We start from the raw sequence: 111013 nt of genomic DNA, 5'->3' as shown, positions 1-111013 counted from the left end.
AGCCCTCTTTCTCTTTTTTCCTCCATTCTCTGTCAGTAACTTCTTGATTCCTCATAGTGCGGATCTCGTCCTGTTAAATGCAAACATACACCCACATACAGTGCCTTGCGAAAGTATTCAGGCCCCTTGAACTTTTCAACCTTTTGCCACATTTCAGGCTTCAAACATAAAGATTTAAAACTGTAATTTTTTACAACAAGTGGGACACAATCATGAAGTGAAATGAAATTTATTGGATATTTCAAACATTTTTAACAAATAAAAAACTGAAAAATTGGACGTGCAAAATTATTCAGCCCCCTTAAGTTAATACTTTGTAGCGCCAAATTTTGCTGCGATTACTCCTGTAAGTCGCTTGGGGTATGTCTCTATCAGTTTTGCACATTGAGAGACTGGAATATTTGCCCATTCCTCCTTGCAAAACAGCTCGAGCTCAGTGACGTTTGGATGGACAGCGTTTGTGAACAGCAGTTTTCAGTTGTTTCCACAGATTCTCGATTGGATTCAGGTCTGGACTTTGACTTGGCCATTCTAACACCTGGATATGTTTATTTGTGAACCACTCCATTGTAGATTTTGCTTTATGTTTTGGATCATTGTCTTGTTGGAAGACAAATCTCCGTCCCAGTCTCAGGTCTTTTGCAGACTCCATCAGGTTTTCTTCCAGAATGGTCCTGTATTTGGCTCCATCCATCTTCCCATCAATTTTAACCAGCTTCCCTGACCCTGCTGAAGAAAAGCAGGCCCAAACCATGATGCTGCCACCACCATGTTTGACAGTGGGGATGGTGTGTTCATGGTGATGAGCTGTGTTGCGTTTACGCCAAACATAACGTTTTTGCATTGTTGCCAAAAAGTTCAATTTTGATTTCGTCTGACCCAGAGCACCTTCTTCCACGTTTGGTGTGTGTCCCAGGTAGCTTGTGGCAAACTTTAAACAACACTTTTTATGGATATCTTTAAGAAATGGCTTTCTTCTTGCCACTCTTCCATAAAGGCCAGAGTTGTGCAGTATACGACTGATTGTTGTCCTGTGGACAGAGTCTCCCACCGCAGCTGTACATTTCTGCCGTTCATCCAGAGTGATCATGGGCCTCTTGGCAGCATCTCTGATCAGTTTTCTCCTTGTATGAGCTGAAAGTTTAGAGGGACGGTTCCGGGTCTTCCATTTCAATATGATCACTTGCACAGTGCTCCTTGGGATGTTTAAAGCTTGGGAAATCTTTTTGTATCCAAATCCAGCTTTAAACTTCTCCACAACAGTATCTCGGACCTGCCTGGTGTGTTCCTTGTTCTTCATGATGCTCTCTGCGCTTTAAACTGACCTCACAGAGCAGGTGCATTTATACAGAGACTTGATTACACACAGGTGGATTGTATTTATCATTATTAGTCATTTAGGTCAACATTGGATCATTCAGAGATCCTCACTGAACTTTTGGAGAGAGTTTGCTGCACTGAAAGTAAAGGGGCTGAATAATTTTGCACGCCCAATTTTCAGTTCTTTATTTGTTAATACAGTTTGAAATATCCAATAAATTTCATTCCACTTCATGATTGTGTCCAACTTGTTGTTGATTCTTCACAAAAAATTACAGTTTTATATCTTTATGTTTGATGCCTGAAATGTGGCAAAAGGTTGAAAAGTTCAAGGGGGCCGAATACTTTCGCAAGACACTGTACATATAAGTTGATCATTTACATTTTTTAATTTAATGTTTTAATTTTCATGTTCTGTATATATCTGGAATAAACCATAAATAATTTATTCATTTTACAGTTTAATTCAGCAGGTACCAATTCTATGGCAGTGGTTAGCTGGTGTGTTTATTCTTTACCTGCTCTGCCTTGTAGTCTTTTGCTCTTTGTTGCTTGGCTCGCATTCTGGCAATTTCCAACTCCCTCTGTTTCTTAATGCGTCTCTGCTCTGCTTCATATTCCTCCTCCCGCTTCTGCACAGGTCAAGAAAGGTCAATGTATAGAAAGAAATACTGGGAGTAAGAATTAACTAGACAATTCCTGCAGAAATTGTGAGGGTGGTTGCCGTGTGTGTGTCTGTGTGTGCGTTTGTGTGTGAGACTGCAGTAAGAGTGTTTAACTGTCGTCAGCTAACAGCTCTTTAGACAACTCTTTCCCACTGCTATCACTACTCATAGATATATAAAAACACTCGATGACTAATGCAGATTCTCCGATGTAGCAACGAGGCGGCCATCTTGGGTCAGGCTATCGACTGACGTGCTACGCTCTATGGGCACAGACAGAAGGTAAGGTAAACTTCACCAAATGTGTCAACAGCCCTCAGGTAAGTATCAGGATACTGTATGATTATTTTCTGAATTTTATGATGAAATTTTGATAATGGGTTCACTCATTTTGTAAATGTTTCACTCTCCCAGGCACTCACACTAAAAAGGAGTGAAGATAACCTGAGTGTTATGCAGCTGCAGCTCTCACACAAATAAGAAGAATATTGGCAATAGTAGTAGTGTGGTTTGGCTTTCAGGCAACCATCCTAATAACATAATTATAGAGTAATCCAAGCGATCAATGGAACTTTTTTGGCATAAATGTTGTTTTACTGCTGTTTGTGTAATTGTATTCTCTGCTCATCCTAAATAGGTAGTTGTCTGTTGAGATTATATATTTTTATCTAACCATTTTGTTTTTGATATATTCCATATCCCTCATATCAGCCAGCTTCTCCTCCTCTCTTCTCTGTTCCTTGGCCCTCATGGTCTCAGCATTGATGCGCCTGATCTTCTCCAGCAGGCGCTGTTGCTCCTCCTTCTTCTTCTCAAGGGCCTGGCAAAAAGACATCCAATTGGAGAAGAAACACTCAAATCCAAGAGCTCAGAGCGTATATTTTATTATTTCTTTTTTTGTACAGAGCTGCACCTTTAGGTCTTCCAGATTCATTTTCTCCTGGTTTTCTCGCATCTGCTGTTTTTCCTGCTCTTTCATTTCCTTAAGTAATTGCTTATCCTCAAGATGTTGTTGGATTTGGTTGTAAATTTGCTGCATCCCACTGGAATGCAAAACACATAACTAAATAAGAAGCCATTTTCTTTAATTGCCCACCAGCAAACTGATGAGAAGAAGTAGCATCTATTTGGGAAAAAAGATCATTCATGTCCAAAAAATCTGTGAAGATATTGATTATTTTTCAGAAAAACTTTACTTCATTCTTTGGTCTTTGACCAGCTCATCAATTTGATCCATGGTCTCCAAAGTCTTGCGGCGCTCCATCTCCATCATGTCATCTAGACGCTTCTCCTCCTCTGACAACTCCGCCTGGATCTGTTTTTTCTCCTTGATCTGGGCATCACGAGTCGCTTGACACTGAGCACTTAGAATCAGCTGAGGGGACCACACATGTTAATAGGATCAATACAAAAAATGTATGACTGCCAATAAAGACGTGATCCATCACTAAGGGAAATTTTAGTACTTTAGTGGTCCACATGTACTTGCTTCCTACCATGTTAAGCTTTTTGATCTCTTCCTCCTGCTCGATCCTTTGGGCATTCGAGCACTCAATCAGGCGCTGTGCATGGTCCTGGGACTCTTTTTCCAGCTCAGTCAGTCCCTTTCTTTTTCTGCGGGCCAGGTCAGTCTCAAGAATTTTACGTTTTCTCTCCTCTACTTCTTTCTGGGGATGTATTAAAATAAAACGTTAAAGGTGGTGGTGAATTATAGTTTCTTATTGGCAGGTAATTTGATTTTTTCCTACATTTACCTCTTCTGTCTTCAAATGACAAGCCTCTGTCGAGCCCTCTCTTTCCTCCTTCGTAGGAACCCGGGACATTGAGGCCAACCGCTCATACTCAGATGATGGTAGGACAATGCACTCTCCTGAAGAATCCTTGAATGGGATCCTTGCAGGGTAACAGGTGTTTCAGAACACAGGTGCTGTCAGCGTTGTTGATAGGATATACTGTTTGATAATTTAATGTGCTCAATATATCTTCATATTTGATAACTATCTAGCATGTTAAAAACAATCAGTGTTGCCCTTTTCAGTTTAGAATTAGCTTACCTGAGAGTGCGAATGAGATCTTTGGTTATTATTTGAATAACCTCACCATCTTGACAGAGCCGGGACTGATTCTTGGCCTTACAGGCTGAGTTGCTGCCTCTGTCCAACTGTAATGATAACAGTTAGGCGAGTTATTTAGCAAGCTACATCCAGTAAACATAAACTGTAAACAACTGCGGTCTAGTGAGCAGTCATTCGCAAAACCCCGGTCAAGCCAGCCGCACGACAGAAATATGATGTATAGACATACAAGGTTTTACGGTACAAGTGCTTGGACTGCCCAAAAAGCAGGAAAACGGTATGTAAAATGTATTTTTGAAAACGTTTATTTACTATAATAATTATTATTATAGGTCTTGACAGTAAGATGTATTTTTCTAAAACGTTTTTGAGATAATTCAATTTCAATTCAACTTAACTTTCAATGAGAACTTTAATATGTTGGTTATATTGAATATTGTTTTTTGCAAAATCATTGAAATGGGACACAACTCTTTTAATTGATTTTTGTTCACCTATTTTGAAAATTCTGTGAGAGGTGACAAAAATGTTTCAAGGGATTGAATGGATTGTTGTTCTCCATGGCCCTGACTTACTGATTTTTCTGTTTAGCTTTTCTGAAAATTAAAGGTCAGTTCCGCTCAAATTCCATTGACACACTTTCACAACTGATTTTTGAGTCATGTTCAATATTTTATTTTGAAAAAGATCTTTTCATGGGGACGAAATGATGGCTCACTTGACCGCAGTTAGAAATACCACACAATGCTTTTTATATATTTGCAAAACAGGCGTAGATCTAAGATCATAGCCACAAACTTACCTAATACGCATACAGTTTTATGACATTATAAATCGCAATTTCATTGCTTAAATTTGTAAGATAATGTACTAACCGTTGTCGTGCTCCCGAACAGGGTTTCATCTACCTGAGAGGTGGACGCTTGGGTGCGGTAGCGGCGAGTATAGTTGCTTGTTGAATACTTGAAGCCTGATCCCAGTCTCTACAAAGATGATCAAAAACAGAGTATGAATTGTGTTTAGCATCCATTTTATGCAGCCGAAATATTCTCAACGTAGGTTATTTATCTTTTTTTTATTTAAACTTACCATGATAAGTCCTCGGTTAGAATATTCGGGTCGAAGACGTGAAAAAATTATTTGAGCGAATGAAAAAGTTTCTCACCCTCGTTTCACAATATACCAGCAAAATAATGTGGCTATCGTCTATAAACTCTCCATGAAACATTTGGAAATGTTTGTTGACTGTTACCATGTAAATACGATGGCTAAAGGAGGAGGAGTTTAACGTAGTACTTTCCTTTGTATGTCTTTGAGTTACCTCGCAACGAAAAAGCAGTCAAGCGTCTTCTTCACTGGGGTGAAGCCAGCCACTTCTAAATTTGCTCACGACTTGCAATTTTTTACTGGTGTTAGTACGGGCGTGTTGCTAAAGGTACCCTAATGAAATGTGCGCAACTGAATGAATGAGTTGTGCACATTTCTTTACTAATACCGTTTGTCTGATAAACAACACTTTGAGTGTAATGAGACCAGTTTAAGTCTCACTTTATATCACAAAAGGATACTTTCTATCTCTTTTAATGTCTGCTTCATGAGATACGCCTGACAAGTATAACTGCTAAATTATTGGTATTTTCTGGCACAGGAAATGTTCTTTTTGTTCACATTTCTTTAATAACACAAGTTGTCTGACTTAAACAACACTTTGAGTGACAAAATGTTGTCATAAAAGTTTAAGTGTCATAAAGACATTTCCTATCACTTTTGATGTTCTTTGATGTAGTTAAGTTGTGTTAGTTAAATGATGTTTATGATTGTTATGGCAGTTACTGAGTTCTATTATTATTAATGTACGTAATACATTCTGTAAAAGTCTTTATGGAGATTATTTTTCTCTAGTAAATTTATATATATATATATATATATATATATATATAATTTAAGCGTAGACTTATAGCAAAACGATCAGATGGAGTCCACATTCTTTATTGTAGTTTATAATTTAATGTTTAGTTAATTTATTATAATATCAAAGAACAGGTTGTCTTAAATGAAAGCACAGACAAGGAGACTATAAATCAACATCACAGCTGCAAGAAGTTTAATTTTTTGTTGTAGCCGAAATTAAGTTTTACAAAGATATCAAAAGTAGAACAATGATAAATAAATAACAGTGAGTTGTCTGCAACATAATTTAATATTCTTTAGTTTTTGCAACAGTCCCTTTAAATATGAAACACAATCAAATAAACACGTCAACAGAAGGAAGAAAAGAAGAGGAGGCTTTTATTTGATCCTTAAAAACAATAAACAGGTGAAGTTGTTAACGTCTGTATGATGATATTAAATGTCCATCTTAGTTGGAGCAGTGTTTTGGTTTGTTCAAACACTTACACACGGAACTTACTTTTGTATAGGTCGCTCCTTCCGTGACTAGCGGACGCAATAGGCGTTACACGTGTTCATCAAGTGGGCATCGGTGCAGACTCGCTAGCGGAGGGTTTTATGGCCCACTACCACTTCCCGTTAAGTGGTTTGAGATGGACTTAGTATGGCGGGCCCTCCGCATGGACGCTCAAACGGAGGGGTAGTGGGTAGGGGCTAGGGTGTAGTGGACGGTTTGAAAAAGACCCGTCGTGTGTGAAAGAAACATATTCCGCGTCGCGGCGACAGCGTGCCTATGGCGTAGACCCAACGCCGTCATTGAGCATTTGCTAGTTCTGCGTTGAGGGAACGAGTTGCTCTGCAATTCAGCACCAAGCCGCTAGGGGGTGGTGTGTTTGTGTGTTTCTTCCACTTCCTCATGCATGCGGCGACCTCCAGTTTTTTTTTTATAGTTCCCTCCAGGAATTATTCGCCAGTCTTTATAGTGTTTTGATGTTGAGTTGTGGAAATGGTCGTATTTTTTGGCCTCTTTAATTAATTTGTGTTGATGTGATCATTGTGACCAAAAAGAAACTGCGGAAAATGACGTTCTGAACCTGGTCCAATCACAGTCATTGTGGTTTGTGACGATGCAACGCGTAGTCAGGATTTTTTGGAGGTGCGCGTCAGGCTACAGCATATGGTCCGCGTCAACGGCGCAGCTACAGCGTTGACTCGACGCAGAAGCATAAACTAGGCTTAGAGAGAGTGAAAGTAAGACTTAAACAACACTTTGAGTGACAAAATGCAGTGAGAACAGTATAAGTGTCACTTTAAATCACACAAAGTTGTTTTCTCTCACTTTTGCTCTCTGCTTCACCTTATCTGCTCTGTATAGCTACTAAATGGGTTTTCTGGCTCAGGAAATGTTGGTTTTGAGGTTATTTCATGTAGTTGCGCACATTTCTTTATGAATACAGTTTGTCTGATTTCAACAACACAAAATATAATTATATAGCAAACTTTACCTCGGCACTGAGGTAAGAATCAGGTAAAGTATCTGAATACCGAAATCTGGCTATCACCAACAGAAGAGAATGCAAATATGTGTAATTAAAAATAAAATGACACCATTCACCACATTAACTTACACTGAGTTGCAGCTGTGGTCCTGTCTGGCCTTGGACATGCCTGTATAAGAGGGAAACTGTGGGCCATTACACGCCATCAAATTGCATTTTACATTAACAGAACTTAAAATTAAATTAGTTTTTGATTAACTGAAAATGTTAAAATATGACAAGTCATATTGAATGAAATCAGTATAGGCATAACTTGTGTGTCACCCAAACTCAATAAAATAGCAGTTACAAGTAAAAAGTCTAATCCTATCTCAGAACTTGATGCTTTATTTCACAAGATTTTTTAAGTAATGACAAAAGGTCCCCTGAATTTGTTTTTAGGGTGCAGTAGAGCCAGCTCTAATCATTTTGGGGATCGAAAGAGCAGCTAATGAACCTGGTGGCTAACTGTTAGCTTACAGCTCTATTAATCATATATTAATCATATATTCATTACATTGACATACTAAGTTTTTATATTGAGATACTTACTCATTATATTGAGACACTGTCTCAAGAGATCTTTTTTGCACCACAGTGGCACAAATAGGCTTCCATTAGTAATATTTATCTAAACATAATACAAGCACAAAAACAAAACATGGAAAAGCCAATGTAAAATGGCAAACTCAAATTGAACTACTTACCCAACATGCATTTTAATACTTTTAAGGATAATTCACGCTTCTATTGTCAGAAATAGGGATTTATTATGGGCACTTGTTTGGATTACAACTGATTTTAGCTAATTAACACTATTGATTTCAGTTTGCTCAAACCAATTAATTTTTCTCTTGCATAGAAAGTTTATACAAAAGAGGATTAAAAGTTCTTGCAAATATATGTTTTTGCTCTCAAAATTGCCCATTGGTCTCTCAGAAATGAGGTACAAATTTAAATCCATGAAATCGCTCTTTGCAGCTCTATGCACATATATCTCTGTCTTATGTACGTTCCTATAATGATCAACATAGGTCACACATCTCTTAACTTGGTAAGGTGACTCCCACTGGTCTACAATATTGGATTCCCCAGTTAATCATTAATTGCAGTAACAGAGGGCTCAACCCATAACAGCCTCAGATGGACATACATAATAGATTAAAGTTACATTATGGTAATTGTTGAAGTAGAGGAATGATAATGGTCACTTGAAAAAAAACAAAACAAAGGTCCCATTGATTCCAAATAACCGATTATTTTCCCATCCATTTTGCTGACCTCCAGCACATTGTGACAACATAGAGTAAATCCGTTTTGGGTAAGAGAAGTTAAACATTAACCATCCTTACTGGTTGGCTACCCATGTGAGCAGCTGCTTCTGTACAGTGGATCCTGAGGCAAAGTTCATAGGCACAGGCAGCAGAGGTCTTTCAAGAGAGAGATTTTACTTTTTATTTTTTTTATATATCTGCAGTCATGGCTACAACAAGTTATGGATACTACCGAGGCACGATATTTCTGTCCATGTTTGTAGGATACACACTGTACTACTTTAACAGAAAGACTTTCTCTTTTGTGATGCCATCTCTGATGAAAGAAATTGAGATGGATAAGGATGACCTGGGTATGACGCTGTATTTTCTTGACTATCCTTATCTATTATTCTTTAAATATTAGTGTGTTATACAGAGAATAGTGCTGTATGCTGGAGATGTGAAGGACCCACTTAAGTTTTGCAATACACTTTAAGTGCTCTGATTAAATGCACATTTAATGCATGCATTAAATTACCTTTCATCTGTTTAGGCATGATCACCAGCAGTCAGTCTTTGTCCTATGCTTTAAGTAAGTTCATCAGTGGCGTGCTGTCAGACCAGATCAGTGCCCGTTGGCTCTTCTCCACTGGCCTCTGCATGGTGGGAGGTATTAACATAGTCTTCTCCTGGTCATCAACTGTCACTGTCTTCTCTGCCTTGTGGTTTCTCAACGGCCTGGGTCAGGGCCTTGGCTGGCCTCCCTGCGGCAGGGTGCTGCGAAAGGTAGCTGAACCACTATATCAGCTCTGCACAACATTAACATTAGATTGAAGATCATGTGTTTCTCCCTTCTTTTATAAACACACTGAAGTAATGCAACTTTTTATAAAACAGTGACACAAATATGCTTAAATGAATCAATTACATATTGTTACATATACATAACGTTAAAAGGTTTTGACACACGATTGAAATACATGTTATTTTCTTGAAATGTTCATTATGCTTATCACATTTGTAAGATGTGTTTCTGAATAGAAATCGTGAAGTTGATGCCTTCATACATTTTCAGAAGAAAAATAAAAGAAATGTTTAATTTGTATTGTTTTAATACCTACTCGTATTCTAAAATGTGGAAAATAAAGGAAACCCCTTCTATCAAGTGTGCCCTGATAGGCTGATAATACAGTATCTCTATTGTAATAATAAATTATACTGTTTTATTGATAATAATGTTACTGTTATGTGTTAAAACACTATATATGGTTATATAGGCTTGAAAAATTACTGCAGCCAATTTCTGTTAAAAGTGAAAAGATAGAAGCAGTATTAGCCATGTCACTCTAATTTATTGCTCTAAATAGTTAACTTGAACATGTTGCTTCTAAACTCCCAACTAACCTGCTTTTAAATTGTATTTATTGATGTAGATCTAATGTAGGCGTGGAAAACTATTTTCTGAAATAGTTATTACAGAATTGTCATGATCAAGCATTTTTTTCTGAATTGTATGATGACATATTATGCTTATCTCTTAATGCACAGGCAACCTGCAGAGTAAATGTTCACTTGTGACAGCTGTCATTGTTTGTGTCCATTAACAGAGGCTCTAAACTTGACTGGATTTGGTGGCTGTGGCTCAGTTGGTATAGTCGTTGTCTCTCAACCGGAAGGTTGAGGGTTTTGATCCCCAGCTGAGCAACATGTCATTGGGCAGACATTTAACCCCGCAATGGTCCTGCTGCTGCGTTGGCGGTGTATGAATGGATTAGTTACTACTGTTTAAGTCCATTTAACATTGACTATTTCAGGTTCATCACTAATAGACTTGATGGGAATACTTATCAACTACAGGCTTCATCTTTCACCTATTTTTCAATTTCTGTCCAAATGCTCTCTGTTTAATCGTGGAAAATAAATATGAGAAAGCATTGTGGATGATGGCACTTTAATAAAGTTTATCCTTATCCTTAACTCTCTCTTTCTTGACATGACTGTTTTGCAGCCTGTCAAATCATACACAATTACATCTGTTAAATGACCATTAGTAGGTTATGACGTGCTTTCAGTTGTTATTATTGATTTGATCATTTTACACCTCTGTGTAAGAAAACAACCTTTCCTCTTAGCTCTATCATGATATCGTGTCTTTGTGTTTTCTTCTCTCTTGTCAGTGGTTTGAACCTTCTCAGTTTGGAACATATTGGGCAGTTCTCTCCTGCAGCATGAATCTGGCAGGCAGCTTTGGCCCCATAATTGCCACAGTTCTGGCCCAGAGTTACAGCTGGAGGACAATACTGTCTGTATCTGGAATGATTTGTGTGGCATTCTCCTTTGTCTGTCTGCTGCTCATCAAAAATGAGCCTAAGGAGGTCGGACTGCCCAACATAGAGGCAGCAGCCACACATAGCAAAGAAGGTGAGGCTGTTTTTACTATATGTTTTTAAATCATTAGGCACAGACTTTTGTTATAGGTTATTTACAGTTATGCGTGTGTGTTCAGACAGCATGTGCCGCATGTGTTGTGTCTAAAGGTCAATGACTCAGTAGACTTTGTACCCAGTATACCCTTTACATACTGGGTGCTGCTATGCCTAGCTTAGATAAAGGAAACCCCTTCTATATGTTAAGTGTTTTGCAACTTGAAAGCACTTTGAGTAGTCAGAAGACGAGAAAATCCCTATACAAGCTTATAGGGATTTTCTCGTCTTCTGACTACATGTCCATTATCATTTACACAAGTTAAATGTTAGAATTTGATGATTTCCTCCACCCCTACCTTGATTATGTTAAATTCACTTTTTTCATGTGGACGGGATTGTTCCAGATATCTACTAAAAGTGCAGAACAATGAATTGGGAAAGACACTGATTGTTATGCCTGCTTCCTGTTCAGGATCCTTTAGTGACAAAAGCACTTTGTCAGAGTTCCTTCTGTCACCTTACCTGTGGCTGCTATCTGTCTCGTACTTGGTGGTGTTTGGGGTGAAGACAGCCTGCACTGACTGGGGCCAGCTGTTTCTCGTTCAAGACAAGGGCCAGTCTACACTTATGGGTACACACAGGACACCTTCATTTCATCTGAGAGTTAAATGGCTAGTTATTTTTTGTAATCACAATATTATTTTTTATAGGTAGCTCATATATGAGTGCCCTGGAGGTTGGAGGGCTTTTGGGCAGTCTTGCAGCAGGCTACATCTCTGATAAAGCTGTGGCCACAGTGAGTTATATATTAAACACACTTGTATGTTTTTCAATTGTATAGGTGAGGGGAACGAGAGCAGCAAATAGGTTGATATGTTAACGATCAATCAGAAAGGTTAACATATTTTACAAGATGATGTCATATTATGTTGATTATATTATTGTGATTGTTGTACAGCAAGGCAAGAGAATCTATGGCAATCCTCGCCACTTCATCCTGATCAGCATGATGGCTGGAATGTTTGTGTCCATGTACCTATTCAGGATCACAGTAACTCCCCACAGCTCAACGGTATTCCCTTGAACACTTACATCAAATTGGACCAAAATGAATGACTAACATTATCTTGAACAGAGCATATTGAATGTCAGACTTCGTAATTCTCATGGATGTTTGTAAATCAGGTCTGGATACTCAGCCTGGGCGCTACCTTTGGTTTCTTTTCCTATGGACCAATCGCATTGTTTGGAGTTATAGCCAATGAGAGTGCCCCAGGAAACTACTGTGGCACATCCCATGCAATTGTTGCCCTGATGGCTAACAGTAAGTTTGTTGGCTTTTTTTTAAGATTAGGCAAACTGCATCAACAACACATACATCAGTATTTTTTTTTCCAGCAAATAACCATTGTTTTGATAATTCAATGCCAAGCAAGGTTTCTGCATTTGTCATACGTTTTGTCTTTATTGAGTTTAAGATTGTATACCTCAAGACTTTGCTGGAGTAGGATGGTTTAAAATAACTACTTAATGTCCTAATCATTGGAATAACCCAATCTATGATCCTATCATCTTCTCAGTTGGGGGATTATTGTCGGGGCTGCCATTCAGCACCATTGCCAAACACCATGGCTGGGAAATGGCCTTCTGGATAGCAGAGATCACCTGCGGAGCTACCACTATTGGATTTTTTTTGCTGCGCAACATTCGAACAAAGATGGGTCACGTGTCAAAGAAGGCTGAATAGACCATCACTACGCCCCCACAGGAAACCCAATACTAGGGTATTTGGGAACAGTGCATTTTAATTTTGTATTACTTGAATTTTTTTTTTTTTTTTTAAATAAATTATGTGGTTGGTCTGTCTTACACAAGGGTTGATCTCTTTTCTTAAAAAAATCTGCTCTGAGTTGTATGTATGTAATCATGGCATTCAAAACTCAACAAGGGGATGTAAACAACATTAAAGTTATATTATAAAATGTACATTAAACTAAACTATATTTTATACATGGAGAACACAGCACTTACACCCTGCTCATTGTGGCCAGTGGCTTGAATGAACACTGAATACTTTAACATTTTTACATTTCATTTTTACTTCATACATTTTTTTTCTTTTTCAGTTATTTTCATAGTTATGTCCATTGCCCATCAAAATAAAGTTAGAGCTTACAATAATTCTATATAAATGGAGCCAAAACAATTAAATGCAGGTTGCAATTGAATTCTCATATTTACAAAAAAATGATTTACATTGTATGAAATCCCAGTCAAGGAAAAAAAAAAAAGTAAAATTGTCCTTAACCAACTTTAATTTGAGTCTGAAAATTGCTTTGAACCTGCTGTGGTTGAAATCAAAACGATGAAAAATGTAATCTTGTCTTCCCTGGTTCAAGATCCAGCTCCAAAGTTTCCAGCTTTCTCTGCGATCTCCAGTGCAGTCTTCAGATTCTGATCAAAGAGTTCACACCTGAAATTCAGAAAATCAAATCATCAAAAGACATTAAATATGTGTGTTAGACACTGGACACCAAATGTATGTTGAGGTGCAAATTGTACCAAATACTAAGGTTAGAACACACAAGAGCAACAGAATGAAGGAAAAATCCTCATGATACTTTCTACTACCTTATTGGCATTTCCAGAGAATAGAATGGGTTCTTGAGGGCGAAATCTGAATATATTTCGTAGATTTTCCTCAACAGTGCATCAATGCCAGATTGTCGAGGGTCCGCCAGCACAATGAACTTTATACCTGAAATGTCAAGAATTCATGCTGTGAAAAATAACCATTTTAAAGATTGATAAATCAGACATACGATAAGTGACATGAGCAGGCATTTTTAGGGGGGTGTTTTACAAGGATGTAACACAAGGGAGGGATTTGCCATGGGACACCTTTATCTCTCAATATAATTCATGACTGACAATCCAGTCCTTCTTTAACCCTTAGTCACACCACTGACCTGTTAGAGTCTGAAAGCAGTGGAGCTTGAAGACATCGGTTTCTAGCATCTCAATCCCTGAACTGCCAACTTCAGGAGACAGCTGTGAACCGATAGCAAACAGCCTGCAGACATATAAAACAGTAACTATAAATCTGAGTACAGGGCTGCATTTAAATCTATAAAACTTAAAAACTAAACCTAAAATTATAACTATATAAATTACAAGTTGGTCAGACCTGACTGATCTAAAAAACTTTTACTGTAAAATGAGAACGTAGTTAATACCTGGAGCTTAGCAGTGAAACTGATTTTGTTGAATTGTTGTAAAGCATGCAAGCAAAATAAAGTTAAGCCTTTTGGACAGAACATCAAAGTGTGGTTATTGATTATCATTTAATTAATCCCCACTGGAAAACTATGGTTTGCAGCCTACTTGGCTTAACAACCTTTACAGCGAAGTAAGTAGAAATGTATAAATATTCGTCTTACGAGTGGAACATAGATGCCAGCATCAATTTTTCATTGGAGCTCAGGCGTGCTCGTCCAAAACGAATAGACACTGGATAATTAGAGGGCTCCTTAAAGTAGTCAAGAATGTCTTTTCCTTCTCCCGTGTTCTTGCCAATCACATCAACTCCATTTATAGACAGCACCGCATGGCCCACTGGAGAGGGAAAAACAAGAAAAGTCAACAGATCCGAAATCAAAGTCAAATCAAGCTCAATAGGCAGCACGACTAGTTCGATTTCATGCTAAAGGTCTCTCGCACATTAAGGTGCAAATCGGGATAAAATAGCTGATAGGATCAGTTGGGTAGTACAATAAAGAATACATGTCCACATGTTTCATGTCGCCAGATCTGTTGAATGTCCTCGGAAACATTAGACGTCGGCTGCTAAAGTGGCTCCATTAGCAAGTGAAAAAGCAAACAAGCTTTCAAACCTCTTATTCCATCCCGCTGTCCAAATGAAACGACGACCTTTTCATCGTGATGTTTAAGCACTATATCTAAAGGATAGCTGAATGTTTTCTCGGCCTCGGCTCTCGGAATGTAATTGTCATATTGGTAAATTAAACCTCCAGCCTTGTTTACAACATATACGCTGAAGATCACCATCTTGGCAATGTCATGTCAGCTGATTAAAGTGTCACGTGACCTTCTTGTTCGTTTTGCCTCATGACGGGTGGCATTCAGCTTTCAGGTACATTACTGCCGCCTGCTGTGTTGGAGTGCATTGGTGATGTGAATTTCGCTAAATAAGTGCCTTACAGTATGTGTATTTATTTATTTGCGGTTAATACGAGTCCATGCCCATTTGTTGTTGCTGCTACTGTTTTTTGAAATGCTCATCGTTGCACAGTATCTTTAAATTATTGCAAATCTGTATTTTTATCCTTTATATTTTATATTTGAAAATCGCTCTAAAACGGAATTTAAAAAACTGTAAAACGCCTGTGTACATAATGTTGTATTCGTGTAGTGTCAGATACATCAGAGTGATAAAATGCACTAAACACCTGTTCAAGTCGAAAGAGCAACTCGGAAGACAATTAGAAGCCTGACTTCCCAACCTGACTTAAGAATCATTTTGTTTCAGTTTGTTTTTTGCCCCAGAGGCCTATACTACGAATCGAGTTCAACATATCCAGGGCCTCTTTGGGTTATCTGGCTTGACAAACCCTGACATACGAGATTGTGATTATCAGTCCTACGATGGGGGTTATTAACCTGATCCGTCAACCCAGGGTTGCCAAGAGCGCGTTCACGTAAAAGGGGCGGAGTTAGCGTCATTTAGCCTATCACAACCATCACCGCGTCTGGTGTCAGCAGATCGTCATATCTACAAACATTAAATTTACAAAAACTAAAAACTATATTACCGATATAAATACGTTAAGACAAACAGGCTGCAAAGAAACACAGCTGCAGTAACACATGCAGGAAGGACAAAAAAGGAAAATCTGCGAGTAAAAACTTCAGCTTATATTTGTCCCATCGTTAGTTCACCTTAGAACTGACTATAAACCGTTTCTTCCCTGAACTGAATGTGTTGCTCTGACTCTTTAAAGCGGAGAGTAGAAAAGGTTTTAGAAGTTATATGTAAAGTGTAGCTCTGACCATCACAAACAGAGCGACTTTGAGAAATTAAACTTTAATGAATATAGTCTACAATTCAAATCCACAAGAAAATATTCGTAATTCTTCATCTTCAACTAATATGTTACAGTGCTTTCTTCAGTCTCTGTTGAAGGATATCAGTGAAACATAATCATTAACTAAACGGACTATAGTCTAATGTAAAATCATGCGGGACACATGAAGTGTCCTCCCCCCTCTCCATCAGCTCTGGGAGCTCAACGATCTAAAGATCTGATTGGTCAGTGGGCGGAGATTTTCACAGGTTGATCTCTTATCTCCAACATAACCTGCTCTGGAGCAGGTTAGGTATTCAGCATAAGTTACCGTGGTGATATAACCAGGTAAAAGGTAATCGACCCTCGTAGGACTGAAAACCCAGGGTTAACCCTGAAGTAGATAGATAGATAGATAGATAGATAGATGGATAGATACTTTATTGATCCCGAGGGAAATTCAAGGCATCCAGTAGCAGTATACAGACAGGCAGGACACAAGACATTAGTTACAATACACACCCGCTGTCCCCCCTCCCCTCTGTATACAAAATCCCCCAAACAAGATTTAGCAGCCCCTATGTGACTAAGAATAAACATAATTATATGTTAAACCTGTGCAGTTAGCATTAGCATTAGACTTAAACTTATATAGCATAATGTACATAACCTGTGCAGTTAGCATTAGCAATTAGACTTAAAACTTATATAGCATAATGTACATAACCTGTGAGGAGAGAAAAACATGTGTTGGTTAAAAGAGACCTCTAAACAGTTAAAGAGCCTTAGAAACAAAGTGCTGACCTTCTAGAAACTAGTTACATGTGTATGTACAGAGGTGTTTGAGGTAGTGCCAGACGTGTGAGTACAGTCGTTAAACAGTCAATGCAGGAATGTAAATTGGCTCACCAACTTAAAGGAGCAGTGATTAGCATTACGTGTCCTAGACAATAAGGTGAAACCAGGAGTGATTAGGGTGATTATCATCATTGAGTACCCAACTATTGAGGAGTAGATTAGCATTAAGTGTTGGAGACAATAGAGTGAAACTTGACCTAATTAGGGTGATCATGTCAACCATTACAGATGTAGCATAACACAACAGTAGGATGAAACCAGACATGATTAGGGTGATTATCTTTAAAGTGACCTGTGCTCAGTAAGGTGACTATCAATATGCCTTAAAGTGTCCAACTGGAGGTTGACTCTGAGGTCAGCGGTGCAGATGAGGAATGAGAAAAAAGTGAAAAAAGAGTCCAGGGATCACTATGCGCTTCTTCCCTGCCGTGACAGTGAAGTGTTGTACAATCTGATGGCCAGGGGGACAAAAGAGTTCTTGAGCCTGTCCGTGGAGCACGACTGTGAGAGCAGTCTGTCGCTGAACATGCTCCTCTGCCCGGTGAAGGTGCTGTGCAGAGGGTGGTGTGTGTTGTCCATGATGGAGAGCATTTTGTCCAGAGACCTCCTCTCTACCACTGTCACCAGTGAGTCCAGCTCTGTGCCCACCACAGAGCCGGCCCTCCTCACCAGTCTGTCCAGGCGTGCTGCGTCCCTCTTCTTGCAGCTACCTCCCCAGCACACCACGGCGTAGAAGAGGACGCTGGACACCACAGACTGGTAGAACATCTGCAGCAGCTTTTTGCAGATGTTGAAGGACCCCAGCCTTCTCAGGAAGTACAGACGGCTCTGTCCCTTCCTGCAGGTAGTGTCCATGTTAGGCGACCAGTCCAGCTTGTCATCCAGCTGCAGCCCCAGGTACCCGTAGGTCCTGACCACCTCCACGTCAACCCCGCCGATGGAAACAGGTTCTAGATGTGGTTTCTTCCTTCGGAAGTCCACCACCATCTCCTTGGTCTTGGAGGTGTTTAGCTGCAGATGGTTGTCACTGCACCACGTCACAAAGTCCTCGATCAGGCTCCTGTACTCCTCCTCCTGTCCATCCCTGACACAAGCAACTATCGCAGTGTCGTCCGAGTATTTCTGCATGTGGCAGAGCTCAGAGTTATACTTGAAGTCAGAGGTGTACAGGGTGAACAGGACGGGGGAGAGCACAGTCCCCTGTGGTGCACCGGTGCTGCTGACCACAGTGTCAGATGTGCAGTCCTTCAGTCTGACGTACTGTGGTCTCTCTGTGAGGTAGTCTGTGATCCACCTCACCAGGTGCGAGTCCACCCTCATCTCGGTCAGCTTGTCTCTCAGTAGGAGGGGATGGATGGTGTCGAAGGCGCTTGAGAAATCAAAGAACATGATTCTCATCACGCTGCTCCCTTTGTCCAGATGAGAGTAAGCCCTGTGTAGAAGATAGAGGATGGCATCGTCCACGCCCACCGTTGCCTGGTATGCAAACTGCAGGGGATCCTGTGCGTGTTGGACCTGGGGTCTGAGGTGTTGGAGCAGCAGCCGTTCGAAGGTCTTCATAACGTGGGATGTCAGAGCGATTGGTCTGAAGTTGCCTGGCTCACTGGGGTTTTTCTTCTTGGGGACCAGGGTGAGGCACGAGGTCTTCCAGAGCACAGGAACCTTCCCGAGCCGCAGGCTCATGTTAAAGATGTGCTGGAGTGGCTCCCCCAGCTCAGCAGAGCAGGCCTTTAGCAGCCTGGGACACACCTTGTCCGGGCCTGCTGCCTTCCTGGGGCGGAGTCTCTTCAGCTCCTTGCTCACCTGGTCTCTGGTGATGGTGGGGGGGAGGGGGGATGGATTGTCACTGGAGGTTGTGTCTGTCCTGGTGGAGGTGTTGGGGGGAGTGAGAGGGGGGGGGGTGTAGAGGGGTGCTGGGGGGACAGGCACTGGCTGCAGTGACGGGGCTGTCAAACCTGTTAAAAAACAAGTTGAGCTGGTTTTCTCTCTAAGGGTCCCCGTCTTCTGCGTTGTTGTTTTTCTTCCTGCAGCCTGTGATGGTTTTCATGCCCTCCCAGACCTCCCTCATGTTGTTCTGCTGCAGCTTCTGTTCTACCTTCCTTCTGTACTCCTCCTTTGCCTCTCGGAGTCTGACCTTGAGTTCCCCCTGCACACGCTTCAGCTCTGCCTGGTCTCCCTCCTTGAATGCCCTTTTCTTCCTGTTGAGGATCTCCTTGACATCGCTGGTGATCCAGGGCTTGTTGTTCAGGAAGCAGCGCACAGTTTTAGTGGGAACCACAACGTCCATACAGAAGTTCATGTAGTCAGTTGTGCAGTGTGTGACCCCCTCAATGTCATCACCATGGGTCTCTTGCAGGGCACTCCAGTCAGTGGTCTCAAAACAGTCTCTTAGCGCCTCCTCTGCCTCAGGAGACCACTTTCTGAAGGTGCGTGTAGTTATCGGTTGTCTCTGGATCTTAGTCTTGTACTGTGGCTTGAGTAGGACCAAGTTGTGGTCGGACTTACCCAGAGGTGGTAGGGGGGTGGCAGTGTAGGCGTCCTTCACGTTTGCATACAGGAGGTCTATTGTCCTGTTCTTCCTGGTGGGACAGCTTACAAACTGGTGAAAGTCCGGTAGTGTGGAGTTCAGTGTAACATGGTTAAAGTCACCTGAGATGGCAATGAAAGCATCAGGGTGCAGCGTTGTAATCTCGAGATGTTAGAGTGGATGACGTCACACGCAGTCTCGGCGTGCGCGCGGGGTGGGACGTAAACAGCAACCACGATCGCGTGAGAAAACTCTCTGGGCATGTAGTAGGGACGGAGACCCACCGCCAGCAGCTCGATGTCTTTGCTGCACATTGCCTCCTTCACCGTAACATGTCCGTGGTGGCACCATCTGTTGTTAATAAACAGCGCGAGTCCTCCTCCTTTCCGTTTGCCGCTGCGTTTCATGTCTCTGTCCGCTCTCACTGTAGTAAAGCCCGGTAGATCCACGTTAGCGTCCGGGGTGTTTTGAGTCAGCCAGGTTTCTGTGAGGCACATTAAACTGCACTCTCTAAATGTCCGGTTGTTCCTCACGAGAGCAGCCAGCTCGTCTGTCTTGTTGGTGAGACAGTTTACGTTCCCCATAACTATCGCCGGAACCGAGGGCTTGTACCTCCATCGCTTAGCCGCTAGCCTAGCTTTTAGCAGAGCCCCTGCTCGGCAGCCTCGGTATCGCTGCTTCAGCTCCTCTGGTATCGGGTGAACGATGCCGGCTTGTCCCGCTGTTCTGAGTGAGAGCAGCGTTTCCCTTGAATAAGAAAGTTTTCCGCTGCTATTTCCACGAAAGCACGAAAAAGTATCCATAGGATACATAAAGTTATACACTGAAAGTGTACTATAAAAAACTATAAAGTAGAAGTTGGCACAGAGCCAAAACAAACGAATAACATATCAGACGTGTACGACAGGGACGGAGCTACTGAGTATGCGGCCACTCACGTCGGCGCACAGGTGATAACATTGCATAACATAAAAGCAGCAGAATTGTTGAGTAAGCATATAGCCTCATGGGCATTGTCCCTATAACCACCTAACAGTGTTCCTGTAGAAGAGTTGAGTCACTTAAACCAACCCTCCCTCTCTCTTTCATGTTTCCTGGTGTATGTTCACACATAAGTTTCACTCTTTTGAACGAATCGTTCACAATCGACAAATCACTACCCTCCCTCTGCATCATCTGCCAGTAATTCGATTTGTGTACTGAACATACTGCGGGAGAGGGATATTAGCTGGCTACCGTGGAATGTGTAATAAATACAGCTCTGGCTAAAAGTGCATTTAGCCTTGATCCTGTTACAGAGACTAGAACAATTATTTGGAGTTACAGGGACTGCTTTAAGTTGATTTAAGTCCTATTTATCAGACAGATCTCAATTTTTGCATGTTTATGATGAGTCCTAAAGTCCAAAGTCAGCCACGGAGTGCCTCAAGGATGAGTGCTTGGACCGATTCTCTTTACATTATATATGCTTCTTCTAGGTAGTATTATAAGGAAACACTCCATAAATGTTCATTGCTATGCAGACCATATTCAGCTATACGTATCAATGAAGCCAGAAGACAATCAATTACGTATTGTTTCAATTACGTAAACTGGAAGCCTGCCTCAAGGACATTAGCACCTGGATGACCGGAAACTTTTTGCTGCTCAATTCAGAAAAGACTGAAGTTATTGTGATTGGACCTAAGAACCTCAGACAGACTTTTTCTGACCATATAACGGCCCTTGGTGGTATAATCGAAGCCTCTAGTACCACTGTTGGAAATCCAGGAGTTCTTTTTGATCAGGATATGTCCTTTAACTCTCACATTAAACACATTTCAAGAACAGCTTACTTTTACTTTTATAATATCTCTAAGATCAGGCAGATCCTGTCACAAAACCATGCAGAAAAACTAGATAATGCGTTTGTGTCAGGTCCAAAACTGACACTCTGCAGCCTCTCTCTTAAGTTAGTCTAGGTTGTGCTGCATCTGTGAATAGATTCTGAGAACAAACAGACAGACATCAGAATTCAGGTTATAATACTTGCAAGGAGAGCGGTTTAGAGACAGCAGAGTTTACAATCTCCAAACTCACTCTGCTGTCCTCCTGCTCGTCCCTTCTTTTTATTTGAGAAGCACATGCCCTGGTTTACACAATGTATGATTACTACATAGTACACATGATACATAAGGTAAGATAGAGGTCACAAACAGCCGTTGAGCACGGGTATGGTCACCCCTTACACACACACCCGCCTTGTTATGTAATGTGTCATCTTCTGCAAAACAAGACACCATATCTGTAATCAAAAATACAGTGAGTGCAAGAGAGAAGTGAGAGTGCAAAGTGTTCTTCCCCTTTGCACTGTCAAGTATCCTGTGCAGAGACATTTCGTGATAAACATAGCCCCTTCATAGTTTTTTTAAGCCATAGCACTTTATGATAACTTTATATACAATTTTATTCTAACAGTTTGTTACTTCCAGATTGGATTACTGTAATTTTCTTTTAGCAGGGTGCTATATTAAATCTCTAAATGCAGTGGCTCAATTGGTAGAGTTGGTGTCCTTTAATCGGAAGGTCAAGAGTTCAAACCCCAGCTCCTGTGAGCAACATGTCGGTTTGCTTTCTTGCAGACACTTAACCCCGAAAACTCTTTTATCCTTTCAAACTCTGTAGCACTTTGAGCTTGACAAATGTAAAGTTCTTTACAAATAAAATGTATTATTATTATTATTGAATTACCTGAAGCAATAAGAATAAATATATGGAACATCTGAAGTTGTTAAGAATAAAAATAAATGCTTAAATGATCAACATAATAAATGTAAACATTGCTTATTTTGTACACTAAAGAAACCAATCTTAAACCGGGCTGGACTGACATAACCAAACTGAAAAAGGAGGAAAAGAAGAAAAGACAGGGATTGAGCTGGAACTTCAACAAAAGACACAGAGCTCAACATCTCACAAGACTGACACCAGGCGACCATGTCTGGGTAAAAGACACAAAGGTGAAGTGATAAAGACAAGCGATAGCTCCAAGGTCATACGTCATTGACAGTCCCAGAGGGCTCCTGCGCCACAACCAAAACCACCTAGTCACTATCCCAGTGGCACCAACAGCGCTGACCATCCTACCAAACCATCTTAGTACACTATCACACCAGATTACCTACCAGAGCAACTTCCTGGTCAACCAGTGAATCCAGATCATGTAGAGCAGGGCCCCATTCAGCCACACAGTCCTGAACCTCTGGCACGCTACCCAAGAGAGAGACAACCTCCAGGGTACCTGGTAAGACTGAGTGATTTCTACGGAGCCCCCACACAGGAGAAGGATTGGGCAGTCTACCTTACCTTCTTGTTTCAGAATTAACAGTTAATGTTTATTAGTTACAGTTTGTTTCATAGTCCTAAAGGAATAGCTGAGAGTTTTTTATAGGATTCATGGGGTGATACTGCCCCCATGTGGAGGGCCTGGGAGGGGCATTACAATAAAGTCACACCTGAAGAGTACACGTTGAAAACCTCTCTCCATCCTTGTTTATTGGTTAGAACCACCCAACTTTACATAATTGAACACTCTCATTAATTTTATTTTCCTGCAAGTGTTTCCTCTTACTATTCATTATTTTAACTTTAACGATGCAAACATTATTTTAAATGTAGCGTTTGTGTGGAGTCTTAGCACATGTGTATTGTGATACGATATTGATTTATATGTTTATTGTATTGTGTATGTATTCTGTGACCTGCCGGGGGACTGCAGACGGAAATTAGCAAACTGCTATAATCTGGTACAAAACATCTTTTCTCTATGAGATTAATGCTATTTTGTACATGGTCCCTGACAACTAAACTATTTTTCTCTAAAGTTATACAGTAAAGTTTGCTAAATATTATCAGGACCATACAGCCAGGGACATGAGGAACAAGAATCCAATAAAGGTTTCTTGTCACCTGTCACAGATTTTTCAAATAATATATTGAATATGACCAAAATATCAGAGCTCTAATTGAAATTTGAGCTGAATTAAACTGAAATGATCTCAAAAACTGTTTAGAAAAAACCTCTTGAAATGTAAAGGGCTAATATAATTGTTGTTATAATAATAATTGATGTTACAATGGTAAATGTTTATTTTATTAACATTCTATATTCAATACGTTTTCAAAATATGTTGCTGCATTCTTCCTTATTGGGCGCGCCAAGCAACTATACTGTAACTATACCTTGTATAGACGTACAATTTTTTGAGTGGTAGCTGGATTGACCACGGTTTTGTAAAGGATGGCTTACCTGACTGCAGTCCAAAGAGGATTCAATGAAGAGATTTGGTTCTTCTAAAATATACAGTATATTATCAAAAAGTAGATTGTGATTTCCTTTTTGATACAATCAAGGATGATATGGAAGAAACCAACAGAGGTAGAGGCATCTTAATTATTGCAGAAATTGAAATTGCACTGAAACAAATGAAGCATGGGAAATCCACAGGGATTTTATTTATTTATTTTATAGGGACAAGGCATATTACAAACAATTGCCAAAAGGCTCATTTTCTTCTGATGTCCCTGGCCAGATTTTTATAAAAAGCTCCCTGGATAATTATAATTTCAATAATTCTAAACGGTTTCAGACTAGGGTATGGTAAATTAAACCCATAAAAAGGCAAAACTATACAAGTTATGCTGATGTTGTAAAACAATGAAAGTGAAGTAGCCTGGTAGCTTAATCCTTTTTATTATGTTTCCAACCGTGTGGTTATTACAATTATTTCACCGATAAGAAGGCACAGGAGAAGCGTTTTAGACAAGCTCTTTGTAGTCCATTTTCTGAAAACTGTAGTTTCACCCATATAAACACTAAATGACGCATGCGGGATTCTCTGGCGTAGCGACATGGCGGCCATTGTCGGTCATGCAGCTGACATACTGAGCTCTATGGCATAGATATCTATGGGATTGTCAAAACAACGCGATCGCCTTTTCCTAAGTCCTTTATGATTTATCCTAACATCTTTCCTTAACCCCGTCACGTTTTCAAGGGCTTATGGTAAAGTGGCTACTCAAAGTAGTTAGGGGGACAATCTAGGGGTGCATCCCAAGTGTCATTTTTGCACCGAGTGTCCTCTGAGTTGTCTCCTCCACTTGCGTCTTAGGGTGCATCCCAAGTGTCTTATTTGCACCGAGTGTCCTCCGAGTTGTCTCCTCCACTTGCGTCGTAGTCCCGCCCACCAGAGATGCACGGAGGAAACAAAGCCGAGGAGAGAGGACCGAGGAAATCAGCTTTCCTCGACAGCGTCACATGACGCGACATCAGCTGATCACGTTCAGCTGTCAATCAGCCGAACAGCTGTTTGTCCACACAAACACGCACTGTATTATCTCTCATCAAACACAGTTACATTGTTTAGTGTCTTTACCTGATAAAAAAAACATGTCTCGTGTCTCCTCGGTCATCGCTCCTCGGATCAGCCTCCTCTCTCCTCGATCCTCTCTCCTCCGTTCGCTATAAGAGCTTTGGGACGATCCTCAACATGGCGGCTTTGGAACTACTTCCGGTTCGGCCGAGGAGACTGCAAATAAGACACTTGGGATCCACCCCTTATTTGCAGTCTCCTCGGTCCTCGGCCGAACCGGAAGTAGTTCCAAAGCCGCCATGTTGAGGATCGTCCCAAAGCTCTTATAGCGAATGGAGGAGAGAGGATCGAGGAGAGAGGAGGCTGATCCGAGGAGCGATGACCAAGGAGACACGAGAGCCGACTTTACGGAAGTCTTTTTACTGACAGACACGCCCCCTTCTTGTATATCACTCATTGATTGGACGCTGCCGCGGATCAGACTTCAGTGAAACTTCTCAACATGAGCAGAGTTTAATACGGGAGAAAAGACGGACATTAAAAAGAGGCTAAACGGAGCGTCGGACATTTAAACAGATGATGAACATCAGTGAGTTTGTAAAGAGTCGCTCTGTGATGAGCTGGGATTAAAAAGAGTCTGACAAAGACGATTCCGTTTTATATTCTCACTAATTTATCTTCTGAACGTTTCATCATTTAGATTCTAATCAATAATTTTCAGCATCCTGACACATAAATATCTGTTTATAAAATACAGAGTTCGTTGTCTAAATACAGGCTAGGTTAAGTCAAAACTGTTTAATAATAATAAATATAATTATATTATAATTATAGACAATTCAAAATGAAATCTTTTAGTCAGTAGAAACTGTCCTTTTGGTTATGAGCAGACTGCAGGTTGTTCTTCAGGTGTTTTTTATCAGGTAAAAACACTGAACACTGTAACTGTGTGTGTTTGATGAGAAATAATACAGTGCGTGTTTGTGTGGACATAAACAGCTGATCGGCCGATTGACAGCTGAACGTGATCAGCTGATGTCGCGTCATGTGACGCTGTCGAGGAAACGACGTCTCATGTGTCTTAAAGCTGATTTCCTCGGTCCTCTCTCCTCGGCTTCGTTTCCTCCGTGCATCTCTGGTGGGCGGGACTAAGGGTACAGCTCACTTTTCTTATTTGCAGTCTCCTCGGTCCTCGGTCCTCGGCCGAACCGGAAGTAGTTCCAAAGCCGCCATGTTGAGGATCGTGCCAAAGCTCTAATAGCGAACGGAGGAGAGAGGATCGAGGAGAGAGGAGGCTGATCCGAGGAGCGATGACCGAGGAGACACGAGAGCTGACTTCACGGAAGTCTTTTCACTGACAGACACGCCCCCTTCTCGTATATCACTCACTGATTGGACGTTGCACAGGATCAGACTTCAGTGAAACTTCTCAACATGAGCAGAGTTTAATACGGGAGAAAAGACGGACATTAAAAAGAGGCTAAACGGAGCGTGGGACATTTAAACAGATGATTAACATCAGTGAGTTTGTAAAGAGTCGCTCTGTGATGAGCTGGGATTAAAAAGAGTCTGATGAAGAGGAGTCCGTTTTATATTGTTATGGAAAATTTTACTCCATGTGTACTACGAAGGTCTCATAGAATCTGTCATATGAAATGTATCTGAAATGTCTTAGAATACTACATGCACAGCATATTGGGTGTTTTGTTTCCCATCAGTTTGTTCCCTTTATTCTGTTTCTCACACTCTGTACATGTGGGAAGAGTCACCCAGGCTCTTTCTCACTGGACTCCAGCTCCTTCTCAGCCTTGGGAGATGGTAAATAGTCATGTAGTCTCTTTTCTCACACTAGGGGATAGATGGTGCCCTGCCAGGTGGGCCGTGGCTCTATGTGGCGTGATGGGGGAGTGATCTGTGTAATGTGATGGAAAAGTATAAGTTTTTATGTTTGCCTTTTCTCGGGGCCTCTTTCTCTCCTCACCGTGTGAGAGAGGGGTCTTCGAACGCTTATCTTGCCTTCGAATAAATGTTCATTGAGACCAGATCGATCTTGGGGTTCCTTTTTAAATAGATCTTCTCACTCTTTATTTTCACTCTTTGGTAATGGAAAAAATTCCACAACAATTTGGCGTTGTCGGCAGGATCCAGCGAGCTGCTACACGAGGGGAACGGGAGAACGGTGCTTGGCCAGCCTGAGGAAAAAAACTCAGTCCACCTGTTTGAACAGGGGAGCCGGAATCTCGTTTCCTGCGTCTACGGCCGCCTGGATCCAACGGACTTGATCCGAGAGAATACTGGGTGAGATACTATTCAAATCATAATTATGGACTTTCTGGGAAAGGGAAGACGGGTGTTTTTATGATTTCAAGCACTATAAAGAGAGAAAATCAGGGACTTTCCAAGAAAAGATCAGTGCTTTTATGATTTCAAGCACAATAAAATCTGAAATCCGGAGATTTTCCAGGGGGAAAATTGAGTGTTCTTATGATTTACATGCACTATAAAGAATAGAAATCAGGGATTTTTCTTGGAGACTCATCAGTGTTCTTATGATTTCGAGCACTAAAAAATATAAAAGGAATCAGACTTCCCAGTGGGAAATTCAAGGTGCTCTTAGTATTTCAAACTTTATGAAGCTAGGAGCTCTGGATTTTCTCCGGGGGACTCAGTGCTCTTATGATTTCGAGCACTATAAAAGTGAAGAATCAGGGGACTTTCCAGGGATGTTCAAAGGGTGAGAATATCCTCGTGGCAAGCCAGTGCCCTTAGCATTTCGGCACTATAAAGTTAGGAAAGCCAGCAAGAGACGTCTTGACTGTAACAGGGGGGTCCGGATCCACAAAGTGTCAAGTGCCTTTCCCCGACAGTCCATTGTGTAATATTATGATATAAAAGAAAAAAGAAAAAGAGAAAACAGGAAAAAAGGGAAAAAACAAACAAACAACAAAAAAACAAATACGGTGAAAAATGTTTCGAATGTCTGAATGAGTGGATGATTGAATATGGATTTCCAGAATGAGTTTCGTTGAACTTAAATCAGTTATAATAATAGTAATAATAATAATAATAATAATAATATAAATAAAGACAGTATAAATAAAAGAAAAAGGTAAAGGTGAAAGTTAAGGATTTGAAAAGATATGGGAGTCATAGCAAAAGCATGACAATGTGGAAAACTGCAGTGAGACTCGCTGCAAAAGAGAGAGAGGAAAAAAGGTCATGTAAAAGATGGCAGAGGGAAGAGTTTAAGGTGGAGATGTAACTGGAAGAAAAAACCAGTTCAGCCCACCTCCATATAGGTCTAGTGATACCTCACGCCTGTCTCCTTATATGCCCCATTGCAGGCACCATTGCAGGCCCTCAGGGTGACGGACTCGGACCTGGACTCCTACCCTCCCATGCCGCCGTCCCTGCCACCACTGGAACCAGACCAGCCGGAACCAGATGACCAGCCTCCTCCCATGGTCAACAGGGCCCAGCTGACGGTTCTCCAACATCGCAACGTTATGACAGCCCTAACATTGCCAGCTCCAGACCAAAGAGCAAAGCATCCAGATGGGAATAACACAGACACTGGAATACAAAGCTGCTGTTGCTACTCTGACCCGAGACCTGAGAGACGAATTCTTCAGAAACACTGATACCAGCGCTATCAGGAGTGTTATGCAGCGCCCAGAGAAGCAAGCTGCTGATTTCCTGCATTGCCTGACGGAAGCCTTTAACCGTCACTCAGGCCTCCTCTGCAACCACATTATGGATTATGGATGTTGCAAGGCAGACATGGCGTCATGGTGTACGGTATGGAGAGCTCCAAAGACACGTTTTACACGCTCAGGACGTGGTGAATGAGCGAGAAGGGAGCAGAAAAGAAAAGAGAGACACTGTTGCATAAGCTGCCCGTTTCCAGGGCCTGTCCCAAAGACACGGATGCGAAGGGGGCCGAGCCCTTGACTGACATTCTGACGTGTACCATTACTGCTGGCAACCTGACCGTTGAAGGGACGATTGCCCGCAGCGAGGAGGAGCTGAAGGAGGAGCCACCGGTGGGGACGGACGGGAGGTTGGGACTCCAGGTGCAGACGTCAACCCGGTTGCTGAGGGTCCTGCCCAGGGGCGTGAGATACCACACACACACACACACTGCTACACTCTGTTGAAACGGCGCCTGCTTCTACTGATTCACATAGGTTACACACACAGGAGGCATTAACACACTTAGAGTTACAAACACAACCCCTGCCAGAAATGTGTTTATTTACTTATTTTTTAGAAACATATTTACTTATTTTTAGAAATGTGTTTATTTACTTATTTTTTAGAAACTTGTGTTTATTCACTTATGTTTTAGGAACTTTTGTTTATTTACTTATTTTGGGTATTTATGTTATTTTGATTTGATTCCCGCATTTCAAAACGAACCTGTGTTTTTACGATAGAAATTTTGGGGAAACTGGTTAAATTTAAATTTATGGTTGATTTTGAGGCTACTCATTCTGTGATCATAGATCACAGATTTATTTTGTCTACCCCAATTAGATATAGTGGCAGATAGATTTATTCTATATCTGCCTCTGGGGAAACCATTAGAGAAAGGGTTTCTAATCTAAAGATACGTCATTCATTTCTAGTTTCTCATCATGGACCTAATGATGATGATCCTGACACGTGTTACAGCTGTACAATGGGCCCCATTTGAACTGAAATATATCTATGAGTTGAGACTACAGTTAGGACAATCGACCCAGCAACTTGTTAAAATGACAAAAGAAAAGTTGCTCCTGACTCAGACTTCAAGCGACTTACTGACTTACACTGTACCTCTCATGCGTCTAACAACTTCGACCATGTTTATGGTAAACGATGGTACAAACAATCCTCTGACAGACGGACTCTGACGTTGTTTTGGAGCGCCCACGTGGCGGCTATCTGTGTGTCCTTGATGGAGCCTCAGGAAGGATTGTTTAGAGTTTCTCTCTGCATGTTTCTTCCTGAAGCTGAGCGCTCCTTCGAGCTATTGTTTATATTTTAGCTAATTGTTATTATTTGATGTTTATTTTGTAGAGAGAGAGCACAGTCTACTGAATTAAATTCCCTGGGTGTTAAACATACCTGACCAATAAAAATTGATTCTGATTTTGATTAAAACAAGCCCTGTCTCAGTCGTCACCTGCCTCGGGTCTTCTGACCCCTCCTGTCCTGTTGTTCAAACGGTGGATAAAAAGGGAGGATTTCTCTCTTCTGTCTTGTTATAAATGCGTGGTGATAAACTCCGCTCGGTGGCCTACTTTTCATCCAAACTTGACCCTGTGACTGTGGAAATTCCTGGTTTTGTTTTTTTAGCAGCTGAAGAAGCTGTTTAAGCTTCACATGACATTTTTGGCTTCGATCTTACAGTCCTTGTTTCTCGTAATGTTTATTATTTTGCTTGATCAAAATGCATGACACTTGTCTGCTGCCAGGTGGTTGCGCTATGCCACCATCTTGCTTGGCCTCCCCAATTTCACTGTCAGGTCTGCACACCTCGTGCTGACCTCTCTGACCGACCGCTGATTAACCCTGACCTAATACCGTTCATTGATGGTTTCTCCTCCTGCTCTGACATCGGACTGAATTGGGTAGATTACGCTGTCTGCTCTAAAAAACAATGTGTGGGCGTCTGGCTCACTGTCATCTTATTACTCTGCACAAACAGCAGAACTTGTGGCTTTAACTGAGGCCTGCAAATTAGCATCTAAAGCGGTCATGATCTACACTAACTCCCTTATCCCTTCGGAGTAGTTCATGACATTGAAGCACTATGGAAACATCGCTCTTCTCTGAAATCTGACTGTAAACATATTTTAAACTGTGGTTTGCATGTTTTTCCATGTGTGTCGAAGCATTTCTAACTAAACATGTTGACAGAAGTGCCGTCACAAAAGCTCTTTTTGACAGAGATTATTCCAAGGTGGGACATACATACCTAAACCTAAACTCCAGTGATAATGGCATCCATTTTATTAAGAAAGCCCGAACAAGAAGTAAGTGCTCTGTAGGGGTTCAAGCTAAAAACACTCTGTGCCTCCCATCTACAGTCAGGTGGTGCTGTGAGCATGAAAATGGCACTTTAAAAAGCAGATTGGCTGAATGTTGTGAAGATACCAAGTAATCCTAGACAAAAGCACTTCCGCTTGTTCTCATGTAAAGGCGTACACGCACACGTGCACGCACCTCACTTAACTTTTATGAAATGTTGTTTGAACATCTAGATAACACTGGAGGGGAAACCAGCACAAAACTAACTCCACAAAACTAACTAACATCTACTGCTTTATTAGAACGTAGCATGTTGAAGTATTGCAAAAGTCTGTCACGGTCCCTTTCTGTCTCCACCAGGCGGTGAAAGCTGCACTACCCGTTCCAGCGGCCTCTGGACCGCTCTACACCTTCTGGCCAGGACAGTGGGTTGCTGTGAAGAACCACAGGCACCGCCACTGAAAGTCCAAGCGCCGGTTAGGTCCGAACCAGGTTCTGCTGACCCACACCGTTTGAAGGTCGCAGAGATGGCCACGTGGATTCACGCCAGCCACTGCTGCCTCTTCACTGGAGAGCCCAGTAGCTGCCCCTAATCCAGCCCCATAATGACTCTGAGGTGTTCAGAGCGTTCCTGTGTGGCCACCATTGGAGCTGTTGCCTTTACCATCTTGTGCCTCCCCTTGTGGGGGTCCGTTTGGAGAGACCCTGTCCATGCGTCTCCCACCAAAGGTGGAAACACGAAACACTCAGCAACCGCATAGTTTTTGGATTATTGCCCCAAACCACTCCTTCTAACTGCTTGCTGATTCCTTATCACGCCTTAGTACACGTTTCCACTTCCGTTTTCCTACTGTGGAAAAGCAACCACACTCCACACCTTTTCACTGGAAAAGAAATCTGACTCAAACTTTTCACTGGAAAAGAAATCAGACTCAGACTGTGAATCTTACCCCTGGGTGAAGAATGTAACGGAAGTTATTATGTTCTTCGTGATCCTCACACCTTTACTGCACCGACTAATGCTTTTTGTGTTCGATCTCGATCAGTGTACATGTAAAAAAAAAAAAAAAAAATGGTCTCAACCTCTTTGTTAACCCTTCTGTCTGTGTTACTCGTCAAGACCCCAAAGGCACATATTTGGGTACCAATGCGGGATGTAATATCCCTCTTAATGACTCCTGCTTTTTCTTTCTTTCTTCTATGATAAATTTGCTGTTTATTGGAATTGTGCTGCTGATTTTGTTTTTTTCTTGTGATAGATAGATAGATAGATAGATAGATAGATAGATAGATAGATAGATAGATAGATAGATAGAAATTTTATTGATCCCAAGGGAAATTCAAGGCATGAATTTTGTCATGGTTTGGTTTTGTTTCTGGTTCGTCTAGTTTCATTCTGTCCTTAGTGTGTTTCCCTGTGTCCTTGTGTTCTTCTACGTTGTCTGTAGGCTTGTTTTCCTGTTACTTGTGTTTTCAGTTTCTTAGTTTGGTGTTTAATGTTTCCAAGTCTAGTCTTTAGTGTTTCCTGTTTTATTTTGTAGATCTGGTTTTTGGATTTTGGTTTTTGTTTTTTTTGAGACGTTTTGGATTTAGTTTTTGGTTTGCCTTTTTGTTAAATAAATTAGTATATTCTGCACATGGGTCCTCCTCCCTGTTTCCTGCCTGCTCGAGCGTGACAAATTTCCCTATGTTATTCCTGCACCAGAGCTTGGGTTCATTACCTAGAGAATCAAACTGTTCAATATCAAGTCCTTTCAATGACTTCCCCTGTTATTAAGAATTGTAAGAATCCAGCAGCGACAGTGATGATGAAGAAGACTATAATCCGTAAATATTGATATGCTGTACCTTTATGAAGTTTTGACTTGAAGTGGTTACACATTGTCATTGGAATTACGGATGTTTGGTTTACTGTGACTGCACACACATTTAAGAAAATTTCCCAAGTATCATATGGTGTGATTAACATGTAATCAAAAGGGAGGAATGTTATGGAAAATTTTACTCCATGTGTACTACGAAGGTCTCATAGAATCTGTCATATGAAATGTATCTGAAATGTCTTAGAATACTACATGCACAGCATATTGGGTGTTTTGTTTCCCATCAGTTTGTTCCCTTTATTCTGTTTCTCACACTCTGTACATGTGGGAAGAGTCACCCAGGCTCTTTCTCACTGGACTCCAGCTCCTTCTCAGCCTTGGGAGATGGTAAATAGTCATGTAGTCTCTTTTCTCACACTAGGGGATAGATGGTGCCCTGCCAGGTGGGCCGTGGCTCTATGTGGCGTGATGGGGGAGTGATCTGTGTAATGTGATGGAAAAGTATAAGTTTTTATGTTTGCCTTTTCTCGGGGCCTCTTTCTCTCCTCACCGTGTGAGAGAGGGGTCTTCGAACGCTTATCTTGCCTTCGAATAAATGTTCATTGAGACCAGATCGATCTTGGGGTTCCTTTTTAAATAGATCTTCTCACTCTTTATTTTCACTCTTTGGTAATGGAAAAAATTCCACAACAATATTCTCACTTATTTATCTTCTGAACGTTTCATCATTTAGATTCTAATCAATCATTTTCAGTATCCTGACACATAAATATCTGTGTTTATAAAATACAGAGTTGGTTGTCTAAATACAGGCTAGGTTAAGTCCAAACTGTTTAATAATAATCAATAATTATAGACAATTCAAAATGAAATCTTTGAGTCAGTAGAAACTGTCCTTTTGGTTTGAAACAGACTGCAGGTTGTTCTTCAGGTGTTTTTTTTTTATCAGGTAAAGACACTAAACACTGTAACTGTGTGTTTGATGAGAAATAATACAGTGTGTGTGTGTTTGATTAGAAATAATACAGTGCGTGTTTGTGTGGACATAAACAGCTGTTCGGCTGATTGACAGCTGAACGCGATCAGCTGATGTGGCGTCATGTGACGCTGTCGAGGAAACGACGTCTCAGGTGTCTTAAAGCTGATTTCCTCGGTCCTCTCTCCTCGGCTTCGTTTCCTCCGTGCATCTCTGGTGGGCGGGACTAAGACGCAAGTGGAGGAGACAACTCGGAGGACACTCGGTGCAAATAAGGGAACTGAGAAAGGCCCTAAGACGCAAGTGGAGGAGACAACTCGGAGGACACTCGGTGCAAATAAGACACTTGGGATGCACCCAAGACACTTGGGATGTACCCCTAGGTGCACCCCAGAGCTTCGTGAAAGAAATGTGCAACAAGTTAAAGGTTCCCCCGCACAGCATGAACAAAAAACATAGTTCCTACATAGCATTAATATACAATCAGGGTGTTACACAGAAAATAAATTATAAGCGAACAACTAATAGCAATAAAATGACATAGTAGTTATATTTTGTTCCTCTTCTAGGCTGTAAATATTAAATATGTCTGCCTGTGGTGCATGTGCACCAAATGTTCTGCCATATTTTCCAAATACTATTTTTGATCTTGAGCTTGCGATGTACTGAGTGATATTTCCATAATGTTAGGCTTTTCAGGCCTTTGTTGATCAGTATGCTCGTTTCCTTTAATCCATCTATGTGCTGTCATACATATGAACGTGAAACACACAAACTAATCGTGCTCATATGACTTTTAATGTTTGTTAGATCGAATTGTAAAGCTTGCAGGTAAAACCGATGTGGAGCAATTTTGAGGGTGAATAAAAATGATCGAAATACATTTTAACTGTAAAATGTTTTAAAAACTCGATTTCCCATGAACCCCTATTGCATTTCCGGATAAACGGGGTTTCTAGGGGCTGCTGCACGACAGAACTTCCTTTTGCTCCGACATCTTAACGAGGGAACATGGTGAGCTTGCTCAGTACACGTTATTTGTTCAAACTAAATGTATAAATACCCTGTTCTTGTAACTTTTGTCATGCCCACATTATTCTGTTAATATGACGTGAACTATTTGATTCCTCACGATGTGATCAAATGTGCAAAGTCCTTGTTTTTCTTTTACCTGCTAACGACGGGCTGGCTAGCTAGCCATCATGCTAATGTCGCCATGTGTTTGTAATACATTTTTGTTGGAATGAATAAATCCAACGTTTCGTCTGTCGTTTTCTGAATGTTTACTACCAAAATACAATTATGATTACTTATGACACGTGCGCGTGAGGTCTTACTGTTTGGGCGTCACAACGAAGAGAACTAACTATGACTTGCATGATAGTAGCGATCTTTTTAACAATAAAGACTTGAAACACTAGACGAGCCCGTGTGTTGAGATTTCAGCTCAGACCGCTGACTATGCTTCCCTTCGACCAATCTCCCACGAGACGGCAATGAGCCCCTATTTTTACTGTACAAAAATACGGGCTCATTTTAAAATGAAACCGTCAGTACTTTAAATGAAAATATAATTGTTGAAAGTCAGGGGGAAAACTCTTAATACACGACAGCAACAGTGAAAGTTTATGCTGGTCTATCTCACATAAATATAAACACCTGTCTTTAGAAATATTTGGGAGCCCCTTCCCTAACCCACTCTGGATAACGCGTGTAAGAAATTGTAACTTGTTTTCCAGCCTCCCAAGCAAGACAAGAAGAAGGACACCGGGAAGTCCAAAAAGGACAAGGACCCAGTCAACAAGTCTGGAGGCAAAGCCAAGAAGAAGGTATATAATGGTTAATAATCACCTAGAATATGCAATACAGTTGATCTGCATGATTCATTTGTTAATCTGTTTATGACCAACATTTTTCTGACTCTGAGCAGAAGTGGTCCAAGGGAAAAGTGAGGGATAAGCTCAACAATCTGGTGCTCTTCGACAAGGCGACCTATGACAAGCTCTACAAAGAAGTTCCCAACTATAAACTTATAACCCCTGCTGTTGTGTCAGAGAGGCTGAAGATCCGTGGTTCCTTGGCAAGGAATGCCCTCCAGGAATTGCTTGCAAAAGGTGACAAATTCTGCATAGCAATCCAAAAAACTGCACATAAGATCAATTCAATAATATATACTTTATTGTACATTACAGACTACTGTAGTTCAAGTTAGTTGTTGTATTCCTTTAGGCCACTTTTATGAGGTGACAATGCATTTAAAAGTTCATCACCAGTGGAATTTGTTGTGGCTGCACTTGATGAAGATGGATTAAATGGTAGTTCAGCAATCAGTGTTCTGCTAATTGCACAGCGCTTGCTCTAAACCTAATGCATGTTCAATCAGTAAAAGGATGTGGTTTAGCACTGGAACTGTGGGATCTAGCGATACAGCATGCTATGCTAGACGTTCTGTCTAGGTACAGTTTCTGCACATACGTTTACCATTTCAGACTTAAGATCTAGTAGGTTGTTGATCTTCCTCATGTGGTACGTTGTATGATGGTTGACTTTCCACCCCTTTGCAACCTTGTGTACAGTACACTGTTGGTGACTAGAGAGAAAATTGCTGCTGTGAGGTCCCGGAAGTCAAAACTTCTAACAGCTTAGCGTGTGATTTTTTTTTTGAATTTAATAACATTTAAAATTACATGTATGTATACTTGCAGGACAGACTAACTGAAATAATTGATTATTCTCATGACAATAACCCAACATTGTTATATATATTCAAGGCATGATCAAACTGGTGTCCAAACACCGAGCACAGCTGATTTATACACGGAACACCAAGGGGGGAGATGAAGAGGTGGCAGCAGAGAAAGCATAGTCAGGTACAGCATTTTGTTTTTTAATTTTTTTTTTAAGTGCAGATATTTTATTTATTACTTTCATGTATTTTTAACTGTCCACTGATCCTTTGCTTTTGTTTTGCAGGTTCTCCTGTTTGCTTCCTTTTTGTTATGCTGTAAGAAAAGGTGAATAAAAAATTGTAGACAAAATGCTTGCGTTTGTTTCAATGTTAATGTCCTGAGCATGTTACATTCCCAGTTTTGGTTCAAAGGTTCTTTTGGAACGGCAAGGAAGTTAAGCTGTTGTAGTTTGTGGCATATCATTTAAGCATTTTATCAAAGGAGCCAGATGGGGTGCACCCACATCAGGTAATAAGAGTTGTGCCTAAACATGGTGCACCCTCAAAGTCTAGTTTGTTTGACTAGTGCGAACGCTCCTAGCTGTAAAGTTAATGCATAAGCATGGACATGAAATGTGGACAGCCTTCTATTGTCTAGTAATCTTGGTGTTGTGGCTGGTTTCACTTGTACCTAAATTTATTTTAACGTTGGCCACAAAAATCAAACTTAAGTACTTGTATGTTGCCTTAGACATAGACCATGAAATATGGTACATTTGTAGACAATTAAAGTAAAATTAAACAAGCATGGCACGTTTACTTACTAAAAATGTAAGTAAATGTTTACTACACACTAATTCAACCTTAATATTGCCACAGTTAATTTGCCAGTTTTTAATTGGGTTTTCTGAAATGTTATGTTAAAATATGTAACAGTCATGCAGATGCTATGAAATTATAATTGCATGATCTTGCATGCATTTAAATTACATGATTTTAGGCATGGATAAAGTCTTGTTCCATTGAAAGGTTCATGGGCTCTTGAAGCTCAGCTCTATCTGAAGTGAGAGGGTAGCCTGTCTCAACTTGTCTGCTGACTGTCAACAAAAACTACAACACATGTTGCGGTTGTTGGAGTGAAACTGGGTACATCTCACTTACCTTAATTGCATTGGAGTGACCTTCACTTGCACCTCAGTCCTCCCATCAGAGATGCAAGGAGACGAAGCAGAGAGGAAATGTAATGAGACGAGCTGTTTTCTGTAGTGTCAAGTGAAGCAATGTCTGTTTGTGATGAAACCAGCTGATCACGTTCAGCTGTCAACTTTAACTGTTTCTTTACATAAATGTGCACTTATTTCTAACTGAATACAAACTGTAACAGTGTTTAGCCCATGTACCTGATAAACAAGCATTTGAAGAACATCCTGCAGTCTAACACCAAAAGGACAATTTCTACTGATAGATTTAATATAGCATTGTCTATTTGTATTAGTATTGGTTTATAATCCGACAATGAACTCTGTATTTTATAGACGCGTTCATGTCATTAATACTGAAAACATTGTATTATGTTCTAAATTATAAAAACTTTAAAGGGTAGTTCTTATTCTACATTTTATGAAGAGTGACAACTCATCTTAAAACACTGAAACAAACTGACATCTCTCCTTTAGTGCACATCTATAGGATCCTGTTTGTGCATTTCTGTATCATGTCAATACTGTAAAACTCAATTTCCTGTTGTGGGATTAATTAAGTATGTCTAAAACAAGATAATCACAGAGGTATGAATAATTATTCACACTGAACACAATTTTGTAAAAATATAGTTATAGTTATAAAGTTATACAAATAATTACAAGATGACTTTATTTAGTCCCGAAGGAAATTTGCCTTGAATGTACTGGCTGCTATATAACACAATAACACGACAGAATAGAAAAATAGAGTAAGACAGTGCATAGCACACAAGTGCTGACAGTGCAATCAAATGCATACGTACATACAAACATACATGGCATTGCTTAATAGAAACCTCTACTTACGGCCTGAGTTCAACAGAGTAACGGATAATGGGATAAATGAAAATGTGTACCTGTTTAGATATCTTTTATTTTTAACTGGAACTCAGTAATGCCTGCTTGAGGGTAGCAGTTCGCACTTGGACTTCAAGACATGAGAGGGGTCTGCAGCTATTTTCTTGGCCTGTCTAAGTACCGTTTCCTCAAATATTGTTTGGAGAATGGGGTGCTCCCTCCCATCACTTTTAGTGCAGTGAAAACCAATCTGTTGTTTTGAGACTTCAACTTCACAGTTAAATAACCAAACCAAGCAACAATTGCATAGCGAAGTATACTTTCGATCACAGAAAGATAAAAAACCTTCTGCTGGACACCGTACACCCTAAGCGTTCACAGAAAGTAAAGTCGCTGCTGGATTCTCATAAACACGCCATTTACATGGACACTCCATGTAAAGTTATTGTCAATATGCACTCCTAAGAATTTGTACGAATCAACCTGCGCAATATTAACATCATGAATAAGTATCGGCGTGAAACAAGTTTCAGATTTGTGGGCCCATCAGAGAATAAACCTTCAGAGGCAAATAAGGTGGACAACAAGAAGAAACATCAAAGAAAATCTGAGCAATAAAGATTTGACTTGATGATGGTCAGAAGCTTGCACCATGCATTGGACCAGATTACCACTGGTTGCCTGCGGAATCTATGCAGACCTGTTTTTTATGATATGTAAAGCACATCTGACCACACATGACCTGGGTCAAACACCATTTCTTCAGGTTAGGTGATTGTGCTCACACCATAGTACGAAGTTGTTTACTTCCTGCTTGGCATTGTTGAGACAGACGTACTCTCACTTTTGCTTGGCAACACAAGGGCGTTTGTATTATTATCCAAAAGGCACAGAATGGCAGTGTCATCTGATTAATAAGAGAAACACTGGAATGCCTACTCGTACAGTCATTAGTATAAGCGGACCTGGGAAAGATGTAAATCTTGGGACACATCATCAGTGGTGTACTTTTGAGGTCAGGGTGATTCGGCCTTTCAAGCAAAAAGGGGGAGACTAATCATCCAAGCAAAAGTCAAGTTAAATTAGATTTATATAGCACATTTACAACAGCTTCAGCTGTGCTTTAAGTGCACACAAAACAATACTTACCTGGACAAACTAGAACTAGTCAGGGACTGAAATTATCAAAAGGGTAAGAAACAACCAGTCTAATAAATTGTCAAAAGAGTAAGAAACAACCATTCTAAGAGATACAAATCATCAAAAGGGTAAGAAACAACCTTATTACCTTATTCTTATAAATAAATTAGGTCATGGACTGGGGCACAAAGGATAGGAGTCAGGGACTCATAAGCAATGTAGAACTGTTGCAGAAAATGTACAGTGTAAATCATAATCTGTGCCTTAACTACACACACACATACAATTGGTCAGGAACCCATAGAAAAGAGTCAGGGACTCCTAAGAATCATGAAACACGAGACACATCGTCAGTAGTGTACCTTGGAGGAAACGAAGCCGAGGAGAGAGGACCGAGGAAATCAGCTTTAAGACACATGAGACGTCGTTTCCTCGACAGCGTCACATGACGCCACATCGGCTGTCAATCAGCCGAACAGCTGTTTATGTCCACACAAACACGCACTGTATTATTTCTAATCAAACACACACAGTTACAGTGTTAAGTGTTTTTACCTGATAAAACACCTGAGGAACAACCTGCAGTCTGTTTCAAACCAAAAGGACAGTTTCTACTGACTAAAAGATTTCATTTTGAATTGTCTATAATTATTTATTATTATTAAACAGTTTTGACTTAACCTAGCCTGTATTTAGACAATGAACTCTGTATTTTATAAACGGATATTTATGTGTCAGGATACTGAAAATGATTGATTAGAATCTAAATGATGAAACGTTCAGAAGATAAGTGAGAATATAAAACGCACTCCTCTTCGTCAGACTCTTTTTAATCCCAGCTCATCACAGAGCGACTCTTTACAAACTCACTGATGTTAATCATCTGTTTAAATGTCCGACGCTCCGTTTAGCCTCTTTTTAATGTCCGTCTTTTCTCCCGTATTAAACTCTGCTCATGTTGAGAAGTTTCACTGAAGTCTGATCCTGTGCAGCGTCTAATCAGTGAGTGATATACGAGAAGGGGGCGTGTCTGTCAGTAAAAAGACTTCCGTAAAGTCGGCTCTCGTGTCTCCTCGGTCATCGCTCCTCGGATCAGCCTCCTCTCTCCTCGATCCTCTCTCCTCCGTTCGCTATAAGAGCTTTGGGACGATCCTCAACATGGCGGCTTTGGAACTACTTCCGGTTCGGCCGAGGACCGAGGACCGAGGAGACTGCAAATAAGGGACTTGGGATTGAGCCATAGTCTCTCCAGCATGTCCTGGGTCGACCCCGAGGCCTCCTCCCGGCTTCCTCCCTAGGGAGCCGTCCAGGGGGCATCCGGACCAGATGCCTGAACCACCTCAACTGACTCCTCTCGATGTGAAGGAGTAGCGGCTCTACTCAGAGCTCCTCCCTGGTGACCGAGCTCCTCACCCTATCTCTAAGGGTGCGCCCAGCCACCCTACGGAGGAAGCCCATTTCGGCCGCTTGTATCCGAGATCTCGTTCTTTCGGTCATGACCCAAAGCTCATGACCACAGGTCAATCAATCAATCAATCTTTATTTATATAGCGTCAATTCATAACAGGCGTTATCTCAAGACACTTTACAAAAGCAGGTAAAGGACCTTACTGTTTGTCTGTTAACATTAACAAAAGGGCAGGTAACAAGACCATGCTCATTGTTATGTTTACAAAAAGCAGGTAAAGGACCTTACTTATGGCTATGTTACAAGAGCCCAGCTTAATCCGTCATGGCGTCAAGGTGAGGGTAGGAACGAAGATCGACCGGTAAATGGAGAGCTTCGCCTTTCGGCTTAGCTCATTCTTCACCACGACGGACCGATACAGCGACCGCATGACTGCAGACGCCGCACCGATCCGTCTGTTGATCTCACGCTCCATCTTCCCCCCAACTCATGAACAAGACCCGGCTGAAATTATTGACTATAATTATGAATAGACAAGACATGAAGTGGACTTCAATGAAACCTATATTAAAGATGTTGGGGTCGGATATAACCTTGTGCAATTTCAAAGCAAATGTCCAAGCTGGCCAAGGTCAGATATATAACCAGAATGATTTTTTAAAATGATCTTTTTTTTAAATTTTTTAATTTTTTTTCATACGCTATTACAGTCAATTTGATCGTGACAAATAAATATGTGAGGTAAATTACCTGTACTACAAAGCATCAAGATCCTTCTTAAGTGGCAAATTCATTTCATTGCTACCTAGCTTTGTCATGGGCTTAACCTAAAGGTTTACCTTCGCAGCTGCCATGGTAATGCCTGCTTGTTACAACAAACCAAACAGATTCATCAGAACAGGAAATTAAGACATTTCTCCATTAGTAATGACATATTTTTGTAGGCCAACCCGAAAAAATGGCGCCGGTGGTTCCTACGAAAATTTGCCTATGGGATTTTTGCATTGGATTTTGGATCATTGCAGAAAAAAAGCTCTGTGTCAAACACACATTTCTGATAAGTAGCTGTTTTGTTCAGTGGGACAATCTTTACAGATGAACATAATTTATATGAAGTTTGAAGAGTTAATGCAGTCGAGATAAGTAAAAAGCTAATGTTATGCGCTAGCGAACTACATCGCGGTCGGTTTATACTGACGTCACAACCGTTATGCTTCATCGATCTAATCAACGGATTTGACAAGCTAGCTAAACATTAGCTTAATAAGTTGTTTATTAACCTAATATTTGCAAGAACACTGAAAAACATGACTAGAGGCTGTAAGGAGGATTTGGGAGAGTTCCTGACGTGATGACGTGACAACCACTGTAGTTTCAGTTAGCTACTCGTTAGCAAGTGAGTTCTTAGCTAATGTACTTTATTATTATTTAGATATTTATAGCAGTTTTGGACACTTGTCATGACACGCAATTTTTTTTTTAAAGTGTAAAAATAAGAACTTAGCATAAATATAAATGATCTGATCTGAAAATGCTTCCTGCACACTCTGGACAATGTCTGATTTAGAGAAATGCACATATTCTGGAGTACGACAGCCCCCTCTAGTGTGCATCGGAGGTTACAGCGGATGGACCTGGGTTTTGTTTGGGATTAATGTGCACTCTTTGCACTGTGATGTGCGATTGTGTTTAAACATTGTTAAAGGAACGGTATGGAAGTAACAAGAAGAAATATCCTTGGTGACGTGGGGTTGCAAATTGGCTTTACACCAGAATGCACTAGAGAAATGGGCACAACTGGAATTAACTAATCCCTAAACCTGACTCCTTCTGCCCTCTTTGACCTTCTTTGACTCTTTGACCTTGCCTATCTTGTTTTTCTGTTTTGGTCTTTGTTTTGGTTTCTTTTATTATGCATCCCTGTTCTGTTTTTTTTTGTGCTGTTCATAATGAAAAAACTTCAATAAATACAGAGTTTAAAAATAAAAGAAAATGCTTCCTACTTCCCTCTTTCTTTCTTTTTATTTGTCAGAGTAATAAAATATCTGCAAGAATATGCAGAAAAGGTCTTAGTGAAGGGTGAGTTGTAGCACCATCTCCTGGTGATCAAAAAGGACACAATCAGAGTTTGATTTATGGAACGCAGCTGTTGAGTGGCTGACCGACTTGTCAGAAGCTCAAACACTGCCACTTCACAAGCTGTGCGTACAAGCTCTACTTTCTGTTTGGTAAAAAGGACATCTTAGCCTCAACACACAACGGTGAGTTGACATTTTCTTTCAGAACAAAAACGGATCTCTTTCCTTCTGTAATTTTTAAGGAGTTTCATTATGACAAGCTGACCTACAATTCTTAGTGAGTCATGATGTTCTATAATAACTTCCTCACATATAGTTTGGTATTTGGAAAAGTGTTTTTGGCTGCGAGACATTTAAGCACACTGCTAAGATTAACTTTTAAAATATTTCCTCCCTAGTATTTCTTTATTATTATGCGGATTACTTCTGTATCTTTTAAAAAGTAAAAAACGTTTATACATTTGAAGAATGTGTATCCTGTGCTGCTCATTAAAACTTTGTTCACAGCGTTGGGTCCTATTCTTAGAAGTTAAGGCATGACAGCAGATTGGATACATGACACCAGCCACTTACGACACAGAGAGCTGTGTCCATATTCCGGGGTTTCCCCTTACAAAGGATCCAGCCTCCCAAGTAGCCTGCATAAACTGTTCAGGCAAGACTTAAATTTAGATGGTCTGACCGGAGGATTTAGTTTAGATAATTTTTTATCAAGGTCCTTTTTGTTTTTATTTATTCAGCTAGTCACCTTATACTTAGCACTTTAATGATAATCACCCTAATTATGTGTGGTTTTCCCTATTGTATTGTTATGCTCCACCTTTAATGGTTGACATGATCACCCTAACTTCACTTTAATCTGCATCCCTAACTATCTGTATTGACTGTTTAATGTCTGTTTTCACACCTCTGGCACTACTTCCACTTCAAACACCACTGTACATGCACAAAAAACACAAACTTCTAGAAGGTCAGCACTTTGTTTCTGAGGCTCCATAACCGTTTACAGGTCTCTTTTAATTAGCACATATGTTTTCTCTCCTTCACAGGTTATGTACATTTTGTTTTAGTCTAATGTTAATTGCACAGGTTTAATCAGTAATTATGTTTACTCTTAGTGTCATAGGGGGCTTCTAAATCTTATTTTGGGCTTATTGTATACAGAAGGGAGGGGGGACTGTCTGTCTGTCAACACTTGCAAGTGGTAACATTTTAAAAGGTTCCAGGCACAGGACTTATTTGGGTTAATTGGGAGGTTACCATAGAACAAATAACCCTGCAGTGCTCTTCTTTGTAAGCAAGGGACTGTAGGGGTCTGAAATCCCATTAAAACATAAGTTAGTTACCTCTCCTCTATTAGAGGATTACAATTGTTCACGTTTTTTTGTATTTTAGAAATCTTATTGAAAAAAGATTTCTATCATGAGAAAAGGGCTCTGTTCCAAAACTTCCAGACTTTTTCTCACAAAGTCTGTAGAATAGGACGGATCAGTCAGTGGTTTATGGAAACCCTGAAACTGGAGTTGGAAGGTACCTGAAAAGATCCCATGATTCCCCTCCCATACTGCTGCTCACATAGGGCTTTCACACTTGCAGAAAGCTCATGAAAAACAGTTTTTGAGGAGCTGTAATGTTAATTGCACAGGTTTAATCAGTAATTATGTTTGCAAGCAGCGGATTTTTTTGCATGCACTTCACCTGGAGTTTCTCTTGCTAGAACCCCAATATTTTTCCAAGGCATATCCGAATGGGCTAATGTCAGAACTGCAGGATATTCCATATCTGTATATGTAAACATGGAGGTCAGTCAGCAGTCCTAGAAATGATATTGATATTTTTCCCTCTCCTCCAGTGGCACAACTCCAATCAATCTCCACTTGAGTTTACACTAAGGAGTTATCAATAAGAATTAGAACACACCATAAAAGCACCATTGAGCGCAAGTGGGGGACAAAATGCTCGAGTTGCAGTTTCCTGTGGCCTGCATTGTTTTGTTAGCAGGCTAGAAATATTACACTTAGGTTAACTCATAGCTGACCAGGATCTAAACACACTTCATATCCAAGTAAGTAGTGAGTCCATGTTAAACATAATGACAGCTCTGACAACAATACAGCTGTAGGAATTTGGCACTTCTCATTCATTGGCTCAGGGAGACATTTAAAGGATATACTTGATTTCTGCTATTCTTATGTGCGAAACATGGCACATTCTTCCTTTAAACACATACTCACAATTAAAACCACAAGTAATAAACTAGTTGACAATTGTTCTGTTTTAACAATACACACTCGCCAAGATTCAATTAGTTACTGTGACTAAGTCTTATAAAGTGATTAATATGGGCATTTAAATGAGACAACAAATATGAAACAAACATTTTCACTTGCTTACTCATTATCAATAGTCACACCCCTCTCTCTTGTGTAAAACAGCATTTCCAGCCAACATGAATTTGTTTAATTGTGTTTAGAGTAGGGCCTATTCATCACAGATGAGCATGCAGGCCATCAGATAGATCCTATAGATATAATGTCAACACCCTGGTTTATATCAAACAGTAAGAAAAGTACGACAATAGCTTTTTATTATGATTCCTGAAAATGTGCCCCCACATCTTACAGAGCCCAGGGCATGTTTCAGGCAAACCTTCTAACATTTTATGATTTAGGGGCTCCAAGGTTATTTTTGTTGCTTGGAATAAGCTGCTGCAATCTTTTTCAGCTGCTTCGGGTGTTTCATTCACTCATAACATTCCTCATCTGACAACATTTTATTTTGCCTTGTCCTCTTTTTTATCAGGCTGTGTGTCTGGTTCTTATTCATATTATAGGTTTTGTGAAAGCACTGTTCTCTTGGTAGCCCCATGAAGCTTTGCAGTCCTTCGCTTTAATCCAATATATAGCCAATCTTAAACTTGGACCTGAAGTCCTCTTTTGTCAGTGTGTCAGATCATCCAACTGTGCTTTCTGGTGGCATTGTCCTATATGGAGTTCTGTCTCTCCTCATGTAAATTTAACACAGAAAACTTTTCGTATTGTAACTTGGCTAGTACTTGCTGAACTAAAAATCTTCATTCCTTTGGTTTTAGTCACTGATAGGCCGCTGATGTTTAACCAGAAAGGACTACCTCTGCTCTGTAATGACTGGTATTTTCCTTTGCCTTTGGCTATTTAAACAACTGCTGGAAAAAATCTTTTTCCATTAGTACAGTAAGTCAGACATTCACTGTGTTGTGCAGGAGCTCTTGTTCAGTTGAAAATGTTGTACTGTTAGGCATCATAAATGGGACAACTGTGGCTCAGTCATAGAGTTGGTCGTCTCTCAACTAGAAGGTCAGGAATGTGACCTCCTGCAGCCACATAAAGTGTCCTTGGGTACAGCTGAATCAGTGGTATTGCAAACTTCTACCAAACTTATGTATATGGTTAATGGACTTGAGCTAGCACTTTTTTCTCATCTTCTGATTGCTCTCAGTGCTTTACACCGCATGTAACACTTACCCTTTCACACTCATTCACACTCAGCGTGGTTTCTTTAGCCCCGTTTCCACAAAGCAGTCCGGTACGGATCAGTATGGTTTGGTACGGTTTGGTTCGATTAAGCCTGATCCCGTTTGTGTTTCCACAGCCACCCGTGCCCTATTTGGTAGGCAGCGTGTAAGCCGGATGACGATAGCCGCTATGTAAATATGATAGCAGCTAACCGCTAACTAATAAATTCAACAAAGCAGAAAAACAGCACACAAACAAAACCAATGCTGGAAGAAGTCCAGCAGCTCATCCACTCTGTCACTGACATGTGACTCTTTATTACAAAAACTCAATCAAATTTTGTTCCACAGAGTGTGTGTTGCAAGGAGAAATACAGACGGAAACAATCGACTGAATCGTTTTATCACCAATGTAACACAGGAAGTGACGATTCTTTAAACCAATTAACGGACTGCAGTGTTTCGCTCCAACTTTTCGGGTCGGCTCGATATTCTTGGCACCCCAACGGAAGTTTTCCAAAAAATATGAGTACGGATTGGTTATTTGGGAATTTTTCCCGGGATTATTGTATGGAAACGACGCAAAATGCATGCCGTACTGAGATGAACCGAGCCAGACGGCTCAGTGGAAACGGTGCTTATGTAGTGAGATAATCAGAAGTAACTAATCCCATTCACGCGCATTCATACGTTGCCAAAAACGTAGTGGGAGCAATTTGGGGTTTAAAGGGATACTTTTTCCCATTTGCATTAAGCTTTGTATCATTAAAACCTGGTATGTTTGAATGGTTGTGCATCCTGCTCTTATTTTCTCCTGAGACAGGAAAGCTCTTTATTTCTTTGACTGAAAAGGAGCCTCAGATGACGCAAAAACTGTCATTTTGCATCACCCGAGGCTGTTTTGGTTAGCAGGGGTGAAACTACATCTCTAGTTCCTCATATTTTTCACCACTGAAGCTACAGACCTATGACAGATCAGTGAGTGGGACCTAGAAAAGTATGTTAACATGAACAAAACATATTTTTCCCCCCATTTGATGCAGTTCTAATGTCAAGTCGGAAGGTTGGGAACCTACAGTAATTCTTTTTCGAGTTTTTCGAGTTGTGGTTCTGACTTGAGCAGGTGTTTCATGTGTATTTCAGAATTTAGAAAATTGTTATTCCGATGTGTCCGACACCACATAGATGCAACACAAGACCCTTTATAAGGAGAAATCCACAAACACATCAGTGACTCTCTTACTGTTATGTTTGCAAACAGTAAGTTGTTTTCTATGGAGCCCCTGAAGTCCCAAAAAGTAAGACTTAAAAAAACAACTTGTGTACACAAGTTATTATCTACTGACCTTTGTTTCAGTCATAGCTGGGTTTGCTGACCACAAAATAGCTATAACATATTTAAATGTTGTGCCTAAAGAGTTCTCTCTACATATTTATACTACACAAAGTTTCTACTCTTCACAGAATCGTACAATTTGTCATGATTTATGTGCATTTATTTATACATCTTTTTCTGTATTCCTTTTCGATTGTATAGGGCCCGGCCAGCAGATGGTGAGGGAGCAGTATGTCACCACCACCCAGGGCAGCAGTGGCCCAGGGCTTGTCCTCGACAACTTTCATAATATTGGCATCTACGGCTGGCGGAAGCGTTGCCTCTATTTGTTTGTCCTTCTGCTTATCATCATTTTGGTAATAAACTTTGCCCTCACTATCTGGATCTTCAGGGTTATGTGGTTCAATACGGTAAGCCCATTGTGAACTACCTTTACAAGATTGTGAATTACCTTTTCTTGCCATTTCTTTGGGGGGGTTAACAAATATTTGTCCTCATTTTGTTTGTAGGAAGGGATGGGACACCTAGAAGTACACTCTAATGGGATCAAGCTGGAGAATGGCGAGTCCGAGTTTCTTTTCCCCTTCTATGCTTTGGAGATCCACTCAAGAGAAGTAATACATCAGAAGCACACATTTTTCTTGCATCACTTACCACATTTTATCTTCATACCTATTATCTCTATTTTTCATACCTCCTTGCATGGGAAATATTTCATGTTTTGTAAATCAAGCTAACACTTTGGTCTGATTCTTCACAGATTAAATGTCATGTTTTTATTCAAACTGTATATGTAGCAGTGTAAGTGAAATGCATTATCTGACAGAATTGTTTTTTGGGAGACCTGTCAAAACAAACTTAATAGGGCATATGGCAGTCTTAGTAGTGTTGTTCAGTGCCTCAGGGATAATAGTGGTTGAGAAAATGTTATGGCGTCAAACTGCAAGCACTAGTGGCTATACTTTTCTGAAGTTGTCTTCCTGCTCATGGCATATACATTTGAACCTCTCTTTCTTCTTTATGGAACTCTTAAAAGAGTAAAGTGTTGGATTCTCAAGAAGATATATATATATGTAAATATATTTTTTTTTTACAGGACTCTATGCTTCTAGTAAACTCATCGGAAAATGTTTACCTAAATGCTCGCAGTGAAAATGGTGATGTCAAAGGAAGGATATCTGTGGGTAAGAACTTAATGTTGAAGTAAACAGTAAAGTATGTCCAGCAGCATTTTTTTTAAATCCGAAAGACTAAAGAAAATAATAAATAGCTTTCCGGTAACACTTTACAAGGTTGACAAAAATTGCATAGTTAGTGGGAAACGAATAGGAAACTAACCACTGTGTACCCACTAAGTAATGGGTAGCTATGACACACATATTTTGCATAGTTTGTGGGTTACGAATGGCAAACTAACCACAAGGTAACCACTGCGGGAAACGATTTGCCGGGAAGCAGAACCTGATGATCCATCAGCAGAAACACCACCAGGGGGAGTGGGCCGCCACTTCTGTTTAGCTCAACAGGAAGTGACTCGGACGCTGTCAGAGCTGAGCTCAGAGACGAGAGCCGCTCACCCGACCTAAACTCTGATGGACCAGAACATTACTACTCTTACTGGACTTCTAAATACTTGTGTATTTATTGATTTAAAGAAAGAAAGAAACCCATAGGTAACCTTAGTAACCACTAAGTAATGGGTAGCTAGTGAGTACTTCCTCATCACATGTTCTAGAGTTGCTAATGATTACTTATTGGGAAACAAATGGGGAACTCACTACAAGGTAAACATTACAGTCGGTAACCATTAAGTAGCCACTACATAGTGAGTACTTCTTCATCACATTTTCTAGAGTAGCCAATGATTATTTAACGGATAATGAATGCTGGATAAACCACAAAAATTGTTGTATAGGGAATTAACTACTAATATACCATTAGTTAATGGGTAGAAATAGAGTAACTTTTCATCCAATTCTATAGAGTAGCTTTTGATTACTTCAGAGAGTGAAGTGAGGCATCATACTGGTTTTGTGTTACTCAATGGTTACTTAGTGGTTCCCTTGTAGTTAGTTACTCATGGGCGCTCTGTGTCCCCATACAGTGACAGCATGCAGGTGAATTTGGGAGAGGATTCATTTCAATGATAGGACACCAAGGCAGAGGGGTGCGACGGGTAGTGACGAAGCTGGGCACACTGCAAAAATTAGGGCGACGAACGATTGCTGACAGCCTCCTAGGTGTGTCAGGGCCTTTAGTCATACTCCTCAGCATTGCCCTATTACTATTCATTTCTGAGCAGTAATTGTCTTTGTCATGTACACATTTTAAATTACTAAATTAATACGTTATCAGTGGTTGATGGTGTTGAACTCAGTTCATTGCTTCATCTGTTAAGTTTAAAAGGTGGGAATTTTCAAAGAACATATAACATATCATATAGCACTAACATATCTGCAATGCAGATGTGAAAAATAACCAGACAAATATTTTATTGTGTCAGTATAGGCCTAATACCTGCCAAACAGCTGTCAGTGTCTTTGTGGTTGCAGGTACAAAAGAGGCTCAGGGACATGCTGAAAACCTGCTCATCCACTCCCATAACAACAACATGCTGTTCACTACAAATGTCAACCAGACTGTAATTGGACCAGACAAACTACGAATCACAGGTATACCACTGTTCAATAGGTGTGTCAGAAAACACATACTTTCATATACATTCAATGTGGGGCAGTTAACAATTGATTTAAGAGGAGTCAAGACTCACATTGGTCCTCAGCAGCTGTAGAGCAGAGGTGGTAGGTTGTAACAAGCAGGTAACAATCATGGTGGCTGCCAAACCATACTAATAAGCCAGTTTGTAGCCTCACTCGCCCAAACGAGTGCAAGAGTTTACAAAGATTACAGAGATTACAAAGTGCATTGGGGTTTTCATGAAAAAAAATTAACGGAATTTTTTTCAGTCTCATTTTGTAAAAAAAAATAGTGAGAGAATTGTATCACAAACCCAGTATCCTAGAATCGTATTGTATTGGGAGTTAAGTGAATTGTTACATCCCTAATATTCTTACTGGTTAGGATGTCATAATGATGAAAACTGTTCAAGAAGACTAAGGGCGGACACCATCATAATAACAAGGGTCTGCTGAGGGTTGGAGGCTGAACATCATCAGCTGACATGTTCTGGGAAGAAAAGCATTATCAATCCTTACTTGGGTTGCAAAGGGGTGGAAAGTTTCCGGTAAATTTCCTGAAACTTTCCATGGAATAAACTTCGGAATTTTGGAAATATAGGCCTTACATAAATAAAGGTTTCCATGGGAATTCTTGGGAATTAACAAACTAACATTTTTAGAATATATAACCCCAAAATATCATTAATATGTACTTCCCTTTATGTAGTCCACGGGCTAAAATGTGTGGCATCAATAGCTTTGCGCTCTGGGCTCAAATTGTGGTCCAGGATTCTATAAATCATCTGTGCACGTAATTGAGGAATGCCCAGTGCTTGTAGGGGGTATGGCCTTAATAGCCCTACAGTACGCAGTGTGCTATGTGCATGTCATTGAGGAATAGTATATTCAGGTGTACTTGTTTGAAATCGGGTTGTTTTAATCAAGATTATGCTAAAATACATTTTCCCCAACAATATTAAAGTTCCCTGTTAAGGGCCAACCTTCAATTTTGTAAATTCCCAGTTTATTTCCATAAATTTCCATGGAAAGTTTCCAACTTTGAAATTTCCTGGAATTTTGCCACCCTAATCTTTACCACAAACCATCATGTCACTTCTTTGCTACACTACCAGAAACAAGTTTCCCACCAAGGGCGACACTTCACTGAAGGTGCATTTCAGACAACGAGGCAAGAATTTTAGATACCTACTACGAAGGGACTGGTGTCAAGTGTTACATAAAAAGGTGTGAACTGCAAAAGAATGATAGAAAAGTTGTAAAAAAAAAAAGTCTAATTTACCTGTGGATGCTTACTTTGGACCCTATACTTTCACTCATGTTGGACTTGTTGTCTTTGGTTCCTTTGGTTGGACAATCTTCATGCGCAGAACCAGAGTGGGTCATGTGGAAAACAAACAGTGGGCATGTTCCAATTTTGCCCGTGTACACGAGAGGTGCACATCAAAGTTTTAAAGAAATTGTTGACTTCCAATTTCATTGATGCTGATCTATCAGAGGGCCTGTGAGACACCTGCTATCAGAAATTAAAATGCACTGCCTATGACAAGCAAGGACAACACAAAATCAAACAATGTTTCATCACTCTCTGAATGTTGCACAAAAAATGTGTGGCTGAACACTCCCAGTCTGGTTTTTTATAATACTTTGACTGAAGAGCAGCTCTACATCTGAAACTGGTCTTTAATACGCTTCAGGGATACCCTGTCTGATTATCTTCATTTTAACTTATTAAAACCTGTCACCTTGGCTGTAAACATTTCCACATTTCTCTTGAGTGTCTTTAAGTAGTACCGCATACCCAACATTGGGTGATCATCTGAGTTAATCTGCAGCTCCAGAGAAGCCTGGATGAAGTTTGTTCCCCTATCTGTTTCTAAGAGAGCATGCAACGGTTGCCTTTCACTTCTCACATTTTTACCTTTGCAGATATACAGAACATTCGTACTATATGTATTTCTGTGTATAGTATGTAAGTGTACACTGCTACATAGTCTCTGTCTAGGTTATTTACCGTTTTGAAATCATGTAAGTAAAGTTTTAGGGGGTGCCAATTGCCGTTAGCATTATCCACAATCCACAATCGTCAATTTTAAAATTTGCTTCGATGCTAACTAAAAGTTGAAGGTAGAGCTGGCTTACAGCCTTATTAGGTGCAGGGTTATTTTGATCAAAAAAATGACTTGGAAGACCATTTCTTTTAAATCCTATAGAACAACTTTCGTACAAACAGAAAAAACACAAATTCTTTGCACAATGTTGTCTCAGTTACACTGTCTCTCTTCTAATGTTGCCGGAATTGCAAAAAATCAAAGAGGACAAACAGTCCACCTTTTCCTCAGTGGCGATTCTAGAGTCTGTTGGGGTCTTTCAACCCACGCTCTCAAACCAGACCTTAGTGGACGTGGTTTAGGATTGAGCGGAAGTTACAATAATTCAGCGCTGCAAACGATGATATTGCATCATCACTCGTAATTTCAGAGCATTTTTCACTTTGTGTGAAATTTCATCACATGTAATTTCACATTGTAGCATTTTTCACTTTTCTTGAAATTTCATCACGTTATTTATTATTGTCAATTAGTAGCTCGGAGGTTTTCCAAAAAGCCTAAAATGTGAACTTTACAATTATGCAAAAAAAACAAACAGACAAAAAAACCATTCAAATGACATACAATTAACAAGGAATCCTTGGAACATTTTACACACTGCTATAACATGATTTGTGAATCAGACCCAAAGTCTGCAGCACATTCTATTACACACAAATTTTATCCAACCAAAGGTCAAAATAGAAATGCATGTTTCTCTCTCTGTTAGGTCCTGAAGGTGCACTATTCCAGAATTCGGTGGAAGTACCCCAGCTGAAATCAGAACCTTTTAAAGACCTGCGGTTAGTATTGCAATCTATCTATACATGATATATTTGTGTTAAAAATAACTAACATCTTGAGGTCTCTAGATTGATCACCTGCATTAGCGTGTTTACTTTGACAGCCCCAAATTATATGTAAACTATAGTATACATAATATCGTATACCTTGCTATTTTACTATCTTAGACTTTACCCTACTTCTTATTTCTCAGTTTTGTGTCAAAATGTAACACTACAATTGTTGTAAAAAAAGTAGACAGTATAGATTACATAATGATCTGGTTGAAAGCAGTTTTTATTTTGTAATAATGAGCTGATTTGGTTTAGGTTGGAGTCTCCCACTCGCTCTCTCAGTATGGCTGCACCAAAAGGAGTTCATATCAAAGCCCTGGCTGGCAACATAGAAGCTTCTTCTAACATGGATGTTATTCTGCAGTCAAGTGAAGGACTGGTAAGAATACCACATTTAACTTCATTACCTTTTAAATACCAGGTGAATACATAAAGCTGCTTTTTTTTAGCAACATGTTAAGTTATACTTCCATAATCATTGTTAGATCCAAGAAATTCAGGGGCTTCCACATAAAGAAGTTTTGTTCATAATTAGTTGTCAGATTTCACTGCAAGGCCCCTCCTTCAAGTTCTTTCCAGACTTTAGATCTCCAATTTTGCTTTATACTGTAAAGATGTGTGCCTATTGTTCTGGAAAAACAAAAAAACCTATGAATTCTTGGCAGGAAATATAGATCCGTTTTTTTAAGTAATTTCTGTGTCACTGTTTCAAAACACTAAAGTGGTTAATTTTGATTGAATAAGAGTTGAGTAATTCTTTAAAAATCAGTAATTCTGTTTGTATGACATGGATACAGTGTAAAAACTGAGATTATTTGAATGGTCACATTCTGGTCTGATTTTAGTAGTATTCTTCCACAGAAATGTTGGTTCATATATCATGTTCCATTCAATATGTTATACACAGGGCACTATGTTAGGCAAGGTGGGACATTCTTGTTTATCTCATGCCACACTGTTGAGTGTGGCAAAACCTATAGTTTATATGTCTTGTTGAACTATCTTTCCTCTCCTCACTGTTTGTTATGTAGCTGGTGCTGGATGCTGAAACTGTGCGCTTGCCAAGTCTGCCCCTGAGTGAAGGAGGGGTTTCTGGAAATGCACAGGGTCTCTACGAGGTCTGTGTCTGTCCGAGTGGTAAGCTTTTCCTTTCAAAAGCTGGAGTTACCTCCACTTGCAGTGAGAATCAGCAGTGCTAGGACTTGAGGATCTCTCTCGATCCATCATCTGAGAGGAAACATGCAGAACTGTATAATGTATGAATACAAGACAATAGACAATCTTAGTATTAAACTCCAATGGATCCATTAAAAAAGCAGCTGGTATACATTTTTAAGAGATGTTTAGTCACATCCAAGACCCAATTTGCAATCTCTTTTAAATTCATCTGCATCCAATCTTTGTGAATAATTATTTTTACACAAATAGTATCATATATGGGCAATGATGAGCTTCTGATTGGCTGAGAGAGGATCACATACTTCTCGACCTTACTGAGGTGCAGAAGGGTGGCCATATGTAATGTGCACAGAAATTACCAAAAATAGTCACTTGCCTGATAAAGGGTTAAAAGATTAAATTTATTTAGACATAACACTAGATTTGTTTTTTTTGGGAAGAATATACTATGTCCTCATGTAACTATTGCGATATGTGTGATGATTATTGAGTTTGGAACATTTATTAGAATTTCATATCATGTATAAAAACAAGACAGACACTTTTTTGAAAGTCATTTGTATGCTGTGTATGCTGAGTAGCTTTATTGAGGGCCAATGTGCATTTAACACAATATGCATGACAAGTACCTTACATTAATCCTCTTTTTAAAATCAATGTTTACAGTTCACCCGTATAAGAATGTACTATGTTTTGGTAATAGCAACTTTATATTAAGCATAATCTTCTGGCATTACTGTATGTTGTTTAGACATAATAACCATCTCATAACGCTGTAATGTCATTTTCAATATGCATGGAAATAGTATAGAACTACATATCACTTTTGTTGAATAAACTTTGCATTTTTCTTCTGTGTCTCTCAGAGGTATTTATTTACAATAAATGTTAACTTTTTTTTTTGCCAGTGTATTAATTTGATAGGACAACTGAAGAGTGACAGTTAAAATGGGGCAGAGATTTTTGAAATCAACGGAATAACAAAGGGTTGAGGTTGAAGTCCCATCTGGTGAAGATACTAGTGTCCCTGTCCCCAACATTAAACATTAGAGCCACTGCAGCCAATTATAATACACATTTTTATTTCAATACAACTTTTTCTTGAACAAAAAACATTGTTTTCATTGCAAACTTAAGACGCTTGAAATAAGATAATAGACAAATATCATGCCAAACAGTAACTTAAATCTTTATTACAGACTGTTTACAACTTTTATATAGAGCAATTTTTAACGATAAAAACAAACATCTTATTTAGGAGAGTTTATTAGGTAGGCCTTCCAATGGCACGTTTTATATACAAAAAGGGCCATCCACCATCTATCCACAGATTAGAATAAAACTCAAAACTCAAAAGTTAATGCAGAAAATGCTTTATGTATGACTTTGAGGGTCCCAGAGACTGTTTAGTAAAGCACAATGAGTTGGAGGTGTCAAACTTCAAGTCAACATGACTTATAGCGTGGGGGGCATGGCCTTTCAAAAATGTAGTTTTGTTTCCTTAATTACAGCGCCACCATCTGGTTGATTGAATTCATATTTCTTGGAAAGCTAATGTCATTGTGCCAAGTATAACTTTTCTACCATTTTCATCTCACAGGAATTTAAGCCATGGCATATGATAAATAATAATAAATCGGCACAAAATAGTAGCCTGAAGCCCAAATAATGCAATAAATTTTTTTTTCAGAAATTCATCACATAGCCTGATTAGGAAAATGTAAATAAAAAATGTGATACCTGACTTAAGGTATCATATTTTGCATGATTCACTTGTGAGTTGATAAAGTGTGACACACCATCCATCTGTAGTTAGTGCAACCACAGATGCAAGGTACAACTCCTGGAGCCCATTTCAGAAAGCAGGTTGAACAAATTGTCGCTCTCTGTTTTCTGTTCCAGATTAGGAGATTTTAGTTTGTTAAATCCATTTTGAGTAAGTTTACTCATGCACCATGAGGATAAAAAGCCAACATTAATGAAGGCCTGATACTACGATTTACCATAGCATCAGGTGACAAAAAAAGAGATCCTCGTACTTTAAACCTCTTGAAATAAAACCTATCTTCGTGCAGACAAATGGATTATTTTTTTCCATTTGTCTGCAGTTTTTAGGAAAAAATAAAATACACTGCTACAGCTCAAAGGAGAGAGTGGTGTGGGAGAAAACAGCTGCTTGTGTCAGAGCGTAATGAAGTCTATAATAAGACTAATAAGAATTATAATATTGGAAATTGATGGAAAGGCATTAAACCTAAAGTGTATTTTCACTAAGATGCAAACCAGAAGAAGAAAGGTGCCTTTAAAAGAGCTCAAAAGGACAGAGGATAAGAACAAAATAGGCGCAGAGTATTTTAATTATATTTGACATATCAAACTTAATGAACTTCATTCCATGTCTATTTGAATGTGAATTAGGCCTATCACTTTTTCTCCAATATAATGCTGGTGTCACACAGTGGCTAAATGTCCTCTCACCTTTCTCCTGTTTAGTTTATTAATTAGCCCTAATTAAATAATATTTCCCGACGTAAATGTAGGCTCTTATTCCCTAGGGAGTAATGCAGCCACTTCATCTTGAGGCTCCTCAACTGAAAAACATACATGTTAAACAAAATAGTTAGTTTTATACGCTAGAGTAGGCTATAGCTTATATCATAGAAAAACACCCTGGATTTCAATTCAGACAAAGAGAGAACGTCCACTCACACGCAACAGGAATTGACTCAAAGAATGAGTAAATGAAAGAATGTTTCTGGCTCTGAAAGAGAGGAGACAGAAACTCCGGTTTACTGAAGAAAATCTTCTCCCGACCAAGTTAGGTTCACGGACTCAGTTAAAATAGTAACTGTCTCTGAGCCAAAGTCATCATTCCCTCTGGAACAGTGACCTCCCCTGCTGAAAAAAGCCCAGTTTCCCTCATTTCAGGGTTAACTGTCTCAGTGTTTGCTCCAAACCTACTTACTGAAATGGGACCCTGGTGAATCACCACTTGTGTATGCCAGTAAATGGCAAGGACCACAGATTTTCTTGTGCACACAAAATGACAAGGTTTGGGCATTTTCAATTTAAACCTGAAGCCTTTACTTCAGCATATGGGTGGACTTGTTTCCTTTTGCTTCACTCCTACGGTAGGCGCCTGTTATTTAATGTGGTCTAATATTCAGTTGTATATTCAACATGTTTCCAATAACATGCGCCAATGGCAACCTGAGGTTTCCCACCACAACTGATTTACAGAAAACCAACCTATCACCGCTGTTTCTATTTGATATATTAAATTTTGTCCCCTTGGTTTTGTTGCATCTGCTTATTCTTTAGGGTTGGTTTGTTGTTTAATAGCGGTTTTACAACAATTACAAACATTATTGCTACCTGGACGTGAATACTGGCATGTGTTATACTGTAGCCCTTTATTCAGATGTGTTGTATGACTGCATGCACAGAATCATGACACCCTGAATACATGTATCGTTAAACCCCTAAGCCCCATTTCCACCGAGCAGTTTTGGCTCTGTGCACATTTTGGGGCGTTTCTATAGACTAATCCTGGGAAAGTTTCCCAAATAACCGATCCGTACCGTCGCATTTTTTGGGACCCTTCCACTGAGTTGCCAAGAATATCGAGCCAACACGAAAAGGTGAAGCTAAACACTGCAGTCCATTGATCGGTTGAAAGAATCGTCACTTCCCGTGTGACAACAGTAAACAAAACCCAGCCGTGTTTAAACCATACACAGCCGATAGTTTACGTCTGTTAATTTCTCCTCGAGGAACACAGCCTTCTCTGAAACAGAGCTTGATTGAGTTTTGTAATAATGATCCACAGGCCAATGACAAAGTGGATGAACTGCTGGATGTCTTCCAGCGTGGGTTTTGTTTGTGTAGCGTTATTCTCCTTTGTTGAATTTATTAGTTAGTGGTTAGTGGTTGGCTATTAGCGGTTAGCTGCTATCATATAACGCTATTTACATAGCGGCTATCATCATCCGGTTTACACGCCGCCTACCAAATAGGGCACGGGATCAGGCTTAATCGAACCAAACCGTACTAATCGTACCGGACTGCTGTGTGGAAACGGGGCTCTAATGATTTCTGCAGGAATTAAATGTGTTCACATAGAATGCAAAACAAAACAAATCCTGAGGAAAAACAATTATTTGAAAGCAAAAAAAAAAAAAATCAAAAAAAGACTGGCCCAAGTTGCTGGTGTGACTAAAAAGCACTTCAGAAAGGCTATCTTTATAAAGAAGTGAGTGACTTTCCTTGTGACAGAAAATAAAATAACCCCTTACAAAAAGAGAAAATGTAGTATTTTCAAAAATGATAGCTGTTAAAGTGTTTGACATTTAGAGTTGATTGGACGTTGTTTTAACTCAGACGGTGTGTCTGTATTGCAAAACATGAAATAACTCCTAATATAAACTCATTGTTTTAACTTTGACAAAGAAAATATATATTACAAAAACATACTGAGACAGCCTAAAGGGGAAAAAGTGAGCCACACATTAATTAATTAGTTGGCCACAAAATCACCATTACTGGTAGAACCTACCAGCATTCCATATGCTGCCAGCTAAAAAAATAATATTTTGTCTCACACAGCACAAAGTATCCTCTATTATCATCTGTTAAACTAATACTGTAGATTCAAGACATCTTAAAATTGTCAGATTTTTTGCTGCACAAAGGTTTCTAGCTTGATAATAATCCGTGCGGTACATTCCATCACTCTCATTGCCACCTCAGATGTGTATCTATCATTAGGGATCTGTGGAAATGGCAAGAGATCTGGATAGCGAGTTCTTAGGCTGTCCACACCATATCCTTCCAGGATCTGAACATCTTTGGCAAGGCCTGTTAACTGGGAGTTATACTCTTCAACTTTTTGAGCCAGGGCAGTTGGTTTTACATCTTTATCTGACTTTCCTCTGACTGCATAGTCAGCAGCTATCAGGGCAAGCTTTGTGGCCAGGTAGCATTTAAAACAAACCCACTCATTGGCATTTTTATGAAGATCATTGCGAGCAGCAGAATAGTTGGCTCTTGCTTGTCTAAGCCACCTCCGTGCTTCCACAGGGTTACCAACTGTCCGGAAAGTAGGAGGCACAAAGAAACGGTGCGAGTGTGAGGAACCTGCACAGCCTGTATAATGTTCCCTAAACTGCTGTCTTTCAGACTTGTGGTTTGTTGCTTCCTGGTTCCATGATGAATAAAACCTTTGAAATGAAAACTTCTCTGATTGGAAGCGGGTTGAAGATGTTGAGTAGGACCTCCTTGAAGCCCTGTCTGTAGTTTGCTGATCAGCCACAGATTGTTTCTCCATCCTATTGATCTCAAGCTGTAAGTGCTTAAAGACTTCAGTGGCAACCTCCAGATTTTCAGCATTTTTGTCTGGGTGCCACTTTAGATACAGTCTTCGAATGATTTTCTTTCTCTCCAACTCAGTAAGTTTCCAAGCTTGTTCAACCACTAAAGTCACTTCCTTCAAAATCTCAGGCACTGCATGAAGCTTGATCCTTCTTGGTGACTGTTTTTGAGGGGGAGGTCTCAGATTTTCCTTACCAGTAAAAGACGGAGGGGTCATTTGTAGACTTGAGGAACAGCTATTTGGACTTGTAGGAGTTGATGGGGCACTGGAGTCACGCACATGGTTGCCGTCATCCTGTCGTGAGAATTTGTACAAGTCAAGAGAACTGACTACTTTGTACTCACTGTAACCAATGTCAATCTGGAAGCATTTTCCGAGGAAACTTGTGTTTTCCTCCTCTTCTCTATCTACTTCTTGAACAATGATGGCATATGTATATGTTGGCTGGTAGGACCCATACATTTCTCCACCCTCAGAGTCCACAAGGTAACCCACATATTCTCCTGGATAAAATACATTCATGGGATCCATGAGGAGTGTGTGATGTATCTCAGCTGGTATTGGGGTTCCAGGGAGGGGGAGCTCAAGTTTTGAAGGTTCTGTCGAGTCATACTTTACCCCAAGATTGTCCAACTTCTCAGAGATTCTGTAAATGTCATTACAGCCAAGCATGGCAATCAGATAGGATGTATCAGAAATCAGATTGTCTGTGGCAGATTTCAATGTCATTGCCAGCGCTAAAAGAAAATTAATGTCTTTGCTGTCTGAATGCTGAATGTAAAGGTGAATCACAGCTGTCCCATATCTCTTCAAGAAAGCAAGCGTTTCACTGCGGCTGTGTGGGATTGGACTAAAACCTTTCACTCTCAAAGTTGTTTGGAGTTTTTCAAAACAAGATACTTTTAAACCTTCACAAAGTGCTTTACAGAGACGAATGGCTTTTTCCTCGTTCACAAGGTATGCATTGTCATTCTCATGTTTCATTATTCTGATCAGTCCTGTGATGAACTGCTCTGATGACAGCAACAGCTGAAGGCGTCCTTGAAGTGAACAAAGAGCTCCAAACTGGCACATTTTTGGAGAATCCTCATCAAGTTGCTCTTCAAGAATGCTACTTAACAGTCTTGGCCGAAGTTTTTGTGGAAGAAGCATTATTAGCTTTGTGTGAAAGGCATGATCTTTGCCCAGATAGCACTGGCTCATATCTACAAGCATCTGAACTCCAATGTTACCATGAATTCTACTCTTGTAGTGTGGGGCATCATCAAATACCAAGCTACTAGATTTCGCTAACCTGCCATCATGACTTGGCAGATAAAATGTTAAATCTCTTACATTTTCAAGATCTTTGCGAATGTCCACTGGATCATTGTGGAGAGACTTAAACAATCCTGAAACAACTCTTTTGACAGTTCTCATTTCATTTGGGTCCAGCTGTTTGCCCTCTGAACTTCTGTAAATTCTCCAAAGTACTTCTACATACTGTTTAGTTGAAACAACATCTTCGGTACCAAGAAGTTTGAACAGCTGATGAAAGGTACCCAGTTCTAGAGGTAATTTATACAAGTAGGGTTTGAAGTCAGATTCATTGTCTAAATTAATGACAACCTCTTCAGGTTTTAGCAGTTTCCATCCATCTTCCACCATAACGAAAGACACCCCATGGAGTTGGTAACGAAAATCTCTTTTATCTGCACTGAGAAACTCGTAGGTGGACCTTAACACTTTGTTCCTGGTTTTCACCATTTCATCATCTGGACTTGATATGTTGCAGATATTCTTGCAGTTGCTTATGACTTTTTCCAACATTGGGTCCAAGTTGACACCTAATATGTTTAGTACTTGGCCAAGTTGTTCCTGTCCTGTCAGTGCACTTCCCTCCTGGTCCTTAATGCATAATGGTGTAGCTTTTTCAGGTAGAATTGGGCAAGATGTCCAAAGAAGATGAATGACATCTGTTTGCTTGAACTTTGGATTTACCTGAGACCCATTAAAGCGAATCAGAGGAAGTGTGCCACTCATGTCTTGGTACTGCGAATGCAGCTTGATGAGCTCTTTTGGGGCTCTCTCTGGATACAGGAATGGTATCAATGAGAGCTCTTTAAGAAAAGTTCCCTGAAAAAGATCTGTCCTCTCTTTGAAAATGTGGTTTAAGAGAACATTTACAATGGTTTGTACTTTTTCTTTGTTCCAGCCCTCTGTTTGGGATTTGATGCTGACCTCTTTTGCAAACTGTAGGACTTGCTGCTGTGAAACTACATTCTTGAGACCAATACTTCTCAGAAAGGTGATCCATGAGGTTAGAAACAATGCCCCATTTTTAGGTTTTGACACTTGCTCAACTTTTTTAAAAAAGTCACTTGGTATGAATGACTTTGCTGGAAGCATTACTTCAAACACCTTCACTGTTTCATCATAGAAAAACTTTGCTGGCCTGAGTCTGTCAGAGTAGTCATAGATGAAACACAGTCCTTCCAACTTATCAAAGAGCTGATCCTGCATCTCCCATGGCTCTTCCATTGACAAAAATCTCTCTTTTAAGTAGATAATGTGTTCAACTTTAGCATCATAGGAAAAACTCTCAAACTTTGGCAGGAGATGTCGAAGGTAGATTTCTAGGTCATCAATTGGTATACAGCCAAGGAAGGTGTAAAGATCTTTCAGTTGCTGAATGTCAGCAAGAAAGGAAGATGAGACTGTATGAGCCCATTTTTCAATGTCTATAGTGGGAATGCTTTTTGTCAGGACATAGTTTGCTCCATAGTTTGCAATGCTGATGTATCGACCACTTACTGATTTAAAGCATGGTAGGAGTTTCAGCCTTTGTGTATCCTTTTGTGTGAGGTTAGCTAGATTGCAGTTGAAATACAGCATTAGAGCCTCAAAGTCTTTGTCAGTCAAGTTTGCTGCTTTGAATGCAGATGTTTGAATCATGTAGTCTAAAGCTTTTAGAACACTTGATGGATTTTCAATGTTTGCAGTTTGTTGAGCTAGAAGGGGAATAACAGGGTTATCTTTGACACTAACTTTGTTCACTGCAAGCTGGATACAACCTGCTTTCATTAGAGTGTGAAAAACTTTGTCATTTTGGCCACGAGGAAAAAGAGCTATGTTTATCAAACTCAGAGGTAAAAGTACATCTTGCTCAGGGACAACTATCCTTTCCCTTGTCATGAATTTAATTCCTGGTAGCAAAGCCCAGTCTTTCAGAATATCAAGTGCTGTTTCAAAACTTGGCTTGCTGTCTGCCTGATCTTCCTTTACAGCAATATTTTCGCTGATGAAGTTCCACACATTCTTCAACCAAGATTCGCTTGCAAAGGTGTCTCTCCATTTTACAGGGATCTTTGTTCGATACTCTCTTGGAAGAACTGACCCCAGTAAATCACCAAAGCAACCAATGTCAAAGTTCTTCGCAACTCCAACCTTTAAAAGGATGTTGCTGTACTTAATGTACAACGTATTCATGAACAATTCTTTTCTTGATGAGATAAGCTCATGATATGTTGTCAGGAACTTTGGTCTCTTGGAATCAAACACCTGAAGCATATTGTCCATTGTTATCAACAGAGGCAAACCCTCAATTTTGACTTCATCTACTTCTATGTCTTTAAAGCAATAGTCAACTAGAAGTTTCAAGTTATGAACAAGCTTGTAGCTTGACTGTTGGAGACGGCAGGGGAGTTTTCCAATATTGCAAGGTGTGTCTGGTGATGAGAAGGTTTGAATAAAGATGCGGACATCCTCTGGTGTCACAAAACAAACGGGTATCCCTGCATCTTTCAAACAGAAATAGAGATTTGCTGTCTCATCACAACTGTAAACCAGGTTGAAACCAATGTCCAGAAGAAGGGTTTTCAATCTGTAAACATTTTCAGCCACAGATTTCCTTGAGGTGATGTTATACTCTGTGTTTTTCAAGTGCTGAAGCTCATCTTGTAGCAAATTGTCAAAAAAGGCTCTGCCCTTGTTTGCAGTAGATGTATTCACCCATGAAATGTAAACAACAGAGTGCATGTCAGAATTGTCATACTGCACTGCTTTGACTACAGGAAGTAGTCGCTTCAGGTCAACATGGATACAGTGGTAAACTGCTTTAACCAGACAGTACCAATCAGGTTGTATATCAAGTCTGTTGACTGGGAAGAAGAACAGATACTTTCGCAATGTATCTTTAACCACATGAAGTGGTGTTCCTTGTAGGATGGTTAGAGTGGAATCAGGACCTGGGAAAAAACGAAGCTTAAGCTGTATCAGCAATTCCACACAGGCTGGGGCTATCAGGGATGTCATCAAATTGTTATTCCAGTCACTCCTGACTCCCACTCCATTATCGTCTCTCCATAGGTTTCTTCTAGCAGAGTCTAATGCAAAATGGCCATTTACGTGAAAAGGTAAACCGGTCTCCAGTGAGAGGGGCAAAAAGCAGAAAGCTCTGTGATTTTTTTTGTAGTTCTGGTTTACACATGCGGCTACTCCTCCACGAGGAAAAAGAGTTATGTCAAAGTTTTTGTGAGCTGATATCACACTTTTTGAGACGCTTTCAACATTCAGGAAACCGGATCGGTTGCACACCATCCATGTTGTCATATTTCCATCAGTGTCCTCTATGTCCATTGTGTAGGTTATCTGTTGGACTGGGATTGCAGTGAGCTGCTTCTTTTTAGTAACACTATCAACAACTGATGCATGAAACTGTTTGCGTTTAAGCCGATCCCCATCTGTAATATTGGCTGTTACAGAATAGAGTACTTTTAGTTCTCCAGATACATTATCAATTTCACAGATTGATATTTTCTCCATGTGGTTGAGGAACATTAAAAGCTCGGCTCCATCATTTTTTAACTTATCCAGGAGGTTTTGCACCATTCTGTCTGAGGCGGGTACAGAATTGATCTCTGATGTCTTTGCCATCTCTTTGGAGCGAATAGGAAAGCGGAACATTGTGCTGTGTTCTAACTTGAAATGACTGCCCAGGTAAAGATTTAGTACATCTGAAAACTGAGATCTGAAGTCAGAGTCTAAGTCTTTAAACATTCTCCCAGGACTCACAGATGTAGCCCCTGGTGCATACTTTGCATGTGGGTCAAAGATGCATAAGATGTCATTGTTTGAAATGAAGGACGGGCAATCAGTGATGTGATAAACAGAGTTGAATCCTATACCATACTGACCTGTTTTCCCAGGATTGGCCTCTTTTGTTCCTCTTCCAAGGTTTTGTATACCTCTGACATCATCCTCTGTGAATGGCTGATTGTTGTATACACAGAGGGCAGGGCCTTGCATTGGGATCCATTTGTCATCAAATACTCTGTCAGTTGGGTGTGTCCTTGAATCAAAAACAAAGTAGATTTCAGTGGCTTTTGCATCATCTGCATTTTGCAGCAGCTCTTTTAGCATTTCTTTTTCTGATGGATAAGCATTGAGAATGCTTTTTATCCTACTTGTGAGTTTTTCTTTCTGTCCAAACTCACTCCCAAGCGGAGTAAAGCAGATATTTGAGGCGTATCTCTCCAAAGCTTTGTGGCGTTTTGGAACAGCTCCCAATTTCACAGCAACCTCCCTTGGAATGTCTCCATGGCAGTATTTAACAGATGAGTCCTTGACTTTGATCCAAGGACAGTCATTGTAGCATAGTGATTTTGATGGTTGCAATGTCAGTTTAGAGTCGGGTAAAAGAATCCCACCATAATTTTCTTTGCAGTATTCTTGGTTCTTTTCTCTTATCAAACTCCATATTCCTTCACTTATAATTCTGCGGCACAACTGAAAGCTCTCCTCTTTTAGTGACTTTTGGCCACATTCTTGCTTCACAGTTTCCAGAACTGCAGAGAAATCCTCAACTGTGTAGTTTGGCTGTATTCCAACATTTTCAAAAAGTTCACGGCAGCTGTTTCTGTATTTGTTAGGGAGTTGATAGAGATGTGGAGCTGCATCAAAATTCAGGTGGAAAGCAACTTTGGTAGGGTGGACATATGTGTTTTCCACCAAGATGGAATTGAACTCTTTTAGTTCCTTAGATATTTGTTCTTTTGCCCTCCCATCCTGTAGCATTTCCTCATGAAGAAACTTGTAACAGGCATTTGTTATGTTCTCCTGATACAGCGTGATACCATCAAATGATTTAGACAGTTTCTTAAGTTGACTGATAACCAGTCCAACCGATGGCTTCCTTATAAGACCAAGACAGTCTTTCACAGCCAGTGACATTGCACCACAGCCTTTGAAAGATGGGGAATTCTCATTCAAGATTGGCTTCATCAGACACACTGTGTCCTGGTGTTCAGTTGTGAAGAGTTCTCCAGAAGAGAACAATGTTGTTGGAGAAAAGTTATTCCCATGCCATGGGAGTGAGAAGCCTGCAGGTCTTGTCAGGAAAGGAAGGAACTTAATGTCCTTTAGCTTCTCTGAGAGATTAGTTGCTCCGAAATCTCTCATTTTCAGTTTCTCATCAATTACACTTAGTATTAAACTGCTACGAAAGCATGCAGCTGTGTGGTCACTGTCATTAAGATCAATAACGGATTGAGCACGTTCAATAAGGTCCTCCCATGACAGATCATCTTTTACCATGCCTAACTCCACAAGCTTCACTAAACAAACAGGGTTGACATAGTCCTTAGAAGTCCCTTCAGGAAATCTTCCATCATCAGTGTTGTAGAGTTTAGCAACTCTCCCCTCTGGATGAATAAGCCTGGAAGGCAAAACTAGATCTTTGTTGGGACCAGAGCATGGGATACAAGGTGTATCTCTGAGAATTGATGCAAAATCTTCAAGTTTCTCATTCAAGACATAATGCATCAGGGGGTCGCGGAGTTCTTTCTCTATTTCTTGGATGTGAGGGAAAAATACATCTGAAAAGAACTGCTTTTCTGTGAGAGTGTTTTCCATTAACTTCTCTTTACATCCAGCATCATCAAATCCATCCTTCACCCAGTCAGGCAACTCAACAGCGCAAAGCTTTTGTGAACCACTCTTCTTGAGGTATTTCAAGAATATCTTGAAAGCAGCAGGCCCGATATCTGACCTACATAGTAAGGCATCATCAAGGAATCTGACATATTTTATGGACACCCAGAGTTTGCCGTCAGAGAAAACCATTGCATGCTCACTGTCACCTCCTTTTGCTATTTCTTGGTAGACACCTTGGCTGATCAGTGTAAAATCATCATGCACTTGACTTGGATCTGGCCATGCTGCATAATACCTGTAGTTGAGCAGTTCTCCATTTTCAGCCATTGAACGTAGCATTGTGAGCACTGCTAAATATGCTTGGACAATGACATGTCTCATGAACACAGAATTCCATTGCCCTTTGGTGTCAGTCTTCCATATCTCTTTTCGGTTTGATGTCACTGCAAAGCAGCCATTGATATGGACTGGAAGACCTGTTTTGATTCTAAGAGGTAAATAACAAAAAACCTCTCCGATTGGTGTTGCACTGGTCTTTACTGTCCATTTATGATCCTCTTCCTCTGCAAGCAGAACAGCAACTCCTCCACAAGGCACTAACCCAAGTCTTACTCCACTATCACTGAGGGAAAACTTTAGGGCCTCAGTTACATCCATGCATGAACAAATGAGCCAGTTGGTAACATCTACTGCCTTTTGGGGCATTTCATCTGTCAGTCTTCTTGTCTGAACACCTTTTGCAGCCATCTCAAAGTACTGGTTAGGATCTTCCTCTGAACCTCTGAACAGTGGTGAGTGAAGATCAACAATACGTTTGAACACATTATGAAACTCCTCCACCAACACGCGTATGATACAGCCAGATTTGGGAACATCTGCAGGTACCTTGTTGGTGCTTGAAACTTTTTTCATGACCTTTGCAGCTGATTTAAGGATACTCAAAGGTCCATATGAAACCTTTGATGACCATACACTTTTGTTGATGGTGACCACATCTTGTGCTCCTGCTGGATTTTCTTCCTCACATTTCAGGTATTTTAAGACCATACTGCCAACATGTTGTGTAAACAGAATGAATCTATGGCCACATATGCTGAATTCGTCAACCAGGGAATAGATGTCTGTGGTGTTGTAGTACAGACAACTAATTTCACTCATTGATGCTTCCTGTTCTGTTCTAAATGGAAGTCTAAACAGTGTGCCATTGTATTTGTATGGGGAGTCCTGAGCTAGAGGAAGCTGACAGTTAAATACATTAATGAAAGGTTTGAACTGGTTCGGGAATTTCCTCAGCCTTTTCTGTTGTTTACTCCAGTTGATTTTGATCCCTGGATTAGACTTATCTCTGATGTGCTTGCTGATGTGATTGATGTTTGGATCAAACATGATCATAAACTCTCTACTCATTATGATGGGTATATCAGTGATGTGATAAACTGAGTTAAATCCCAATCCAAACTTGCCAACCTTGTCTGCTTCACATCTCTTCACTGATCCACCCAACCGTGTAATGTTCAGAAAGTCATTGTCTGAGAATACAGAGTTGTTATAAGACCATAAGCAGGGCCCATGACAAATAACCATACCAGGGTCAAGAAGATTCTCTCTTATTCTAGTGTTTTTTCTCATGTCAATGAGAAAGCTGCACTCTGTAGCACATGCATCATCAGCATTCTGGAGTAGCTCTTTAAAAATGTCTGCTACAGATGGATATTCCTCCAATATGTTCTTTATTCTTACTGTTAGTGGTTCTCTTTGGCCTGACTGTTCAAAACCAAGATTCTCTGGATTTATTAACCTCGTGCTCAAACATGGCACCTTCAACCACTCTGCAGTTTTCATTGGGATGTCATCATGGACTAATATAATGGGCTCTGATGCATCTTCAAGTAAATCATTCAAATCATCAACCTTGATGTCACAGTAGGTGCATTCATGGATAGGTTTCATCACTAGTTTGCTTGTGTCTTTGTAAGAAAGAATCGGCACATACATGTTTATGTCTACAGGTATCTGACTGTTGTAGAGCCATCTTAAGATGTTGATTAAAAGGAGGATATCATGATTGCTTCCCTGGTTGGTAATACCTGCACTTCTTTTCTGTATTGTGCTTATGACTTCAAACACATGGCTAGGGACAACCTCTTCAACTGAACCACACAACTTAAAAAGTTTGTGAAACTTTCTTATTGTCTTTGGCAGGGAGTAGAGGTAGGGCTGCAAGTCAAGATCAGTTAGGGGTTTTAGGACCGTCTGACCAGGTGATGAGAATGTCTTTCCTGTCCAAACCCAATCAAAAGGCAATGATTTCATTGCTTCTCTAGCATCCTCAAGATGAGCCTGCATGAAACCATATATGTCAAACAAGATCTGCTGGAATTGATACCAATCCTCAGTGGTGAATGCTTGAGATTTATGCCAATCAATCACCGCTTTCAGGTGCTGTAAAACTTGATCTACCTGTGGCTCTAAAGATAGTTTTAGTGCCTTTTTCATACCTGTAGATGTGTGTTCAACCAAAGCTACTGATGATCCCACAAGCACTGCATGGGATATGTCACACATTTCAGACAAAGAGCAGATTTTGACAGTATCTCCCACCCAGGCAAGGGATTTAGGGTATGTTAGAGGTCTCTCTCTGCAAACAGGTACCCATTTAAGTTTAAACAATGACGCCTGTGCACCTGTTGATTTTACCAGCTTCGTTTGTCTGTTAAGAATTTGCAGGAGTGTTTTTGCTTTTTTGATTATCAAGTCCCATTCAGGTTCCTTGCAACTTTGTAGCTCCTCTATTTTCAATCCCACTTTGAGCACATCTTTTTCACTAAGCTGCACTTCATTTCGAAGTCCCAGTTGTCTAAGTGAATAAAGAATATCAGGTGAAGACCTGAATGTACTTGTGGGAAACCTCGTTTTCTCTTCCATGTAGAACAGATTTTGTAGAATCTCTAGCTCAGGATCAAAAAGATCTGAGGCTTTGACTAGCTTTCCACAAGGCATCTGAATACATTTAAGTGAAGAAAGCCATCCAATAACAGACACGTTTTCATTTTTTAGAAAAGCAAGATGTGCAAGTGCCCAAAGCATGATTTGGGTTATTTCATCTATTGTGTAAAAACCCCTATCAATATCCTGAATAATAATTCTTAAACATTCGGTTGTTTTCATTTGTTCCACATTTAGAATCTTGATGAGGCGAATTGATTCCTCATCACAGCAAGAGACAAGATTCACAGATAATTTCACATCTGGTGGATACTTGGCTGTATGATGTAAAGCCCTAGCTCCTCTCAGCGATGTAAAGTTTGAGGTACCTTGAGAGCAGGTCCCAACTTTCTCAAAGATGGAAAGCTCAAGCAGGGTATGCTTTTCTCTCTCAGAGATGTCAGACAGTCCTGCGAGAAAACCTCTGAGCACAGTCTTCTCTTTGACAGACAAAGATGAGACTTGGCTGGATAACCGTTGTATTGACAATCTATCCATAATTTTAAGAAGGATAGCAGGAGAGGAAGGGTGAATGTAATTCTTAAGCAAAGGATGCTGCAAACATGAATCAAGCTTTTTTATCACAACTACTCCCAGCTTTTCCATGATATCAACCAGACTTCCAGAAAGAAGTTTCTCTTCCTCATCAGCAACAATTATTGGGGATGGAGTTTTGAGACGAAGAAGCTTTACCTTGTCCATACTTTCCTCAAGTGGCACAAGTGGAATCAAAGGCATGTCTTCAAAAGTGCTTAGGTCATCAGAAAAATGTATATAGAGATGCTTCCATATCATCTTAAGCCAGGAAACTGTAGGCTGCTTCATTTGTACATTTCTAGGTTCCCACTGGACAATGAAGTCTCTTGTTGGCCATGCTGTTGAAAGGATCTCCTTAATTAGTCGAGCTGATCGTTCAGGGTTCAATAACTGTAGTTGAGTGCAGGGTCGTCCTGTTTAAAAGACAAGAAATATTTCATTATTCAGGAAGAGACAAGTTTAATTACATTCAAACCCTCTATTTAACCTTCTTGGGGCAATTGGTATGGTATAGCTCGTAAATAAAAAAACAAGGTTGACAAACAATTAGTTTAGTTTTATTTTGAAATAAAATAAAGAATAATAAAATTGTGGCAGATCGAAAGTTATGATATTAACTTAACCGAGCAACAGAGAAAATTCACATCACATGTCCCAAAGAAGCTAAAATACTTTTCCTTCCTGGGAATCTGCTGGTTGCAAAGGGAATTCAAATCCCATTTGTTCAATGCCAATAATCAGATTTAACAATGCCAGACTGTTTCTTCCTGTAACTAAGAGGTTGTGAAGCCAGCTTACAATGTCAACATTTTCATTATGAATGATGCACTCGATGGCTGTCTCTGTTGCATCTAAAATCAAAGATTAAAGCCGTATCTCAAATCACTAGATAGTGCACTATATAGTGAACATGCCATTGCTAATGCTGTCCAAATTCTGAGCATGGTCATACCCTATATGGTCAACTCAATTTATCCCACAATGCATTTTGAAAAGCAGTGAGAGCGGCTGAGAGTGGCTCTCAGACGGACGAAATGAGCAACATGCATGTTTCAGCGTTACAACAACAATGACGTCACTCTTAGTGCCGGCGTGTGAGTGAGTAGTGTCTGAAATGTTTTTTGATTTTTCTAAGTGAGTGCAGAATATAGTCCACTACAATAAACTCACTATATAGTAAAGTAGGGAGTAGAGAATGAGTAAGTCTATGTCTTTTAGACACTTTCAAGTCTAAAAAGTTACCACACAACTTTTCTTAATTGAATTCTAACTAGAGAACTGTAAAAAAAAATATGTTTGTTGCAGCACAATGTAGCAATTAAGGAGTCATTTTCTCAAATATGACCCTAAGGCAACAGGCGCATCCTCAAGATAGATGCCATGTCAGGTCAACTGCACAACAAAATTGGTTGACACCTTTTTTCTTCGAAATCAACATAAAACCTTCCTAAATAAATGTCTCTGGGCTTTAACTTGTTTTCACTGGTATCACAGCATTAAGTATAGGGTATTTAGAAATCCTGACGTTATGTCTTTAAAAATACAAACGCTACTCTTTCTGTAAAACTGGCATACATGTACTAAGGTGAGGGGTTAAAGTGCACAGCATGCACCAGCAGAGGTCAGGTCCTATGTAGACCACTGTTATTATGGCCACTATATGACCACATTGTCAAAGGGACAAAAAGGGAGTTAGAACTGGGAAGGTAAAAAAGCCAAGCTTAACATCTAAGTGAAGGAGGGAGACTTTTTCCCAAAAATTTCCCTCAAAAGATCAGAATCGTGCATTTAAAGAAAAGGGTGGTATGTTGTTCTGTAAATTCACTCTTTACTTTGTCGAGTGCTCTTTTGATTGAAAGAACCCTACTTTAAAGTTAAACAGTGATGAGCGGTGGTTAGTGGTTACAGACGCGGTGTTAGTGGGTACACTTAATGCCTAGTTCAGACGGCAGGATTTTAAAATTGTTGGCCGATTTCCCAAACCTTACAGACCACACACAGCGATAAATAATCAGAGGTTTCACAGCTTTGGTCGCACAGTGTGTGGTGTGCGGCCATACAGCAACATCAACACACCACACAGGAACAGATTTCACTCGCGAACATCCTCCGATCAGACGGGAAATCTCGCAAAACCTCTCGAGATCAAATGTGTTTGGATTTTTGGATTCCCCGCGTGGTCCCGGCATTCCTCACCACTAAGTCACCTCGCTTTTTGATTGGCTACGCGTCACCGTCAACAGGCTTGTGGCCGTTTCCCCCTCGGGGGACACCGCACACGATGAGAAATCGGGCCTCAACAATCCAACATGTTGAATATCCCTGATTTGAGATTGGAGCGGTTCCGAAGTCCTTCCAAGCAGATGAGAGCAGTCTTGACGCACCACACACGGCAGGATTATTTTAAAAGATTATGACATGATGTGTGTGTGTGTGTAGATAGCCTGCTATTTTATAGGCATATTTTATATTTTGTATTACTATGTGATAAACTAATTTTAACCTGCAGAGGGACTGCAGATGTAAACTATCTCTAATCTAACTATGGTGCAATGCATCAAATGGCAACATTTGGAGTTAGATTCATGTCTTTATTACAAAAGAATTTTGAGAGGTTTTTCAGGTATAAAATGCTTTTTTGCTATCAATTTGATAATTTTTTTTTTCTCTTAGTTCATTTATCTTCCCACTTTTAATAAATACAGAAATCTAATTCCATGTTAGAACCTATGTCAAACCCTTGTTTGAATAACGCTGTTAAAGTTACTAACATTAAAAAGCACTGATTCATTATTTTATGTGAAATAGCCGACAACAGGCAGGCAAGCTGACACATCAGCACATCAGCATCCTGTCTCTGAAACACCAACATTATTCTCCTGCTTGCTTTAAAAGACAAGAATACAGCGGTGAGTTGCAGTCTGTGTGCAGGAAGGAAAACTTATTGGGAATTTTGTTTGATAAAATGTTAAGTTCATGAGTCATAAATGATTTCATATTCTCATAATTTCATGTAAGATTAATAGATAAGGAATAATTCATGGATGTTAAGGTAAGAGGTTAAAAACACTGTTCAAATATTTACGTTTCAATGTGGTACTAAAGTTCCTTGTTTTTGGTTCCGCTGCAACAGAATTAAGGGACGGACATGCTCGGTGAGCACACGTTACCTCCTGCAAACTTGTGAAGCTATGTGTATGCAAGAAACAGAGACTATTTAGTTTAAAAGCCAACTTAAATAAAGTTTAAAGGGTCACCAAATAAATATGAACATGCAAAAAAAATAGGGATTTAATGCACTTTTAATTTTACTGCCTCAGCAATTACGGTTTATAATTACATATTTATGTTTGTTTATGTTTTTTGTCTAACTTAAGCTACTCCCTGATCTAGCTAAGTGGAAGGCAGGTACAGTTTTTCTGATGCACTATTTAAGTTTACAGTGAGAAACTTTTACAGATAGCACTCAATATAAGATCTCAGTCAAGCTCAGTCGCTACACACATACTAGAAGCTATCCCAAAATATCACACACAAGTGAACTTCTGAAAGTAATCTCCAATGAAATGACAGAAGTTAAATGACCACGAAGAAGTGAAAGAAACCAAACACTTACAGAAAAGAGAAAGGAACTTTCTATATGAAAAGCTTCAAAGTGAACAACAAAAGTACAGAATCATCTATGAGAAATGGAAGTGTCAGGCAAGAATAAGCAAGAAAACATTGAAATACAACCCTTCCAAGGAAGATTTAAAGGAGTTGATATTGTGTTCTGATATAAAGATAATTTTTGAAGAGTTACATCAAACGCAAACTCTTGAACCAGACCTGTGACACAAAGCGACACATGCTTTCCAGTGTCATCGTTCAGAGAGCACAAAGAGAACTAAGTAGACACACAGTTAAGCAAGAGGATGTACCATGGACAGATGTTGGATATACCTTTGACTCAACTGGTTCAAGACCACACTCTCATCGTACAAGGTTTGGCTCCATTGCCTCTAGCATTCGCTCAGCTAAAAGAAATGAGGCTGTTGCACACCAAGGAAGTATTAGCAGTCTAAGAAGAACAAGAAAATGAAGCTATGGAGCTACAAAGGTAAGAGGCTGAGAACTTCAAAAAAATCTTATGAAACTACCAGATTGGTTGGTATCTAGTTGTAACAGAAAAGCCATGGAAGCAAGACAAGCAAAGGCTGGGTATCCACCATTTAGCAAGTTTGTATAGTTCATATCAAAGGTAGAAGATCTTGCCTGCCTCCCTGTATCCTTAATATAAGCCCTAAAGAGCACGGAAGGTGAGAAACCTAACCAGACATTCAAGCAAAGACACTGATCGCAAACACAACACAAAGTAGAATCCTTATGCATTTTCTGCAAAAGGACGAAACGACAATGACGAATAGAGTCAAGCAAGAAGGTCTTAGCACACGCCCATCCTCAATTGTACCAGTCTGGGTCTCATCCATAAAACAGCCAGACGAAGAAGTTCTTGTCTATGTGCTTTTAGACACCCAAATTGACACAACCTTCATTTTGAATGAAGTAGCCCAAGACCTTGATAGAAACAAAGAAAATGTCAGTTTACAGCTTTCTACAATGTCTAAAAGGCAACAGTCAAAAACACTGACAAAACCAGATGAACCTGCATATAAGAGGTTATAATTTAGAAGGATTCAGTTACCACCACTCTTCACACAAGAGTGCATTACAGCAGACACATCGCACATTCCAACTTCTAAAACTGCTCTAAAGTGGACTCATCTTTAGCAACTGGCAAACAAGGTTCCACCACCACTGGATACTGAAGTAGGTCTTCTCATCAGTTATAACTGTCAGCAAGCCCTTCTTTGAAGAGAGATCTTTTCCGGTGAACGATAATCATCCATATGCGCAGCTCTCGGCTTGATTGTTCGCTGCTCTAATCCATTCGGGTCTGTGGCACCCCCTTGCAATTTTCAAAAAGGTCTTCCCATAGAGGTTTTTTTTGTCCTACATGCCTGAATTTTTTTATGCACATTAAGCATGTGAGGTCTTACATAAAATCTTCTAAGACCCATAGTCAAAACCAAACAGGAAGTTTGCCATATTTCTTTTGAAAGTTTCAAATTCGCGTTTCACAAGTTAGCTATTTGAATGAACTCCGACAAAAGCGTTTTATCCGATTGACACAAAGTCTGTGTCTGTGTATTCTTGACATGTTGAAGATCTCCCGTTGTGCTCCGCACATTATTTCGTCAAAGGGTGCCGCCATTCGGACACATTGTTCGTCACAAAGAGAAAGTAGTTTGTTAAGGGGCTTAATATAGGTGTCAAGTCACCAAACACATGATCCCAGTAGAAAAATTAAACTTGTCATGTGAGTAGAAAAGTGGGCGTGGCTAAATGACTCAGTGGCGCCCCCTTGAAATTTTAAAAATGGCCTCCCCATATAGGTCTTTTTATCCTACATGCACAAATTTTTTTACGCACATTAAGCATGTCAGGAGCTACAAAAAATCCTCTCAAAAAATCCTCTCACCTCCATAGTCATAACCAAACAGAAAGTCCGCCATATTTTTTTTAATGCAAGAAAAATGGCTGAAATTCCTTTTTCACAGGTTTCCTAGTTGAATGAACTTCGACAAAAGCCTTTATCCAATCATTGTAAACTGTTTGTTATAGACATGTCTAAGTTCTCCCGTTGTGCTCCGCACGTTATTTCGTTAAAGGGCATGGCGTACCATCAAACTTTGATGTCTCGGCGCACCCCTTTTTTACCTTTCCGAAAGAGTTTTTTTATTCTCTGACATGCATGACAATATTTTTCTATGTTAATCATGTCAGGACCTACAAAATATCCTCTTGCACCCATAATCAAAACCAAACAGGAAGTCCGCCATATTTTCTTTTAATATTAGAGCTGTCACTTTAACGCGTTAATGAGATTAATTAATAAATTACATTGCAAATTAGCGTGTTATAAAAATTGACGCAAGATTAATTATAGCACACTTGAATAAAAAATTCAATGTAAATTTTACCCAGAAACTATAGACTGTAAGAAATGCATATTTCAAACTTGGCCCACTGAAGGACCCCTACTTGTCAGTGGCACGTCACTTGAAACATGCCTTGCTAGCCAAACCAAACAAAGCAGAACTGAGGTGAAAATGTTGCGTCCATTCAGCAGCTCACGAGCGGTGCAAACTCCGCTGCAGGACGGAGCTCGGTTCATTTATAAAGTCAAGAGGGTGGAGACCGCACGCAAGACGATGGACAGCAGCCAGGACCAAAACCCAAACCGGGAAACCAGGTCACTGTGTGTCTGCAAAGACCCAGGTTCTACATTTCCCCGATGAAAGATTTGAGGAAATAAACGAGACATGGCATCGTTAATTAATTTTAAAAAGAAGAAAAAAACAACTTTTTACATCATAAAAAAATCACCGGAATTAGGCTATGAGATAGTGAATCGTGATTATGCAATAAAAATGTAGAATTCATAAGATTTGAACAATTGTAAAAAAAGAGCCATAATTATAAGATTAAAGGGCATATGAATTTAAATGTCATATTATGAAAATAACTTTTTTTTCAATAAAAACTTTTTATTCAATCACTAATGTGGATTTTAAATCTTTTCTTCTTACGTGTATTCATTTTATTAGTTGTGCACTACAATTTTGTAATGTCATGAAATTTGAATTCTTTATTTGGAGTCCTTAAGCAGATATGAGATTAAAATGAGATTAATTAGATTAATTAATTACAAATCCTGTAATTAATTAGATTCATTTTTTTAATCATCTGACAGCACCATTTAATATATAAAAAATGACCCAATTTTACATTTTCAAGCTTCCTATTTGAACATACCGTAAATTTCGGACTATAAGCCGCTACTTTTTGTTGCGGTTTTTAACACTGCGGCTTTTAAAACGATGCAGCTTATTTATGGATTTTTCTTGCGGGACAATGAGCTTGTGCCGCAAAAACATTTGACTTCGTCACATCGGATCTTAATATCAGTCATTTTGCGCTTTATGCACGCACCCTCATCATGGAAAACACACGGAGAAATGCATATGATGCAGCTTTCAAGTTAAAGGCGATCGACCTGGCTGTCAAAGAAGGAAATAGAGCTGCTGCACGTTAAGATGACACTGACAGCGACAACGAAAAAGAGACTGAGGAAGTGAGTAATGAAGTCATTCTGAGGCAGTGAATGGATGGACTTTTTCCTGTGAAATATATTACGGTAATCTTTTTCATCAGCCGTGTTACAGACACTGTTTGATAAAGGATTTACAGTAGGCTTCATATTTGCGGATGTTACCAGTAGTACGTATTTCATTAAAAGTTAAAAAAATGTCTTTGTGTCACGTCTTTCTGTACAAATAGCTCTTGTTATAACGTGGACACCTGCGGCTTATAATCAAGTGCGGCTTATATATGTACAAATACATTTTTTTACTTATTTTTAGCCGGTGCGGCTTATATCCAGGTGCGCTCAATAGTCCGGAATTTACGGTACTTGATACCCTGTTCATCAGATCATCACAAACTCAATGTCAGTGTGTTCTAGACAAGTTTTCAGATTTCCCGTTGTGCTACATAAAAGGGCTTGGCCACGGCGTAATGTCAAACTTTGACTTTTACACAAATCAAACTATAAGGCTTGCTTCTTGGCCATGTGTCGTGGTTGCACTCCAGCGGTCGCAACACACCTCGACATGCACGTTGTGCTTCGGGCCACTTCACCACTTGCGGTTTTAATTTTCACTTGTGATCTGTCTGCTTAATTACTGCCGTTTGATTACTATTTGTAGCTTTTGTGTCTGAATTTGTTTTGATTTTCCAGAGAGTCTTTTGTAAGATCTGGCCAGGGACAACAGATGAAAATTTGCCTTTTGGCTAACTCTGGCATATTTACATAAATGTTTTTATGCATTGTCCCTGTAAAATAAAATCATAAATAAATAAACAATAGGTACCAGTCACAGAATAAGAGTGATACAAGTGACAGCTGTTAAGGATCCATAAGTCGAGCTTAAGAAAGAAGTACACTTTGTGTGCGAAAACCAAGTCAAAGAGATCAATTCAATAGACAATCAAAGCTCTTGAATCAGAGTTTACGGATCACACTGATGATCATCCAGTTTCAAAGGAACACACTTCCACTTCCTTTTAAGATAGAAAAAAACTTCTTCTGTGCTGTTTGAAGAATAAACTCATGAGAGCAAAGACAGGAAAAACAAGAATTACTACAAAGACTTGAAGTTTACTTCATGAATGAACCAGCGCGGTATATCCCTCACCGCGGGGTATATCACCCCCACAAACCTGGGAAGATCCATGTAGTTTTCAACTGTTCAGCACACTTTCAAGACACTGCTTTAAATCATCTCCTGACCGGGCCAGACCTAACCAACACCTTAATAGGAGTACTCTGCCGATTCAGAAAAGCTCCAGTAGCCATAATGTGTTATGTTGAAAGGCTGTTTCATCAATTCTGCCAATTCTGGTGGGACAACGGACACCTAGACTCCAAACCCTCAGTGTACAGAGTCCATTTATTCAGGGCTGCTTCCTCTCCTGGGTGTGCCAACTTCAGACTCAAGCATCTGTAATTGAGTACCGTAAATTCCGTACTATTGAGCGCACCTGGATATAAGCCGCACCGGCTAAAAATAAGTAAATAAATGTATTTGTACATATATAAGCCGCACTTGATTATAAGCCGCAGGTGTCCACGCTATAACAAGAGCTATTTACACAGACGTAGGCTACCGGTAACATCCGCAAATACTGTAGCGTCCGTACGGACGTTAAAGGACGACGAGAGCGTTCAAATAATAACTTTTAATAACCCGATCACTGTCGGCCGTGACCACGCCGTTTACAGCAGAGAGCAAAACCATAACTTGCCGTAACAATCCAACTCTCTCCCCCAGCGTTCTCTCATACAGCCACTCAACACGTTCTCGCTGGTGCATTCACTGACTCTCCACATAATCGGAATTATGAACACATTATCAACTACTGATTTTACAACATGAACCGTTACAATACGAAGCCTAGCCGACGGTGTCTGTAACACGTCTGATGAAAAAGATGACCGTAATATATTTCACAAGAAAAAGTCCATCCATTCACTGCCTCAGAATGACTTCATTACTCACTTCCTCAGTCTCTGTTGTCGCTGTCAGTGTCATCTTAACGTGCAGCAGCTCTGTTAGCTTCTTTGACAGCCAGGTCGATCGCCTTTAACATGAAAGCTGCATCATATGTATTTCTCCGTGTGTTTTCCATCATGAGGGTGCGTGTATGATGCGCAAAATGACTGATATTAAGATCCGACGTGACGAAGTCAAATGTTTTTGCGGCTGAAGCTCATTGTCCCCCATAAAAAATCCATGCATTAGCCGCACCGGAGTAGAAGCCGCAGTGCTCGAAGTGTGAGAAAAAAGTAGCGGCTTATAGTCCGGAATTTACGGTAAGTAACTGATTGTTGAAATTTGTTTTTAAATACGGTAATCTCCAAAGAAAAGTTGCTGTGTTATGAATAAAATATTATTATTTTTTTTTTTTAAGATTTGTTTTTGGCCTTTTGCCTTTATTGATAGAGGACAGTGGATAGAGTCGGAAGGGGGGAGAGAGTGGGGAGAGACATGCGGGAAAGTGGCCACAGGCCGGACGCGAACCCGGGCCGCCCGCGCGAGGAGCGAGGCCTCGCAACATGGTACGCGCGCTGTCGCTGCCGCTGAGCTATCGGCGCCCCCAATAAAATATTATTTTAAAAGGGTAAGTTAGTGTTGAGGAATTCACAGGGATGTAAACGGTTAAAAACCTGTTCATTTATGAGAAAATGCCTGTTGTTTAAAATGTCATGTAAATCATAATGCCTGTTGGGAGGGGCTTTTTGTTTAAATGAAGGCTGCTTGAGACCTTGTGGGCAGTCCACTTCTAGTTATAGAGAAGGTAACAGCTATTGGAGAGAGTTCTGTTTGCTCATTACTCATGTGGGAGTTTTTTTTTTGTAAATATTTCTTGTAAATCTGTAAATAATATTTTTTCTATTTTAGTTTTTCTTATTTTTGTAAATATTGTACTCTGCATTGTGGAGGCTGGTGAAAAATAAATCTACCAATCACAGTCTGCGACTACGCCTGTGTGTTTTTCAAACTTTTTTTAGGTGTTTAAAAAGAGAACCCCGCCACAGATAGATTTGCACATTAAAGTTCTTATGGCATGTTGGTGTGTCAGCATAATGGCATGTTGGTGTGTCAGCATAATGGCATGATGTGATACAAGACAAAGATGAATCACAAGATTGCTTCAGCAATAAATGCCTGTTTCAAATAACCATCCTTTGTCTGTTGTTGTGAAGAAAGGTATACTACTCTCACAAGGACGAAGCACAGAGCTTAATGACAACACACTTCCACTAAACTAGCTGTAGGAGACCCAGGTGCAGCCTGGGAGACTAAGATAGAGATGCTCCATACGTAAAAAGAGCCGGCTTGATTGATTAAAACATCGCCTGCTACATAATGTGTGAGCCCGACTAAAGACAGGTATGTTGACGTTCTGCCACAGCAACATTAACAAATGTGAATATTAAAGTAAATAAAATTTACACTTCCCCCACAGTTACTTTCCCCAGTAACTAGTTACTTTTATAAAGCAGTAACTCTGTTAGTAAAGCCCTGTTTCCACCGAGCGGTTCGTCGGTGCACATTTTGAAAGATTCCCAAATAACCGATCTGTACCGTCCTACTTTTTGGGAACCAAGAATATCGAGCCTACCCGAAAAAGTTTAGCTCAACACTGCAGTCCGCTGATTGGTTGAAAAAATTGTCACGTCTGTGTGGCAAACAAAACTCTGCTGTGTTTAAACCATTGACTGTAACATACAAGCGATTGTTTACATCTGTATTTCTCCTCACTGCACACAGCCTTCTCTGAAACAGAGCTCGATTGAGTTTTTGTAATAAAGAATCACATGCCAATGACAGAGTAGATGAATTGCTGGATGTCTTCCATTGTTGGTTTTGTGTGTGTCGCATTTTTCTCCTTTGTGGAATTTAATAGTTAGCGGTTAGCTGCTATCATGTGATGCTATTATGTAGCAGCTATCGGCATCTGGCTTACATGCCGCCTACCAAATAGGTAAACTAAAGCTCAACAGCGAAGAATTCAGGCGATGTTTAATATCCGTCCTCACTTCGTCTTAGCCGATGACTTCCGGTACGTCCCCCCACAATGTTAAACCGGCTGTGGAAACTCAAACGGGATCAGGCTTAATTGAACCAAACTGTACTGATCCGTACCGGACTGCTGTGTTGAAACGGGGCTTTACTCAGTTACTTTTTATAGTAGTGACTACTAACTGTAACCAGTTACTCATTTTTAGTAATGTGCCCAAGAAGTTGTAGTTGTTCTCAATCCCGACTGTCTCTCCCCTTGATATCCGTCTATATCCACTGTCCTATCTCTGCAATAAAGGCACAAAAGCCCAAAAAGAAATCTTAAAAACAAAAAAAACAACAACAACAACAACTCAATTTGAATATATCAGCACATAACACACTGTTATTAAAATGTTTAGTCCAGATGTTTTGAAGTGGGCTTTTATAAGGTCAATATTAAGTACTGTACTGTATATTAGCTAAAATTGTTGTTGGTCAGAGTGGGCCATTGAAACAGAGACCAATGCAGATCCAAAAAAACACTTTCAGCCTAACAGATTTAATGCCTGGCTGGTAATGGGACAGGGGCGTTTTTTCGATACAGCTAAATATATCGTTTTGACTTGTTGGATATAATAATTGGTAACATACATGTAAATTAACTGGCCACAGGCGATGAAGCCAGTGAAATAATGTAAGACTTGGAAATAATGTAGACGAAAGGTGAAAGTGACACCAAATTTACATTATTTTGGATTTTTCAGTAAATCTGAAATCTTGATAGATTATTACATTATTGTTTTGCAACAAAACAATAGCAGAATTATGGTATCATGATGTTATTGTTTTGATTGTGGACCATGGTATTGTACTGGGAATATCCCTGCAATTCCCACCCCAGCTGCCCCTTACCCTTTTTAGGGACAGTTACAAATACTTTTGTTAAATGAAAAACTAACCAGTCAAAATGTTTTACAATACATATGAGACTATATCAATGCAAGGGAAAAGTACATCTAAATACATGCATTTATGTGAAAGACATTATTAAAAATAAGTCATATATTACCTCTAGTTTGTGCTGCTTTCTTTAAACTGTCCATTATTGAAGGTTTGAGGTTTTCCAAAATGAATCGACCCTGTAGTCCTGGATACAGAGACCTAATGTAAATGCAAGAGAAAATAGACAACTTAGTGTTACTTAGACAAGAAAATCAACTCAGTTGTAATACAGACTGCATTTGCCTCCTAATGAGGTGTAATTAACAATTTCATTTTGTCTCTACCTTGGGTATTCTTCAGATGCAATGTAAATGGCGTCATTTTCACTGACAGGAGAAGTAAAGGTTGTAAATGTCCCATCCTGCAATGGAAGGAGCTCCAGTCCTATGAGGTCATTATAATTAGCATCACTGAGTGCATACTCGAGCAGCAACAGCTTCTCCTGTGAGGAGCCTTTGTGTTTGTACTTCCTGAGCACATGTCGCAAGAAAGATGCAGTCACTCTCCTAACCTCAGAGGACTCATTTATGTAGGCAGCTATGACAGAGTCCACAACCACAGATGATTTTGCTACCTGCATCCCTGTGCCTTGGAGGTAGTTGATCACAGTCGCTGAAATGTCCTCATCTATGTCAAGTTCTGAGAACACAGCCTGCTCTACCTTTACCCAGCTCATACTGAGTGAATAGATTACAGGCTGCTGCAGTAAGTCTTGATAAAATGGCTTGAGGATGGGTTTCCAGCGGGATTTGACCTGCATAGGGTCTGGCCAGGCCCTATACGTCTCTGTAGGTGATAGTGGAAAGTCTTGGTCCTTTTCGGTCTGCACCCTTTTTATAGTGTCAGTTATAAGTGTGAAATAAACTGTAGGGGTGACAGTGATTATCAGCAGCTCGTTCCACAAGGCTGCTGGATCCCTCCATTGGTCCACCTCTCGCCATTTGATACTCCTACGGTTGTCTGTGAGTCCAAAGAAGCCACTTACATGAACGGGAAGCCCTGTCTCACTCTCTTCTCCGGGAGGAAGAGGAAGGAAGCAAAAGGCTTGTCCTGAGAAACCAGAAGTGGCTCCTTTGTCTTTATTGTTCATCAAAGTAAGAGGGAGAGCAATGCCAATGGTAGGCATGAACTTTAACTCTTCTGCCAAAGAATCTAACTCTGCACACATTCCTCTTCCCATAACACCATTGCAAACCAGCCAAGTCATCCTCTGAGTCTCTTTAGCCATTTTATCCTGCGTTTCTATGTTGACCTTATAAGTGACGCATGTTATTTCAGAAGTGAGAGCACCATTGCTATAGCTGTTTACAGCCTGATTCAATGTCTTCAGTGCATTAGGTCTTTCTAATTTATCATCAGTATTCCCGGTTGATGTAACCTGAAACAGCATGTGTTCTGTACCATCAGACTCTCGTATATGCAAGGAGATCTTTTGAATGCTATTGAGAAAGAGGAGAACTGTGTCTGCGTCTGCTTTAAAAGACTCAAAAAGCTCCAAAATCTTTTCTTTGTTGTAAATGTTGCAGCTTAACTGGGAGGGTTTCATTCGGAGTGGGAAGCGAAACAAGGTTCCAGGAAAGTTGCTATCCTTGATGGTTTCCTCAGTGCTTCCAAAAATCCCAACGAATGGAGAAAACTGGTCAGCCATTTCTGTGATCTCATTAAGATCTGTTTTCAAGTTCCAACAATGTCCAGACTCATGCACTCCAAATAGGGTCTGGTGAGGGTCCAGCATGGCTATCTGGTCTCCACTGAAAATTCCAGGAACATCTGATTGAGAAGAAAAGACAGACACCATGTAACTTAAATCTGTTGTCAATTTCAGGGTGCTATACAAATGAATTTCTTTAAATGCAAGTTTTAAAGAACATTTGTTATGATTTAAGTAATATTTCATATATTAAAGCATTTGTTTCAGTTTATCCAAGGGGAATGTTAGCAACCTTTTGTTAGCAACCAGACAAATATTTGAAGGTGTAATTCTAGACATTCATAAAAAGTAAGGGCCACTTTAATACATTTTTCACATCTTGTAGACCATGCATGAATCAGGAAAATGCACAGCAGATTGGTTTATCATAGTAATAGCAGCCTCACATGAATATAGATATACAAAGTAACTTTCTGTGCTTAGTACTTTTCTTTTTGCTTTCAAATTACTTATTTACATACCAGGCTTTAAGACCTGGTGTTGTGTTTGCAATCCTGTTATTCAAACTGTCCTTTACACAGAAGTTGTTCTTGTTTTTTTCTTGTGATTAGATTCAGTAAAGCTCTAATTTATCAATTAAATAAATGTAAATAACATTTTGCAAGGATAATTCTTTATGTTGGTTACTATCAGATTTAAAAGATAGATTTTAAGAAAACACAATGGAGTTTGCATTTAACAACATAAATTCAATTCACATCACACCTGTAACATGGTATACAGAATTAAAGCCAATCCCAAATCTTCCAACTTTCAAAGGGTCATCTCTCTTCCTGCTCCTTGCAATTTCCTGAATGCCATTCCAGTCTTCCGAAGTGAATGCGGCATCATTGTAGACATACAATGCGGTACCTGCAATATAGTGAGTTAAAACCAAGTCAGCATCAAAAAGTTAGGAAAACTTCAATATACTGTACATATTCAGTAGGGTATAGTGGACTAGTGTCTTATGTTAATAATCCCATTATCAAACATTTCTATTTTTTCCGATTCTTTGTTCACAGGGAGGTAAAAGCAGAGGATCAGCAATAGAGAAATTGCTTAATGATACTTAAGGAAATTACTGCCATCACGAGGGCTTGAACTCACTATTCTCCCGTGTGAACGGCTGTCTCTGTTGTCATTTGTCTATCCTATTTTGCATATGTGTACTGTAACAACTGACCTTGATACTGAGCCATTTCGGCTGACCACAGTGACTCCACTCCATACCCCATCTCATCGTACATAAACTTGATTTCTGTGGCCCCAGCATCTTCTGCATTTTGGATTAACTCCTTGAATTAAAACACAGCAGTACATTCAATCAATCTTCATTTGTATAGTATCAATTCATAACAGGTGTTATCTGGAGACACTTTACAAAAAGCAGGTAAAAGACCTTACTCTTTTTCTGTTAAAATAAACAAAAGAGCACGTAGCAAGACCATGCTCATCGTTATCATTCCATTCAATTAGAAAAAAAAACCGGTTGTGATTTTAGGAAAGGTAATGATGACATTAGGTCATGAGACAATGCTTTCTGATGCCATCTTTAAGTACTTAAAGATAGTTCTTCCGTTTCCAGTGCCGCTCTGGGTGGCAGCTTGTTACGGCAGTTCCATCCCCCCTTGTTATTGTTTTTAAGTTTATTTCGTTAATACTGACTTTTTTCGGTTGCAACTTTACTTTTAACTCCATTTCCTAACAACAAACATGGACATAATTTTTTTGGGGAATTCTGGTGCTGTTTTTCCTTCTCTGTGGAATTTTAAAACTTCCTACGGAGATCCATTCAGTCACGGCTCCATTGTTTACACCCGCCAACATCTGATTGCGCTGTGCGAGCCTTGGATACATCCAGCTGATAGACCGGACATCCCCACAGAACTTCGGAGAAAGAGACGCGGATGCAGAGTTGGGTTGAAGTGCCGGGAAAAGAAAAGACGGTACAAACCATGCGTGTCGTATTTTAATTATGGGGAAAGTAAGATCTCTCCCTAATAAGATGGAAGAGCTGACGGCGCTCCCCCGGCTACAGAGGGAATACCGCGAGTGCAGCATCATGCTGTTCACAGAGACATGGCCAAATGAACTTACTCTGGACACACTCGTAACTTTAGATGGCTTTCACCTGGTCAGAGCGGCCCGGAGCCTGAGGGACAGTGGTAAGAAAAAAGGCGGGGGAATGGCAATGTTTGTGAATGAAAGATGGAGTAACCCTGGGCACATCACCGTTAAAGAACAGCGCTGGACTAAGGATGTGGAGCTGCTGGCTGTAAGCATGCAGCCATACTACTTGAGGGAGTTATTGCTCACATTTTTGCTGTGACTGTTTACATCCCTCCTCGGCTGACGCTGACATCACACCCCCAGTCTCTTATTCTCATCTCAGGAGACTTTAACCCTGCTTACCTGTCTGCCATTCCCTGTCTGAATTTGTTTTCCAATAAATTCGATTCTGCTCCCACCCCCACCCCCAACCAGCAGAGCTCTAACCAGCCCGCTTCCCAGTCACTCCACCTGAGCACCCTGTCACCCCCATCAACAACCCTCCCCCCTCCTCCTCCACCAACTGCCTCTCCATATCAGGTGAGAAGTCAGCTGAGAAACATCAAGGCAAGGAAAGCCAAAGGTCCTGATAGCATAAGCTCCAGACTCCTGAAGGACAGGTGCAGACCAGGTCTGTGAGGTTTTTCTGCACATCTTCAACCTGAGCCTGAGTCTGGAGAGGGATCCTATCCTGCGTGGTACCAGTGCCAAAGACATCGCAGCCTAACCACTTCAGTCCTGTGGTCCTCACCTCTCACCAGATGAAGACCATGGCGAGGATCATCCTCAACAACCTCCGTCTGGTGACTTTGAACCTAGATCCCCTGCAGTTCGCCTACCAACTGGACATTGAGGTGGATGACGCCGTCATCTACCTACTGCACAGATCATGGACTCACCTGGAGAACACCGGCAGCACTGTGAGGGTCATGTTCTTTGACTTCTTCAGTGCCTTCAACACCATCCAGCCCATACTGCTCAGGGAGAAGCTAGAAAGAGCAGGAGTAGACACCTGGCTGCATGGACAACAGACTACCTATCCATTGTAAGTCTGACATAGTGGTCTGCAGCACAGGGGCTCCACAGGGGACAGTGCTCTCCCCTTTCTCTTCACCCTGTACATCTCAGACTTCAGGCAGGTCATCATGGACTTTGTCAACTGGAGCGAGCTCAACCACCTTAAACATCACCGGTGAACATCCAGGGTTTAGACATTGAGATTGTGGAATCATACAAGTACCTGGGTGTTCACCTCAACAATGAACTGAACTGAACTGACTGACTGACTGTCTGTCTCCATCCATTTTCTGCCGCTTATGCGGACCGGGTCATGGGGGCAGCAGTCTAAGCAGAGACGCCCAGACGTCCCTCACTCCAGACACCTCCTCCAGCTCTTCCGGTGGGACCCCGAGGCGTTCCCAAGCCAGCCGAGAGACATAGCTGGCTTGGGAACAGACTGTGTGTCTGTCTTTTTTATCATCTTAAAAACTAAGTTATGCCTCCATTTCAGAGGCATTATTAAGTACTTGTATCGGTACTCGGTCAGTTTTTGCAAAGAGAAAAGTCTTGTCGCCTTGTCATAGGGTGCACCCAATCCTAGATTACAGGCTCACCTGTGATCAATACTTGATCAATCAATTAGTGGGTGTGTATAAAAAGAACCCCAACACACCAAACCTTCACTTCAACTGCAACTTGACCTCTGACAACATGCCTAAGATTCACCCTAAGACAAAAGAGTTAATTATCAAGAGGCTGAAGACCAGATCCACTGCTGAGGTGGCTGACACCTTCAATGTGTCTCAGTGTCAAGTACAAAGAATAAGAAAAATATTTGAAGAGACTGGAGATGTTTTTGACAAGCCCATGCCCGAAAGACCCCGCAAGACAACTGCTGTTTGTTGGCTCGAAAATCCAAGGCCATGTCTCGAAATGGCCTCCATGGTTGAATCAGTGCACAGAAACCAGCACTAAACAAACGGAAATTTAAAAAATGTGTGGCATTTTGCAGCAAGATGGTGCACCATCGCATACTTCCATCTCTACATCAAAGTTTCTCAAGGTGAAGAAGGTCGAGGTGCTCCAGGACTGGCCAGCCCAGTCACCAGACATGAACATCATTGAACAATGTCTGGGGTAGAATGAAAGAGGAAGCATGGAAGACCAAACCAAAGAATCTTGATGAACTCTGGGGGGGCATGTCGGACTGCTTTCTTTGCTATTCCTGATGACTTCATCAATAAATTGTATGAATCATTGCTGAACCGCATGGACGCAGTCCTTCAAGCTCATGGAAGTCATACAAGATACTAGATATGGATCTCACAGCACCACTACTTAATTCACTGATGTTATGCAGCTGTTGAAAATGCTGGAAAAGATTGTGCAATTTGGTGATTTGTTTTGCAATTTCTGTATTTTGATAATCATTTAATCCTTTTCAACCTATCATATAATCATAACTGCTTTTGTTTGCTCATACGTAATCTCATATTCTTGCAAGCATTGTCTTTTTCTTTTATTCTAAGTGATGATGTTACCCTGACAATGTTTTAGTAAACCATATACAGCGATGAACCACACACACACTTATGATAGCATGTGGTTTTGAGATGTACCGGTTTGTACTGGTTTGAACTTATGAAAAGCAAAGAGGTTCATGAGTGAACTTATGATGACTTCTGGGTGAGGGGTGCTTAGATATGTGACCTTTAGATGGCATCAAGGTGTGAATGTGACCGCAGCGCAGAAGCATCTGCAGCATTTGAACACACTTACACAAAGTACACACTTACAATTACACATTAACGTGCACATGCACACACACACACACACACACAAACACATAAGCACACTCACTCAGGGGATTTCCAAAGGTTCGAGACAAAGAGACCGATTGGCTATAAAAGGCTTTGAAAATGTTGATCGGGGGTCCTTTTGGCTCCGGCCAACTGACTCCACGTCGCTCTGAACAAAGATTTCCCCTTCCTTTTAGTCTCTGACGACCGAAACTTTTGAAAAAATTCGGGCACTTGGTTTTTTAAACTCTTAATGTCTTATTTTTAACTTTTATGTTTTCCGTTTATAAATTCTTACTTTACTGATTTGTATTGGAGTTTTAAAAGACTTTGTCAGATTTTTTCACTTTTTTTTAAAATTTTCAAAAATCTTCCAAGATCCTCCTTTTTTGATTGGGTTTCTTCACGACGCCCCGCGAGCCTTGGAGGTAAGCACGGACACACCACACTACGGCACACTAAACAGAATACTGATTTTCCACACCTCATACCACCTAGCATCGACAGTAGAGGGGTAGCTGTTAAGGGGATGTACTGATACCTAGTTATCCTACGGGACGGATATTTTTAGGCAGTAAATCCTGGCTGCGGTCAGGTGGACCGTTTCTCCTTGTCTGGGTGTCAGATGATTTTATCGTGAGCTCAGAATCACCTGGGAATAGTAGACTATTCAGTTATAACGGGTTAGCAACATAGGATCGTGCCATTATTTATTTACCCATAACATGCGCGTCGAGGACGCACAACAAGCAACATATTTTTGTATTTGAAGTAAATAATTTGTTTAATTTTCACGACACAACTTTTGTCTTGCTAAAATCTGACCTTTTTGTGTTAATTAAATGATCAATCTTTCTTCAGTGAGGCAAATTTATTTCAGTATATTAAACATAATTTGGGAGGGTTTTGGCTTTCATATGAGGCATTTCTAAAACCAATTGATAAATTAAAAGTCAGGTTATAAACTGTTGTTTCTACAAAATGGATAAGTAACAAGACTTTGTCAGGGACTGTACTAGACTTTAGACTATAGCCTTTGTCTGGGGTGAAATCTTAACATTAAAAGCACACAACAAATAAAATAGAAGCTACAGTAGTTTGAATAAAAAGATCCACATAAACTACCTAAAAAATAATGTAGCATGGCACTTACTTTCAGAATCTGTCCACCTTCAGGGTACCTCCTCAAAATATCTTTCAAAAACTCCACAAGTGGGGGTGTAGTCTGTCCAAACCTCCCTGTAAAAGTCAGGTTGAGTAAGACTTATCAAATTCAGACTTGGTTTGTTCAGAGAAGTTATTGTTTAGATCCTACCTCCTCCTTTAAGGCCTCTTCCTTCCAGTATTAAAGATACTTCTGGACTTTCAGCAGGCACCAATGTTCTGATCAGTACACTGTCATCCAGCTAGAAGTGAAGGATGTGAAGACAATAATGTTATTAATAAGGATAATAAAACAATATGGTATGTTATGTTACAATGCCGTCTAATGGAATGTTTATTGCATGTGTTTGCCTCTCTTCTGGCTTTTGCATTTTGGCAAACCTGCACAGTTGTAACTTCAAACTCTTCAATTAAATAAGATACCGTATTGCTATTCCAGAACAGTGTGTGTTTTCTTTTAATTACAACCAACACACTTATCTCATTTAAGTTTTTATAGCATTTTTTTCCACTTTATTTACTATACTGTTAATGTTTTTTTCTGACCAGATAGATAGACAGACTGCTGCTCTTGCTCCTAAGGTGACAGACTCTGCAGTCTTTGTACATTAATGCTCTGTTAGCAAACTGCGCTCTGCTTCATGAAAAACCCTTAGTCATTCTCATTACAGTCACTGTCCTGTGCAATTCAAGATAAAAAAAAATAGAAAATTAAATTCATGTTGAATTTCATGTGAAAATAATGTTGATACTGTGGAATGTAAAATTGCCCACATGTAAAATATCCTGACTCTGAATGACCAAAATAATTGTTTATTGAATTATTAGTGTGTTTATTAGTGTGTCTTATGGCACTATGATAATAGCCATACAGCATAATATACTCAGTCAGAACAAAATTCATCACTATATTTTTTTTCCTCAAGTCTGGTCCTGATTTGTACACCCGGTGTACTTGTATATGACTGGAGTTTGTAGGTGTGGCACAGTGGCTTGCAGCTAATTTTTGCTCATGAGATCAGAGGGGGGATTTTAGAACTGACCACCACATGGTGCTTTCCATCAGCCAAGTCAAAAACCATAGGATCACCTCCAGTTATATAGGGCACTCACAGGAATCCTGCAACCTATCTGGCCTTTAGTTTTTAAACCTCTTAAGGAAGGTCTTAAATAAACATCTGTTTGGCCCAAAATACAATACATAAGAAAACATTGCCGGCAATAATAATTATAGTAATATTATCAATAACTTTATGAAAGTGTCATAAATATGGACACAAGATTATAAACATGGATTTATTAAATGCATCAAAAAAGCTATATAATGGGGTTTTTTTAAGATTCATTTTGGGTGTTTTATAGCCTTTATTGTAGAGAAGGATGGGGGATGGACCCGGAAAGTCGGACGCGAACACGGGCCGCCCACGTGAGGACTGTGCCTCGATGCATGGGGTGGCTAGGTGCCACTGCACCCCCCCACTCAATGGCAAAATTACCAATTTCCTATTTTTTACGTTGTAGAAAAACTTACCACTTTCCCATTGTGAGTGAGGCGTTGCTCAATAACAGGCAGGTTTGTCTCCTCGTAGAGCAACTGTTTGACATCTTGAACAAATGTGAAGGGAGAGACCTCATAGGACCTCAAGCCTATGTAGTCATGACGAACTGTTACCCGTGGAAACCTAGTAAAAAATAGTAGAAAAATCATTATGGAAAGCATTCTCATTTTATACAGTGCAAAAAATGTCTGTGTCTTTTGTGTGCATATTTCATTTGTGCCTATTTAGATCATGTCAGCAGAGCAGACGCATAAGGATAAAGAAGTGAATAAAATGAACCATGTTATCAAACATGGGACTTTGTAGTTAAATGGCATGCCAATGCCAACGATATAAAGGGACCCCCTCAATGCCATTTCCTCTGCCACAAAAGAGACAATTTCCTTCAAGTCCGTCTGGTTCTTTCTTTGGAGAATATGCAGATTTGTGCAGTATATTGTTAGGGTCCCTGAAACTTATGACAATGTGATGCTGATGTGTCAAATAAATGTGGCACTACGAGGTGTAAAGACTAATCATGAGGCCGATAAAAATTGATTGAAAGTTGTTACGATTCACATCGATACTTTAAAAAATGAATTGCAGAAACAGGGTCTAAAAATCAACACCAGCCAAGCGCCGAATGTGGGTAGATTTTCTGTTTGTCAAGTACATTTCCGAGGGTTGTCTGCTACAGAATGGGTAAATGTTTTACATTTGTTGCAGGTAAACGTTATGGTGATAAAGTCATAAAGACTATGTTGTCAGTATTAAGTGCATTTAATAGCAGGGAGACTCTGGTAACAAACTATTTAAAAAAATAAAGGCAAGCAAATATATTTTTAAAATTTCTCAATGTTCTGATGTGATAAAATGATTGAATCTGTGACTTCAATCTGTGATTAATTCAACAGAACATAATGATTTCTCAATTAAATGTACAACAACAGATTTGTACGAGACACATAAACAAATTTTAAGCTGTGACGACGGAGCTAAATGGTAGCATAGCACCTATTAGAGCTGAGGTTAGCAAGCTCAAGGGGACGGTTCATGCTATGGAGGCTCACTATCTGTGTGCACTGATGACATGGTTTCACTCCAGACAAAAGTCGAGTATATCAACCCAAGTTCTTGTACTTGAAAATAAATGCGAGGACTTGGAAGAAAGTGAAGCCAACAGCTGATGGTCCGAACAAGTGTCTATCTGCTTTCACTAAAGACATGGCTTCCTGATGAATATTTACTGACATTACAATAACAACAAATGCATTCAGCTGAAAGTCACCAGTTAACATGATCACTCTTTAAGGTGTAACACCGGTTCATCAGCCTCACAAGAAGCCACACTTACGTTAAATAAGACATTTTTAACATTGTGCTTTGCATTTCGTTTATGTAGTTTTATGAGAGGGATGGCAAAATAACTTTTCGCCTACCTAAGCATAAATAGGCTAGTATAATTTTACAGATTGTCAAACAACAATATGGAGAATATAATGCAGTGTATTGTTGGTTGAATACAATGTACTTTTAATGTGAACAGAAACGTTTTGCTTTATATAAGACTAACCTTGAGTCTGGACAGTTGGCCATCTCGCTGCTGCTGCTATGTGTCCAAGCACATTGACAGGACTATCCTCTGCACCGAGAAGACAGCTCCACCCAGAAAACGCCTGTCGCAAAACAAGAACACCGTTACTTTCCTCACCTGTCAGATTTGCACAGCGGTGAGCAACAGTCGGCTGTAACATTCCTATACGGGGCTTTAGCACAAGGAGACAAAGTAGTAAATATACTGACTTCCACATAAGCTTTCTCTTACCGTGCCAGTGCTTTGGGTTTGGTTTAAACGTTAGCCTCCTTAGTATCATTATCCTGTTGTCCCAACGAGTCTATCTCAGCTGACTCTATCCAGTGCGCACCGTCTACGGTCATCTCTGAAAGCCAATTCGTTTCGACTGTGTTCCTGGAAATAAAATGAGCAAACATAAAGGGTTATGTCTTACCTCCCTTAATCAACACGGTAAAAACTGCACAGGCTAAAGGCGATGTTGTTACCATAATGGATTACACTGTATAACAGATACAAAACTCTGGGTAGTGGTATCTCCTCCTCCCAGCTACTTCCGCGTCTTCTTCAATCGGGTCAGGTCAGAAATCTTCGTGTATTTTCGCTGGGGGCTGCCAATGTGTATGAGCGAAACTAAGTGACAAGCAATTTCTTCGAAAAGCTTTACTACTTCTGTATCACGAATACAGTACCAGGACCGATCATATTTCGCGCATGCGTTGTTGTGTGTTTATGGGATCAAACCACTTGGAACCTTTGGAGCGAGCCAGCTATTTACCGTGTAGTGCGGTTCATATTAGGGACTTAATAGGGAGGGGCTCAGATTTACAAAAGGGCATGGAATAAAAGTTGTGTGACATTGTCAAGGGGAAAAGTTTATGAAAATGTATGCAATATTAGCGAAGCTAAGATATTTAACATATATTTGTCTGGAGGATTCTCTAATAAATAATAAAGTAATAGCTAATCATTTGAAACGTTTGTGAAATTTATTTTAAAACTAATATTAATAAACATCATCTTTTAAAAGTTGTCATTGCTGTGCATTTTGGATACCATAAATTAATGGTATTAAAATTATTTGTATCATAACTCTTAGACAATCATCAAAAAAACCTACACATTTTCAGATAGTTAATTCAATGTAGTTCTACACTGCTAACCCCTTATCAGCTGTCTGTCACTCTCTCTCCCTTTGATTGCATACATGAGATCTATAGCCCCCTAGTATATTTTGATATAAAAAGTCTGAGTCAGCTGATGTGAGAATGAAGCAGGACATAATCAGAATAATTCACCTTGAGTGAGTTGGAGCAGGTGGTGAAATGTATTCACTGGCATCAGTGCACAACCATATAGACTGCATGCAGTCGTTGCAATCTCCATGCATGTAATTAAACTGCTGCATGTTTGTTTGCCAGTGTGTTCTTGTCTGCTCTTTGGTTGATCCTAAGATTTCTGTTAAACTACATGATGCATTTACAGGCTAATGTTATGTTAGTGTTGTAAGGCTACTTTGACTCTGTTGCTTTGTTGTTTCCATTTAAGTATTTATTTATTAATACATAACAGATAAGGAACAATAACAGTTACAATTTACCAAGGGACCCATAAAACAGTCGAAAAATCATTAACATGAAAAAACAACAGCAAGTGTTTTGAAGGCAAACAACATCTGTGGACCATCTTTTAAAATAACGTGTTATTAGTTGAATAAAAACAATCCAGGACGGGTGCTGGTTGTTTTAAAAATAATAATATTTGGACATATTTATATTTATCTATTTATTTCACTAAATTGAGCACTACGCTGACAAGGTCAGATTAATTAGCTACATATAAAGTTGTAGCAGATGGGGTTTTTTCTGCAAAGGGCTGAAGAACTCCAAACAAGTTGGTCTACAGTTGCCTACTGATTAAAATTTATACTCAGGTTTAGATTATGTATTAGAATAGTAGGCCTTTTTCTGCTTATAATCAATGTGTTCACTGCAATTAAGTGTTGTTGAATAAATCAAATAAGGTTTCATCACCCGGTCCAAAGGAATGGTTTGATATCCACAGTATGAATGATTTTTGCTTACGTTAATATTATACCAGTTATTTTATCATGTTTTGTTCTAGTTTTGTGTGTGTTAATAAAATTGTCTGACTTTTCAGTATATAAAGGTGTTTGTGTGAAAAGGAATTTATTTACGAGACTAGATGTCAGGTTATGATAAGAAACAGGCCAGGTAGGAAGTGCCTTCCCCTAAAGTTTGGAGAAAGGATTCGGGAGCATGATGCACTGATGAGAATAGCCAACTTTTATCCAACATATGCTAGATTTATAAACATTCCTAGCTTACTGATGAAGTTGTTGCCTAATGCCTTCTCTCTTTGAGGAATTGTTTTTTTACAACTCTTGAGGGAAATATGGAGCTTAATAAAATAACATTTGTGAAACAATAACTAATTTAAATAACAGTATGTTGTTATTTGTCAAGCTGTAAATATGGTCATTAACGCTGTAAAACGACTTTACCATGTATATGTGAATTCTGGTGTTCCTTGAACAAACAAACACTCAGGAACTGCATTTCCACATGGGCTTCGTTTTCAAGACTGGAGTTTTGCTGCATGGTGTACTTCCCATGGCTCAGCTGCGCTGCTACAGGTCCAGCAGTCTGGAGCCCTCTGATTCAGATAGGCTATGCAAGGCTTCTATTTTTGATGGATACTGGAAATACCAATGAGTACTCATGAGAGCAACCTATTCGGGTACTTTGCCCAAATTATGCAGGCCCTGCCCCTTTCTGGGTGAAAACATTCCTTCTAGATGAATGGCGGTATTACAGAGTTTTTGCCTATTTTTTTGTGAGGAAAAAAAATACAATCGTTTCGAGCCAAATTTTATGGCCAGTCTATCAGACAATAATTTTATCGGGTTGCTGGTAGACAATCGGTTTTATTGTATAGAAAAAATAAACAACATAGGCCTCCAAGAGTTTCCATTCATCACCCCTTCTCATAGAGGGAAGGCTAATAATTTTTTTACATCCCTTACCTTTTCTGAATCTAAGAGTCTTTTTTTAAGTTTGTGTCAATAATGGAAACAATTAAACAATTAGGAAATTAGATTTCACACAATGGTGGTCAATCACGCGAGCCGGAAGTGACGTAAAGAACCGAAAAAAGACATCCACTTTATTTTCAAAATCAACAGTCCGTTTTGACATTTGAAAACAACTTGTGTGTTTGTTGATGAGTTTTTCTTTCTTTCTTTTTTTTAAACCGTAGGCCTTTATCGCATAGCCTTCTGCGTTATAACTGTGGGAAGTGATTCTGGTCTCGGGACTGCAGCTGTCAGCGCTGCTCTCATGCGGACTGTGGGTATTAACTGTGCCGTAGTCTAACGGAGCTGAGCTCAAACGCAATGCACATATGCTATAGTGGAAGTTATGTAGGGGCGTATTCCCTTTTGTCCTGATCCGGCCCACTGGAAATAGGTCTTCAAGATTGAAACTTTATATGCTGCTGTTAGGCTAGCACACCCGGCCGATGAAACCTCTTCATTTACAAAAGGCTCTTGGCTGATTTGGAGGACCGCTATCGCGACTATCTGATAGATACATTACCATAGACTACCAAATGTGTATTATTATTTAAAAGAACTGGCCAGTGTGCTTTTTTTTTTTTTTTTTGACAAAAACAATAGGATTATCCTACTCGTGAAAGTGCAAATCAAAGTCAAGTAGCCCGGGCCTAGGAGGGCCTACTTAAAAGTATAAACTGCTTTCAAAACTGTCCTTATGGATAACACCGTCCTTCACATTCATAACATCGCAGCAACCATGCAGTTCAGTGCCAGTTTTACAATAATATATGCCTATGCAAAAAACGTCAAACTTACCAGAGTAAAATGACATCATATTTGACTCGAGCCTCATTTCAATTGGAAGGAAATACAGTTATTTCTTGTGATCTTAAAATAACCGTAGACAAAATGCAATTGTGCGCTGTAGCCTTCATCTTATTGCCGCATTGGAGAGAGGGAGAGAGGATGATACTCACTTTGGAAAAGGGGGCATGCAGCATCAGTGCACCATCTCTCCTATCCAGGAAGGCTCGAGTCCCTTTAAATAGGCCATCTCCATAAGCAGCAGAATCATCGATTGTATAGAGGTGACAGTTTGGCCACAATATGCCTTAGGATATGAGCAATGCGATGAGCTCAGGACTGTTTCATACCGTCAGTCTCTTAAAGCGACAGCTGCTATACAAAGCTCAAATGGGGTACATAAAATCGCAAAAATGGGATGGGCAAATAGTACAGAGTTCAAAAAATGTTAAATGGAATAGGATACTGATGTAGTTTACTTTAGTATGAGAAGTGTGCATTTTTGTATAGCAAGTATATAGACTCTAGAATAAGATTGCACTTTTGATGAATAAGATAAGATGAATGATGTAGCCTACACATGGTTTAATACCCTCAAAATATTTTACATTGTCTAATGTAGTGCAGTCTTACCTTTATCTAATGTAGATAAAGTTAAGAGTGCAGTACAATTAAAATAATACACAATTCGAGTAAATTTGCAAGTTGTAAGAAATAATTGAAAAACAACGAACAGGATAGGGTAGGGAATTGCATAATACATGTGATTGTAGAATATATGCCTGTATGTTTGTTTTTTTTATCACTAAATTGCTTCATTGACACCTCCACAGCTGACTAAAGAAAATATAAGCCCAGAATCCCAGCAGCGCTTATTATCCACTAATAAACCATGACACCAACCTCCAAGCTTGAATTTGTGTGTGAGGGAGAAGCTTTGCAGTTAAATGCTATCAACATTGGATGGCTCATGTCACAGTATGCATGTCACCAGTCTACAGATTTGTTCCCAGCAGAACTGACTTGAATATATGCTAGTACAAAATTTAAGAGAAAACATTTCTAATGAAACTGCTTAAACATAAAATATTTGCTTAATTTACTTAAAAGGAAAAGAACACTACTGAGAGACAAACAACAGCAAACTATAACTCGGTCAGCAAGGTCTAATAACAATCAATTATTACATTACAAACAAGGGACATTGAAATATAACTAGCCATACAAAAAGCAACTATGCACAACAGGCAACACAATTAGCAGAATTGATGCTGATTTTTCTAATTCATATAGAACATGCCAGGACACGTACGCTTTTGCTGTGTTGAACTTTAGTCCTCTTTGCATTTGCCCTGGTTCAGACCACACTGATATATACACAGAACAGATATGTTTTTTAAAAAAACAATAAAGAACAGCAGAGGATGTATGTATTGTATGTCAAAACCTGCCAAAGACAATGATGATGCACTTCTACACTGCCATTATCAAGTCTATCTTCTCCTCCTCCATCACTGTACACTGCAGCCAAACAAAAGACAAGTGCAGGCTGTAGCGTGTCATTCTCTCTGCAGAGAAAGTAATCGGCTGCAACTTACCATCTCTCCACGACCTGTACACCCTTCCAGGACCCTGAGGCATGCAGGTAAGACTGTGGCCGACTCCCGTCACCCTGCACATGGACTGTTTGAGCATCTCCCCGATGGTAAGAGACTGTGGTAACAAAATCTCTCGCCACAAAAACAGTTACTTCCCCTCTGCTGTCTAATGAACAATTTCCCTGCCCTCCCCCCCACATAACACAGACTCCACAGTCCCACAGTCAGAAAACATCACAGTGATGTGAAGGCTGAAACTGTTTCTTGTTACATTAACGCTCACTGAACTTTACATGTATTTTCTTACATGCACTCCATTGAACCTTTTGTGTTTTTTATTATTCTTTATATTTGACATTTCTTATATTCTTTTTCCTATATTGGTAATTGCTTCTTATATTTTATTTTATTTAAGTTCTTGCTTTTGGCTTTATTTCCCATGTTAACTGTTTTTGCACCAATAGACCAAGACAAATTCATTGTATGTGTAGATTTTCTTGTCAATAAAAACAATTCTGATTCATGTCATGATCACATGGATGGGATGGTCTTCCATATAAAGCTGTTTTAATCAAGGACTTTAACAGAGCCTACTCACCGTTTATTTGGATGTCACATTAGGTCTTATAACTTAAGTAAGCAAGGACACATTCAGAAGCAGGTTTTTCAAAAGAATGTTATTGAATTCTTCTTTTAATAACAGTCCTTTATTAAATATGCCACGAAAGCTCTACAAGAGGTGGTATAAATCATCGATGTAAATATTGAGATTCTTCTCTTCTGAGATTTAAAGTCAAGTCATAATTTCCAAAAATCTTTTTTTTGTTGTTTTTAGGGGAGCTAATCAGTCACTCAAACTCTGTAAAATGCCAAACAGAGCAACAAGAAATTCATCCAGTCTCCAAATGACTCGAGTCATTTACTAATTCAAAAATAGACTTTGAATCAATCACTAAATTATTCCAGAATTGTTTTCAATCGAATCGTTACCCCAAGAATCGAAACCCAAATGTTCCCAGCCCTACTCTAAATAGAGTTTCAGCTAATTTTAATTTTAAAATAATTACAAATACTATCCTTCCATTGCATTATAAATGTATTTTGCTGTACAAAAGACAATCCAAAAATTACCCCAACTTTCACAAACTTACCTTCATGCCTGCATTGGATCTCTGAGCAATCAATGCAAGCTGTAATTGGCTTTCATTTAAAGTCTATTAGTCAGGTGGCTTAGCAAAATTATGGGAACACGCCAGACAAAAACACTAAATTTTTTCCGTATAGTCTCCATCATTATATTTTTCAACTTAGGGCGGCAGCCGCTTCACTAAGATGGCGGTTCCAAGAGAATTAATACATGTCCAACCGCCCCAGGAAAATGATGTAATACGTTGCCATTCCTTTGACTGATTTTTGACCAGGAAAAAACGGTGTGCAAGTTGAACATAAATATTTACAGAGAGTAAATGTGGAAAAAAGGTGCACTATGTAGTTTTGATCAAGAAATGTGAAAGTTGGATAAATTTATCGATAATGTGGTATATGCTCATAACTCTATAAACAAACTGTTCCTCAGAGGAAAATGTTGTCCCTGTAACACTGTTTAAAGATAAAATGGTACGCCAGAAGTTATGGTGGGAGGCCCGCAACAGTGAAATCGTAACTCACCGGGTAGCTTTTTAGCTCCAAACAGTGTTCCAGGGAACCAATATTTTTCCTTTGAATAACGTTTGTGTATATAATTCTGAAAATACAGCATAGAAATGTTTCACGTATCTATCTTTGAAATATCACATAGTGCATTGAGGAAAAGGCATTATAATTCAACAAAAAAAAAAAAAAATTCAAAGCAGTTTTCACAAAGGGGAAATGAAATATGTGCAAAAGCAGATTGAAAACATTGCTTTAAACAGGAAATATCACAGAATATACACTTATTGATACTTTTAAATTTAGTCAATCTCGACAGACACAACTCAATTTATTTCAGGATTTGGAATCAAGGCTTTTATTCTGTTAATTTAACCTATTATTGAAGACAAAATCAGTTTGAAATTGTGTACAGTTGTTGTTTTCTTTGTCTCACAGCCTACTGGTTAAAGTCCATTTTAATGCTGGAAATTGCATAACTTATGTTTCAGAGTCCATAATGAATGTCTCAAAGTTTGGGTTGAGCTCACACACCAGCGCATCCACAAAGTCCTCAATGGTGGGCTGCCTCTGCAACATTCCTGTCCATAAAGAACACAAAGCAACAGCTTGAAGGTGTATGTGTCTATTGAGGGAAAAAGTTTTAGCATGGAATGTTAATCTAAGTTCAGTGAAGTGAATTCAAAACAGAGATTGGCAATACAGAAAAAAAAAAACTTTAATAGATTGTTTTTTATCCCAAATTTAGCTTAACAAAAATACAGGGAATTCTGTTTTAATCAGTACCATAAGCACAGGGCACGGTGCCGAAATGAGTCGTTTGGGATGTTTGCTCATTTCTTGCTTCGGTGTGTTTTTATGTTGTGTTCTAATGAGTGTTAGTGTTTCAAAAGATGGAACATGTTTGTTGTGTTGCCTCACATCTTATCGTGTAATTGTAGGTTTAATGTATAATATTGAAAAAAGTTATTTTATGACCCGGGCCTAGTTGACATAATGAAAAATAAATGCCGATCCAAAAAGTCAGTTGGGCCATTTACAGTGGATACGGAAAGTTCTCAGACCCCTTTAAAAACCCTTCGATGCACCTTTAAAATACTTACGTTAAGTACCCTTCGAACTAAAAGGTGTAAATAAAAACTCAAGCTCTACATTTTTTATAAATTATAGGGTTTTTTTAGTTTTTTTTTGATAATGTTATAAATCAGTATCAGTCATAATCATACATGTTAATGTTAATGGGTTTTTTTTTTTTTTAACCCTTAAATTGTCATGTTTTTGTCATGATGCAACCCTATTTTATGGTCTAAAGTACACAAATGATTTATTTTCAATATACTTCATGACAACTTGATTATTTATAGCTTGATTATTGCAGCCTGGTATATGTGAAAGATTAGCAACACAATGTATTTATATGGATTATTGTTTTTTGTTCAGTTTCAAATACTCACACTATGTACCCTTCGCACTAAAATGTGTAAATAAAAACTCAAGCTATAAAAGTTTTATAAATTATAGCTTTTTTTTTGATAATGTTATAAATCAGCATCAGTCCATATCAAACGTTAATAAATTTGTTTATTTTTTAACCCTTAAATTGCCATGTTTTTGTCATGATGCAACCCTATTTAATGGTCTAAAATACACAATAAATGATATATTTTCAATATGCTTCATGACAACTTGATTATTTATGGCATGATTATTGCAGCCTGGTATATGTGAATGATTAGCAGCAACATTTATTTATATGCATTATTATTTTTTGTTCAGTGTCAAATACTCACACTATGTAACCTTAACCCTTACCATATATGGTAAAAATGACATCATCAGGAAGGGACTCCCTCAGAGCACACACTTGAAGCCCCATGCTTCAATGTCCCATGTTTTATACTTTATATTCAAGCAGGATCATAAATAGTGATTTGAATGGGTTTCAATGCGCACTTTTTAGTGCGAAGGGTGCATAACGTGAGTATTTCATGCTATGTTGTTTACAAAATGCTAAAAATAGAAAATGCATGACAAAATTATAGAACACTCAAAAATGCACAACCTTGAATAAATCATCAACAATATGCATGAAAAAAGGATAAAATATGCAAGAAACAAAAAGTCAAAAACACTAAAAAGTGCAAAGGTGTGATAGAGGGTTAAATTGTTTCACTCTTGTTTCATTGCAGCCATTTGCTAAAATCAAAAAAGTTCATTTTATTTCTCATTTATGTCCCTTCAGCTCCCCATCTTGACAGAAAAAACTGAAATGTAGACATATTTGCAAATTTATTCAAAAAGAAAAACTGAAATATCACATAGTCATAAGTATTCAGACTCAATTCTCAGTATTAAGTGGAAGCACCCTTTTGAGCTAGTACAGGTGTGAGTCTTCTTGGGAATGGTGCAACAAGTTTTTCCACACCTGCCATTTTTCCTTGCAGATCCTCTCCAGTTCTGTCAGGTTGGATGGTGAACGTTGGTGGACAGCCATTTCAGGTCTCTCCAGAGATGCTCAATTGGGTTTATGTCAGGGTTCTGGCTGGGCCAGTCAAGAATGGTCACAGAGTTGTTCTGAAGCCATTCCTTTGTTATTTTAGCTGTGTGCTTAGGGTCATTTTCTTGTTGGAAGGTGAACTTTTGGCCCAGTCTGAGGTCCTGAGCACTTTGGACAAGGTTTTCTTCCAGGATATCTCTGTACTTGGCGGCATTCATCTTTCCTTCAATTACAACCAGTCGTCTTGTCCCTGCAGCTGAAAAACACCACCATAGCATGATGCTGCCACCACCATGTTTCACTGTTGGGATTGTATTGGGCAGGTGATGAGCAGTGCCTGGTTTTTTCCACAGATTCCACTTAGAATTAATACCAAAAAGTTAAATCTTGGTCTCATCAGACCAAAGAATCTTCTTTGTCATAGGAGTCCTTCATGTGTTTTTTTTTTGGCAAACTCTATGCAGGCTTTTACATGTCTTGCATTGAGGAGAGGCTTCCATCGGGCCACTCTGCCATAAAGCCCCGACTGGTGGAGGGCTGCAGTGATAGTTGACTTTGTGGAACTTTCTCCCAATGGACAGCATGTGAGTTAAATATTATTGTCACAGTAATGGGTCTGAATACTTATGAACATGTGATATTTCAGTTTTTCTTTTTTAATAAATTTGCAAAAAATTCTACATTTCTGTTTTTTTCTGTCAGGACGGGGTGCTGAGTGTACATTAATGAGAAATAATATGTTTTTTGATATAAGTAAGGTCCTTTACCTGCCTTTTGTAAACATAACAATGAGCATGGTCTTGTTACCTGCTCTTTTGTTAATGTTAACAGACAAACAGTAAGGTCCTTTACCTGCTTTTGTAAAGTGTCTCGAGATAACACCTGTTATGAATTGACGCTATATAAATAAAGATTGATTGATTGATTGATTGATTGATTTCAGCAAATGGCTGCAATGAAACAAAGAGGGGAAAATGTAAAAGGGTCTGAATACTTTCCATACCCCCTGTATATCAAAATGGTACGAAAATACAATATTAATACCATCTCACATACTACTTCGGGTCAATGTATTAGATGTTACATATAAAAAAGATCTGATATCATTTTTCAGACTGACCAATAGACCAATACTGCCAAACAAAACTCATATATACCCAGCTGCTACACACATCTGGAAATGACATTGGGCCATGCACTGAACCCAAAATAGTTTAAACTGCTATGCCAGTGGTGTGTAAATTTAGTCGTAATGTAGCAGCTTCTGCCATAAATATGTGAAAGGGTGAGCGTGACATGTAGTGTAGAAAAGTGCTTTGAGAAGTCAGAAGACTAATCAAGTCCAAGTTAACCTACCTTCCACCATCAGCATTGGCTCCTTTGCTCCTCCATGGGCCAGCATCTCCCGACGGTAACGTTCACCCATGTCTCTAACAGAAAGACAGCAAGGGAAAGGGACGAGGGAAAGCCGTAAAAGACGAGGATTCAGACAATATTGTCCCCTGCAAGCTCAACATACTCTGCCAACGGCTCCTTCATTATTGTTGCCAAGCCTCCTAAACTGCAGAATAGATCTTAAAGTCTTGATTTGCAAGTAAGTTTATGTATACAGTGTAGAACAGGAACAATAAAAACAAGGGAAGACTGTAAAATGAAGCCCGCATCAGAGATTTTTTTTATATACTTTCTTTCTGGTTCACACTCTGTTATTGTTTAGCTACTGTATAGCTGTATATACTGTATGTGTAGCTAATAGCTCTGTATAGCTACCAGACCAACTTCCATATTTTGGTCAGCATCGGGACTTGAACTGGTGACCCTCCGGTTCCGAACCCAAGTCCCTACTGAGATACTGCCGACCCAATCAAAATGTTATATTGTATCAAATATATTGTATCACAGTTCTCAGATGTAATAAACAGTGTAGTACTTGTTGCATTAAAAAGATGGATCGATGCATGGGAGAGTGTTACATTGAGGTTTTTACTGTATTAAATGGACAATGAGAACATCGTGAAACAGACTGTGGATCATCATAGATTTCTTTGGCAGTAGTCAGACAACATAATAAAATACACTTCACAGACAATTGCTGGCCCATGCTGACCAGGAGCTTACAATCACTGGCAAAGTGTTCATCTACACTGTGTTGTTCATATTCTGCTGGAAAGTACGGCACACACATTCCTGTCCATTTGGGTACAGAAGGCCACAATGAAGACATCCGCTTGACTTGTACATGTCAAACATTTACATGTCTTCAGCTCACAACAGAGAAGAAGCAAAAGAGAAGGTTACAGCTCCCCTCTTCAGATGCTGATAATGGATACCAATATTTATAAGATAAAGGTGATGAAGGGCCCCTTGTAAATGTTGCCTTGGGCCCAAACAGACATGTCAAAGGCAGAACCAACAAAGAACAATCCCCATGTAACACAACATTAAAACATTATTGGGCGTACAGATGCTTTAGCGATTAGATCGCACCCTATGGACAAAGCAAAAATGTCAAATGATCAAATTTAATGATAAAAAATACCATTAAAGTATCAATATGTCTAGAGCTCTGCTTGCAATGTGTGGTATTTAGGCTACTTGAAACCATTACATTGTGTCCTTTCTTTCCTTAAAGTTAGTAAAATACTATGTTAATGAGCTGAGAATAAGTTTAGTTTAGTCTGTTTAGCACACATTCCAAAAAAGAAATCAAAATGGTGCAAGGAGGGAACGAAGCCCAACAGACTTGTAAAAGAGTTCCACCCCTACATACCTAATAGACTATACATATTACTTTTAAATGAAGCCTTCACACCCTAATACAAATATACACTGATAATTCTATTCCTAATATATCAACTTCGATATGTATGTGTATTTAAGTCTCAAAAAAGTAAATAGGTTTTGATATTTAGCAAGGCTAAGTATGACAAAACAGTTCTCCCATGCCCTAACACACGTATATTTATCAATAAAGAAGAGAATAAATAAATACTCACACAACATGTGATACTGTCTCACAGTAAACAGATTTAAACCATTTGTGGACCTTTAATCTGTTTGTACTCCTGTGCATACAAGAAATGCTCCTTGATATGTATCCAATTTTAATGTTTTCGTTTTCATTTTCTTAAAAGGAAGCCGTAACATTGAAAAAACTAAAAAGACAAATAAAATACACTTAAATAAAAATAAAAAACAGACTCTTACCTGTTTAAAGGATCCTGAATGAAGCACTGATTCCACACCATTGAGGCAACGGCTCGGGACATAAGGTATGAGTAGTACTTGGCCCCATAGCCAATAAGGTGGCTAAATCTCAGTTGCCATGCCTTTGGATAAAATATAAAGACAAAATAAGCCTTATCACCAAAAAGAGCATGACCAACTTAAGTTAAAACAACCTTCGACAACAACATTTTGGTCAACACAGGGGGATGTTGACTAAATTTACAAGTTAAGTTTTATCTAATTGTTCATTAAAAAGAGAACAATCATTTTTTCCAAAAGCATTCAAGACAATAGTCACACTAAATAAATGTCAATGCAGCTAGCAAAATGTCTTTATTTGAAATGACTATCTTGGATTAAGAGTGAGAAGAAAATGAAAGGAGAGGCTAAAGGACTCATTTAAGATGTTTTGTTGCTGTGCTGTTATCTGAGGTGAGTCAAACATTTAACTTATTATGCATCTACAAAACAATATTATGAGATACGGTAAAGGTAGATTAGTCAAAGAGATGTGTAATGTTATACACAGAAAGTAAGAGATTTACTGTATTTGGTGTATAAGGCAAGCCGTAGAATTTCTGCTGCATCTCCTTCAGTATGTCCGTGGTTGAGTGGTTCTGTGGTGTGCTGTGGTAGATCTGGTCCAAGACAGCATAGAAAATCTGCCCAGACAAAGATAAATACTAAGTTATTATTAAATAAGATATTGTAATTCCCATTACCCGCTGCGTTGTTTAACTTTCAACACCAAAAAAACTCGGAATTGGCTTCTCGTTTAATAAAAGGTTGTGCAGTCACTTCAATCACCAGATGCTGATGTTGACAGTGTAATAGCAAAAGTTATATCTTTAACTCTCCGGTATCATTTGTTTTATCTATCCTTTTGAGTCATTCGTGGACAAAAATGTCCACTTTAAAAAACAGTGTCCAATTACAGAATATAATCATGCATTTTGCAATGTCCGTGTTTCATTTTGTGTTTCAACTACTGTAAATTTTACTGTATACTACCAAATGGTGTTATTTTCCCATTATAAGCCTATGCATGAAATACTTTATATTTCTTGGTGACAAATAACTTTAAAAAAAATACTACTCGCCTCACGGCTAACCACCACGAACATTCTGTGCATGCGAGAAAGGACATAACTCTCCATGCCAGCAGGCGGCGCTTGTCCGTTGATATGATACACCGCTGCTATGTACTACTCCAAATTACTTAGCGAGAAAAATGTCTGATAAAAAATTGAAAATGGCATTGTCAGCCCTCGAATTGCTTGTTGCTTCTGCCTCGGAGGCGACAAACAAGAAATCGCACTAATGGGTAAAAGAATGGATACTGCAGCTGCATTCTTAGAGGCTTTCCTGAACCTGCTAGGACTGGGGATAAATGAAACCTCCGAACAGCCAATCATAGAGATTCCTCTCACAGACTGCAAACGGTGATTAACATGGAATCAGCAGAAAAAAAGCAGATGGATAGTGACGGCGCCAGACATACCGGCAAAACTAGGGGGAGGATCACTCACTGATGGTCCAACTAGGACCGACAGCCGACTCCTTGGCGTGTCAGGGCCTTTAAGACAGACCACTTCTGGCACGTCCACTGTGGTCATCCCAGAGGTTGTGGGTGGATTCACTCTTGGACCCATTTACTCAAGCCAAAACCAGGGGTACGTATGCTCTAACATCTGCGGCATCCCCATCACGCCTGTTTGCCACTGAATGGTTTCCCTGCAGGTTTCTCATGTTGAGTATTATTTGATAATGAAAATGAAAAAATCAATCAAAGCAGGATTCAACACCCTGAATTTTGGTGATGGCATAATGCGCTGGACTTCATGACAGGGAAACCTGGTTTGCTCATATGTTGATGTACACCCACTGCCAGGATGGAAATGATCATCTGTGTGCTCTCCACTCTCAGAAGAAGACTCATAGAAAGACAGATGTCACCATAAACTCTAGCTAAGTTTATTCTTAGGAGGTTGTTTCAGTTTCAGAGGATGAGTCTGTAGCTTGCTTGCATTAAAGGGCTGCATGGTCATGCTGCCCTTTAATGGCTTGTTCCACAGAGAAGCACCTCTTCATCTTGCTTGATGCTTGTCACAGAAATTTAAAATAATTAAACATCTGTTGTTGTTTTTGGAAGTGGACATTTTTGTCTATGAATGGCTCAGGAACTTCAAATTGGACACTGTACAAAAAACAATACTGCATTTTTAATCAATCTTGTTGATATCTAAAGACTGCTTTGAAAAAATTACCCGAGCCCCCCAGCATACAGTATATATTATAGAGTCTGTATTTTTTTATAGAAAACAGTAATGTCATTAAGCTGGCATTTAAAGGGTTAAAGTCCCAAAAATAATTCAATATTTGATTGCTTTGACCTGGACTAAATTAAAAGATTCTAAACAAGTGTAAACAAATATTGTTCTATCTTATTTTTACAGCGGTTTTAGGGAGCAGACATTTTTGTCCACGACTTGTCAACGGGGTAGTAAATTGCACCCTGTGTATTATAGACCAATTAAAAATAAATAAATCAGAATTTCAAAATGTATCTACAAAAATGTGATACCTGAGGGTTAAATGATAACCCTCTGCAGTTGTTATATTCTCAAAAGGGGGAAGTACACTGATGACAGTAAGTAATGGATGTGAGGTTTGGTCATAGTACCTGCAGCTGGGTGTCTGCGGCCCCACAAACCTTCTTTGACTCACACAAGCGAGCCACCATACTCTGAGGCAGAGGCTGGCAGAAAACAAACAAACAAAAAAAAAAAACACATTAAATTAACATTTCAGTTTAACACTGTTTTCATCTAAATCGATTAGCCAAATTCATCCTTTAAATTTTGTTTTCAATAAAAAGGTCACATATTATGCTTTTTTCTGGTTTTATCTGCTCTTTAGTGTTTTCTAGATGCATGTTTAGGCACATCTCTGTGCAAAAATTCAAAGTCTGCAGAAACGCACAATCCCTTGTCCCCCCCCCTCGTTGAAAATGGGTTTGTGACCCATCACTGATCAAAGCCCATTAGCTCATTACATAGATAGATATAGATATATGAACCCCAAAAAAGGCATAACATTGGATTCTATGATATTTGCTGTCATCATACAAAATAGAAAGCATATATATATATATATATATATCATGTATTATAAGAACAAAGACATCACAATGGACTAAATTCCCGAGGATTATGTGTACCTGTCCTGTTTCATAATGGCGTGCAAACTGGCTAATGACTCTATAGTCTGTGGCAAAGTATTCCATGAGGATGGATGGGACTTCAGCAAAGTCAGTTGCGCATCTGGTTCCTGAGGAAGAAATGTAAAAGTTTGACATCCAAACAAAGCAGAACACGATTTAGTAATTTAGTAATCCATCAGTTATTTTGGTGATTATTATGAGTAACCAGACAAGAAATCTTGCATGTTCAGCCATTTTCCCCCACATGAAATCACTTGCTTTATTCAACCAATAGTATTACATAAAAGAGAAAATAAGACTTCAATAAACTAACTTAGTTTCCCTTTTATATTTAATTTTTAAAACTTGTTTTCTCAAGTTCTTTAATTTTTGAAAATAATTATATTGTTTTTATTCATGTTTATCTTAATTGTTGTTGTATTTTTGCATTTACTACCGGTTGCAACCTTTTCTGGCTCAGCAAAAATTAATATCCTGGCTCTCCATCTTAGACTACCAATAAAGGAAATGTATCAGTCACTGTGCTTGTGTCAAAGACCAAAACCTCGGTAGTGAGGCCTGCACAAGAGCAGAGACATTGATCAGGACAGAGAAACACATACAGATGCACATGCTCTTCTGGAATAAGAGAGAGCACATAAATAAGCCTAGTTAAAGTCCAGATATTAAGCATTTGGTTCCTTCTGACTGAGCACTGTATAGTATTTGGGTTTAAACTCTAGGCTTTGGTATTTTAGAAATCGAGTTACTGGATTGATTTGAGAAATGGTTTCAGTTCTACAATTAAGGTGGAGCCCAATATACAGTATATGAAGAAAAGTCCTACATCTACTTGTTGGATGAACTCCTGACCATTTAGTGCCCCCAATTTCTCTCTCTAATACATTCCCTGTCTCTCTTGGGCTGGACTATACAATCGATGCAAAGGGTGGGGGAAAAAGGGATATCATTTTTACCTAACCGAACTGAATTACTTGGTGTAAATGGGGCTTTAGGAACCTTGAGAGCTTTGAAAGGCGCCCTTATATAAAATGTAATATTATTATTATTAATTCACAAAACATTGGTAGCTTGCTTGCAACCAGTTTGTCCCTCAAGAAAAGTTTAAATAACACCTACTGAATGATACAATCCTTAATCTATTAAGCGGCTTTTTCTGGTTGTTTGTTGATATCAATCCGAGTTAAGCTCACCTGTGACGTGCTGGTAGCGAGTGCGTCCCAGCATTGAGTGCATGGCGTGTCCCATTTCATGGAAGAGGTTCTCCATCATGCCAGGGGTGAGAAGGGTGGGGGCACTCTTTGTTGGATGGGGAAGACTCAACATTAGAACCACAACTGGAAGCTGGTACTG

At 39.5% G+C, this 111013-nt stretch overlaps 7 protein-coding genes across 13 annotated transcripts in view; 3 read left to right on the top strand and 4 right to left on the bottom strand.

Annotated features, from left to right (window-relative positions):
* The window catches only part of cfap45 (cilia and flagella associated protein 45), a gene marked incomplete at its 3' end in the record, with an annotated part of 5684 nt that extends 241 nt beyond the window's left edge, over positions 1-5443 (bottom strand). The window contains exons 1-10 of the mRNA XM_079353225.1: positions 5150-5443; positions 4936-5043; positions 4040-4146; positions 3740-3878; positions 3482-3652; positions 3182-3360; positions 2899-3028; positions 2659-2805; positions 1839-1952; positions 4-70 (exon numbers count right to left, since the gene is read on the bottom strand). Coding sequence (XP_079209351.1) covers positions 4-70; positions 1839-1952; positions 2659-2805; positions 2899-3028; positions 3182-3360; positions 3482-3652; positions 3740-3878; positions 4040-4146; positions 4936-5043; positions 5150-5152 — 1165 coding nt within the window. The 5' untranslated portion in view covers positions 5153-5443. The remainder of the gene's footprint in view (positions 1-3; positions 71-1838; positions 1953-2658; positions 2806-2898; positions 3029-3181; positions 3361-3481; positions 3653-3739; positions 3879-4039; positions 4147-4935; positions 5044-5149) is intronic.
* Positions 5444-8811: 3368 nt separating this feature from the next.
* On the top strand, positions 8812-12994 carry slc37a4a (solute carrier family 37 member 4a). The gene is made up of 8 exons (XM_079354850.1): positions 8812-9115; positions 9298-9530; positions 10922-11165; positions 11643-11801; positions 11881-11966; positions 12129-12242; positions 12356-12494; positions 12751-12994. Exons 1-8 carry the CDS (start codon positions 8968-8970, stop codon positions 12915-12917), a joined length of 1290 nt encoding a protein of 429 aa, XP_079210976.1. The 5' UTR covers positions 8812-8967; the 3' UTR covers positions 12918-12994.
* A 250-nt stretch (positions 12995-13244) lies between these two features.
* trappc4 (trafficking protein particle complex subunit 4) lies at positions 13245-15298 on the bottom strand. Its single transcript, XM_079354851.1, has 5 exons — positions 15064-15298; positions 14611-14785; positions 14140-14243; positions 13802-13928; positions 13245-13643 (listed from the first exon to the last, which is right to left on the bottom strand). Exons 1-5 carry the CDS (start codon positions 15236-15238, stop codon positions 13565-13567), a joined length of 660 nt encoding a protein of 219 aa, XP_079210977.1. The 5' UTR covers positions 15239-15298; the 3' UTR covers positions 13245-13564.
* A 19414-nt stretch (positions 15299-34712) lies between these two features.
* On the top strand, positions 34713-36842 carry rps25 (ribosomal protein S25). Its single transcript, XM_079354160.1, has 5 exons — positions 34713-34818; positions 35544-35633; positions 35735-35918; positions 36576-36674; positions 36778-36842. The coding sequence occupies exons 1-4, from the start codon at positions 34816-34818 to the stop codon at positions 36668-36670; spliced, it is 372 nt and encodes a 123-aa protein (XP_079210286.1). The 5' UTR covers positions 34713-34815; the 3' UTR covers positions 36671-36674; positions 36778-36842.
* Positions 36843-43184: 6342 nt separating this feature from the next.
* On the top strand, positions 43185-56466 carry sgcg (sarcoglycan, gamma). The gene is made up of 8 exons (XM_079353443.1): positions 43185-43320; positions 48168-48376; positions 48476-48580; positions 49063-49150; positions 50519-50638; positions 53483-53555; positions 53865-53988; positions 54641-56466. Exons 2-8 carry the CDS (start codon positions 48182-48184, stop codon positions 54806-54808), a joined length of 873 nt encoding a protein of 290 aa, XP_079209569.1. The 5' UTR covers positions 43185-43320; positions 48168-48181; the 3' UTR covers positions 54809-56466.
* Positions 55853-97850, bottom strand: sacs (sacsin molecular chaperone). Of its 7 annotated transcripts, none has more exons than XM_079353440.1 (12): positions 97638-97850; positions 93837-93980; positions 93585-93687; positions 92005-92155; positions 90625-90715; positions 90463-90548; positions 85646-85757; positions 85186-85332; positions 83054-84539; positions 82837-82928; positions 65334-71006; positions 55853-57379 (listed from the first exon to the last, which is right to left on the bottom strand). In XM_079353440.1, the coding sequence occupies exons 3-12, from the start codon at positions 93605-93607 to the stop codon at positions 57333-57335; spliced, it is 7908 nt and encodes a 2635-aa protein (XP_079209566.1). In that variant the 5' UTR covers positions 93608-93687; positions 93837-93980; positions 97638-97850; the 3' UTR covers positions 55853-57332. The 7 variants fall into 7 exon arrangements, with proteins under 7 accessions (XP_079209566.1, XP_079209567.1, XP_079209562.1 ...); XM_079353441.1 differs by having other exon boundaries at positions 70750-71006; positions 97638-97845; XM_079353442.1 differs by lacking the exon at positions 55853-57379 and having other exon boundaries at positions 65382-65488; positions 70750-71006; positions 97638-97845.
* A 3099-nt stretch (positions 97851-100949) lies between these two features.
* LOC306830008 (mitochondrial intermediate peptidase-like) overlaps positions 100950-111013 on the bottom strand; it is a 16216-nt gene continuing 6152 nt past the window's right edge. Inside the window, exons 12-18 of the mRNA XM_079353224.1 lie at positions 110854-111010; positions 109658-109767; positions 109121-109195; positions 106983-107099; positions 106417-106538; positions 104566-104639; positions 100950-101293 (exon numbers count right to left, since the gene is read on the bottom strand). Of these exons, the coding sequence (XP_079209350.1) occupies positions 101193-101293; positions 104566-104639; positions 106417-106538; positions 106983-107099; positions 109121-109195; positions 109658-109767; positions 110854-111010 (756 nt within the window). The 3' untranslated portion in view covers positions 100950-101192. The remainder of the gene's footprint in view (positions 101294-104565; positions 104640-106416; positions 106539-106982; positions 107100-109120; positions 109196-109657; positions 109768-110853; positions 111011-111013) is intronic.

The sequence above is a fragment of the Symphodus melops genome (genome assembly GCF_947650265.1).
Source record: "Symphodus melops genome assembly, chromosome: 10".
Taxonomy (NCBI): Eukaryota; Metazoa; Chordata; class Actinopteri; order Labriformes; family Labridae; genus Symphodus; species Symphodus melops.
The sequence above is the reverse complement of the archived record's forward strand: the minus strand, read 5'-3'. Positions and strand labels throughout refer to the sequence as shown.

Excerpts from the sequence above, each read along its gene's own strand:
- slc37a4a (XM_079354850.1), top strand. The coding sequence starts at position 8,968 with ATGGCTACAACAAGTTATGGATACTACCGAGGCACGATATTTCTGTCC. Across the intron at positions 11,166-11,642 it reads AGCCACACATAGCAAAGAAG|GATCCTTTAGTGACAAAAGC; the intron begins GTGAGGCTGTTT and ends CTTCCTGTTCAG. Across the intron at positions 11,967-12,128 it reads CTGATAAAGCTGTGGCCACA|CAAGGCAAGAGAATCTATGG; the intron begins GTGAGTTATATA and ends ATTGTTGTACAG.
- trappc4 (XM_079354851.1), bottom strand. The coding sequence starts at position 15,238 with ATGGTGATCTTCAGCGTATATGTTGTAAACAAGGCTGGAGGTTTAATT. Across the intron at positions 14,786-15,063 it reads ACAGCGGGATGGAATAAGAG|TGGGCCATGCGGTGCTGTCT; the intron begins GTTTGAAAGCTT and ends TTCCCTCTCCAG. Across the intron at positions 14,244-14,610 it reads CTGGCATCTATGTTCCACTC|GCTGTTTGCTATCGGTTCAC; the intron begins GTAAGACGAATA and ends ATATGTCTGCAG.
- rps25 (XM_079354160.1), top strand. Across the intron at positions 35,634-35,734 it reads GAGGCAAAGCCAAGAAGAAG|AAGTGGTCCAAGGGAAAAGT; the intron begins GTATATAATGGT and ends GACTCTGAGCAG. Across the intron at positions 35,919-36,575 it reads CCAGGAATTGCTTGCAAAAG|GCATGATCAAACTGGTGTCC; the intron begins GTGACAAATTCT and ends TATATATTCAAG.
- sgcg (XM_079353443.1), top strand. The coding sequence starts at position 48,182 with ATGGTGAGGGAGCAGTATGTCACCACCACCCAGGGCAGCAGTGGCCCA. Across the intron at positions 49,151-50,518 it reads CAAAGGAAGGATATCTGTGG|GTACAAAAGAGGCTCAGGGA; the intron begins GTAAGAACTTAA and ends TTGTGGTTGCAG. Across the intron at positions 50,639-53,482 it reads AGACAAACTACGAATCACAG|GTCCTGAAGGTGCACTATTC; the intron begins GTATACCACTGT and ends TCTCTCTGTTAG.
- sacs (XM_079353436.1), bottom strand. The coding sequence starts at position 93,607 with ATGGCCAACTGTCCAGACTCAAG. Across the intron at positions 92,156-93,584 it reads GCCAACTGTCCAGACTCAAG|GTTTCCACGGGTAACAGTTC; the intron begins GTTAGTCTTATA and ends ATTTTTTACTAG. Across the intron at positions 71,007-82,836 it reads GAAAGCAGCACAAACTAGAG|GACGACCCTGCACTCAACTA; the intron begins GTAATATATGAC and ends TCTTTTAAACAG.